The sequence below is a fragment of the Trachypithecus francoisi genome, unplaced genomic scaffold (genome assembly GCF_009764315.1).
Source record: "Trachypithecus francoisi isolate TF-2019V2 unplaced genomic scaffold, Tfra_2.0 Lachesis_group12, whole genome shotgun sequence".
NCBI lineage: Eukaryota > Metazoa > Chordata > Mammalia > Primates > Cercopithecidae > Trachypithecus > Trachypithecus francoisi.
The window spans coordinates 65,030,776-65,163,880 of NW_022681457.1; the positions used below are offsets into that span (position 1 = coordinate 65,030,776).

The window sequence follows — 133,105 nt, forward strand, 5'->3', positions numbered from 1 at the left end:
CCACATGCCCAGCTAATTTTTTGTATTTTTAGTAGAGACGGGGTTTCACCATGTTGGCCAGGCTGGTCTCGAACTCCTGGCCTCAAAGGATCCACCTGCCTCATCCTCCCAAAGTGCTGGGATTACAGGCATGAGCCAATGCACCCGGCCAAACTTCAGTTTTTGTATCTGTCAAATGAGCATAATAACAGTAAATATCTGATAGAGTTTACTGTGAAGAGTCAATCAGATGATGTAGGTAAAGCACTCAAAACTGGTCTGGGGCCTGGCACAGTGGCTCATGCCTGCAATCTCAGAAATTTGGGAGTCCAAGGTAGGAGGATCACTTGAGCCCAGGAGTTTAAGTCCAGCCTGGGCAACATAGTGAGACCATCTCTACAAAATAATAATTAATTAATTAATTAGTGAGGCATGGTATTGTGCACCTGTAGTCCCAGTGAATTGGGAGGCTAATGTGGGAAGATCCTTTTACCCCAGGAGGTCAAGACTGCAGTGAGCCATGATCCTGCCACTGTGCTCTAGCCTGGGCAAGAGAGCAAGACCCTATCTCAAAATAAAAAAGCAAAGATATTATAAGACTGATTTTTAAAATACCTTTCTCTAGGTCGGGTGCAGTAGCTCATGCCTGTAATCCCAGCACTATGTGAGGCCGAGGCAGGAAGATCACTTGAAGTCAGGAGTTCGAGACCAGCCTGGCTAACATGGTGAAACCCCGTCTCTACTAAAAATACAAAAATTAACCGGGTGTGGTGGCAGGTGACTGTAATCCCAGCTGCTTGGGAGGCTGAGGCAGGAGGATGGCTTGAACCTGGGAGGCGGAAGTTGCAGAGAGCCGAGATTGTGCAACTGCACTCCAGCCTGGGCGACAGAGCAAGACTCTGTCTAAAAAATAAATAAATAAATACATACATACATATATACATACATACATAAAATACCTTTTTCTACATGTCAGTCCATTTTCCCAAAACCAGGGCCAATGTGACCAGACCCCATCCCCATCTACAAGATCAATCCTACTTAATCATAGTGTAGCTTGAAGGTTGGACTCTCACCACAGCCGGGTTCACAGCAGGGTTCGAGTGCCTGCAATGCCTGTACCTGCTGCGGGACCTGAAATAAACGACTTCACTTCTTTGGCCCTCAGAGGTTAACCAGGCATAGTAATCGCCTCCCTCATGGGGTTATTTAGGTTTCAACGAGTTGATGCACAAGCGTGGCACATGGAAAGGGCTTGATAAACGCGAGGTGCTGTTACTCCCACCACAGCGCCAGTCCTTCTCCCCTTTTTACTTTATTTTTTATTTTTATTTTATTTTTATTTTTTGAGATAGAGTCTTGCTCTTTCGCCCAGGCTGGAGTGTAGTGGTGCCATCTTGGCTCACTGTAACTTCCGCCTCTCGGGTTCAACCAATTCACCTTTCTCAGCCTCCTGAGTAGCTGGGATTACAGGCGTCCCCCACCACGTCCGGCTAATTTTTGTATTTTTAGTAGAGACGGGGTTTCACCATATTGGTCAGGCTGGTCTCGAACTCCTGAGCTCAGGTGATCTGCCCGCCCGGCCTCCCAAAGTGCTGGGATTACAGGCGTGAGCCACCGTTCCCGGCCCCTTCCCCCATTTTAGAGGTTTCGCTTCCTATTCGGGTCAGGGACACCTCAGGCTGTCTCTATCACGACCTACAGCTCTGGCTGTTGTCCCAGGCTCTTCCGCGAGGTGCTCTCCTGCCTCCTGACCACCCCCATTCCTCCCCGCTCCAACTCCTCAGCGAGCGGCTGCGAAGGACGCGCCAACAACACTCCGCGTAGCGGGAAGGGACCGAACTCGGATCACAGCCTGAAATTGCTGCGCTAAACTCCCGCCCCGCTGCCCTCTGGTCAATTTAAAGCGAAGACGAGCCTCAGGGCCAATCAGAGGCGGCAGCGGAGGAGCCATGCCCGCCTCCTTGAGGCGCCCTGGCGTCTCATTGGCTGTGCTTGAGAACGAATCCCAGACTTAGCCACTTAGAAAGGAGCGGAGCCAGCCAATCAGCGGTGCAACCGCCGCGGGGGCCGGGCCAGAAGGCCCACAGACAAGCACCTCGGAAGATCCGCAAGGGGCGAGCTCGGAGCTTGTCAGCCCCGAAGCCCTGCCCAGGGGGGAAAGCCTGCTGGAGGGAGTCTAATCCCCGGGCCGTTAATGTTGGGGCAGCGCAATTGGCCGTTCCCTCTGCGGTGGGGTGGGGGGCGGGAGTGCTGACACGTCCGCGCGCCGTTACTCCTGGCTGAGCATACAGTCGAGGTGGCAGTGGGAATTGGAAGTGCGAGTGTCACACTGCCAATCACGGGGCAAGGTACTGCCCCCTCTTGTGTCTTCCTTGTCCCTGTACACGTCCAGGCGAGGCAGAGTGAGCTGTGCCAGCAATCGTGGTGGAGTGGGACAAGAGGAGAGAAAAGGGAGCTGTCCACAGGCACCGAAGCCTGGCTGGCTATTTTTTTTTTTTTTTTTTTTTTGAGACGGAGTCTCGCTCTGTCTCTCAGGCTGGAGTGCAGTGGCGCGATCTCGGCTCCCTGCAATCTCCGCCTCCCGGGGTTCAAGCGATTCTCTTATCTCAGCCTCCCGAGTAGCTGGAATTACAGGTGCCTGCCACCACGCTCAGCTAATTTTTGTATTTTTAGTAGAGACGGGGTTTCACCACGTTGGTCATGCTGTTCTCGAACTTCTGACCCCAGGTGATCCGCCTGCCTTGGCCTCTCAAGTGCTGGGATTACAGTACCGCGCCCTGCCTGACTGGCTCTCTTATTTTATTTTTATCTATTTATTAGAGACAGGGTCTCACTGTGTCGCCCAGGCTGCAGTGCAGTGATGTGATCATAGCTCACTGCAGCCTCGACCTCCTGGGCTCAAGGGATCCTACTACCACCTGGACCTCTCAAAGCGCTGGGATTACGGGCATGAGACACAGTGCCTGGCCTTGGCTTGCTCTTACAGGCCTCCCAGCCAATCAGGTGTAGCGGCAGCCTATACATTCCCTACACACTTCCCAGATGGTAAAGGGTTGAGAGAAAGGGGACAGGGTTTGCAAATGGGAGCTACTTAGGGTGGCAAAATAGAAGCAAGAAAGGCAGGTCAGGCATGGTGTCTCACGGCTGTAGTCCCAGAATTTTGGGAGGCCCAGGCGGGAGGATTGCTTGAGCCCGGGAGTTCCAGGCTGCAGTGAACTATGATTGCACCATTGCACTCCAGCACGGGCAACGGAGGGAGACCCTGTTCAAAAATAAAAATGAAATAATAATTTTTTTTTTTTTTTAAAAAAAGGACGGTGGTACTCTGGAGCACTTGCTGAGGGAGCCTCCAGGGCTGTTCAGGTGAGGGAGAATCAGGGTCCAGTCTCTTGATGGAGAGAGTGGGAAAGGGCAGACTCCACAGCCGAACAACGCTGGGGCCCGGCTGGAAATCAATGAAATCCCAGCCTAAGAGGCCTGAAGCCTATGGACCAATGAGACTCAAGGCCCTGCCCCTTCACAGCCAATCAGCTGCAGGTCAGAGGCAGACGCGCGGGAGTGGCGCTGTCCTAGGTGCCTCCCATGCTGCCCAGCGTGCTCAGCTGGCCTGAGCGGGAGAGTGCTGCCCGCACTGCAGCCAATCAGCGTCCGCCTCAGGATCCGGGGTGACCACGTGCGGGAGCCTTGCGTTCCTGGCCTCGCTCCACTTCCCACTTTTAACGGTCACTTGGCCTTGAGCCATCCTGAGTGTATGTGAGGCTGAAAGGGAAGGAGGAATAGGGTCTGGGCCGGTGAGTACCACAGTTTTTCTTTACTTTCTTGCGCTTGGGCCTGGCCCAGGCAAAGCTGGGTGTGGGAGCTTGACAGGCCCTGTTGATGACTGGGAAGGGTGGGTTGAGGGCTTTAGCCCTTAGGGCTTTCCTCGGCCTTTGAGAGGCTGGAAATGCAGCCTCCTGGCCACCTTTAGGCCTAGGTTTGGCAGAGGCCAAGCCAGCTTGCCTCTGGGTTGGTCCACGGCCCCCGAGGCCAGCCTGAGTGGGAAGGGTGTTGTGGGGAAGTTGCAGGCCCTTAGCTCTGCACGGGGTCATTGACCATGAGGTATGGCCTCTGGACAATGAGAGGTTACCAGGGGTCTCTGGACTGAGCCTGGATCTGGTGACTGAAAGGAGAGGCCTGTGGATCTCCAAAGGTTATCTAGGGGCTGGGCACGGTGGCTCACGCCTGTGATCCCAGCACTTTGGGAAGCTGAGGCAGGTGGATCATTTGAGGTCAGGAGTTTGAGACCAGCCTGGCCAACATGGAGAAACTCTGTCTCTACGAGGTTTCTAAAAAAAAATTACCTGGGCATGGTGGCACATGTCTGTAATCCCAGCTACTCGGAAAGCTGAGGCAGGAGAATAGCTTGAACCCGGGAGGTGAAGGTTGCAGTGAGCCGAGATTGTGCCATTGCACTCCAGCCTGGGCGACAGAATGAGACCCTGTCTCAAGAAAAAAAAAGAAAAGGAAAAAAAAAGTTATGTAGGAAGTCACTGGCCAAGAGATGAAACTAGAGTTCACTTGAAGGTTTTCTGGGGGCTTTGGAGCCAGCCTGGGCTGGGAGTGAATGTTCTGGACTCCAGGTTGAGATGTTCTTGGAAGATTTCCCAGTATGGGGTCCAAGTTGGATGATGTGGCCAAGAGGTTAGGCCAGTAATCCTCTGGAGATTCTAGGGAGAAGGGTTCTGAATCCCAGCCAAGCTGTTTACCCTGGATGAAGTATTATTGCCCTGTGGTGGCTCTGTACAGAACTGGAATTGGGTGGCTGGGCGTGGTGGCTCACACCTGTAATCCTAGAACTTTGGGAGGCTGAGGTGGGCAGATCACCAGGTCAGGAGTACGAGACCAGCCTGACCAAGATGGTGAAACCCTGTCTCTACTGAAAATACAAAAATTAGCCGGGCGTGTGGCAGGCACCTGTAATCCCAGCTACTCAGAAGTGTGAGGCAGGAGAATCGCTTGAACCCGGGAGGCAGAGGTTGCAGTGAGCCGAGATCATGCCATTGCACTCCTGCCAGGGTAACAGAGCAACACTCTGTCTCAAAAAAAAAAAAAAAAATTAATTAAAAAAAAAAGAACTGGGATTGGGTCATGTCTGGAGTTTTTCAGTCTCCCTGTTCCACTCTTTGCCATGCCTGTTCTGATCATTCCCGGAAGATGAAGATATCAGGCTGTAGGCATGGGGCAGGTGCATGGGGAGGATGAACATCATAGTGGAGCACAGGAAGAGGTGTGTGAGATATTCTACTCTTTAGGAAATCACCCAGGTTGGGGCAGGGCATGGTGGCTCACGCCTGTAATCCTAGCACTTTGGGAGGCCGAGGCAGGTGGATCACCTGAGGTCAGGAGTTGAAGACCAGCTTGGCCAACATGGTGAAACCCCATCTCTACTAAAATTGCAAAAAATTAGCCGGGCATGGTGGATGCCTGTAATCCCAGCTACTTGGGAGCCTGAGGCAGGAGAATCACTTGAACCCAGGAGGCAGAGGTTGCAGTGAGCCGAGATTGCGCCACTGCACTCCAGCCTGGGCAACAAGGGCAAAAGTCTGTCTCAAAAATAAATAAGTAAATAACATAAAATAAAAGGAAACCACCCAAGTTGTCTTTACTGATGATCTTTTTATACTCATGGCGCAGAGTGTTGATACCTAGTTTCATTCAGCTGTTCAGTGGTATTTATGCTTTCGGAGTGCCTTCAGTATACCCAGAGTTCTTTAACCAGGGGTGAGGGTGCAAGGAATGGTTTTGAGTGGACTTCAAGGGACTCTAACCCCCAAGCCAGTTAATATTGAGGCAGCTCAATTGGCCGTTCCCTCTATGGTGTGGTGGGGGTCAGGGTGCTGGCACATGAAGTGTGCAGTTAAACCCAGCTCAGCAGATAGCCGCCAAGCATGGTGGCACATGCCTGTAATCCCAGCTACTGAGAAGGCTGAGATGGGGGGATGACTTGAGCCCAGGATTTCGAGACTGCAGTGAGCCATGATTGCACCACTGCACTCCAGGCTGGGTGACAAAGCAAGAGTGTCTCAAAAAAAAAAAAAAAAGAACAATTAATGGTATGCATGTATATTATGAAGAGGGGAGGGCAAAGAATAAGCAAGAGGATCGTTAACCTGTCCAGCCACGAGGCTCAGAGTAATCTGTCAATCTCTTGTCATGCATTCATATGCCAAGTGGTATGAGTGTCTACCATTTTCTTTTTCTCTTTTTTTTTTTGAGATGGAGTCTTGCTCTGTTACCAGGCTGGAGTGCAGTGGCACGATCTCAGCTCACTGCAACCTCCACCTCCCAGGTTTAAGCGATTCTCCTGCCTCAGCCTCCCGAGTAGCTGGAATTACAGGCACATGCCACCATGCCCAGCTAATTTTTGTAATTTTAGTAGAGACAGCATTTCACCATGTTGGCCAGGATGGTCTCAATCTCTTAACCTTGTGATCTGCCCACCTCAGCTTCCCAAAGTGTTGGGATTACAGGCATAAGTCACCAAGCCCAGCCTGTGTCTCCCATTTTCTAATGTCAGTAGTTGGTCCCAGGCTGGGTGGCTCACGCCTATAATCCCTGCACTCTGGAAGGCCAAGGCGGGTGGATTACTTGAGGTCAGAAGTTTGAGACCAGCCTGGCCAACATGGTGAAACCTCATCTCTACCAAAAATACAAAAATTAGCCAGGCGTGGTGATGCATGCCTGTAATCCCAGCTACTCGGGAGGCTGAGGCAGGAGAATTGCTTGAACCTGGGAGGCAGAGGTTGCACGGAGCCAAGATTGTGCCACTGCACTCCAGCCTGGGCTACAGGAGACTCTGTCTTAAAAAAAGAAGAGTTGGTCCCATGGCTGACATTCTCAACCTGATGGTGACTCCCTAAGAGATTTAGAACCATTGGAATAAAGCAGGCTCCTATATTATTTATGGGGCCTGGGCAAGATGACAGAGACTCTCTCTTTTCTTCCCACGCCTGGTGTTGGCCCATACTTCAAGGTGTCTCACATTCTAGCCTGCACATCCGAGTTCAGTCTACAAATCCCTTACACAAAATCAGGGTCTAGCGTGTGCGTACATCAGTCAGAGTCCACTCTCATGAATACAGGCTGGGGTTGAGTCCTGTGTAGGGAGTCTCAGAGTCATTTGGTCCAGGAAATCCCGGGTGCTGAGTTCTCAGAGCATGGTCCAGAAGTGAGGTGGGAGCTCACAGTTCCCAGTAGGCACTTTCTAGATGCCTTTTGACTCAGCCTATGCGAAGGGATACAGCCAGAGGAGGTCCAAGTGGGACCCTTTGCCCAGGTTTAAGTCAACACTAGTATTCTGTACTGGTCTTGAAACAGCCCCTGTGAGGAAACTGAGGGTCTTGGAAGAGTTAGCTCCATATAAGCGCTGAAGAGAAGGGCCATTCACTGTGAATGGATGTAGTGAAACCTGTTTTCTGACTTCTAGTCTAGTTCTTTTTGCAGTTAATCTACAAAGAGTGTGCTATGAAGGGGTCTCTATGACCTAGATTCAGCTCACCTGGGTATGACTATATCTGCTTCTTGGGACATATAGAGCACAAATTTAAGGGAAAAAGGGAACTAATTCACTCCTTGTGGTGTCTCTTTCTGGAAGTCTTGGATGTCCTTAACTAGAAAGAAAGATTGAACTTTTTTTTTTTTTTTTTAGGCAAAGTTTCGTTCTTGTTGCTCAGACTGGAGTGCAATGGCGCGATCTCGGCTCACTGCAACCTCCGCCTCCCAGGTTGAAGTGATTCTCCTGCCTCAGCCTCCCGAGTAGCTGGGATTACAGGGGCCCACCACCACGCCCAGCTAATTTTTGTATTTTTAGTAGAGACAGGGTTTCTCCATGTTGGTCAGGCTGGTCTTGAACTCCCAACTTCAGGTGACCTGCCTGCCTTGGCCTCCCAGAGTGTTGGGATTATAGGCGTGAGCCACTGTGCGCAGTGAAAGAGTGAACATACTTAAACTTCATGTAAGATTTGGATAATCATTTTTAATCTATATAAAATGCTGTGGGGAATTTAATCACCTTCATTTGTGGAAAGAGATGGGTTCATGGGAAGAGTGGCGAGTTCACATAATTTTTCTAAATTGAATGTTATTCAACTTGGCTTGGGAAGAGGGCTTGATATTTAAAATAAGTGAGACAGCAGGAAAACTTTTTCACAAAACAAATGATCATCTCTCTTATTGGTCTATTCTGATGGTTTGATTTTAATTATAATATTTAAGGAGAATTGGTATTTGTGTTGCTGTGTTCACCTTGTTACATCAAGCTGGGTTGTGCCTGAAGTTCATGACACAAGGATTTCTGGGAAGCTCTGACTTTGCAGCCAGGGTGTGCCCTGAGCCCCTTGCACATTTTCCCCTTAGTGTCCCATTGGTCAAGCCTATCAGTAAGAATAAGAAATATCAGATTTCAGGCCAGGTGTGGTGCCTCACACCTGTAATCCCAGCATTTTGGGACGCCAAGGCGGGCAGATCATGAGATCAGGAGTTCGAGACCAGCCTGGCCAGCATGGTGAAACCCATCTCTACTAAAAATAAAAAAATTAGCTGGGTGTGGTGATGCACGCCTGTGATCCCAGCTACTCAGGAGATTGAGGCTAGAGAATCCCTTGAACCCAGGAGGCAGAGGTTGCAGTGAGCCGACATTGTGCCACTGCACTCCAGCCCGGGCAATAGAGCAAGACTCTGTCTCAAAAAAAAAAAAAAAAAAAGATTTCAAATTTTATTCTGTAATATGAGTATTAGGCCGGGCATGCAGGCTTACGCCTGTAATCCCAGCACTTTGAGAGGCTGAGGTGGGTGGAACACCTGACATCAGGTATTTGAGACCAGCCTGGCCAACATGGTGAAACACCATCTCTAGTAAAAATACAAAAAATTAGTCAGGCATGGTGGTAGGCGCCTGTAATCCCAGCTACTTGGGAGGCTGAGGCAGGAGAATTGCTTGAATCCGGGAGGCGAAGGTTGCAGTAAGCCGAGATTGCACCACTGCACTCCAGCCTGGGCAACAAGAGTGAAACTCTGTCTCAAAACAAAAAAACAAAAAAACAAAAAAAAACAGTAATATAAGTATTAAAAAGGACTGAGAGGCAGATATCATATCTCCTTTTCTTCCATACTCCCTTTCCAATCATGCCCTACCTAATCTCTCTACTTACTCTACCCTCTGGCAGGACACAGGCTTGTGTCTGCATAACCTGTTGTTTCCTTGCTCTTCCCAGAGAGACAACTGCAGATGATTACTACCAAGTCAGCCAGGAAGAGGAAGAGGGGCAAGGCTTCTGAGTCTAGAGAGGGGGAGTCCTTTTAAGAACAGCAACAGACCAGGCACGGTGGCTCACACCTGTAATCCCAGTAGTGGACCACCTGAGGTTAGGAGTTCGAGACCAGCCATGGCCAACATGGTGAAACCCTATCTCCACTAAAAATAAAAAAATTAGCCGGCTGTGATGGTGCTTGCCTGTAACCCCAGCTACTCCGGAGGCTGAGGCACAAGAATTGCTTGAACCCAGAGGCAGAGGTTGCAGCGAGCCGAGATGGCACTACTGCACTCCAGCTTGGGTGACAGAACAAGACTCTGTTTCAAAACAAAAACAAAACAGCACCAGCAGTGTCCCTACTCTTCCAAGTCAAAGTGTCGTCTGCTTCTGCTTCTGCCATCTGTGCTCAGTGGAGGATGGCTTGGGTTGCACTGTCAAGGCTAGAGAAGGGCTCAGGGTGTCATCAGCATAAGGGTTGCAGTGCAGAGGGCCCTGGAGATAACTCTAGGAGGCGGTCTCTAAGGGGATATCCTTAGATGGGGTTCCCCATTCTTGGGGGCTTTTGTTCACTGAAAGGGGAGTTCCCTTGCCCCTCCTCCCTTTTAGGTTCCCCGAAAGCCCACCGATGCTCTCTGTCAACTACATTTGGCTTACACAGAATGCTGCCCTTTGAGCAGTCTCCAGCTCTCTCGATCATCAATGAGCAAACCAGTGGGGGAGCTGAGTCACAGGCACATGATGTGGGGCTGGAAAGCAAAGGGGCCATACTTAGATGGGTGACCACGTAATCGTCCAGCCCCCTGTACCTTTCCTCTATCCCTGGGGCTAGTCCTTCAGGGCTTTCCACACTCCTTCCTTGTCTTGAGGGACTCTGTATTTCTGTGTTGGAGGAAGGGTGTTTCCCTCTGCATACACACATATCAGAGGGATTGATGCTTTATGTGTCTTTTATATGGGTGTCTAATGCGTCCCTGGGTGTGGTGGTGTGAGGAATTAGAAAGCACAGAAATGGAAAATACTTAACGTTCAGAGTAGCAGATGAACACAGCTCTCACATTTGCATTTTCCCTTTCGTTCTGACTCATCTTCCCCTCTCCCCACTCTGTTGCCCCTCCACCAGCCTCACCCATTGACACACCCTGTCTGATCTAGGAAGGGTTAACATGTGCCCGCACCCATGTGGAGGGAAGGTGTGGTGGGTCTGGAGAGAGAGAGTGGGAGGCTAGTCAGAACATTTGGGGGTCCTGGAGCCAAAGAGAGAAATGGGAGCTTAGAGACACAATATTTGGGTCTGGGAGGGGACAAGGACTCTTAGATCCTTCTCCCTTAAGAGAAGCCTATGGGATGCTGGGCGCAATCCCAGCACTTTGGGAGGCTGAGGTGGGTGGATCACCTGACATCAGGAATTTGAGACCAGCCCGGCTAACATGGCGAAACCCTGTCTCTACTAAAAATACAAAAATTAGCTGGGCGTGATGGCGGGCCCCTGTAATCCCAGCTACCCGGGAGACTGAGGCAGGAGAATTGCTTGAACCTGGGAGGCAGAGTTTGCAGTGAGCTGAGATTGCGCCACTGCACTCCTGTCTGGGAGACAGAGCGAGACTCTGTCTCAAAAAAAAAAAAAAAAAGAGAAGCCTATGGGGAAGCAGACCGTACCTTGTCACCAGAGCAGCTTACCAGTACCTGACTACCTGACTTGTTTATCTCCCAATAATTTACTGTGTGTATATGACACACCAGGCACATATCATAAATGCTTTATTAGCTGGACACGGTGGCTCATGCCTATAATCCCAGCACTTTGGGAGGCCAAGGCTGGAGGATGATTTGAGCCAAGAGTTCAAGACCAGCCTGGGTAACATAGTGAGACCCCCATCTCTACCAAAAATTAAAAATTAGCTAGGCTCAAACCTGTAGTCCCAGCTACTTAGGAGGCTGAGGTGGGAGGATCACATGAGCACAGGAAGCTAAGGCTGCAGTGAGCCGTGATCGTACCACTGGGCAACAGAGCAAGACCCCGTCTCAAAATAAATATGTCATGAATACTTATTGGATAAATGAAAATTTTGCTATAGGATCAGGGATAATAGAATAATAAGAAACAGAAAAAGAAACTTGAGCCTCTTAGACTTCATCCCTTCCCCAGATTAAAGAGTTCTAAAGTGTGAAAAGAGGGGAAACCTCCAGGGACCTTGACCCCTTGGGCAGGAAGTGAAAGAAACCCAAGTCCTGATTTCAGAGAAATGTCATTTGTCATCAGCCCAAGAAAAGGAGGTTTTTCTCTTCGAAGACCACCACAGGTCCTTCCTGGGGTTGCCCCTTTCAGAGCTTGATGGGAGGATCTGAGTCACTCATACATCCAGCCCCCAGGTCATTCCCAGCCAGCAAATGAGGTTTCCCAGTACCAAGTCAGGGAGAGGGAGGAAGCTGTCTTCTGGCTCCTCCACTCTATTCTTGGGATCCAAATGTTTCAGTCCTTTTTACTTCTGCAGCTGTGTGCTCTGCCGTCATCTCTAAGAAACGACCATACCACTGAATGCTACGGTGTACTTACAAACCACGCTCATATTCATCACGTCATTTCATCTTCACCCCCACCTCCAAATGAGGTAAGCAGATATTATCCCTATTTCATGAATGAGGTTACTGAGGCCCAGAGAAGTGACTTGCCCAAGATGACTCAACTAGTAAATGGCAGAGATGAAACTCAAAGGCAGGGTTGATTATTCCAAGGTCCTTGCTGCCACAGATACACTTCTTTGACTCTAGGAGTTCACAAACAAAGTGAGGAGACAGGAGGCTAGGGGCAGAATGTGTGTGTTCTGGAGGTAGAGGGGTGGTCTCTCCTGCAGGCAGAAGGCAGAGGCAGGGTTAGAAAACCACACCCTCTCTGGGGGACTGTGGAAGACTGATACTTGGGACATCCAATGGAGGCCTGAGAGGTCAGGGGCGGGGCTAGCTCCAGGGGGGGCCCCAGGAGCCCCAACAGTAGTTCAGAGCATGCGGTGTCCTGGAAGAAGCTACAAGCGGTGAGTGATGGCCTCTCCCCAGCTGAGGCCTTCTTCCCATCACAACTCTTCTGTCCCTTCCCTGCCAACCTGGAGCCCTCTCCCTGAGGTGTCCAAGTGTGGCCCTCCCCACCCCAAAGGCCCTTGCTCACAGGGAGCCTGCACCTAAGACTCTACCTGCTGGGTGCTAAGACACTGAGGTTCTGGTTCTCTTCGTATCTAGGTATCTTCGTATCTAGCTCTCTTTTTAAAAGCCAGTGTGGTGGTTTTGATGTGTGAGAAACTCCTGCCTGGTTGGGTGCTGTCTTTCTATTCTTCACTTTTTGCCTTATGAAAAACAAATTAAACCATCTCCTTACCCGAATCTTGAGAGGAAACAGCCTCCCTGTCTCCAGTCCCCATGTCCCTTCCTCCCATCTCCTCAGGGGTCCATTCTCCAAAACCTCTCTCTATCATTGGGTCAGGAGCCTCCTCTCCTGTGGCTTCTGCACCTGCTCTCCTCGTTCTCTGGATGGGAATGTCTGGTTCCTTCCCTGAGGACGTGTTCTAGAAGCTTCAGCTTCACAGTGATGACGGCCAGATGCCTTAGCACCTGCATTCCTGCAGCCAGGATCCCTATCATGCTGCCCTCTCTGCCTTTCAGGTGCCAGGGGCTTTTGGGGGAGGACCCACTAGCTTTCTAAGCTCTCCCATGAAGCTGTGTCATGCTCCATCCCTTAGTGCCGGGGTTGACTGAGTTTTGTGGTGATCGTCGTCTGTAGTGAAGAAAGCCTGGCTTGCGCAGAGGTGTTTCCCTGCAGAGGGGCTTGGAGAAGCAGAAGTGGCAGTATCTGATATCTTTTACGTCAGAGACTGCTAACTGGCAGGCTTCCCACATGCCTGTCTTAAACCCACTACTAGCTATTTCTGTTAACTGACTGGCCCTTGCTCTTTAAGTCCTGAGTTTGGTCTGATTTCCATTCTCTCTCCACCATCCCTACCTGCTATGATTCTGGATAAGCTCCAATCCTTTCTTGGGTTACTTTATTTGCTCACTCAGGACAGAGGGCTCTGATCTAGGACCAGCAACTCACACTCTCTCCCCTCACATCCACAGGCTTGAAATGAGATGAGATGTTCCTCCCTCCCCTTTCAACCATGGACCTCACATTGTGGCCTTTCTCTTACAGCCTCTGAGATTGGTACCTAAGCAAGGCACAATGTCCCTGCCCCCCATAAGACTGCCCAGCCCCTATGGCTCTGATCGGCTGGTACAGCTAGCAGCCAGGCTCCGGCCAGCACTATGTGATACACTGATCAACGTAGGAAGCCAGCAGTTCCCTGCCCACAGCCTGGTGCTAGCAGGTGTCAGCCAGCAGCTGGGCCGCAGGGGCCGGTGGGCTCTGGGAGAAGGCATCAGCCCTTCTACCTTTTCCCAGCTCCTGCACTTTGTGTATGGGGAGAGTGTAGAGCTGCAGCCTGGGGAGCTAAGGCCCCTTGAGGAGGCGGCCAGGGCCTTGGGAGTGCAGTCCCTGGAAGAGGCATGCTGGAGGGCTCGAGCGGACAGGGCTAAAGAGCCAGATCCAGTCCTGAAGAAACATCAGGAGGAGCCAGAGAAACCCTCGAGGAATCCTGAGAGAGAACTGGGGGACCCTGGAGAGAAGCAGAAACCAGAGCAGGTTTCTAGAACTGGTGGGAGAGAACAGGAGATGTTGCACAAGCACTTGCCACCAAGAGGCAGCCCCGAGATGGCAGGAGCAACGCAGGAGGCTCAGTGGGAACAGACCAGGTCAAAGGAGAAACGCCTCCAAGCACCTGTTGGCCAAAAGGGAGCAGATGGGAAGAATGGAGTGCTCATGTGGTTGAGGGAGAATCCAGGGGGCTCTGAGGAAAGTCTGCGCGAGCTCCCTGGCCCCCTTCCCCCAGCAGGCTCCCTGCAAACCAGTGTCACCCCCAGGCCCTTGTGGGCTGAGGCCCCTTGGTTAGTGGGGGGCCAGCCTGCCCTGTGGAGCATCCTGCTGATGCCGCCCGGATATGGCATTCCTTTCTACCATAGCACTCCCACCACTGGAGCCTGGCAGGAGGTCTGGCGGGACCAGAGGTGAGTGGGGGGGCCTAGTTCCCGGCCTCCAGGCTGGGAGGGTGTGGCCCAGGAGGGGCAGCCCTGCTGGGTGGAAAGGCACCGCATCTCTACTGCACAGTTCCTGAGCTGGGGATGAGACAAGAAGCTGTCGCCACAGGGCATGCCAAAGCCCAGCCCTGGGGGGAGGACTTGGGACACCCCCTCTTCAGGAAGAGGGCAGGCTCTCAGGTTTAGCTAAGGCTGTAACTCTTCCCCACCCTATCCCAGGATCCCACTGTCCCTTAATGCCCCCAAAGGGCTGTGGAGTCAGAACCAGTTGGCCTCCTCCAGCCCCACCCCAGGTAAGCCCCTCGCTGTCCTGCATACACCTGTAACACGGTGTTTTCTCTGGGGTGGGGCTCCACGAGTCCAGCCTGAGCAGGGCCCCTACCTCCCTCTGCTCTCTCCAGGTTCCCTCCCCAAAGGCCCCGCACAGCTCAGCCCTGGGGAGATGGAAGAGTCTGATCAGGGGCACACAGGTGAGTCGGACCGGGGCACTCGTGCCTCTCAGCCCCACTGTAGCCCTTGATTTCCTGCCTGAATGGTACAGTGAGTTGACGCTGGGATTCCTGGCCCTGCCCTCCTTTGCCTTCTCTGTCCCCACAGGTGCACTTGCAACCTGTGCGGGTCATGAGGACAAGGCAGGCTGCTCATCTCGCCCGCACCCTCCCCCGGCCCCTCCTGCTCGGTCTCGGCCCTATGCGTGCTCTGTCTGTGGAAAGAGGTTTTCACTCAAGCATCAAATGGAGACGCACTACCGAGTCCACACAGGTATGGGCGCCCCGCCCTGTGTGAACTGTCGGCTTTCTTCCCAACTCCGCTCCTGACTCCACCTGCGTGTCCGGTTGCCGCGCAATCCCCTCACCCCGTGGCCCGATCCACCCCTAACTTGCCCAGCTTTCGCCCGCTTCCTTCCTTCACCAGCCTCCCCTTCCGACCGCTCTAGGAGAGAAGCCCTTCTCCTGTAGCCTTTGTCCTCAGCGCTCCCGGGACTTCTCGGCCATGACCAAGCATCTGCGGACCCATGGGGCCGCTCCGTACCGCTGCCCCCTGTGCGGGGCCGGCTGTCCCAGCGTGGCCTCCATGCAGGCGCACATGCGCGGTCACTCGCCCAGCCAACTCCCGCCAGGATGGACCATCCGCTCCACTTTCCTCTACTCCTCCTCGAGGCCGTCTCGGCCCTCGACCTCTCCCTGTTGTCCTTCTTCCTCCACCACCTGACGGGGTGTCGGTAGCGTCTTAGCTAAGAGTTCAATTAAAGAACGAAAAGCGGGTAGGCTCAGCTTCTGACCTGGCACCGCTGCTACGGCGGCCTAGCAAATTCCGCCCCAGAAAGGGCACCGAGTGCCCTCTCCTGGACGATCGCGGGTCGCAGAAGCCCAGGCCAGCGAGCCCTACAGGGTGAGGACACTGAAGTGTGCAGGAGCGAAGGTTAACAGTAGGGGGGGACTGTCGATCTCATCACCATAATAAAGAGTTTCCTGTGCTCTCCCTTCAGGACTAGAAAGCCCAAGTTTAGTCTGTGCACACCCCCGCCCACGCCCCTTGTCCTGTAGCGGCCCCTGGTGGTCCTGCGTCCGCCGTCCAAAGGGGTGGACACTTCCTCCACCCCCGAGGCGCCCAGTCCTCCCCAGGAGGCAGCCGGCCGCGAGGGATCGGTGTCCGGGCACACCTCGCGGCATGCCGGTCGTAGGCTGGTGGGGGCTGTGCGACCGCAAGTCACTCGCCCCTTCCACTGCAATCCACGGCGCGCGGAGTCTGATCTGGGAGCGCTCGGCCCGAGCGAGAGAGGAAAGTGTGCTCCGACCCTGCTTTCGGCCACCCGCCTCCTCTCCGGGAGCACACGGACCCCGAGACCGCGGTCTCTCCTGCGTCTTCCCTCCAGGCCGTGCCGAACCGCCGCCGGGTCGCGCCCGGAACGGAGACTAACTATGCCTTCCACCGCTCCTTCTCCAGCCCACGCCTCCTGCAGCCGCGAACTGCATTTCCCAGGGTCTCGGGGTCCCGGGGCCCGAGCCCGCGGCACCCTGGGAGTGGTAGTCCACGCGGGCCGCCGGCCTCGCCAAGAACAATGGGTGGAGCCTGGGGCTAGGACCACACCTCCCGGAGACCCGGCAACCCGCTTTCCGGGTCCTGGCCGGGAACCTAGCAGTCCCAGCCCTCGCCCCTTGGCTGCCGGCGGAAGAAGCGAGGCGTCCAAACTACATTTCCCGGAGGCTCCCGCGGTTCGCCCCTCTGCGGCCGCGACGCGGGGTCTGTGCTCCCCAGGCGCGGTCCGAGGGCGCCGGCCGGCCGCGGACTCCCTCTCCCGTGGTGCCCCGCGCGTGGCCGGCCCGGCCCCCGGCCTCCGGCGGCCCCGCGGCGGCGCTAGTTGTTGTCGTGCGCCGCGACCGCCCCGCCCCGCCCCCGCTCTCTCCCCTCCCCCCGGCCCTGCGCACGGGCCGCCCCTCCCCCCGCCTCCCCGGCCCCTCTCACGGTGCCAAGATGGCGGCGGCGGCGGGCGGCGGCAGTTGCCCCGGGCCTGGCTCCGCGCGGGGCCGCTTCCCGGGCCGGCCGCGGGGCGCCGGCGGGGGCGGGGGCCGCGGCGGACGGGGCAACGGGGCCGAAAGAGTGCGGGTAGCTCTGCGGCGCGGCGGTGGCGCGACGGGGCCGGGCGGAGCCGAGCCCGGGGAGGACACGGCCCTGCTCCGTTTGCTGGGGCTCCGCCGGGGCCTGCGCCGGCTCCGCCGCCTGTGGGCCGGCCCGCGGGTCCAGCGGGGCCGGGGCCGGGGTCGGGGCCGGGGCTGGGGCCTGAGTCGGGGCTGCGTGCCGGAGGAGGAGAGCAGTGACGGGGAATCCGACGAGGAGGTGAGGCGGTCGGAGGCGTCCCCAGCGCCGGGTGGGGCGGAGGCCGGGGCTTCCAGGGGTCTGGGTTGCCCCGGGGGTGGCGTGGGCAGGCCGGGTCCTCGGGGTTCCTTCGGAGAGACGGGGCACGGAGGGAGGGAGGCTGCATGCAGCTTCCGGGGGAAAGGGCCTCTGGAAGTGGGTAGAGAAGCCCAGGCTGCAACCGGGCACTCGCGCCCGATGTCGGTCCCGCTGAAGTGTCCTGGGCCGATCCTTTTCGGCAGCTGGCAGAGCTAGGGCGGTGGAGGTTTGGGCGAGGAGGCAGTGGGGACTGCATGCCCAGCCAGTCGTGGTTGACAGCGGCAGCGTGGCCTTGGCAGACGGGTTGGAGCTGTCTGGGCTCTTACCTGTGGGCCGCCCTACCGGGCCTCGCAACCTTCTGGTTTCTCCAGGGCCCCAGTTCCTCTTGGCATCTCAGGTGGAATGGTGGAGGGCTTCCTCTTGGGGCTCGGGCTGAGCAGGAGTGGGATGAAGGCCGGGACTGGGCACCCTGGCAGGTCAGAGCTCAGCTCAGGATTTCTCCCCCAGCCTTTCAGAACAGGCAGGAAGGTGTGGGTTGCTACCCTGGACGGTTAATAACCACCTGAGGGCTTGCAGTGGAGCCTGTACGAAAGCCATCTGATGCCCTCCCTGCCCCTCCACTTGCCGGCCCCTGTTCCCAACTTAATTCAGAAAGAAATTATGGCCCGAGAGGGTGTCAGTGGAGGTCCCACTTTGGTCTCAGTTGGACTCTGAGGGAATCTGAGTGTGGGGCCTGCTGCCTTCCCTGAGGAGACCCCGTCGTCTTCTCTCCTGAGCCAGTGAACCATGGCTTTGGTTGTGCTGGTGTGGTCCAGCACTGGGGATCCGGGTTCAGAATACCTGGCGCCTCCATCCCTAGGGAAAGACCCTGTCTTGCACTTCCCGTGACCTTTGAGTCTTTTTTGTTCTTTTTAAATAGGCAGGGGTATGTTAAGTGGGAACTGGGAATATTCCTCGATGCCTCAGGTGGAACGAGGGCTTTGGCACTGACTGCTGTTTCTCCCCTCCACCCCTGGTCCCCTAAATCAGGAGTTTCAGGGTTTTCATTCAGATGAAGATGTGGCCCCCAGTTCCCTGCGCTCTGCGCTCCGATCCCAGCGAGGTGAGTGACGGGGGAACTCCACCTCTGTAGCGTCACAGGAATTTATCCTCGCCCTTCGTGTCAGCTCTTCCCTGTTCAACTAGTCTCTGTCAGTTGCCGAGTGTGTTCTGTGTTCAGAGTCCAAGCTAGTCTGGGCAGCGGGGGAAACACACAAGCAAGACTTAGTCCCTGCCCTCCTGGAGCGCTTTCCTCTGTCTGCAGGGCCGGCTTGATCCATCTCCCCACACCTATTCTCCTTTTAGGTCGAGCGCCCCGAGGTCGGGGTCGCAAGCGTAAGACGACCCCCCTTCCTCCTCCTCGCCTAGCAGATGTGGCTCCTACCCCCCCAAAGACCCCTGCCCGGAAACGGGGTGAGGAAGGCACAGAACGGATGGTGCAGGCACTGACTGAACTTCTCCGGCGGGCCCAGGCACCCCCAGCACCCCGGAGCCGGGCATGTGAGCCCTCCACCCCCCGGCGGTCTCGGGGACGGCCCCCAGGACGGCCAGCAGGCCCCTGCAGGAGGAAGCAGCAAGCAGTAGTCGTGGCAGAAGCAGCTGTGACAATCCCCAAACCTGAGCCCCCACCTCCTGTGGTTCCAGTGAAACACCAAACTGGCAGCTGGAAGTGTAAGGAGGGACCCGGCCCAGGACCTGGGACCCCCAAGCGTGGAGGACAGTCAAGCCGCGGAGGCCGTGGAGGCAGGGGCCGAGGCCGAGGTGGTGGGCTCCCTTTTGTGATCAAGTTTGTTTCAAGGGCCAAAAGAGTAAAGATGGGACAGCTGTCCTTGGGACTCGAATCAGGTCAGGGTCAAGGTCAACATGAGGAAACTTGGCAGGATGCCCCCCAAAGAAGAGTTGGATCTGGACAGGGAGGGAGCCCTTGCTGGAAAAAGCAGGAACAGAAGCTGGATGACGAGGGAGAAGAGAAGAAGGAAGAAAAAGAAAAAGATGAGGAGGGAGAAGAGAAGGAAGAAAGAGCTGCAGCTGAGGAGATGATGCCAGCTGCGGAAAAGGAAGAGACAAAGCTGCCACCACCGCCTCTGACTCCTCCAGCCCCTTCACCTCCTCCGCCCCTCCCACCCCCTTCAACATCTCCACCACCCCCAGTGTCCCCACCACCTCTACCATCCCCTCCACCGCCTCCTGCCCAAGAGGAGCAGGAAGAGTCCCCTCCTCCTGTGGTCCCAGCTACGTGCTCCAGGAAGAGGGGCCGGCCTCCCCTGACTCCCAGCCAGCGGGCGGAGCGGGATGCTGCTCGGGCAGGGCCAGAGGGTACCTCTCCTCCCACTCCAACCCCCAGCACCGCCACGGGAGGCCCTCCGGAAGACAGTCCCACCGTGGCCCCCAAAAGTACCACCTTCCTGAAGAATATCCGGCAGTTTATTATGCCTGTGGTGAGTGCCCGCTCCTCCCGTGTCATCAAGACACCCCGGCGATTTATGGATGAAGACCCCCCCAGGCCCCCAAAGGTGGAGGTCTCACCTGTCCTGCGACCTCCCATCACCACCTCCCCACTTGTTCCCCAGGAACCAGCACCAGTCCCCTCTCCACCATGTGCCCCAACTCCTCCATCTACCCCAGTCCCACTCCCTGAGAAGAGACGGTCCATCCTAAGGGAACCCACATTTCGCTGGACCTCACTGACCCGGGAGCTGCCCCCTCCTCCCCCAGCCCCTCCACCTCCCCCAGCCCCCTCCCCACCCCCTGCTCCAGCCACCACCTCCCGGAGGCCCCTACTCCTTCGGGCCCCTCAGTTTACCCCAAGCGAAGCCCACCTGAAGATCTACGAATCGGTGCTTACTCCTCCTCCTCTTGGGGCTCCTGAAGCCCCTGAGCCAGAGCCTCCTCCTGCCGATGACTCTCCAGCTGAGCCTGAGCCTCGGGCAGTGGGCCGCACCAACCACCTCAGCCTGCCTCGATTCGCCCCTGTGGTCGCCACTCCTGTTAAGGCCGAGGTGTCCCCTCACGGGGCTCCAGCTCTGAGCAACGGGCCACAGACACAGGCTCAGCTACTGCAGCCCCTGCAGGCCTTGCAAACCCAGCTCCTGCCCCAGGCGCTACCGCCACCACAGCCACAGCTGCAGCCACCGTCATCACCACAGCAGATGCCTCCCCTGGAAAAAGCCCGGATTGCGGGCCTGGGTTCCTTGCCACTGTCTGGGGTAGAGGAGAAGATGTTCAGCCTCCTCAAGAGAGCCAAAGTGCAGCTATTCAAGATCGACCAGCAGCAGCAGCAGAAGGTGGCAGCTTCCATGCCGGTGAGCATGGTATCTGGGCCCAGCGCACACCCAGCCATCCAGTCTCCATTCTCTGCAGTCCCTTAACCTCCTGCCTCCCTGGACACTTTCCAGCGTTGCGGGGAACCCTCAGAATCTGACTTTCTGTGATCCCCCACCGTCCTTTGTTCCTCCCCAGCCCCGGCCCTTCCCTGTGCTAGTTCCCTGTCCCTGTCTTTCTTTTTTTTGAGATAGAGTCTCTCTCTGTCGCCCAGGCTGGAGTGCAGTGGCATGATCTTGGCTCACTGTAGCCTTCGCTTCTGGGTTCAAGAGATTCTCCTGCCTCAGCCTCCCGAGTAATTGGGACTACAGGTGCCCGCCACCACACCTGGCTAATTTTTGTATGTTGAGTGGAGACAGGGTTTCACCACGTTGGCCAGGCTGGTCTCCAACTCCTGACCTCGTGGTCTGCCCGCCTTGGCCTCCCAAAGTGCTGGGATTACAGGCATCAGCCACCACACCCGGCCCCCTGTCCTTATCTTTTTTCACTATCCAGCCCCTGACCCTGTTTATTCCCTGCCAGCCGAGCCCTGGGGGGCAGATGGAGGAGGTGGCCGGGGCTCTCAAGCAGGTCTCCGACAGAGGCCCTGTCCGGCCCGAAGATGAGTCGGTGGAAGCTAAGAGAGAGCGGCCCTCGGTATGCATCGGGAGGAGGGCCCTGAAGAAGACTGGCGGGAGGAGTGGGACTGTGGGAGCGCAGGCAGCAGCTGCCTGCCCACACTCTGATTTCTCCCCCAGGGTCCTGAGTCACCTGTGCAAGGTCCCCGCATCAAACACGTCTGCCGTCATGCTGCTGTGGCCCTGGGTCAGGCCCGGGCCATGGTGCCTGAAGATGTCCCTCGCCTCAGTGCCCTCCCTCTCCGGGATCGGCAGGACCTTGCCACAGAGGGTAGGTGGGGAGACTGGACAGCCATGTCAGGTTTGAGGATGACCCCACACTTGGGTGACATGCACCCAGAGCCTAGGAGAGAGGGAGCCGAGTCAGGTGCTCGGGGGTTAGGTGGCAAGCGGGCTTGAGTACTAGGTCCTAGAGCAACTTCGTTTGGGGGCACCAGGAACCTGGCGCTGTGAGAATGCCAGAGCCAGATTGTCGGAAATCAGGGAAGTGAGGTATAAGGCCTGGTGGCTTTGTGGCTCCATCCCCTCCTCCCGCCTGCTACAATAGATACATCATCGGCGTCTGAGACTGAGAGTGTCCCATCACGGTCCCGGCGGGGAAAGGTGGAGACGGCAGGCCCTGGGGGAGACTCAGAGCCCGCAGGGTCTGGAGGGACCCTGACCCACACACCCCGACGCTCACTGCCCTCCCATCACGGCAAGAAGATGCGGATGGCTCGATGTGGACACTGTCGGGGCTGCCTACGTGTGCAGGACTGTGGGTCCTGTGTCAACTGCCTAGACAAGCCCAAGTTTGGGGGCCCCAACACCAAGAAGCAGTGCTGTGTGTGAGTAGCTGGGGCGTGGCCTCGCTCCCGTGGTTGTCGGTCCTCTAGGCTTCCTGCCTCGCTCCTCTTTTGCCTGGCCAGAGCAGTGGGGTTGGCATTCTTGTGGAGAGCTTCCTCTCTTCCCCCAGACCACCAGTCCCCTACCCTGGTGACGTGCTGCTCCCCTCCCCAGATACCGGAAGTGTGACAAAATAGAGGCTCGGAAGATGGAACGACTGGCTAAAAAAGGTGACGAGCTTTAAGGAGCATTTCTTCTCAAAACCGTATTAGAGTTTGTGCTGTAGAGGGAGCTGTGTTTCTTTGCTCTCCTCCCTTGCAGCTCACGCTCTCTGTCTTCTCCGTTGTGTGCTTTCATAGCTCCCGCGTTCATTCCCTGCCCCGCTTCTTTTTGGCTTCTCTCCCAGTGTCCCGTGTCCCTGGCTGAGCTCAAATCCTACTAAGTCCCCTGTTCCCGCAGGCCGGACGATAGTGAAGACGCTGTTGCCCTGGGATTCCGATGAATCTCCTGAGGCCTCCCCTGGTCCTCCAGGCCCACGCCGGGGGGCGGGAGCTGGGGGGCCCCGGGAGGAGGTGGTGGCCCCCCCAGGGCCCGAGGAGCAGGACTCCCTCCTGCAGCGCAAGTCAGCCCGGCGCTGCGTCAAACAGCGACCCTCCTATGATATCTTCGAGGATTCGGATGACTCGGAGCCCGGGGGCCCCCCTGCTCCTCGGCGTCGGACCCCCCGAGAAAATGGTGCGAACTGCTTAATGCTTTCTCTTTTGATCCTTTATTTAGTCTTGTGTCTTTTGTGTAGGAGGGACAAGGCACCCAGACCCAGGGCTCTGTCAGTCTGATAGAGAAGGAGGCAGTTTTTAGCTGGATGTACAGAACTGGCCTATGAGCTGCTCAGTGAGCCTAATGAATGAGACTTAAGGGTCGTCCTAGGCCTGGTGCAGTGGCTCACACTTGTAATCCCAGCACTTTTGGGAGGCCGAAGTGGGAGGATCACTTGAGCCCAGGAGTTCAAGACCAGCCAGGGCAACAGAGTGGGACCCCATCTCTATAAAAGCAAAAGTTAGTTGTATGTGGTGGCACGCATCTGTGGTCTCAGCTACTCAGGAGGCTGAGGCAGGAGGATCGTTTGAGCCTGGGAGTTCAAGGCTGCGGTGGGCTATGGGTCACGCCACTGCATTCCAGTCTGGGCAACAGAGCGAGACCCTGCCTCAAAAAACAAGAAAGAGTCGTCCTGGCAGGTCTTGGTTAGTTAAAGAAGGCCCTGGGAATCCAGGTAACATTTGGGGTTATAGAAGAAGAGGGGCGTGGAAGGGGAGGGACCTCACTGCTCATTGTGTCCTGACTAGAGCTGCCACTGCCAGAACCTGAGGAGCAGAGCCGGCCCCGCAAACCCACCCTGCAGCCTGTGTTGCAGCTCAAGGCCCGAAGGCGCCTGGACAAGGTCAGCACGGCCCGCTCCGAGAGCCCCTTTCCTCCAGGAGCTACTTGGCAAGTCAGAGTGACAGACACACCTGAGTGTCGTGGTGTGTCCACACGAGAGGACAGGCCCTGAGGGATGAGGCGGGCCTTGCCTGTCTGGAGAGCAGAGGGGTCTGGATCAGGGTCTGGGTCCAGTAGGCTGGGGGAAGGGTGGTGAGGAGAGGAGTCTGCATCTCGGCCAGGCTGGCAGCTCTGAACTCCCCCACCTTCCCTCCCCAGGATACTTTGGCCCCTGGCCCCTTTGCTTCTTTTCCCAATGGCTGGACTGGAAAGCAGAAGTCTCCTGATGGTGTGCACCGCGTCCGTGTGGATTTTAAGGTATGGCATTGAGTGGGGTGAGTTACAGAGCCTTTGGTTGGAAGAACCTTGATGACTGTGTCATTGAGAAGTCAGGTGGGTCTGCCTTGTATGCCTGGCTGCCCTCTGATCCTGCGTCCTCTCTTCCCCCAGGAGGATTGTGATTTAGAGAACGTGTGGCTGATGGGGGGCCTGAGTGTGCTCACCTCTGTGCCAGGGGGCCCCCCGATGGTGTGCTTGCTGTGTGCCAGCAAAGGACTCCACGAGGTTAGATCTCCGCCTTTCTTCACAGACCCCCAGATCTCTGTCAGTCCTCACAGCCTGATTCCTTGGGCCCTCTGGCCTCATGCTATGCCCATCATTCACTCCCTGACCCTGTCCCCAGCTGGTGTTCTGCCAAGTCTGCTGTGACCCTTTCCACCCATTCTGCCTGGAGGAGGCCGAGCGGCCCCTGCCCCAGCATCACGACACCTGGTGCTGCCGTCGCTGCAAGTTCTGCCACGTCTGTGGACGCAAAGGCCGTGGATCCAAGGTTTGGGCCCAGGGGCCAGCCGGGGTGCGTGGAGGCCTGAAGGTGAGGGCATCCGTGTGCCAGTAGGTTTCGCCATCTCTGTCTCCACATTCAACAGCACCTCCTGGAGTGCGAGCGCTGCCGCCATGCTTACCACCCGGCCTGTCTGGGGCCCAGCTATCCAACCCGGGCCACACGCAAACGGCGCCACTGGGTGAGAGATGATGTTCACCCCTTAGCTTTGTCTCTAATGAATATCACCACCACCCCCAAACTTGCTCTAGGCTGAGGCTCTCAGGAAGAGCAGGGGTTGGGGATCCTCTTAAGAATTTGATTAGTAACATTTTCTCTTCAAAAATTTCACATAGGTCAGATTTATATTCAGAATTTGTGTGGAGTGGTTTTAGGAGCTTATGAATCTCACGTTCCATGGGCTCAGAATCCCCTGCTCTAGCCTGATGTCCACTCCTGCCCTCCTCCTCTTTCTCCTCCGTGTCTGTCCTGTGTGTCTTCTCCTCTTACCTATCCCTCCTTGCCTGCTTCCTGCATATCCCCAACTCCTCCTCTCCCGTCTCCCGCTCATGTAGCTCCAGCCCAGTGTCTGGCTTTCCCCTAACATCGCCCTGCTCCCCCAGATCTGTTCAGCCTGTGTGCGCTGTAAGAGCTGTGGGGCAACTCCAGGCAAGAACTGGGACGTCGAGTGGTCTGGAGATTACAGCCTCTGCCCCAGGTGCACCCAGCTATATGAGAAAGGTGGGGACCGGGCAGGGGAACTGGACACTGGGGGCCACAGGGGAATGGCCAGGCTCCTCTACAGGCTTTAGCACAGATCCTCTTTTCTCATGGCTTTCCACCTTCTAGCTATGGGACTATCGCTTCAACTCAGGGAACTCTTCCACAGGAGTCCATCCAGTATGTAAAACAGGGAGGCATAGCCCCTCTGAGGGTGGTGGGAGTGGAAGGCCTGGGACCCCACTATCTTGGTGTCTGAGGTACTTCCTGGAACCTCACGTCTCCACTGAGCAGTTTGGAAGTCTTATTCAGGCAGTACATCTGCAAGGCCCTGTGTTCTGCAGAGTCTGAAAAGAGGTCTCATCCTAAGGCCGAGCACAGTGACTTGGAAGGCCAAGGCAGGTGGATCACCTGAGGTCAGGAGTTCGAGATCAGCCTGGCCAATGTGGTGAAACCCCATCTGTACTAAAAATACAAAAATTAGCCGGGCATAATGGTGGTTACCTGTAATCTCAGCTACTCGGGAGGCTGAGGCAGGAGAATTGCTTGAACCCAGGAGGCGGAGGTTGCAGTGAGCCGAGATCTCACCATTGCACTCCAGCCTGGGTGACAGAGCAAGGCTCTGTCTCAAAAAAAAACAAAACAAAACTCATCCTCAAGCAGCTTTTAGGGAGTGGTAGGGACTCAAAGCTGGGGCATAACAGAGGCAGCTAAGGTACAGCTATTCTCTGAGCAGAGATGCTCAGGGCTGAGTGGGAACCCCAGCACCTCTTACTCCTTCTCTTCTTTTCCTCCAGGAAACTACTGCCCGATCTGCACACGCTGCTATGAAGACAACGACTATGAGAGCAAGATGATGCAGTGCGCACAGTGTGATCACTGGGTACATGCCAAGTGCGAGGGGCTCTCAGGTGAGTCAGTGGAGCACCTGGGCTGCAGCCTCAACCCTGTGGAGACCCCTATCCCCACCACAGGCCCTGAGAGGACAGGTGGGCTAAGGATCCTTGCTGGCCTAGAGGCTGCTGGGAGCCCTCACATCCTCTGAAACCACTTTTCCCTTTCCTACTCGGCTGTCCTAGATGAAGACTACGAGATCCTTTCAGGACTGCCAGACTCGGTGCTCTACACCTGCGGACCGTGTGCTGGGGCAGCACAGCCCCGCTGGCGAGAGGCCCTGAGCGGGGCCCTGCAGGGGGGCCTGCGCCAGGTGCTCCAGGGCCTGCTGAGCTCCAAGGTGGCGGGCCCACTGCTGCTCTGCACCCAGGTCTGGAGGACCCTGGAGGCAGGATGAGGTGGGGCCAGGCCCACCCCCAGCCCTGCTAACTTCCCCGCTTTGCAGTGTGGGCCGGATGGGAAGCAGCTGCACCCAGGACCCTGCGGCCTGCAAGCTGTGAGTCAGCGCTTTGAGGATGGCCACTACAAGTCTGTGGTGAGTGGGACACCAGAAGGAGCAGATGGGTGCCAGGAGGAGAAGGCTGGGGTTGCGCAGAGGTGACTCAGTCTCTGACAAACCCCATTACAGCACAGCTTTATGGAGGACATGGTGGGCATCCTCATGCGGCACTCAGAGGAGGGAGAGCCTCCAGAGCGCCGGGCTGGAGGCCAGATGAAGGGGCTCCTGCTGAAGGTGAGCTCTTCCGGGGATGCCTGTGGGGCGGGGGAGTGGGCCCTTCAGACCCTGCCCCTGCCAGCTCTCCTGGGGAAGCCGGCTCTTCTCATCCTGTTAACCCACTCCCCAGCTGCTAGAATCTGCGTTCGGCTGGTTCGACGCCCACGACCCCAAGTACTGGCGACGGAGTACCCGGCTGCCAAAGTGAGCAAGGCGGAGTAGCAGGAGGGAAGCCAGGGAGTTAGGGCAAGGCCAGGGCATGCAGTGGCCATGCTGGGCTAAGAAGAGATGAGCAGAGGTAGGGTCTGGAGCGGAGCTGGAGAGGAGGGTGGTGGAACCCGGGTGAGATTCCCTGGTGGTACTAGACTAGCAAAGCTTTGTTTCTGCTTTGTGTGGGCCAATGCTGGGGACAAAGCAGTGAGCGAGTCAAATTGGGCTCTGCTTAAAGAGCTCATTGTGGGGCCGGCCAGGCACTGAAGACCCAGATGGTCAGGGCAGTGATGGAGAATACCAGGGGGCGGTGGGGACCCAGAGGTGGTACCTTCTGGAGCCGAGGTGTCAGGGAAGCCTTCCTGAAAGAGATGACATTGGAGCAGACCTGGGGAGGAAGAGTATTCCAGGCATGAGGAGCAGCATTTCATATGTCCAAGGTGTCACAAGAGGGCCTGGCTTATTTGGTGAACTAAGAGAAGTTCCACGTGGAGAGGGAGCAGTGGGTGTCATGGCAAGTTGAGGCTGGTTTGTGGATGGGCCCCCGTTCAGCTGCTCTTGTTGGGCGCATCAGCTGCTAACCCTGCCTGTCCACAGCGGAGTCCTTCCCAACGCGGTGTTGCCCCCATCCCTGGATCATGTCTATGCGCAGTGGAGACAGCAGGAACCAGAGACGCCAGAATCAGGGCAGCCTCCAGGGGATCCCTCAGCAGGTACTGGGAAGTGGGGGTCCAGAAGCCAGGGCCCTGTGTTGGTGACCTGGCTCCAGGTCCTGATTCTTAGACCTCCCTTCACATTTCCTCTCTAGCATTCCAGGGCAAGGATCCGGCTGCTTTCTCACACCTGGAAGACCCCCGTCAGTGTGCACTCTGCCTCAAATACGGGGATGCAGACTCCAAGGTGAGGGCTGTTCTGTGACACACCAGACTGTGGGGCCTGGTCCCTGGCCCCCCACATCATGCTACTCCTCTTCTGCCCCAGGAGGCAGGGCGGCTCCTGTACATCGGGCAGAATGAGTGGACACACGTCAACTGTGCCATCTGGTCAGCAGAAGTCTTCGAGGAGAACGACGGTTCCCTCAAGAATGTGCATGCTGCTGTGGCCCGAGGGAGGCAGATGGTGAGGGCGTGGGCCCAGAGAGGTGGGCAACCCTCTGGCTCTCGGGAAGGCCTCCTCTGGTGCAGACAGCTCTTACTTCACATTCCCTACCTGGCATCCTTTCACTGCCAGGCTGAGGTCTCTTGGTTGCCCTGGGACGTTGGTGCTGATGGCAGCTTTTTCATATGTGGGCCCTCTGGCCATAATCTGGGCCTGAAGCCTGGGAGTCTAAAAGTGAGAAGAGTGCCCATTGATTGAACCTGGGCTGCATGCTTTCCATGCTGGGTGGCGTTGAGCTCTCACTACATCCCTGTGAGGTTAGAATTCCCCCACTCCTCAGAGTGGTGCCTGGGCAAGGTACAGAGAGACCTCAAGCGCTCTTGGGCAATAGGGTGGTAGAGATTCCCACTGCAGGGGTATCTGTGAGGTTGACAGTAACACAACCTCTACCTGAAAACAGTGTGATAAAGATGGTCAGTGCCATCAGCAAGCATTAGCTGTTGTCATTCTCGCTTCAAAGAACCAGAGAGAGTTTGGCGTGCACCTGGGCCTGGATGCAGCTGGGGAGAGGCTGCGCCTGGGGACAGCCTGTGCCATGCCAGGTGCCAGGCTAGACAGGGACCCATGCAGACTCAGTGGCAGTGGTGCCTGGCGCCCGGCCCCAGCCCTGGCTTCTCCCCTGAGCTGCCCTCCCCTACGCAGCGCTGCGAGCTCTGCCTGAAGCCTGGTGCCACGGTGGGCTGCTGCCTGTCCTCCTGCCTCAGCAACTTCCACTTCATGTGTGCCCGGGCCAGCTACTGCATCTTCCAGGACGACAAGAAAGTCTTCTGTCAGAAACACACTGATCTCCTAGATGGCAAGGTGGGCCAGAACTGTGGGGCACACAGCTCCTTCCCCACCTATCTTCCTGTTCACTTAGGGACCCCTCTGGCCCCCAGGCCTGGCCTTATTGCCTCTCAGTGTCTCCTCATCTGTTTTCCCAGAGGCCTTTAGGCCAAGCCCCTGACTATTCAAACTTCACCTATCAAGTTATCCCTGGCATCCACCTCCCCCACCAATTCAGCCACCTCACTTTGCCACCCCCTCTTCCAGGAAATCGTGAACCCCGATGGTTTTGATGTTCTCCGCCGAGTCTATGTGGACTTCGAGGGCATCAACTTCAAGCGGAAGTTCTTGACGGGGCTTGAACCTGACGCCATCAATGTGCTCATTGGTAAGCTGCCTATTCTCCGCCCTGTCCTCCTGCCCTGGCCTGCCTGCCTTTCCTGACCTCCGCTTTGCACCACAGGCTCCATCCGCATTGACTCCCTGGGTACTCTGTCTGATCTCTCGGACTGCGAGGGACGGCTCTTCCCCATTGGCTACCAGTGAGCGGTTGGGGTGATCCATGGGGCCAGGGGACTTCATAGCTGGATCCCATTTCCCAAGCATCCTAACCGTCTTGTCCCACACGCCAGGTGCTCCCGTCTGTACTGGAGCACGGTGGATGCTCGGAGGCGCTGCTGGTATCGGTGCCGAATTCTGGAGTATCGGCCATGGGGGCCGCGGGAAGAGCCAGCTCACCTGGAGGCTGCAGAGGAGAACCAGACCATTGTGCACAGCCCCGCCCCTTCCTCAGGTGTGGCATTGGCTCTGTCTTCTTCCTGAATGCCGCTCTCCCTAAACAAACCTACAGATCTCTGTTCCCCGCTCCCTTTTGTAAACTCTAGGAGGCTTGCTCTTGCTTCAGTTGCTGTAACGTAACGGCAACTCGCTTACTGCCGTGCCTTGCGTGCCAGGGGCTGTGCCTGGCTTTTCATGGGAAGTGAGGTGGGGAGAGCGGCACGCTGTCTGCTTGAGTGGGGTGCTGGCTTTTGGACGACTGCAGGGAGCAGAGTGCTTACAGCTCCCTAACTTGGGGCTCTGTGCTCATGTAATGCTCCCCAGTGTTGCCATACTACACCTCAAAGGGGACAGTGGCGAAACACAGTAACATGGTGGGGGAGGTGGAATTGGACCTGGATCTGCTCAGCTCCCAAACCGGCCCCCTTCCAGCCATGCTGGTGGTGGGATGTAGCTGAGAGCTGGATGGCACAGGGCAAAGAATGGGCTTGGAAATGGGGAAGAGTTTGTTGTGGGCAGAGCAGGAGACGGAAGAGATTTGGATGATGGAAAGGGCTTACTTCCAGGTTGGAGCATGACAAGAAGTGGACAGAGGAGGAGGGTACACCCATCCTGTCTGGAAACGAGGGAGTGTTGGGTGGAGGAGGGAGATCAGTTTGCAGAGGTTGGGTGGCGCCAGGTAATGGAGAACCTTCGGGCTGGGGCGGGCGGGGGCATCTGATGTGGCAGGGATGCACCAGGCAAGTGACAAAGTGGTAGGACTGGCCATGCTGGAGAGAGGGCGTATCTCCATGGCATGCAAAGCCTGCAGCAGAGAGGAGATGGCAAGGAACGAGTGGGGAGTGGCCCTGAAGGGTCCCTGGCCCAGGTGTGTGCGGGTTTTGCCGACTCCACGTTGGGCTTGGCCTGGGTGATCACTGGAAACTGGGGCCTGTTGTGACTGGGTCAGGGTCGGGGACCTGGGAGGCACAGTGGCTCAGGAGGAGGGCAGGAGGGCACGTGGGCAGGCTTTGGCGCAGAGCCCCTACCACCCCAATGCCATTTCTCGCCTCTTCAGAGCCCCCAGGTGGTGAGGACCCCCCACTGGACACAGATGTCCTTGTCCTTGGAGCTCCTGAGCACCACTCGCCCATTCAGAACCTGGACCCCCCACTGCGGCCAGATTCAGGCAGCGCCCCTCCTCCAGCCCCCCGTTCCTTCTCGGGGGCTCGAATCAAAGTGCCCAACTACTCACCGTCCCGGAGGCCCTTGGGGGGTGTCTCCTTTGGCCCCCTGCCCTCCCCTGGTGAGCACTGGGCATGTGGGGGTTGGGGTTGGAGCTGGGGAGATGGGAGCTGCTGGTGACACCAACCCTCCCCCAACAGGAAGTCCATCTTCGCTGACCCACCACATCCCCACAGTGGGAGACCCGGACTTCCCAGCTCCCCCTAGACGCTCCCGTCGTCCCAGCCCTTTGGCCCCCAGGCCGCCTCCGTCACGGCGGGCCTCCCCTCCTCTCAAAACCTCCCCTCAGCTCAGGGTGCCCCCTCCTACCTCAGTTGTCACAGCCCTCACACCTACCTCAGGGGAGCTGGCTCCCCCTGGCCCGGCCCCATCTCCACCACCCCCTGAAGACCTGGGCCCAGACTTCGAGGACATGGAGGTGGTGTCAGGACTGAGTGCTGCTGACCTGGACTTCGCGGCCAGCCTGCTGGGGACTGAGCCCTTCCAGGAAGAGATTGTAGCCGCTGGGGCCATGGGGAGCAGCCATGGGGGCCCAGGGGACAGCTCCGAGGAGGAGGCCAGCCCCAGCTCCCGCTACATCCACTTCCCTGTGACTGTGGTGTCCGCCCCTGGCCTGGCCCCCAGCGCCCCCCCTGGAGCCCCCCGCATTGAACAGCTGGACGGCGTGGACGACGGCACTGACAGTGAGGCCGAGGCGGTGCAGCAGCCTCGGGGCCAGGGCACTCCTCCTTCAGGGCCAGGAGTAGGCCGGGCAGGGGTCCTCGGGGCTGCAGGGGACAGGGCCCGGCCTCCTGAGGACCTGCCATCAGAAATTGTGGATTTTGTGTTGAAGAACCTAGGGGGGCCTGGGGAGGGAGGTGCTGGCCCTAGAGAGGAGTCGCTCCCCCCGGCGCCTCCCCTGGCTAATGGCAGCCAGCCCCCCCAGGGTCTGCCTGCCAGTCCAGCTGACCCCACCCGCACATTTGCCTGGCTCCCAGGGGCCCCGGGGGTCCGGGTGTTAAGCCTTGGCCCTGCCCCTGAGCCCCCCAAACCTGCCACATCCAAAATCATCCTTGTCAACAAGCTGGGGCAAGTATTTGTGAAGATGGCTGGGGAGGGTGAACCTGTCCCACCCCCAGTGAAGCAGCCACCGTTGCCCCCCACCATTTCCCCAACAGCTCCCACCTCCTGGACTCTGCCCCCAGGCCCCCTCCTCGGCGTGCTGCCCGTGGTCGGGGTGGTCCGCCCTGCCCCGCCCCCACCGCCCCCTCCCCTGACGCTGGTGCTGAGCAGTGGGCCAGCCAGCCCGCCCCGCCAGGCCATCCGCGTCAAGAGGGTGTCCACTTTCTCTGGCCGGTCCCCGCCAGCACCTCCCCCATACAAAGCCCCCCGGCTGGATGAAGATGGAGAGGCCTCAGAGGACATCCCCCAGGTTCTGGGGCTTGGCAGTGGCGGGTGAGTGTGGATGCTGAGACGGGCAGAGCAGGCAAAGGGACGGCTGGGTGGGAGAGGCGGCTCATCCTTCTCGGGCTCGCCCTCCCAGGTGTAGCCGTGTGAGGATGAAAACCCCCACAGTGCGCGGGGTCCTTGACCTGGATCGGCCTGGGGAGCCCGCTGGGGAAGAAAGTCCTGGGTGAGTGACCAGGCCTCTCTCCCTGGAGGGTCTGGGACCTCTGTCCTTCCCCTTCCTGACAGGTCTCTTCTCGCAGGCTCCTCCAGGAACGGTCCCCTTTGCTGCCACTTCCGGAAGGTGGTCCTCCCCAAGTCCCCGATGGTCCCCCAGACCTGCTGCTTGAGTCCCAGTGGCACCACTATTCAGGTAGGGACCGGTCTTGCCCTCTCTCTCCCTCCTTGCCTGTGCTTGGCTGAGCTGGGTGACTCACAGATGCAGAATCAGTCTGCTTTGAAAACCAGTATCTACTCCCGGGGGCCAAGCCTGAGCCTCAGTGCTAGAGTTAGAGATGACCTTGGGGAGTCTCTGGCCTTGTGGGAGAAACAGATGTGGAAATGATATTTCGGCTCTATGTGGGATCCTCTTAAGGGTCTTTGTCCAGCATGCCCAAGAGCCCAGGGGAGGGCCTCAGAGCCTAGCCTGCCAAGGGCTGAGAGTTAGCTTCGTAGAGTAGCCAAAGGTGAAGTTCTAGGATCATCCAGAGAGAATGCAACCCACCTAGCACCCAGATGATGGTCAGGGACAGTGGGAAGATTAGAAGAGTGGCGTCCCAGAGGCTCCGGGAAGGGAGTCATCACATCTCAGCTGCCACAGAGACTACCAGGCCTATGGAGTCTAGGGTTGGTGTCCAGTGAGAGCAGGTGGCACAGGGTGGGATGTTGTGTCAGAGTCCAGAATTGAGACCATGGTTGAGGAAGGCAAAACAGCCCAGGCATCTGGCCAGAGTTCAGCTAAGGATGGTGAGGGGGAGGTGGGCCAGTAGCGCGGAGGTGCTTGGTGTGAGGGCCGAGACAGCGGAGGCGTGGATGGCGGGGAAGGGCAGGCTGGGATGGAAAAGGCAGTGGGAGGAGGCCTGGTGGCCAGTTTTGAACTGGTGACCTCTGAGGTAAAGGAGAGGAGGGGAAGCAGGTGTTTATGCAGAAACTGTAATAGGTAGGGGTGGAGACCCCTGGAGGAGGCGTGGCTGGTAGACTGCTTGAAGCTGGGGGGAGTTTTCTGTTGGTCCTTTAGGGCAGTGGTGGGGGGAATGGCTGCGGCCAGGTAAGCTCGTGGTCAAGCAGCCTGAGGCTGGGATTTTGTGGTGGCCCAATCCTGTCCAGATGTTTGGATTTTCTCATGACACAGAGCTCAGTTGCTGAGCGGGGAAGCAGAGTGACGTGGATTGAGACTGCCTAACTCAGCGGCTGCTTATGTCTCAGAGATGACATGAGAATATGGCAGTGGCCTTGGGAGGTCCCTGTCCTCAGGGACCAGACCACATTTTGGTGCAGGACACAGACACGTTAGCAAGGGCAGGTTAGAGTGGGCACTGAGAAATCGAGCAGTGAGAGCACCTGCCAGGGTCCTGTGGTCAGTCCTGCCGTGTTCGGGAAACAGTGGAGGTGAGGGTTGGGGGACACGGGGAAGAAGTTGTCAGAGGTGGACTCTGGGGCACTGAGGCCTGGAGAGGACGGGAGTCACACGGCAGGAGTATTGCTTTAGAGTCTCCCTTGGGGTGGGGGAGGTGGGGCAGGGTGGCCTGGAGAGGTGACATCGGGAGAGTGTGGCCATGTGGGTTTTGCCTCTCCTAAAGCCTGTTCCACTCAAGCTTTCGTGCCTCCAACTCCCAGTGGTCAGTCCCCAGCCCACACCTGCTTGAGCAGCAGCAGCGTTTGGTGCAGCGGATCCCTCCCGCCTTGAAGCATTGTCTTCCCTGGCTTCCAAGGCTGCTCCTGCTCTCACCTCTGGTCCTGCCTCCTTGCCCACAGCTGTCAGTCAAGATGTGTGCCGGGGCCTTGGCCTTGACTTCTCTGTATGCTCACTCCCAGGGGCTCCCTTCCAGCTTGGTTGTACTCCTGTCTGTGTTCTGATTGTCTCCACATTGCTCTCTCCAGCCTAGACCCTGTCCCTGAACTGTGGCCTCCTCCATCCCGTCCTGCTGCCTGCCCACCATCTCCACCAGCAGGTTGCAGGGGGAGGTTTCTAAGAGGCCTCTCAAAGTCAGCCTGTCCCAAACTAAGCCCTCCGCCTGCACGCCAAACCCATTCTTCTTTCACCTTCGCTATCTCAGTCCATGGCAGTTTTATCCTTCCAGGTGTTCGGCCCAGTGTTGTCCTGACCCCCAAGCCACTTCTTCACATCCACATCTACTACGTCAGCATGTCCCGTCTGCCCTGTTTAATCTGTTAACCCTTGAGAAATCCACTAAATAGCTCATAACTTACAGTGTACTTGGCTCTGTGCATGTGAGCCTATATAATAATATATTTGTAGCTGGGCGCAGTGGCTCACGCCTGTAGTCCCAGCACTTTGGGAGGCCAAGGCAGGTGGATCACCTGAGGTCAGCCTGGCCAACATGGTGAAACCCTGTCTATACTAAAAATACAAAAATTAGCCGGGTGTGGTGGTGGGCACCTGTAATCTTAGCTACTCAGGAGGCTGAGGCATGAGAATTGCTTGAATCTGAGAGGCAGAGGTTGCAGTGAGCCAAGATTGCGCCATTGCATTCCAGCCTGGGTGACAGAACGAGACTCTGTCTCAAAAAATGATATTATATATTTGCAATAGTTACAGAAATCTGCTGCATCTAAAAAAAAGACGTGCAAAATATAATTCTCCGGTATTTTAAATTTTGTGTGGGAAACAGAATAATGACAGGTAGATGGGATGTATGGGACACTGGGTTTGAGTGAGCCCTAGGCGTGTCCTGCCAAAAGGCCCCAAGCCTCCGTAGAATGCTCTTGTACCTTAGAAGTCCTGCAGAAGAGGAGCCACAGGCTCCTTAGGGGAAGAAATGTTCATTCTGCAGCGCCCACTGGGAAACTGGAGCAGAAGGAGGGCCATTAGACCCTAGTATCTGTGTCTGCGCCTAGGGGTGGAGAGAGTGGTGTCTGCTGGGAGCACAGCGGGGCTCAGGGGCTTTTGAGTCCAGGAAGGGTGATCTTCACTCCAGCCTGCTTCTTGGGACCAGGTGAGGCTTCGAGCTCTGAGGAAGAGCCTCCATCCCCAGATGATAAAGAGAACCAGGCCCCGAAACGGACTGGCCCACATCTGCGCTTCGAGATCAGCAGTGAGGATGGGTTCAGTGTGGAGGCAGAGAGCTTGGAGGGTGAGTTTGCGGGGTGTAGTGGCAGGAGGGAGAGTGTCCATAAAACACCATCCTGACTCAGCCCTGGCTCTGCTGTCTCCCCAGGGGCGTGGAGAACTCTGATCGAGAAAGTGCAAGAGGCCCGAGGGCATGCCCGACTCAGACATCTCTCCTTTAGTGGTAAGGAGTGGGCCCCGCAGGAGGCTGGGGGCTGGATGTCTCCCTGAGGGCACCATGGGCCCTCCACATGACAGGTGTGTCCTCAACATCTCCCCTCAGGAATGAGTGGGGCGAGACTCCTGGGCATCCACCACGATGCTGTCATCTTCCTGGCTGAGCAGCTTCCCGGAGCCCAGCGTTGCCAGCACTATAAGTTCCGTTACCACCAGCAGGGAGAGGGCCAGGAGGAGCCGCCCCTGAATCCCCATGGGGCTGCTCGGGCAGAGGTCTATCTCCGGTGAGAGGTCTAGGGTGTGATGCCCGGGTCAGGATGCCCCTATGAGAGCTCTTGAGGGTGGGAGTTAACTGTGTAGTTACATATTTATATACTGTATATATACTATATGTTTATATATATATGTGGAGGTGGGAAACTGAGGCCTGGGGAGGAGACATTAGGTCACTTCAAGAGTTATTTCTAGAGCTGGCCACACTCAGTGGCTCACACCTGTAATCCCACCACTTTGGGAGGCTGAGGCGGGAGGATCGCATGAGCCCAGGGTTCGAGACCAGCGTGGGCAACATGGCAAAACCGCATCTGTAAAATAAAAATGTAAAGAAGAGTTATTTCTAGAGCTGACATAAGAATGAACCCCACCCATTTCCCTGTTAGCCCTGTCTTCAATAGTATATTCCCCCTTCCCCTGCTCCCACCTGCAGGAAGTGCACCTTTGACATGTTCAACTTCCTGGCCTCCCAGCACCGGGTGCTCCCTGAGGGGGCCACCTGTGACGAGGAAGAGGATGAGGTGCAGCTCAGGTCAACCAGGTATGGAGTGTGAGCTGGGGGGCAGATGGTGGTCTGGAAGGGTCTTAGAGAGTGAGCACGGGTGAGAGAGGTCTTTCTGAGCACCAGCCTGGGTGACCCTGCTGTCCCTCACCAGACGTGCCACCAGCCTGGAGTTGCCCATGGCCATGCGCTTTCGTCACCTTAAGAAGACGTCCAAAGAAGCTGTGGGTGTCTACAGGTGAGTGGGGTTGGGGGGGAGGATGCCCCTTGGGTGGATGGACAGGTGCACTGGGTAGGGGGTACCGCCTGGTTTCTGTCCCCCTCCCCCCTGAGTTCCCTGTTTGTCCTGCCCTGCAGATCAGCCATCCACGGGCGAGGCCTGTTCTGTAAGCGCAACATCGATGCAGGGGAGATGGTCATCGAGTACTCCGGCATCGTCATCCGCTCCGTGCTGACTGACAAGCGGGAGAAGTTCTACGATGGGAAGGTGGGCTCCCAGTGGCCGTGGGAAGACAGTGGGTGAAGCGAGCCTGTCCACAGGGACAGAGCACCTGATCTCCCCACCTCATCCCTGCAGGGCATCGGGTGCTATATGTTCCGCATGGATGACTTTGATGTAGTGGATGCCACGATGCATGGCAATGCCGCCCGCTTCATCAACCACTCTTGTGAGCCCAACTGCTTCTCTCGGGTCATCCACGTGGAGGGCCAGAAACACATTGTCATCTTCGCCCTGCGCCGCATCCTGCGTGGTGAGGAGCTCACCTACGACTACAAGTTCCCTATCGAGGATGCCAGCAACAAGCTGCCCTGCAACTGTGGCGCCAAGCGCTGCCGTCGGTTCCTTAACTGAGGCCGTGGTTGCCCACCACGACCCCTCACACCTCCTGCTGCCGTCGCTGCCATCTTGCCCCTAGCCTGGGGGCCCCCCAGCCCCTCCCAGAGCATCTCACCCCCATCCTCATGTTCAGGGTGGATGTGGGCATGCAGGCGACAAGGGCCCTGCCTCCACCCCTCCAGCCCACCCAGCAATCGCCCCCTTTCTGCCCTGGGGGCCCAGGATGTAGATATTGTACAAAGGTTTCTAAATCCCTTCTTTTCTATGCACTTTTTTATTTAAGAGGTGGGGTCCCAGGTGGGAACCCCCCCACAATAAAGTCTGTCAATGTTTGGAGAGGTGGTCTTCCCATTTGTAGGGTATGGGGGCAGGTAGGAACCCCACTTCTACACACCCACCCATCATAAGCCAAGGAAGTTCATCAGCCTCAACAGATAGGTGAGGCCATCATTGAGAATTAGAAGTCAGTCGTGGGGTCTGTTACGGCTTCAGAACAACACAGAACACAGCACGTGTCTGTAGCAGGGCTGTTGCCCAGAGGGGATTCTGGTGGCCCAGAGGCACCTGGGGTCAACCCTCCCACATGTGGCCCTGTGTGTATGTTGGAATAGGCCCTTCTAGGGCAAAGAGCAGTGAGGATAGCTGTTGGGTCTTTGCCTAATTAGGATTGTACTTCAAGTACTTCAAAGCTAATTGTATACTGGGCTTAGTAGTCAACAAAGTTCTTTATTGAGTGTTAAGCCCAGCAAACCCCAGATCAGCTAAGCTTGGACAGCACCCGCAATGCATCTGCCCGCCCTAGCTGGGCGAGGTGTGTGCCAAGCTGGCCCAGAGAGGCAGAGGGCTCCCTTGCCACCACCATCTCAATCAGAGCCCGCAGCGGCGAGCGACTCGGCCGCAGCGAATAGGCAAAGGTGGACCAGGCAGCAGGCAGCCCGTATCTCGCAGCCAGGTGTCGAGTAGTGCCATGGGCCATGCCCCCACCTGGCCCAGGCTCAGGGTCCAGCAGTACAATCAGCTCTTCCAGCACCTCCAGCTCATCCAGGAGGCGAGACAGGGGCTGTGACCCCAGACCGGGCAGTTCTGGAAGAAAGGGGAAGGGTAAAGGGGAGGAAGGGTGGGCGTCCAGTCCACCTTCCCCGCCCCGGGGCTCCTCCAAGACTAACCCCTGCTCAGGAGTGGAAGTAGAGAGGCCTTCCATGTGTCCCCTGTCTCCAGGGCGCCTGGGGAGGACAGATGCGAGGAGGAAGGGGCGTGGGTGTTGGGGACTCCGCAGACCAAGCCAGGATAGGGATAGGGGTCGGCTTTCTCCTTGGGCCGGCAGCAGTGCCAGAGCAGAATGAACAGGAGGATCGCTGTCACCGCCAAGGTCAGGAGCAGGACCAGCACCAACAGCGGGAGGAAAGTCGGCAAGGCCTGCTGAGGGATGGGCTCAGGGGTCCTCCAGGCAATGGAACTTGCTGGTGAGCTGCGCTCCTGGGAGCTAGGGGCGCCTGGGTTTCCAGGTGTGAGGGGGCAGGGCCCCTTGGCAGGGACCGGCCTCTGGGGATAAGGGGTTGGAGTAAAGCTGGAGGCCACCCTCCACTCCTGTCCGCTCCCAAACCTTTCATCTTTATACCCTTTAATGGGGCCACATCCCATGTGATATGGTACCTGATAAGGTAGTTGGGCCCCGCAAGGCCCAACTTATGTGGGGCTACGCCCGCTCCCTACATCTAGGCCCCCCACCTCCCGCACGCCCTTGCCCGGCCGGGAGTCCCATCCGCACCTCTCTGCAGCGCCACAGGGCTCTGCCCCCGCCCGCGGCGGGAGTGGGGGTCACGGCTCCGCCGCCGCAGGGGCTACATAGCTCCGCACCGTCGGGGTTGCACTGCCCAGAAGAACACTCTCGGAATGGGAGCGTAACGAAATCGCCGTGGTCATTGAGCCCGCAGTTTTCCCGGAACTCATAGTCTAGCGGGAAAGCTGCTCTCCAGCGCGGCCGTCTAGCCCGTCCCTGCTCAGGCTACGCCCTCTCCCTTCGCCCTATCCCAGCGTGCCCCGCCCCTCCAGGACGCTCCCAGCCTATCAGCGTGCGCTCCGCTCCTGTCATTTTTCTCCGGGCTCGCCTTTTCATTCCCCGCCTGCTCTGCTCCGAGCTCCGCCCACTCCCGGTTTATCTACATAAAGCCCACCCTTTCCACGGGGCCCCTATCCTGCCTCTCCAGCCACATCCCTTCGCTGTTGCCCTACGGTAGCCCGCACTATCTGCACAGGCTCTGCCTGCCATCCCTGTGTGATCTACATAAGGCCCACCGCTTAGACCCGTAAGCAAGACTCTCTGGCCCGTAGCCCACAGACCTCACCCCTTCCCCGCTCCCTATCACCTGCAAGCTCCGCCCAAGCAAGGCTGGGTCTCGGATTCTCACCCGGGCAGGGGGGCGGCCCGAAGCGCTGCAGGCAGCTGCTGCAGCACTTGTTGTCTGGGTTCCAGTATTCAAGGCGGCCGCAGTACTGGGAGGCTTCCGGCAGTGACGCCAGAGCCAGAAGCAGCAAGGCCCTCAGGAGGCATCGTCCAGGCCCCATCTGGGGGGCCGTGATAGCGGGATCTCCAAACACAGCGCCTCTGCCACACTTTCCGGGGAAACCGGGCAGAAGAAAGGATGCGGTGATGTGGGGGAACAGAATTCCCAGGCCTCTTCGGAAGCCGGGAATCTACCCTCGAGTCCCCATCCCCCAACTGAGCCGGTTATCAGAGAAGCCCACAAAGCCAAAAGGGAACTAAGAGAGAGCACTGCGGATCTAGATTGCAAGAATGCATATCCCACCTCTGCCATTTCCTCACCCACCCACCTTCCCTTTTCCATCCCTAAAATGAGACAATAATAGCACCTGTCTCATAGAGTTATTGTGGAGAATTAGAACCGTTATTAGAAGTAAAGCAGGGGCTGGGTGCGGTGGCTCATGCCTGTAATCCCAATACTTCGGGAGGCCAAGACAGGAGGACCACTTGAGCCCAGGAGTTCGAGAGATCAGCCTGGACAACAAAATGAAACCCCGTCTCTACAAAAAAAAAAAAAAAAAAAAAAAAAGCAAAGCACTTTGCCAAGTGCAGTGGCTCACATCTGTAGTCCCTGCTACTAGGGAGGCCAAGATGGGAGGATTGCTTGAGCCACAAATTATAGACCAGCCTGGGCAACACAGTAAGACCTCATCTCTAAAAACAAAACCAAAAAAACTGGCTGCTGGGCGCAGTGGCTCACGCCTGTAATCCCAACACTTTGGGAGGCCAAGGTGGGTGGATCACCTGAGGTCAGTAGTTCAAAACCAGCGTGGCCTACATGGTGAAACGCTGTTTCTATTAAAAATACAAAATTAGCTGGGCGTGGTAGCGCATGCCTATAAATCCCAGCTACTTGGGAGGCTGAGGCAGGAGAATTGCTTGAACCTAGGAGGTGGAGGCTGCAGTGAGCTGAAATTGTGCCATTGCACTCCAGCCTGGGCAACAAGAGTGAAACTTTTTTTTTTTTTTTTTTTTTGAGATGGTCTCGCTCTGTCACCCAGGCTGGAGTGCAGTGGCCAGATCTCAGCTCACTGCAAGCTCCGCCTCCCGGTTCATGCCATTCTCCTGCCTCAGCCTCCTGAGTAGCTGGAACTGCAGGCACCCACCCGCCCCCTCGCCTGGCTAGTTTTATGTATTTTTTAGTAGAGACGGGGTTTCACCATGTTAGCCAGGATGGTCTCGATCTCCTGGCTCCTCGATCTCGTGATCCACCCGTCTCGGCCTCCCAAAGTGCTGGGATTACAGGCTTGAGCCACCGAGCCCGGCCAAGAGTGAAACTCTTTAAAAAAAACAAAAACAAAAACAAGCTAAAGTGCTGAGAATAGCACCTCACATATAGTAAACTCAATGTTTAAGTGTAAGCATTACTAACTCCCATCTCAATTTGGCAGGGACGGAGGAGACAGCCCTGTACTGACTGAGACCACCTCCCAGCACCTCACCTCACCTCACCTTCCAATCCTCATCTCCTTGGGGCTAGGACTCCTCCCACCTGCCACAACCAGAACTCTCCCCCAGGTCTCTCCCCCTTAAATAAGCCTCAGATGGAGGTGCTAAGGTTTTCAGCACAAGGTGTCCCCACCCTACCAGTACCGTTAGGGTCCTGGGTCCCAAGCTGGCTGTGCCAAGTTCCTCAGCTGAAGTTGTGGCCAGGACTCAGTCTTGTTTCCCCTTTTCGTCACATGTGTGGGTGGAGGGAAATGCCAAACCACAGCAAAAGCAAGTTGATACCGAAGCAAAACGCGGAGCTTTATTAAGAGAAGGGCGGTAGAAGAAAGTCTCCATGCTGAAGAGATTACATTATGGAGCCCGGGAGCCTGGGAAAGATGGGCCAGGAGAGTGAAGGGGGCTTTGAGGATAGGTCCTGCCAGAAATATTTGTCCCTGTCCGGGGTGAAGGATAAGAGGGTAAGGGGGCCAGGGCCTCAGAAGCGGCCATGCCGGTGATCAGGGGAACGCCGATGGTTCCCCTCTCGGGGACAGTGGCTAGTATGGAACCTCGGGGGTGACTTGGGAATAGGAGTGTTGAGAGTTAGGTTAGAACGCTGAGGAGTGGTGCAGAGATCCTGCAGGCCTGCCTCTCTGCTCTGGGATGAGGCAGGAGGGTGCTGAAATAACTAGAGTTCTAAGACATGGCCTCAGTGGCCAGCATCGGGGTACTCAGTGGCCAGTATCAGGCCAGGCTAGTCGTGGATTAGGGGTTCAGGCTGGTTTGGGGATTGGGACTTAGGTACTGGTCTCCAGATGGGGCTCAGAACTACTCTTAGGGTGTAACAGTCTTGGGAATGACCAGGCGCAGTGGCTCACACCTGTAATCCCAGCTAAATTAGCCAAGCGTGGTGGTGGGCACCTGTAATCCCAGCTACTTGGAAGGCTGAGAAAGGAGAACTGCTTGAACCTGGGAGGCAGAGGCTGCAGTGAGCCGAGACTGTGCCTTTGCACTCCAGCCTAGGGAAGAAGAGCAAAACTCCGTCTCAAAAAAAAAAAAAAAAAAAAGAGCCAGGAGTGGTGGCTCACACCTGTAATCCCAGCACTTTGGGAGAGCGAGACAGGTGGATCACGAGGTTAGGAGTTCAGACCAGCCTGGCCAAGATGGTGAAACCCCGTCTCTACTAAAAATACAAAAATTAGACGGGCATGGTGGCGGGCACCTGTAATCCCAGCTACTTGGGAGGCTGAGGCAGAGAATTGCTTGAATCTGGGAGGCAGAGGTTGCAGTGAGCCGAGATCGTGCCACTGCACTCCAGGCCGGGTGACAGAGCGAGTCTCCACCTCAAAAAAAAAAAAAAAAAAAAGAGTCTTGGGAACGTTGTTACTAGCACTTAGGGTCAGGCTCATCTGAGGATATAGGGTCCTTAGGACATGAGGAGACATAGCAGGCTGGTCCTGAGGTACCTGCGCCTGGGTCCCCGCCCATAGAGCTGCCTCTGGAGGTTCTGGGAAATGGGCCGCAGATGCATGAAGTTGCAGAAGCCACCTCGGGTACATTCCTTGCATAGAGAGATGGAGGAGGCCATTGTCACTGACAGCTCCTACCACACATTCAAAGTCTGGGATTCCAAGTGCCCATCCCACCCTTGAACTACCATACCCCATCTCATACTGGCGACAGCATGACTCCCGAAAGTCAGTGACAGGAGACAGTTCAGCGTGCACAGCCTGCCCATTGAACCAGTGGTTACTGAGTTCAGCCACAGCCCGCTCTGCATCCTCTTCCCGCCGGAACTGCAGGAAACGTCAGTCAGGGTCAGCAGGAGAACTCAGAGATCTTCAGGGTACTCACTAGCAGCTCTGGGGCTGGACTGGATTTAGTGATGAACTTCAAGCTGAGAGCCTTCAGTGGCCACCATGAGGCATTGAAATGCCTCCACCTAAGCAGGGGACAGCAAGCACCTTGACATAGATGTTGCCTATGAGGTGGTCCCCAAGGTTGTCGCACACATTCATCTCTTCAATCTCCCCATACTTCTCCTGCAATTCTGTGAACACCTCCTGTGGAAGACGGAGAGGAACTCAGCTGAGCTCCCACAAGAAACCCAACCTACCCCTATCAACCCTCACCTCGAAGAAGCTATCATAGTTCTCCTGCACCTCCACGTCGCTCACATGACCTGGGGGAGGGGGGTAGGGTGGAATCAGGGAGTAGCCTACTGGGAGCTATTCACCTTGCCCCCAGACCTGGTCCCTTACAGTGTGATCCGTCTGCAGTTTGGGCTGTATTGTGTGGATTCCGGTACAGGTTGAGCAGCATGCTATGGTCTGCACAGAATTTAAAGGGGGCGGGGCCTGAGCTCAGAGGGCAGGGCTGCATGCAAAGAGAGTGAGGCATGAAGGTTGGGGGTGGAACCTTGCACCCCAGCCTAAGCATGGTAAGTGCATCGGCGATCCTTTTCCCCTAAGAAACCAGAAACGGGATGGAGGGGACTGGCAAGGATGAACAGCCGCGGTGTGTAGGGTGTACGCATGGGGGCGCGACCAAGTTCCCAGGAGAAGGGCAGGAAGACTGGTGGGAGGAGCCTGCAGAAAAGTCCAATCAGAAAAAGAACCGGGCGGTAGGGAGGGCCTCAGGAACCCGGAATAGGCGGGACATAGTGACTACGGCCCCAAAAGAGGAAGGGCCAAGGAGGCGTTAACCCCAGAGGCTCCGTGCCGGGTCTCACCTGGCTGAATGTCGGCTTGTTGTGAAGCCGGGAGCATCGGTCTACGTGCCGGCAGACCCCGATCTTAAAGTAAAAAGAGCGGTTAACCCTGGAAGAGGTAAAAAGACAGAGGTGAACCGAGGGCCGGGGAGGCGGTGCACCCCAGAAACACCGCCCCACCACCCAGGACTCCAGTACCCCGGCCTCTACTCCACGAGAGTCCACTCCCAGCGCCCGTTCTCACTAGTCCTTCTCAGTTCCGAATATCGAAGCTAAATATTCAGCCATTTTTACCCAAGCCCTCCAGTTCTGACTGCTCTTACATCACTTCCGTTGCTTAGGAGCGCTGGGAAGTGTAGTTCGTTGCCCCCTCCAGGGGCTTACCAAGCTCCCGGAAACGCCCCAGGGCGCTTGCGCGTGGGAGGCGTGCGACTCCCCGGCAGGAATTCTCTCAACAACGCATGCGTGCAGTGTTGCCTCGCCCAAAGAAGACTACAATCTCCAGGGAAACCTGGGGCATTTCGCGCATACGTCCGTAACTGAAAGTGGCTAAGGCATCCCAGCCGGAGGAAGTGAGCTCTCGTGGTAAGTTGGGGGTCGTTTCGCCCACCCTAGTAAATATAAAGAGCTCTTTAATCCAGCCATCTTGCTAGTGGGGGCGGGGATGCTCTGCTTTCAGCAAACCCACCTTTACATTTATCTCTGATTTGTTGTAATAGAGGCGTGGTTGTTCGTGATCTTTGCATCTGTTACTTAGGGTCAAGGCTTGGGTCTTGCCCCGCAGACCCTTGGGACGACCCGGCCCCAGCGCAGCTATGAACCTGGAGCGAGTGTCCAATGAGGAGAAGTTGAACCTGTGCCGGAAGTACTACCTGGGTAAGGGCAGATCACTAGGGTCCCAGGAGAAGAGAGGGGACTGGACTAGAGCACCCGAGGGACGAGGGCCTGGGGGCCTGGATTCGTGAGTCTAAGAGATGAAGCACCTGTGAACGCCGACTCCTGGAGTTGAGCGGGGAGGGCCTGGGTCCTGAGGAATGAGGAAGCTGGGGCCTCAGTTTCTGGATCCCAAGAGAGGAGGGGGATTGAGGGCCTGGACTCTTGGGTCCAGCGAAAGAGATGGTTGAGGAATCAGATTCCTGGATCCCAAAGAGGAGCCAGATTCCTGAGTCCCTGACAGCAGAAATCTCCATTTGAACTTGGGTGTGGGAGAGTTTCTTCCAAATAGATCTTCTGGGTGGGAGTTGGAGAAGATCTTCATTGCCTGATGAGGTTTTAGGGTTTGTGTGGTTTTTTTTCTTTCTCCCTAGGTGGGTTTGCTTTCCTGCCTTTTCTCTGGTTGGTCAACATCTTCTGGTTCTTCCGAGAGGCCTTCCTTGTCCCAGCCTACACAGAACAGAGCCAAATCAAAGGCTGTGAGTCCAGAGTATAAAGGAGGGAGGCCAGTGGCTGGGGAGAGGGGGAAGCAGGGGAGTCTTGGTGGGAAGGGACAATGGAGGATCCAGAATTTGGGGGCTCTGGGTGAGAAGGGAAGGCTGGTCTAGGAAAGTCTGGAGAGCAGCAGGAGGCCAACCCTTCCCACTTCTGTTTCCCATGACAGATGTCTGGCGCTCAGCTGTGGGCTTCCTCTTCTGGGTGATAGTGCTCACCTCCTGGATCACCATCTTCCAGATCTACCGGCCCCGCTGGGGTGCCCTTGGGGACTACCTCTCCTTCACCATACCTCTGGGCACCCCCTGACAACTTCTGCACAGACTGGGACCCTGCTCATTCTCCCAGGACAGGCTCCTTAGAGCAGAGGAGCCTGTCCTGGGAGCCCCTTCTCAAACTCCTAAGACTTGTTTTCATCTCCCCTGTTCTCTGCTGACATCCCCAATAAAGGACCCTAACTTTCGATACTGACTTCCTGGGATCTTTTAGAGGTTGAGGCATAAATGATTATTAATATTTAAAAACATCTGTTGAGTGCTTCGTGCCAGGCTTAGTATTTAGACATGATGTACATTTTTTACAGTAAATACTACTCATAATCTTCTGAACTAGGAACTTTCCTGCTCAGGAACTAAGCAGGAATAGTGCTTTCTTAGATGAGGAACTAAGAAAGAAATAGTACTTCCATTTCTTTCTTTCTTTTCTTTCTTTTTTTTTTTTTGAGACAGTCTTGCTCTGTTGCCCAGGCTGGAATGCAGTGGTGCAATTGGTCTAGTGCTTCCATTTCTGGGGGCTGTTACCCTATACTGGTAGTTGTGAATTCAAAAACATAACTTTCCTACTGTGGGTTTCAGTATTCTCATCAGAAGTGTAGATCACAATGCTACCTCCTAGGATTTATTTGGACCAAGATGTGTGATAAATGCAAGTTTCCCGTTTTCTGAAGGAAATGTCTGCAAAAATAAAAATAGTCAAGAGCTTTCTCAGAGAACCCTTCCTTGACCATCCAACTTATTTAAAATTCAATCACCACCTTGATATTCCTATGTCCGTTTAAGGCTACACTTTTTGTGTGGCTTTTTTTTTGGTGGGAGGGAGATTTGTTGTTGTCTGTTTGTTTTTCTAGATAGAGTCTTGCTCTGTCGCTCAGGCTGGAGTGCAGAGGTGCGCTCTCAGCTCACTGCAACCTCCGCCTCCCGGATTCAAGCGATTCTCCTGCCTCAGCCTCTCGAGTAGCTGGAATTACAGACGCATGCCACCAGTCCCGGCTAATTTTTGTATTTTTAGTAGAGACAGGGTTTCACCATGTTCGCCAGGCTGGTCTCGAACTCCTGGTCGCAGGTGATCTGCCCGCCTCGGCCTCCCAAAGGGCTGATATTTACAGGTGTGGGCCACCGTGCCCCGCCCAGACTATATTATTTCTTCTATTACATTTCACTTAAAATGTTTTACTTGTTTACTGTTTATCGTCCATCCTTTAAAAGATAAGCCCTATTAGGGCAGGGATTTTTGTCTGTTCTGTTCCTCGAGGTGTCCCCAATGCCTAGAAGAGTGCCCGGCATACTAACAAATATTTGCAAAATGAATGAAGTTGTACCTGCAAAGAGATTAACTGGTACCTGTCACCTAGAGAGTGCTCAGTGAGAGGGAACCCAACATTATTTTACATTAGTCTTCCTCTTAGGGATGAAGGGACTCCAACGGTTGGTTAAATTCGGTAAAGAGCTAAATTGGTGTTGCTCAACCCTTCTAACACTACAAGTCCCAGGAAGCCGCGCGATGCCCTAATCCTTTGTTTCCCACCGTGCCCCGCGCGGCGCAGGCGCCGTTACTCCGGGTGGGTCTGGGGAACCTGGAACTACACCTCCCAGGAAGCTTGGTGGTCGATGGTTTGTTTCCGGAAGCAAAGCCCCAGGAGGGTGGGACCTAAAGCTGGGAGACTACGGAGGCAGCTCTCAATTGGTCAGGATTTAAGATTGACGACTGCATTAACTAATAGGAGCAAGCTGCTGCCGAAGAGGCCAGCCCACAGAAGGGTGGTGGCCACGGTCCAGGCTGGACACAACCAAAGGCGGAGGACCCGTGGCCCACGAAGCTCATCTTTGAACTGTCCCCGCCCGCCTCCCGCCTTGATTTGTGACCCTAGGCCCTTTGGGGCGCCCCTGACCCAGCTAGCCAGATCCTGGACCCAAACCATGTTCCCCGTGAAGGTGAAAGTGGAGAAATCAGGTGAGGACCCTGACGTCGGGGGCCTGTCGGGACCATCGCGTTGACAGGGTGTGGAGTCCCGGTAGAAGGGAGTATCGCGGAAAGGGGACTGCACTTTTCCCTGCAGCCCACCTGACAATCGCTGTATCAGGCAGCGAGCGTTGGCTGCCACCTTCACACCCTCCCGGTCTGCGCTTGAAGTCGCTTTAGATTGAATGGTGGTGGCTCAGGCAGTGCGGTGCGTGGTAAAACATGGGGAATCCTGAGCCGGTAACTCTGAGAAGGGTCCTTTTCTTCTTTTCTTTTCTCTCTTTTTTTTTTAATTTAAATTTTAAAAATATTTAAGCAGAGACGGAGTATCGCTATATTGCCCAGGCTGGTCTTGAACTCCTGACCTCAAGCTATCCTTCCGCCTTAGCTTCCTAAAGTGCTGAGATTACAGGCGTGAGCCCCCGCGCCCGACCGAGAAGTTCTCTTTTCTTGGCTTCCCCTCAGTTTCCCCATTTCCAGCAGGGATCAGTCACACATCTTGCTGTGAGCCTGAAGTACAGGCACTCTTAATCCTCACAGTCACTATATTCCAGTAATCCTAGGAAATAGGAATTGTGGTCACTGGGGAAACTGAAACTTAGATATTTTGGGTTGGGGCAGAGCTGACCGGATCCCAGGCCTGGCATGGTAAGGGCAGTGGGAGGGGTGCAGAATTTAGACAGAAAGATAATAGTAAAATGATGTAGGATGTCCCATGGCAAAAGTGTTATCAAAACAAAGTGGGAGGCCAGGTGCGGTGGCTCACGCCTGTAATCCCAACACTTTGGGAGGCCGAGGCCGGCAGATCACTTGAGGTCAGGAGTTTGAGACCAGCCTGGGCAACGTGGCAAAACCCTGTCTCTATAAAAAATACAAAAAAAAAGAAAGAGAGAGAGAGAGAGAGAGAGAGAGAGGAGAGAAAGAGAGAAAGAGAGAAAGAAAGAAAATTAGCCAGGTGTGGTGGCACGAGCCTCTAGTCCCAGCTACTCAGGAGGCTGAGGCAGGAGGATTGCTGGAGCCGAGGAGGTAGAAGTTGCAGTGAGCTGAGATCACACCACTGCACTCCAGCCTGGGTGATAGATTGAGACCCTGGAAAAGACCAAAACAAACAAAAAACGAAGAAAGAAAGAGAGGGAGAGAGAGAGAGAGAGAGAGAGAAAGAAAGAAAAGGGAGGGAGGGAAGGAAGGAAAAAGGAAAGGAAAGGAAAAGCAAAGGAGAAAGAAAGAAAAGGAAGGAAGGAAGGAAAGAAAGAAAAGAAAAAAGAAAGAAAGAAGAAAAGAAAAGAAAGAAAAGGAAAAAAAAAGAAAGAAAGAAAAGTGAAGTGGGTCTGACCACAAATGATGGTGAGGGATGGTGTACACCTGTTAGTACCAGGCTAAGGAGTGCAGACTCCACCCCTGGGTGCTGTGCTGTGGAGTCATGGAAGGTTCCAATGGAAGTTTCCAAGCAGGGGAAGATCAGGGTCAGATTTGTTATTTTTCTGGAAGATTCCCCTGGCTGCCTTGTGGAGGGTGGATCAGAAGGGGACACTGAAGCGGGAGCCCAGGGGGAGCAAAGGTCTGGACCAGCATGGGTACAGTGGAGAGGAGGTGGGTGGGAGAGACACTCAGGAGGCCTAGTGGACAGGTCATGGGATTGGTGAGCTGGGGTAGGGGAGAGAGAGGGGTATCCCTGGTGAGGTACAGGGAGGAACTTGGGGACTGTGAGGCGACCCTTGAGAGGGAGGCTTCAGGCCCAAGTCGGGGGTTCAGGAGAGAAGCTGGGCCTGGGGAGAGATCCATACCCTCTGCATCTGCCCAAGGCTTTGCTGCAATCTCAGCTACTCCCTTCCCCACCCTCACTCTGTCTTTCCTCTGAGCTATGTTTGAATCCCTGTGTCTCCTGAGCTTCTTAGGAAGTCCCTGGACTGGTCAGGCAAGTTCCCAGGTGTCCCCTCCAGGCTCTGAGCACTAGAGCCAGAGCTCCCACCAGTCAGAAAGGCAGAGCAAACACCTCTCAAAGGTAGGACAGCATAACATCATCACTTCCTCAAGTTCTGTGATGATGGGAGGCAGCCACAGGCTCACTGGGCAGGAGGGTGGGCCTAGATCTCATTTCCTGAGGGGAAAAAAAAAGCCCAAACAGGATGTTTTAGGTGAAATCTCCCAATTTTGGCTGGGCATGGTGGCTCATGCCTGTAATCCCAGCCCTTTGGGAGGCTGAGGTGGGTGGATCATGAGGTCAGAAGTTTGAGACCAGCCTGGTTAATATGGTGAAACCCTGTCTGTACTAAAAATACAAATATTAGTTGGACATGGTGGTACACGCCTGTAGTCCCAGCTGCTTGGGAGGCTGAGGCAGGAGAATCATTTGTACTCGGGAGGCAGAGGTTGCAGTGAGCCGAGATCTCGCCACTGCACTCCAACCTGGGCAACAGAGCAAGACTCTGTCTCAAAAAAAAGAAAAGAAAAGAAATCTCCCAATTTTTAAATGTCAGCTCATTCAGATTGAATTCAGATTTAAAATTATACCACTGTTGGCTGGGCGTGGTGGCTCACGCCTGTAATCCCAGCACTTTGGGAGGCAGAGGCCAGCGGATCATTGAGGTCAGGAGTTTGAGACCAGCCTGGTCAACCGTGGTAAGACCCCATCTCTACTAAAAATACAAAAATTAGCCAGGCGTGGTGGCGGACTCCTGTAATCCCAGCTACTTGGGAGGCTGAGGCAGGAAAATCGCTTGAACCTGGGAGGTGGAGGTTGCAGTGAGCCAAGATTATGCCACTGCATTCCAGCCTGGGTGACAGAGCAAGACTCCGTCTCACAAAACATAAATACATTAATTAATTAAAATAAAATTATACCACTGCCTCAACCAGATTCTGCACTCAGGTTGAGCCTCTGTCTCATAACTTCAGCTTTGGAACCAGACAGCCTGAGTTCAAATCATCAGTTCTGCAATTTCTTTGCTGTGTGCCTTTGAGCATGTGGCCTAACATCTCTGTGCCTCAGTTTCATTCTCTTTAAAACAGGAATAAAAATAATATCTATCTGAGCCAGGCTCTATAGCACGTGCCTATAGCCCCAGCTACTTGGGAGGCTGAGACAGCAGGATCACTTGAGCCCAGGAGTTCAAAACCAGTCTGGACAACATCATGAGATCCTTTCTCGAGAAAAAAAAAAATTCACATCTACCCCTAAGAGTTACTGTGATAATTCAGTGAGTTATTATGTATAATACATAGGTATTTAAACCTTGCCACTGGGACAGGCACAGTGGCCCACACCGGTAATCCCAGCACTTTGGGAAGCCGAGATGGCTCACTTGAATCCAGGAGTTCAAGACCAGCCTGGTCAATATCGTGAGACTCCATCTCTATATAATTTTTTCTAATATATTTATATCATATTAAAACACATTTTTTTAAAACCCAAAAGGCTCATAAGGTAAGGTGATTGGCCTTGCCTCCTGTCACAGTGCGATCATGCGGACAGCTTTGGAACTCAGAGCTCTTGGCATCACTCCAGCCATCTCTGCCTGCTGCACCCTTTCAGGCTGCCTGGGCCTGGCTCTGAGATTGGCCAGGGCAGATGACATGCATGCCCCTCCCTGACCCAGTCAGCTGTCCGCTTAGCTAGGGCCTGGGAGCTGACTCCTGCTGGGTTCCCTCTTGCCCCAGAGCTGGAGATGGCCAAAGCCCGAAACCAACTGGATGCCGTCTTGCAGTGTCTCCTGGAGAAGAGTCACATGGACAGGTAGGCCAGCGTGGGGTCACAGGGCCAGGCACCCTGGCAGGTTGGGCCGTCTGATCCTGGGTGGATTGGGTGGGACCCCAGAGGCTGACTTGGGGAGGAAGGTGCTTAATGGAGAGGCTGCTCGGTGCCTTCCTTCTCTGGGGCCCTGGAACCCTGAGCTGAGAGATCGCTTCTGCCTCTAGGGAGCGTCTGGATGAGGAAGCTGGGAAAACACCCTCAGACACCCACAATAAGTGAGTTTTTCTGATTGGATTTGGAGCTGAGAGTTTGTGGTTGGTGACTTCTTCCCTTATCCAAGCCCTGACCCCTCAGCCCAGCACTACCTCCATCGAAGTCCTGACCACTCCACCTGTACAAAGACCCTGTGGCAGGAGAAGCTTAGGTCCCCTCGCGGTTGCCACCTAGATCCCCACGGGTATGGGTGGGACAAAAGGCCCAAGAGGCAAGTGGGGTCCATGTGAGCATCTCAGGTTTGATACCAGTATCCCCAGGGTGCCCTCTGCAGGGTTTTGCACAGGCATTTGTCTGAGGGTCAACTGTCTTTCCCCACAGGGACTGCTCCATCGCAGCCACTGGCAAAAGGTAAGGTGGCAGGGTCCCAGCCAGCTGACTAGAGGCTCTCAGCGCCTACCCCAGTCCTGACACTCTCTCTCCCTACGCAGGCCATCTGCCCGCTTCCCCCACCAGCGGAGGAAGAAGAGGAGGGAGATGGATGACGGGCTGGCTGAGGGAGGGCCACAGCGATCCAGTGAGTAGACAGTGGCCCTAGAGGGTCGGCAAGGAGCCGAGGGCCTATGCCAGGATGCTCACACACCTCCCATCCCCACCCTCCCAGACACATATGTGATCAAGCTGTTCGACCGGAGCGTGGACTTGGCCCAGTTCAGTGAGAACACGCCACTGTACCCGATCTGCCGCGCTTGGATGCGAAACAGCCCCTCTGTGCGCGAGCGCGAATGCTCTCCCAGCTCACCCCTGCCCCCGCTGCCTGAGGATGAGGAGGTGAGATGGGTAGTGGACCCCAGCCCAGCAGCCTGGTGCCAGGGCAGTGGGGTGGATAGGCTTAAAGGATCCTGCCCCTAAGCTAGCGGGGTAGACAGACACAGGTCCCTCACATGAATCCTGGATCAGGCCAGGCACACAGATGTGCACCCTTAGGCTGGGGTGTGGATCGAGGTCCCTAGGGAAGACATACATAGCCACCTGGCCTGGGGGACAGGGAACAGGGTTACCCTGGGCAGTTAGATGTCGATCTCCAAGATCAGGGGTTCCCAAGAGCCGAGGGGCTAGACAAGGGTCCTTAGTACAGACAGAAGTGGCCTCCAGGCCTTGAGGAGCAGATGGGCGGAGCAGGAACGGATGGGGGTCTATAAGCCATCTGGCCCAGGAGGGTAGACAAGGGTCCCCAGGACAGACATATAGGACCCTTCACGCTGTCAAAAAGGGACAGAGCTTCCTAAGTGGATGTGACCCCGTAGACAGGACTCCCTGAGGCAGGCAGACGTGACTCCCTGGGCTGACAGGTGTAGATGGAGTCTCTGGGCTGGATAGGAGAAGACGGGTCCCTGGGGCAGGCGGACTTGACCCTGGCTGGTTGAGGTGTCTGCCCTTCAGACATGCTTCCTGTCCGAGTCCCTTAGTGAGCCCCTCGTGCCATTTGTTGCTGGGAAAGGCAGGAGGGATGAATGTGGATTCCCAGCCCCTCTGCTTTGACTCTTTTGGGCCTGGCTTGGGGCCCTTGTGTCCCCAGGGCTCAGAGGTGAACAACAGCAAGAGTCGTGATGTGTACAAGCTGCCACCACCCACACCCCCAGGGCCACCTGGAGATGCCTGCAGATCCCGCATCCCATCCCCACTGCAGCCTGAGATGCAGGGCACCGCTGACGATGAGGTGAGTATGCCAGGCTGGCCCAGGGTTATGGGACACATGTGGTGGGGCTCAGGAATGTCCACTCAACCTGGCCTCTCTGTCCATGCAGCCCTCTGAGCCCGAGCCCTCACCCTCCACACTCATCTATCGCAACATGCAGCGCTGGAAACGCATCCGCCAGAGGTGAGCGTCCCCCAACCTGCTTGCCCCTCCTAGGGCCTTTTGCAACTGCTGAGTCTTCCCTCTGCCTCCCCAGGTGGAAGGAGGCCTCTCATCGGAACCAGCTTCGTTACTCAGAAAGCATGAAGATCCTACGAGAGATGTACGAACGACAGTGATGTTCCCAGGTCCCCCCACCCCAGTAAACATCCCCCAACTCCACACTGGTGTCTGCTCCGGTCCATCCTTCCTGGCCAAGACACAAAGCAGCTGGCAGAGCTCTAGCACATTTATTGGGAGAGTGAGCCTGGGAAAGAGTAAGGGAGTCGTGGCAGGGAGAAAGGCTGTAGGGAATCAGAGCCGGTGCTCAGCTGGGTCTTGAAGGAGAAGAGGAGGAGGGTGAGAGGTGGGTTGCCGAGGATTATCTGGTTGAAGACTTGGGGGTCAAGACAAAGAGACTTAGGGGGATGGGGTCTGGTTAGAGTTAGGGAGGGGGCCTAGGACATTTGTGCAGTGTCTGGGGAGGTTTGGGTGGGAGAGTCTGTACAGTTTGGGGTTGGGTGTTCTGGTTGGCCTGGGATGGGTGTCCAAGAATTGGGGTGGTCAGAAAAGGGTTCCAGAGTCTGGTGTGGCTGGCTGGGGTTTCACAGCAGAAAATGGGCTGGAGCGGGGCAGTTGTGGACTGTCTGGTTGTAGGGGAAGGATCAGGTCTTGGGAACCAGGCCTGGATGGTCTGGAGTGGGAAGTCTGTGCAGTCCAGGACATTTAGGAGGTGGGGGGATTGTGCCTGACAGGCCTGGGGTTGGGGGAGGGCTGTCTACACCATAATTAGGTGTCAAAATAGGCAAGGGATGGAAATGTAGTACCCGGATATCTTCATAGAGGACTCAGAAGGAAGTAGAGAAGGGGTCTTAAGTGGGGCTATATGCCAAGAAAGTGGGTCGGTGGGGCTGAGACTGTTGGCTGAGGGTTAGGGTAGTGCTGGTAGGGTCTGGAAGCCGGGGAGGTGTCGGTGTGGGGTCCGAAAGCTGGAGGGGGTGTGAGAGCAAGGGTGTCAGTGTAAGGGTCTAGGTTATCAAGGCAGTGTCCAGGGTGGAGGTCAGGGCAGAATCCAGGAGTGGGTGAGAGGACAGTTCTTGGCGCGCTCGGGACATCTGGCTGGGCGGAGTCAGATCGGCTTCAATAGAGGGAGCCTGAGGACGCTCCCGGAGTGCAGGCGCGGCCCAGCCCCCTACTTGGCTGCGGCTGGCGTTGGGGCCTGGGTCGACGCTGGTGCGGCCTGGATGGACAGGACGCCCTCGGGGGACAGCGCGGACGTCACGGCAGCCGGATCCACGCCAGGCGGCAGGCGGTAGCGGCGGTGGAACTCGCGCGCGACGAATCCGTGCTCATCCTGGAGGGGAGGGAGGCTTGAGCGGCCCCGCCCCTCCGGCCCTGCTGCGCGCGTACTCGCTCCAACCCCGCCCCCGCCGCGGCTCACCGGGCGTTCCTCGTGGCGCGCGTGCACCTCCACGTGTTCGCCCACCACCTTGACAGCAATTTCCTCCGGCGAGAAGTGCTTCACGTCCAGCAGCACCGAGAAGTGGCCGGGGTCCGTCGGCACCTGCGCGCAGCGGGCGCGGGCGGGAGTGTTATCAGGCCGGGCCAGGCTCGCGGGACCCACCCAGGGAGACCCCACCCCCGTCGGTTCCGTGCCGCGGCTCACTCTGGCCTCCGGAGCTGAGCAGTCCGCTTTGCTACTGGGAGTCACCCAGTACCTCTTCACCCTGAATAACGAGGATTCGCCATCCCCCTGTAATATCTGGGATTGCCCTCTTCCCTGCAGTGATAAGGCTCCCTTCCCCTGCAAGGTCAGGAACCTGTGCCCTCCCCTGGTGTCAGCGAATCCGAAGTCATCGTGCCCCTCAGGGCACTGATTCCCCAGCTCCCTCTTCAGAGCCCCGGGTCCCTTCTCCCCCAGTCCCACCAAAGTCGCCGAGGTGACCCTTCCCCCGTCTCCAGGATCCTCTGCTTACTCTCCCAGCCGAGTCACGGGACCACAGCACCTACTGGTAGCCTTCCCCCACTTCATAGTGGCCAGGAACCTTTCCTCAAGTCGCAGGGCCCTCCCCTCCTCTTCTGGAGATATCGGGCCACTGCACACAGTCTCTCAACTCTTCCCTGAGACTAAGAACATTCCTTCCCCTTGGGAGTCACTGCCGGCCTCCTTTTCCCCAGATTTCCCGTGTCACCAGCCTCCTTCAGGGTAAGCAAGACTCCCCATAGAGTGACCCAGGCCTTCTATTCTCTGGAGCTGAGACCCCCGCCACACACACACACCCCTAAGAGCGACGGGGACCTCCCACCCGCTGCAGTGAGCCGGCCTCTGAGATTCCCCAGGAACTCCGGAAGCCCTTCGGAGCTGCGGACTCCACTCCGCCCAAGGCCAACGAACATTCTCTCACACGTTCCCACCCCAGACTGCCCCAGACCCCTAGCATTGGAAGTGGTCGAGTCGCCCCCTCCCCAGGCCTGGCACCTGGGCGACGGGCAGCGCAACGCTGGGTGCGCGCAGGTAGTAGGGGGCGAGGGTGGTGGGGCAGAGCGCAGCCAGCTCGGCCTCCAGCAGCCCCTCGCCGAAGCGCTGGTCAAAGAGGCGTCCGGGCGCCGAAAGTCCGGGCAACGGCGCCGAGGCACGGCGCAGCCAAGACGGCTGCACAGGCACCGGGATCTCCATCCTGCTCCTCCGCGTTGCAGTGCCCCTGCGTGCGCAGCCGCCGATTTATAATGCACCCTGTGCCGGCCCCTCGGAGGGCTGCCCAGGGACACTGGGACCGTGGCCAGACCCGGCCATTAGGAGAGCCTTATTTAGAAACCCAAACAATGACTTGGCCATTTATTAAGCGCTTGCTGGATGCTTGGCAAATGCTGTCAAGAAGATGTCATGAAGATTCCCCAATTTCCAGAAGGGGAAACTAAGGCTGAGGCAGCGGAGCCTTGCGGGTGTGGGGAGCACAGCGCGGTGATTGGGGCCCAGAGCCCAAGAAGCCCACAGAAGAGTTTCCAGTCCCTTTAATCCACTGCCTCTCCCCTGGCAGGTCTGAGGATGACGCAGATGGAGGTCTTAGGAGCAGATTCCTGGGGAATGCGGTAGCCCGGCCAGGATGTCAGGAGGACATAGAACAGGCCCTCCCTACCCTCATCCTCAGCCGGGCCTTGGGCCCAGTCCCCCCGCAGGCCGGGCCTAATTCTGTGCCTCTGACTCAGCCTCTGGTGTGCACCGGCCAGGGGACGCGAACATGAACAGTTCAGGCTGGCCCCCCGGGGGCCGCGCGCTGGGGCTCGAAATAGCTCATTTTGATCCGGCTACCTCGGCCAGGAGCCCAGACCTGGCAACTGATGCAACCAGCTGCTCCTGCAGCAAGAAGTAACTGGTTAGATGACCACCGGGACGGACTGATTGGCCCAACTGATGGGGGAATAGCTGTTAGAGAGGGAACACAGCGCCCCCCACCCCCACGCCATTGCCCCTGCAACAGAAAGAACGGTAGTTAGAAAGGAGTCGAGACAGGACTTCTGCAGCAAGAAGGCGCTTAAAAACCTGGACTTTTAAGCGAGGGTACTTTGGATCACCTCCTAACCTCAGGCCCAGCCTCAGATCCTTCCCATTGGTGCACGGTCTTGCCAATTACTGCTACACGCGGCAGGTTCTCCAATCAAACGCGCTCTGTCGGGCAGGCAGTCGTCCCAGCCAATCGTAAAGCACCTCCCTCCGGGTACTTTGTTTCCTCTCTTTCATTGGTCGCCTTGGAGGCCGCTCGCCGCCTGCGCGGGCACAGAGAGGGGCGGGGCTGACAGGGCGTTGCTAAGCGACGGAGATGCGCGCGGGGCCTTTTTGGTGAAGGAGCACAGCGGACGGAAGTGCGGAGGGAGCCGCAGGATGGATCTCAGGTGAGGCCGATCGCTCTTCCAGGGAATACAGGAGGCTGGGGAGGACCAAGGGCGAGAGCAGCACAGCCTGGGGACGGGCGGGATAGGGTCTGGAGTCGCTAGAGCTCCACCGCACTGGAACTACAACTCCCAACATGCTCCACAGCCGTTGGCAGCTCCAGCCGTAGCCTTCAGCATTCCGGGGGTCCCCGAAGAGTCTTATGTTCCTCTCTGAGTGGCCCCCAAGGGATTATTTCCGCTAAAGGTGCCCAAGGAAGGCTTGAGATCTGAATTTCTTAATTTTGAAATGGCCCCCAGACATGCCTGGGCGTTGTCTTTGAACTTTCTCGGGGAGGCGGAGCCCAGTGGATCCTGGGGCTTGTAGTCCATCTACCCTTTGCCTTCGTGTCCCCAAGAATTTATGGGAAATGCTCGGTGATAAAGTCCAGCCGCGGTTCTTTTTTTTTTTTTTTTTTTTTTTTTGAGACAGAGTCTCTCGCTCTGTTGGCCCAGACTGGAGTGCAGTGGCACAATCTTGGCTCACTGCAACCTCTGCCCCCTGGGTTAAAGCCATTCTCATGCCTCAGCCTCCCAAGTAGCTGGAGCTACAGGCACCCGCCACCGCGCCTGGCTAATTTTTTATATTTTTAGTAGAGACGGGATTTCGCCATGTTGGTAAGTCTGGTCTCGAACTCCTGACCTCAAGTGATCCACAGGCCTCGGCCTCCCAAAGTGCTGGGGTTGCAGGCCTGAACCACCACGCCCAGCGAGCCGCGGTTCTTAACCTGAGCTCCACTTCACAATCATCTGGGAGGCTGCGGAAAAGACACGGAGGCCCAGGCCCACTAATAGATGTCCTGATTCTGTTGGCCTGGAATGGGAACCGCGCGTCTGTAACGTTGAAAAGCCCCTCCTAGACTGGATCCAGGGTTGAGAACCACCGGCTGCCAGTTCCTGAGTTGCTCCCTATTAAGACTGCTCCAGGGGCGGGCTCCCGGGACTCACCCTTCCACTGTCGCTATCCTGAGCGTGCAGCGGTGCTTCATGGGAATGACAGCCCCTCTCCTCCAGGAATCTATGGCAATTGTCTGGTTCTGCCCTCCTGTAATGTCCCCCTCCCCAGGGCCGCAGCAAAATCACATGCTGCCTGAACTCCACTTTCCTCTTGCAGCCTGCCAGTTTTCTCCATTCAAGATAGTCCCTTTGGAGATGCGCCCCTGGGTCGAAGCCACTACTGGCCATCCTGGAGCCAGACCTGGTGTCCCAAGGTGAGGACCCCCCTCAAAGAGTGCTGAGTGCTGGTCCAGTAGCAAGAGAATGACCTCTAGCGGGTAGGAAGACATGTGACCTTCTCCCCTCCCCATGACCCTGCCCTTGTCCCCCTTTCTACCACCTAGATTCCCCATCCGAGCCCCCATCACACTAGGTTGTTATCAGTACAGGATGTGTTTCCTTCTCTCTGGACTGAGACTTTGTGTGTGTTTTGGTTCCCCTGCAGGGATGACCCATCAGGCCTCATACTTTTTCTTTTTGTGCTCTTCCCCGATCTTAGACCCTGAGCCCATCCAGGTCTCAGAGATCCAGGCTCCCACCAGCTCCCAAGGCTCTAGCCACAGGTCCCAACTCCCCTGAGCTGTTTGAGGAGTCCTTTTCATCCAGTTCAGGGACCCCTTCCTCGCCCAGCACCACTGAGGGACAGTTGGGGGCCTCCCCAGCACCCACCCTGATTGACAGCGGGGACTCCATAGTGGCCAAGTAAGTACCAGTGGCCCTGGGGGAAAAGGAGGCTTTGGGTTAGAGGGAGGGAGAAGGCATGCAGTAATAATCATCATGGCCAGAGCTGTTTCTGCAGCACTCTTTTAGGACCAGGCACTTTATGTGTGTTAAGAACTCTGGCGCTAGACTGCCTGAGTTCAAATCCCAGCTCTGTCATTTAACTCTGGGTATGATCTTGGCCTCAGTTTATCTCTATTTATTTATTTATTTATTTATTTATTTATTTAGAGACAGAGTCTCGCTCTGTTGCTTAGGCTGGAGGTCAGTGGTGCAATCACAGCTCACTATAACCTTAAACTCCTGGGCTCAAGCCATCCTCCCACCTCAGCCCCCTGAATTGCTGGGATTACGGGTGCATGCCACCACACCTAGCAAACCTCCCACCTTTGGCCTCCAAAAAGTGCTGTGATTACAGGCCAGACTTACCATGCCCAGCCTCAGTTTCTTTATCTCTAAATTGGTTGTTTTTTTTTTGTGGAGTTTCACTCTTGTTGCCCAAGTTCGAGTGCAATGGCGTGATCTTGGCTCACTGCAATCTCTCCCTCCTGGGTTCAAGTGATTCTCCTGCCTCAGCCTCCCAAGTAGCTGGGATTACAGGTGCCCACCACCATGCCTGGTTAGTTTTGTATATTTTTAGGAGAGATGGGGTTTCACCATGTTGGCCAGGCTGGTCTCAAACTCCTGACCTCAGGTGATCCGCCTCAGCCTCCCAAAGTGCTGGGATTACAGATGTGAGCCACTGCCAGGCCTAAATTGGGTATACTAATAGTACACATCCCCTAGGGCTGTTTGAGCTTTCAATGAGTTACTATCTGTAATGATCTCTAGCAATGCTTCTCACATAGTGACCACTTAGATTTGTAGAATACAGGTTCAGCTGCTGTAACAAAGAGTCCCAAATTATTTATGGCTGAAACAAGATAGAATTTATTCCTCCCTCACCTGCAGTCCAGGCAGAAGCCACCAGGGATGACGTGGCAGCCTGTAGTTGAGATGTCAGAGACACAGATTTCTTCTGTCTTGTTGCCATCCCAACTCTAGACCGTTGCCCTTTCCTTCATGGTGCAAAATGGCTTTCAACCACATCAGCTTTCCAAAATCACATCTCGTACCCTGTTTGTCAAGAACTTAGTCACGTGGTCACAAGGCTACAAGGGTACCTGGTAAATATAGTCCATAGGAGAGCGGCTGCATGCCCAGCTAAAAGTTACATTCCTGGCCGGACACAGTGGTTCATGCCTGTAACCCCAGCACTTTGGGAAGCCAAAGCGGGAGGATCCCTTAAGCCTAGGAGTTCCAGACCAGCCTGGGCAACACGGCAAGACCCCGTTTCTACTAAAAATACAAAAATTGGCAGGGCTGCGGTGACTTACGCCTGTAATCCCAGCACTTTGGGAGACCAAAGTGGGTAGATCACTTGAGGTCAGGAGTTTGAGACCAGCTGACCAACATGGTGAAACTCCGTCTCTACTAAATTAGCCGGACGTAGTGGCATACATCTTTAATCCCAGGGACTTGGGAGGCTGAGGCAGAAGAATTACTTGAACCGGGAGGCAGAGGTTGCAATGAGCCAAGATCACGCCATTGCACTCTAGCCTGGGCAACAAGAGCAGAACTCCATCCCAAAACATAAACTAATTAATTACAAATAAATAAATAAAAATACAAAAATTAGCCAAGCGTGGTGGCATGCACCTGTGTCCCAGGTCCTCAGGAGGCTGAGGAGAGAGGATTTCTTGAGCCCAGGAGTTGGGGGCTGTAGTGAGCTATGATGGCACCACTGCCCTCCAGCCTGGGTGACAGAGTGAAACCCTGTCTCAAAAATAGTTATGTGACTGTATAAGAAAGAAAAGCAGATATTGAGGAATAGCTACCAGGCTCTGCCATGGTGCTTGGTAAACGTTGGTTGCTATGATGATTATTCTTATTACTTGGCTCTCCTCTCTCCACTCACTTGCTATCCCCTGATGTTCACAGGTATATAAATAGGTTCCGCCAGGCTCAGCCCACCAGTCGAGAGGAGCGCCAGCCTGCAGGCCCAACCCCAGCTGACTTTTGGTGGCTGCAGTCTGACTCTCCAGACCCTAGCAGTCAAAGTGCAGCAGGTACCTCCTTCAGTGCCATCCACCACCCCCACCCCTAAACCTTTGCTGATCAATGCCCCCAGCAGCCACTCCTCCTGGCCCTCACACCCTTAACTGGAGCTTCTCAGCAGGAGCCAACAAACCAGAAGGAAGACCCCATACAGCTGTCCCTACTGCGGCCAAGGTGACCAGTGCATCCCACGCTGTGGCTCCGCTTCAGGAAATAAAGCAGGTGACATCCCCATTCACTCCCTCCCTTATGTACCTGAACTGACACCACCAGCCCTGGGATAGAATTAGATCAGGAGCAGCAGCTCACACCTGTAACCCCAGCACTTTGGGAGGCCAAGGTGAGAGGATTGCTTGAGGCCAGGAGTTCAAGACCAGCTTGGGCGACATGGTGAGATTCTGCCTCTACTTAAAAAAAAAAAATTTTTTAAAAAGAGCTAGGTATGGTGGTATGCACCTATAATTCCAGCTACTTGAGAGTCTGAGGCTGGAGGATGGCTGAGCCTAGGTGTTCAAGGCTGCTGTGAGCTATGATCGTGCCACTGCACTCCAGCCTGGACAACAGAGCAAGACCATGTCTCTATTTAAAAAAAAAAAAAAAAAAAAGACCGGGCACGGTGGCTCAAGCCTGTAATCCCAGCACTTTGGGAGGCCAAGGCGGGCGGATCACGAGGTCAGGAAATCGAGACCATCCTGGCTAACACGGTGAAACGCCATCTCTACTAAAAAAATACAAAAAACTAGCCGGGCGAGGTGGTGGGCACCTGTAGTCCCAGCTACTCGGGAGGCTGAGGCAGGAGAATGGCGTGAACCTGGGAGGCGGAGCTTGCAGTGAGCTGAGATCCGGCCACTGCACTCCAGCCTGGGCGACAGAGGGAGACTCAGTCTCAAAAAAAAAAGAAAAGAAAAGGCTGGGCACGGTGGCTCACGCCTGTAATCCCAGCACTTTGGGAGGCTGAAGTAGGCAGATCACGGGGTCAGGAGTTCAGGACCAGCCTGACCAACATGGTGAAACCCCGTCTCTACTAAAAATACAAAAATCAGCCTGGCATGGTGGTGCGCACCTGTAATCCCAGCTACTTAGGAGGCTGGGACAGGAGAATCACTTGAACCGGGAAGCGGAGGTTGCAGTGAGCTGAGATATAGCGCCAGTGCACTCCAGCCTGGTGACAGAGCAAGACTCTGTCTCAAAAAAGAAAAAAAAAAAAGAATTAGAGCTGATCCCTATTTCAAGGAAGCTAAAACAGAAAAGGAGGATTTGCTGGCTAATGTAATTGAGAAATCCAAAAGTAGATGTTTCCAGAAATGCCTGGATCCAGGTGTTTGAATAATGTTGGGAGAGACCTACCTCTCTCTAGGCTCATGCTCTTTTTTTTTTTTTTTTTTAAGAGACAGAGTCTCGCTCTGTCACTCAGGCTGGGGTACAGTGGCACCATCTCGGCTCACTGCAACCTCTGCCTCTTGGGTTCAAGCAATTCTTCTGCCTCAGCCTCCCAAGTAGCTAGGACTATAGGTGTACACCACCACACCCAGCTAATTTTTTTGTATTTTTTTTAGTAGAGATGAGATTTCACCATGTTGCCCAGGCTGGTCTCGAACTCCTGAGCTCAGGCAGTCCGCCCGCCTCAGCCTCCTAAAGTGCTAGGATTATAGGTGTGAACCACCAAGCCCGGCCTTTTTTTTTTTTTTAATTAGATAAAGTCTTACTCTTAGGCTGGAGTGCAGTGGCACAGTCATGGCTCACTGCAGCCTTGAACTCCTTGCAACCTTCGCCTCCTGAGTACCTGGGACTACAGGCATGTGCCACCATGCCCAGTTAATTTTTTGTTCTTTTTTGTGGAGATGGGATCTTACTTTGTTGTCCAGGCTGGTTTCGAACTCCTGGGCTCAAGCAATCCTCCTGCCTTGGCGTCCTAAAGTGCTGAGATTGCAGGTGTGAACCACTGCACCCAACCTTTTTTTTTTTTTTTCTTTTTTTTATTAGACAGGATCTTACTCTGTCACCCAGCCTGGAGTGCAGTGGCACAATCATGGCTCACTGCAGACTTGAACTGCTTGAACTCTTTGCAACCTTCACCTCCTGAGTACCTGGGACTACAGGCCTGCGCCACTGTGCCCAGCTAATTTTCTGTGTTTTTTTTTTTTTTTTTTTTGTAGAGATGGGATCTTACTTTGTTGTCCAGGCTGGTCTCGAATTCCTGGGCTCAAGCAATCCTCCTGCCTCGGCCTCCTAAAGTGCTGGGATTGCAGGCGTGAGCCACCACACCCACCTCTGTGCTCCTCTTTTTTGGGCTCAGTCCCAGGCAGGCTTTCCTCTCGTAGCCAGGATGGCCCTTGGGGTCTCTAGGCTCCCATGGTCCTAGCTCCATGACTCCAGTGGAAAGTGGGGGCTTTTCTAAGTGCTCCATCTGAAGCCCCAGGGCTCACTGTGATTCACTCATCCTTGAGCCAACCACTGTGAACCAGAGGATAGAATGCTCTTATGAGTCAGCTCTGATCTGAGAGGTGGGATCCATCCTACTCCAACCATGATTTGTCCATGAAAGGTGCTGATCCGCCAGGCTTGGTGGCTCACGCCTGTAATCCCAGCACTTTGGGAGGCTGAGGTGGGCGGATCACCTGAGGTCGGGAGTTCGAGACCAGCCTGACCAACATGGAGAAGCCCCGTCTCTACTAAAAATACAAAATTAGTCGAGCGTGATGGCACATGCCTGTAATCCCAGGTACTTGGGAGGCTGAGGCAGGAGAATTGCTTGAACCCAGGAGGTAGAGGTTGCTGTGAGCCGAGATCATGCCATTGCACTTCAGCCTGGGCAACAAGCGAAACTCCATGCCCCCCGCCCCCAAAAAAAGATGCTAATCCAAAGGGCAAAACTGGGTCTCTCCTCCCTGAGGAGGAGAAGCAGATCCTAAGCTGACACATGAGGTTACTGAGGGTGGTACACCCTGCATTCCAGGCCCTGTTTAGAACCCTTTTCCCAGCAGCCTTTGGGTTGGGGCTGGCGTCTGACCCTGTCACCCTGCAGAATCTCAACACATGGAACTCATCCCTGCTGGACCTGGAGACGCTGAGCCTACAGAGCAGAGCTGCCAGGCTGCTCAAACGCAGGTGCCTGTACCCCCGCCCTCATCACCCTTCCCACTGCAGCTCCACATGGCCCAGACCTCCATTGCCTCACTCCTGCCTTCTCCCTGCAGCAAAGTCTCCATCTCCTCCTCCTCCCTCAGCCCCAGTGATGCCAGCACTTCCTCATTCCCCACCAGTTCCGATGGCCTCTCTCCCCTCTCGGAGACCTTCATCCCTGACTCCGGCAAGGGCCCTGGCCCCAGGGCACCTGGTAAGGGCTGAGAGGCAAGGACTGAGGGAAGTCTGGGTGCAAATCCGAGCTCTGCCACTGACCAGTTATGGGACTTTGGGCCTCTCTGGGCCTTGTTTCTCCAGCTGTAAAACAGGGATAAAAAGGCCAGGTGCAGTGGCTCAGGTAAGGAGGCTGAGGCGGGAGGATTGCCTGAGCTCAGGAGTTTGAGACCAGCCTGATCAATGTGGCGAAACCCAGTCTCTACTAAAAATACAAAAATTAGCTGCGCATGGTACATAGTGGTGCGTAGTGGTGCATGCCTGTAGTCTCAGCTACTCAGGGGGCTGAGGCAGGAGAGAATCGCTTGAACCCAGGAGGCTGAGGTTGCAGTGAGCTGAGATTGTGCCATTGCATTCCAGCCTGGGTGACAGAGAGAGACTCTGTCTCAAAAATAAATAAATAAATAAATGGTGCCATCACAGTGTAATTGCTGTGCTCAAGCAATCCTACAACTCAGCCTCCCGAGTAGCTGGGACTACAGGCATGCACCACTATGCCCAGCTAATTGTTTTTATTTTTTTATTTGTTGAGATGAGGGGGTCTCACTGTGTTGCTCAGGCCGATCTCGAACTCCTGGACTCAATGATCCCCCCACCCCCTCGGCTTCCCAAAGCACTAGGATTACAAGAATGAGCCCAGCTGGTTGTTGCAGTTTTGAATAGGGAAGCCAGGGAACGTGACCAAGATCTGATGGATGTGAGAGAATGCACCGTGCGATAATTGAGGGAAGAGCATTCCAGACAGACGGAGCCACAGGTGTAAAAGGCAAAGCCTTCGCCTTTTACCAGGAGAGAAGTGCGGCCAAGGGAGGGTTCCTAAGCACGAAGGGCCTGGTCTGACTCAGGTATTCACAGGCTCCCTCTGGCTGAGAGTAGGGAACAGATTTGGAGGAGAGTAGAGAGGCCAGGGAGGTTGCTTGAGAGTCCAGGTTGGGTAAGTGGGGCTGGAGCAGGGTGAGGGCTATAGGGGGTGGGGGAGTGGGTGGATTCCAGGCAATATGTCTTCTGGTCACTGTTGTAACTCCAATGTCCAGAACAGCTCAATAAATATTTGTTGAATGAGACCAGGTGCTGTGACTCACACCTGTAATCCCAGCACTTTGGGAGGCCCATGTGAGACGATGATGGCTTGAGCCCAGGAGTTTGAGAGCAGCTTGGGCAACAAAGCAAGACCCTGTCTCTACAAAACAATAAAAATTACCCCCGTGTGGTGGCGCATGCCTTTAGTCCCAGCTACTCAGGAGGTTAAGGCAGGAGGATCGCCTGAGCCCAGGAGGTCGAGACTGCAGTGATCTCACCACTGCCCTCCAGCCTGGGTGACAGAACAAGACTCTCTCTCTCTCTCTATATATATATAACAAAGACTTGAATGATGACAGGTGGAGAAGCCCAGGAGTGCTCGCTCCCCTGACTTTGACCCCTTCCCTTCTTCCCACCCTAGAGAGGACCCGGGACAGTATCTAGAGAGCCTATCTGAGTAACCCCCTGCACAGTTGGAGGGCGTGTGTGCAAGCTGTCATGGGGTTGCTGATCTCCCTGGCCCCTGCCTCACACTGTCCTCTCTACCTCCCATCCCCTACAGCATCCCCGGCACCAGCCCAGGCCCAGACCCCTACCCCTGCTCCAGCCCCAGCCTCCTCCCAAGCACCCCTTCGGCCAGAGGATGACATTCTGTACCAGTGGCGGCAGCGGCGGAAACTTGAACAGGCTCAGGGAAGCAAGAGTGACAGAGCTTGGGTGCCACCTCCGACCCCTGCCCTTCGCACTCTGGTGAGTCGAGGGAGGGAGAAGCCTGGTGGGAGCTAGAGGAGAGGCTGGATCTGAGGGGGACTGAGGACCCTCCACCCTCTCTAGAGAGGGTCTCAGATCTCTCTTATCTGTCTACAGACCTCTCCTGCTCCAGTGGAGACCCTCGGTTCTCTGGGGACCCAGCCTAACCATGTCCCACTGCGGAGCAGTGTGGCCGGGCCTGGTCCACCGGAGGCCTTCTATATGGAGAGACCTCCTTTTCCTGCAATGTCCTCTCCACATATCTTTTGGGCCCCCAGCCCCCACGGGTTCTTCTGTGCCCCACAGTCTGGGCCTTGGGTATCCCTTGGGGCTGTTCCTCCCATGCAGTCGGCCTCCACCCTAGCACATCTGGGCTCCACCCTCATGCCCCCAGCTCCCCTGGCCTCCACCCCGGCTCCCCTAGCCTCCACCCTTGCACTCCCGGCCTCCACCCCGGCTCCCCTGGCCTCTACCCCTGCACCTCCAGCCTCCACCCTCGCATCCCCAGCTGTTCCCCAGAGTCTGCCCATCCCTGAGCCAAGCAGCTGTGCCCAGCCTAAGAGCCTGGGGCCCATGTCTCAGAGGAGCAGAGCCCCTCGCCGAGAGGCTGCCGAGGGAGTCACTGCAGCTGGCCAGGGACCTGGCCCTCAGCTCAGGGGTGTCCTGGGCCAGGTAGTGGCAGCTCGGCTGTTCCCTGACAGCCTGGAGGACAGGCCTCCTCACTTCGAGGGCCAGCCTCCACCTGAGGCTGGATCTCTGAAAGTCAAGGCCACACAACCCCAAACCAAGGCCACTCCCCCTCCATCTGAATCCCGGTGTCGGGCCAAGGCCGAGTCTCGGAAAGCCAAGGCCTTGCCACCAGCAGCGGGGTCAGTGATCTGGAAGAGCGAAGCCACTCCTTCCTCTGGATCCTGCCGGCAGCCCGAGGTCCCACCCTCTCCAGCTGAGCAGGCATCCACAGTCAAGGCCTCGCCGCCTGCCTTCCAGGTGGGGTCTCCGGAGGCCCTGGCCCCGCCCCCTCCCGCTGCTGACCACGCCCCCTCGGAGGCCCTGCTCTCCCAGGCCGCCCAGCTGCTGCAGGCTGCAGAAGGTGATGTCCGCTCCCTCCCGGATGTCTGTGGCGGGCCAGCCCCCTAAGAGACCGGCCCCTTGGAGCTCATTCTTTCCTCCCTCCACCAGACTCCGACGGCAGCGAATTCCAGGACGATCCCGTGCTGCAGGTGCTAAGAGCCCAGAGGGCAGAGCTGAGACGGCAGAAAAGGTGACCGATCCTTTATCCCCAGAGTCTATGACACTGGGCCCCCGAGTCCTCTGAGACCCGGTTAGGCACCCAGCCCTCCTCATCCCCTGTTCCAGCACTCCGTCGACAGCCCCAGATCCTAAGCCTGAGCACATACCCCAGCCTCTGCTCTCCCGGCCTTTCTCCAGGGAAGCGGATGCCCGATTATCCTTCCTGTTGGACCAGGCCAAAGACCCGGGATCTTGCTCCCCTCCAGCCAGGTCGCCCCCCAGGTCCCCAAGGAGGCTGCTACGAAGGGAAGGAGCTTCCCTGGAGGCCAGACGACTTTGAATTGTACATAGAGATTCTATTTTACGCAGCGAGGCTTTTTTTTTTTTTTTACACGGTTAGTGGTTATCTGTGAGAAAGGGGTTGTTTGGAAAGGCCAAGGGGTCGTGCCAATTTAAGGAAATGCCCCCCATCCTCCTCCGCCCCGTGGCTCTGCCCTGCACCCCCCTTTCCTGACCATGGAAACAAGATCTCCTTTCTGGTTATATCTTCCTTGGGGCAGAGCGAGTTTCAGACAAGACTTCTGGCAAGACTGGGACCCACCTTATCTGATTTCAGTCAGGAACCCTGGCTCAAATGGGACCAAAGGACTGTCCTCTGGGGAAGAAGCTACTAGGGTCATTGGAATGTTGGATGATGGTCAGTCCGTAGCCCACACCTGCTTGAGCAGCAGCAGCGTCTGATGCAGCTGACCCCTCCCTCCTTGAAGCACTTTCCCTCCCCGCTTCCAGCACTTCTCTCTGCACCTCTCTGGTCAGGCCTCATCACTAGCCCAGCATGTCAACTTTGGCATGACCCAGGGCCATAGCGTTGACATCTCTATCTACACCCACCCACAGGTGCTCTTGTCTAGGTTAATGACACTAAACCCCATCTGTATTCTGATAATCCTCAAATATCTGTCTCTAATCTAGACCTGGCCATGAAACCTTGGGCTCCTACCTCATCACCATTTCTACCCAAGCGTTTAAAAGACATCTCAAATTCCATAGGTCCTAAATGTTTCCAATCTTTCCCCCTAAGCATGCTGCTCCCCAACTTTCTTCAGCTCTGTCCTTTGCTGCTCAGACCAAAAACCTTAGAGCTGTCTTTGACTTCTGTCTTTCCCTTCCACCCACAGTTAACCAGCAAATCCTGCCATCTCCACCTTTGTTTTATTTTATTTTATTTTATTTTTTGAGATGGAGTTTCACTCTTGTTGCCCAGGCTATAGTGCAATGACGTGATCTCGGCTCACTGCAACCTCCACCTCCTGGGTTCAAGCGATTCTGCTGCCTCAGCCTTCTGAGTAGCTCGGATTACAGGCGTCTGCCACCACACCTGGCTAATTTTTTTGTTTTGTTTTGGTTTGGTTTGGTTTTTTGAGACAGAGTCTCGCTCTGTCCCCCAGGCTGGAGGGCAGTGGCATGATCTTGGCTTACTGCAACCTCTGCCTTCTGGGTTCAAGAGATTCTTCTGCCTCAGCCTCCCTAGTAGCTGGGACTACAGGCACCTGTTACCACACCTGGCTAATTTTTGTATTTTTTAGTAGAGACGGGGTTTCACCATATTGGCCAGGCTGGTCTTGAACTCCTGACCTTGTGATCCTCCTGCCTCAGCCTGCCAAAGGCTGGGATTACAGGCATGAGCCATCATGCCTGGCAATTTTTTGTATTTGTAGTAGAGACGGGGTTTCACCATGTTGGCCAGGCTGGTCTCGAACTCGTGACCTCAGGTGTCCCACCCACCTCGGCCTCCCAAAGTGCTAGGATTACAAGTATGAGCCACCGCACCCGGCCTCCACCTTTAAAATCTATCCAGAATTCAACTGCTCCTCCCCTTCTACTGCTCACACCTCAGTCTAGGTTGTTATCACCACCTATCTGGACTGTTGGAAAACTTATGGTTTTTATAAACCTGATATTCTTTGATACACTTGCCATCAAGAGATAGAGTCTATGTCCTGTCTATGCCCAGTCCCTTCAAACTGGGCCCCTCAAGAAATAAAATGCAGAGGAAGTGATGCAGCTTAACTACTTCTTTTTTTTTTTTTTCTTTTTGAGATGGAGTCTCGCTCTGTCGCCCAGGCTGGAGTGCAGTGGCCGGATCTTGGCTCACTGCAAGCTCCGCCTCCCGGGTTTATGCCATACTCCTGCCTCAGCCTCCCAAGTAGCTGGGACTACAGGTGCCCGCCACCTCGCCTGGCTAGTTTTTTTTTTTTTTTAAGTAGAGACGGGGTTTCACCATGTTAGCCAGGATGGTCTCGATCTCATGACCTCGTGATCCGCCCGTCTCAGCCTCCCAAAGTGCTGGGATTACAGGCTTGAGCCACTGCGCCCAGCCAATGCAGCTTAACTTCTAAAGTTCAGTTAGAAAAGGTGATTTCTCAGCTGGGCATGGTGGCTCGTGCCTGTAATCCCAGCACTTTGGGAGACTCAGATGGGCAGATTACTTGAGGTCAGGAGTGCAAGACCAGCCTGGCCAACGTGGTGAAATGTCTTTACTAAAAATACAAAAATTAGCCAGGCATTGGTGGTGGGTACCTATAATCCCAGCTACTCGGGAGGCTGAGGGAGGAAAATTGTTTGAACTCAGGAGGCAGAGGTTGCAGTGAGCTGAGATCATGCCATTACACTCCAGCCTGGGTGACAGAGTGAGACTCCATCTCAAAAAAAAAAAAAAAAAGATAATTTCTCTTTCTGTCTCTCTCTGACACTTGCTTTAGAGGGCCACATTAAAAAAAAACTAGTTGCCATGCTGGGAAGATGTTTGGGTTACACAGGTGTATGCACTTATCAAACTTAGTGAACTGTGTGAATTTCATTGTATGTAAAGTTTACCTCAAAAGAAAATATTGAATGCCAGTTAAAGATACGCCTGTAATCCCACTTCTTTGGGAGGCCAAGGCAGGAGGATCAATTGAGTCCAGGAGTTTGAGACCACCCTGGACAACACAGCAAGACCCCTCTCTACAAAAATAAATAAGCAAATAAATAGCCAGGTGTGGTGGCACACGATTTGTAGTCCCACTACTGGGGACGGAGAGGGGCGCTGAGGTGGGAGGTTTACTTTGAGCCCAGGAGTTCAAGGCTGTATTATAGTGAACTAAGATCATGCCACTGCCCTCCAGCCTGGGCTACAGAACTAGACCCTGTCTTTAAAAAAAAAAAGAAAAGAGAAAGTATGTACACTGAGATATTTAGGGAACCATTTACCAATGTTGGCAATTTATTTTGAAATGCATCCAGAGATGAGTTGGGTTGATGGATAAGTAGGGTAATAGATAGATGTGGGATAAAGCAAATATAGCAAAATGTTCATGGTAGGATCTAAGTGGTGGATCTACGTCGTGTCCACTGCAAAATTTTTCAACTTTGCTGTATATTAGAAACTTTTCATAATAAAATGATGGAGAATATATGATTGGGGTTGTTTTGATATCTGCATTTATAAAATAGAGGGATAAGATGGATATCTAGCAACTTCTGTGTGTCACAGACATGGTAAATTCTTGTTTCCAAACTTTTTTTTTTTTTTTTTTTTTAAGATGGAGTGTTGTTCTGTCACCCAGACTGGAGTGCAGTGGTACAAACTCAGCTCACTGCAACCTCTGCCTCCCGGGTTTAAGCGATTCTCCTGCCTCAGCTTCCCAAGTAGCTGAGATTACAAGTGCATGCCAGCATGCATGGCTAATTTTTTTTTTTTTTTTTGTATTTTTAGTAGAGACAGGGTTTCACCATATTGGTCTGGCTGGTCTCAAACTCCTGACCTCATGATCCACCTGCCTCAGCCTCCCAAAGTGCTGGGATTATAGTTGTGAGCCACCACACCCAGCCGGTTTCTAATCTTTCTTTTTTTTTTTTTTTTTTTTTTTTTTTTTTTGAGGCGGAGTCTCGCTCTGTCGCCTGGACTGGAGTGCAGTGGCCGGATCTCAGCTCACTGCAAGCTCCATCTCCCAGGTTTACGCCATTCTCCTGCCTCAGCCTCCCGAGTAGCTGGGACTACAGGCGCCGCCACCTCGCCCGGCTAGTTTTTGTATTTTTAGTAGAGGCGGGGTTTCACCGTGTTAGCCAGGATGGTCTCGATCTCCTGACCTCGTGATCCGCCCGTCTCGGCCTCCCAAAGTGCTGGGATTACAGGCTTGAGCCACCGCGCCCGGCCGGTTTCTAATCTTTCTAAGCAAACCATACATTTAAATGAAATCAGAGTGGGCACAGTGGCACATGCCTGTAATCCGACCACTTTGGGAGGCTGAGGCGAGCAGATCACTTGAGGTCAGGAGTTAGAGACCAGGCTGGGCCATATAGTAAAACTCTGTCTGTACTAAAAATTAGCCAGGCGTGGTGGCGGGTGCCTGTAGTCCCAGGTACTTGGGAGGCTGAGGCAGGAGAATTACTTGAACCCAGGAGGCAGAGGCTGCAGTGAGCTGAGATGGTGCCACTGCACTCCAGCCTGGGCAACAAAGTGAGACTCCATCTCAAAAACAAATAAACAAACAAACAGTGTAATCGACAAGAAAAATAGCTGTTGAGATATAAGGAGAAATGAAAGATGTTACAGTAGCAGAACCTGATCTAGCTGGGTCACTGATGGAGTCTAGAAGCATTCCTGAGCAACTTACATTTAAGCTGATAGAAATTATCTAGTTAACAAAGGGCTGTCCTAATTACTCTTATTGGATAACCGCTCCCAAAACTTAGTGGCATAAAACAATTATTTTATTATGCTCATGGATTCTGGGAGTCAGAGGTTTGGACAGGGCTCAGTTGGGATCAGTTTTTGTCTGCTCCATGATGTCTGGGGATTCACCTGGAAAGACTCAAAGGTGACTTGATAGACTTGATGGCTGTGGAGTGGAATCCTCGGGAACTTCTTGCATGGTCTTCTCCCAGTCTGACTGGGACTGTTGACTGTAATGCCTATACATAGCTCCATTGGTTTGGACTTCCTCAAAGCATGGCTGCTTCAGCATAGTCACACTTCACATATAATGCACCGTGGTTCTATAGCTCATTCCAGTGGACAAGAACATTGGTCAAGAAGCTGCATTGCCTTTCATCACATAGCCTTAGAAATCACTGTGTCACTTCCACTGTTTTCTATTGGTTGAAGCTATCCCAGTCCCACCCAGATTCATGGAAAGCAGTCATAGACTCTGCATCTTGATAAGAAGAGTGTCAGAGAATTTGCAGCTGTTTTAAAATCACTGCAGGACCCCATTCTCCATGATGTGATTATTACACATTACATGCCGGTATCAAAACATCTCATGTACCCTCTCAATATATATACCTAAATATACCTATTTTGTACCCAGAAAATTAAAAAATTTAAAAAAAATCACTGCAGGGGTTGATAGGGAAACACTCCAGACAGAGGTAATATCGTGTGGGAAATCCCTGTGATGGGAGTGAGGTCAGCAAATTTAGTACATAAGTAACTGCACATTCACCCCTCCCTCAGCACTCCCTTTCACCAGCCCTTGCTTAATTATTCTCCATAAAATGAATCACCTTCTAATATTCTTTTTTTTTTTTTCCAGACAGGGTCTTGCTCTGTCTCCCAGGCTGGAGTGCAGTGGCAAAATCTCGGCTCACTGCAACCTCTGCCACCTGGGTTCAAACAATTCTCCTGTCTCAGCCTCCCCAATAACTGGGATTACAGGCACACGCCACCACGCCTGGCTAATTTTAATTTTTGTATTTTTAGTAGAGATGGGGTTTCTCCATGCTGGCCAGGCTGGTGTTAAACTCCTAACCTCAAGTGATCTGCCCGCCTCGGCCTCCCAAAGTGCTGGGATTACAGATGTGAGCCACCATGCCTGGCCTAATATTCTATGTATTTTTTAATGTTAATTTTGTTCATTGTCTTCTTCCAGTAGCTTTTGAGCTCCAATGTGGGCAGCGTGTTTTCTTCTGGTTTGGTTATTGGTGTATCTACAAATTGATCAGAGTTTGAGTGAATGAATGAATGAATGAATGAACAGACCAAGACCCTCTGAGGTGAGAATCTTGTCGAGGGCATGACCAAGGAGAGACCCTCTTGTGAAGGGCGTTATTACAGTGTTATCTGGGCTTGCTCAGTAGTAGCAGGTCTATTGGGATTGCTTTATGGGGGGCATAAGTATGCTCTGACATTTCCCCCTAAACGTTTTCCTAGGAAAAAAAAAAACTCAAGGCTGGAGATTGGCCCATAATAAGCAGTAGAAGGGGAAACAAGAAAATGTTCAGTGTGCAGGGGGAGGCCAAGTCGCAGAAAGCCTTGGGTTATGTCCCAGGCAAGGTGTATGAGGCAATGAGAAACGTCCATGGGCGGAGCATCCTCGGCATTATGTGAGCAGGGTCGGGATCAGGACTGAAAAGGTGAGACTTGGGACTGGGACTTTGAAAAGCTGCTTGAGGAACGGGGCACTGCTCTGAGGCGGTGGGGGAATCCAATTAAGAATATTAGGCTCACGCCTGTAATCCCAGCACTTTGGGAGGCCGAGACGGGCAGATCACGAGGTCGGGAGATAGAGACCATCCTGGCTAACACGGTGAAACCCTGTCTCTACTAAAAATACACACACACACACACATACACAAAAGCCGGGCATGGTGGCAGGCGCCAGTAGTCCCAGCTACTCGGGAGGCTGAGGCAGGAGAACGGCGTGAACCCGGGAGGCGGAGCTTGCAGTAAGCTGAGGTTTCGCAACTGCATTCCAGCCTGGGCGACAGAGCAAGACTCCGTCTCAAAAAAAAAAAAAAAAAAGGAATATCAGGGGCTGGCGTCGTGGCTCACGCCTGTCATTCCAGCGCTTTGAATGGAGGCTGAGGCGGGAGGATCTGTTGAGCCCCAGAGATCAAGACCATCCTGGGTAACATAGTGAGACCCCCATGTCTAAAAAAATTAGCCAGGCGTGGTGGCGCGCGCCTGTATTCCCAGCTATTTGGGAGGTATCGCTTGAGCCCAGGAGGTTGAGGCTGCAGTAAGCCACGATTGCAGGACTGCGCTCCAGCCTGGGCGACAGAGCGAGACCCTGTCTCTTAAAAAAAAATAAAAAGTCAGAAGAATGGCCACTGGGAGTGGACGAAGGGGAGGGTCTGTTGCTTGGTGTTGGAAGTGTCGGAAGCAAAGCATAAAGAACCTGGGGGCATGTCTCAGGAGGGCGATGACAGCCAATGAAAAGCAGTCATGGGCGTGGCGCTGTCAAACTTCGGGGGGGTGGGACCGAATAAATACAGAGCCGGGGCGGAGCCCAAGGTGAAGCCAATGAGAAGCCGCCGGGTGGGCGGGGCATCGACCTAGGGCCAAGGGCGGAGCCAATGAGAAGCAGCGCCGCGTTCCCGCTGCCCCCCGCCCCCGTGGGGCGCGCGCCGGAGCCACGGGCAGCCGTTAGGGGCGGGGTCTGCAGCCGCCCGCGCGCGGCTCGCGCCCTCCCCTTTGTGTCGCCATGGCGGCGGCAGGGGCGACGAGAACGGCGAGCGAGGGGTCGAGCGCGGCCGGGGCCTGAGGAGGCTACGCGACCATGGTGGTGAGGGTCCCACGCGGCCGTCAGCCCGTCCGTCCGCGTGTCAGTCTGTCCGTGCGCAGCCCCGCCCCGCGCGCCCCGCCCCCGGCCCCGCCCGAGCCCGCGGCCTGTGCTTCAGCCGTGGTCCCTCCAGTCCTGCGGCCCCATCCCGGGTCCCAGCCCGTACCTCGACCCCGCCCCCTCAGCGCACATCCCGTTCTTCCACGCCCTAGATGGGGTAACAGGGACCTAGGGCCCGGGCTGGGAGGAGGCGGGGCTGGTCCACGAAGGGACCCGCGCTACCCAAGTGGCCCCCTAAGAGGCCTCCTGAGGCTCCTGGGTCTTTCCCCAGCCCCCATCCCAGCACCTTCCTCGGCATCCTTCTGCCAGCCCTCAGCCCTCCCCGGCAGAGCCCCCTCCTCCTCTCCACAGCCCCTTTCTCTTTCCTGAGCCCCACCCCCACCCGCTCCATCCCCAGCCTGACCCTTTTCTTCTCCTTCTCCCTCATTTTCACCCCATCCTGGTTCCTCTCAATTCCCCCTGCCCAGCATCAGTCTGAGCCTTTGCCTCGTCTCTCCAGCCACTCCCTCCTTACTCCACCCCAACAGGCCAGCACTCTACCTCCCTTGATCCTCCGGTCCGCTCCATCTCCTTGTCCTCATCCCCCTCCCCCACCATCTCCCTCTCTCACCATGCTGCTCCCGCTCATTCATCCATTCATTCCCTCACTTAGCAGACATTCACTGAGACCGCCTCTGTGCAGGCTCCATGCTCCAGGCACAGAGAGAGTCAGCTCCCATCCTGCCTTGGGGAACCTCATGGGCTGGAGGGGGACAGACTCTGAGGGTGAGACCCTGAGGGTGACTTGGGGTTGCAGGGACATGGAGGAGGGAGATGCTACAGCCCAGTCTGGTGAATCTGTCTGGCAGCTGGTTAATTTATTCATCAGATTTTACCCAGCCCCTGCTGCGCGACTGGGCTGGCACTGGGGACCCAGAAAATAATCAGGAACAATCCTGTCTGAACATCAACTCCATGCCCGGCTGTATGCTGGGGAGCTCAGTCTGGGGCCCTCCTTCTGGGAGGCCAGTCATACATAGTCCAATGAGAGAGATGAACTTGTCACCACCAGTGCCATCTCAGAGTGATCAGAGCTGTGAAGGGAGAAGCTCAGGTTGAGGCATGGAACCTGGGATGGGGGAACTTCAGAGGATGGAGGGAGTCCAGAAGAGATGCCAGGCACAGCCTGAAGGGTCAGGGAGAACTTCCTGGAGGAGGGCACATGTGAGTTGGGACCTAAGGGGTGGGAGTGAGGATGAATGTACCCCAGGGAAAGGTGGGGCAAGTGTTCCAGGTTGAGGGAACAGCCTTTGCAAAGGCCTAGAAGGAAATGAGAAGAGGGTGCTTGTTTTGGACTCTTAGAAGTTCAAGAGCTCTGTGAGCAGGGGCAATGGAAAGAGATGGGACTGGAGAGGTAAACAGAAATCAGCTCAGGGAAGTCTCGATTATCAGACCAGAGAATTCAGACTTCATCTTGAAGACAACAGGGAGTCATTGAAGGCCCAGGATCTATAGAGAAACAGCTAGATTTGTGTTTTCTGAAAACGATCCAGGCTGTTGCGGAAAAGCTGGCAGGAGGGAGAGGCTGGAAGCAGGAAGGCTGATGAGATGGGAGCCGTGATTGTCCAGACAGTGGTAGGAGGTCACTGTACTCTGCAGGGGTTATGGAAGGGTTTTCAGCAGGGAGAGATAGGACCAGCATGCTCTCCGTCCTGTTGCCCTGCCTCACGTCTGGCCCCTGCTTCTCCAGTCCACCACCCCAGACCACACACGAAGAAGCAGTCCTGTCCTCAGCCCAGCCCTAACCTCCCCCGACCTGCCCTCCTGCTTCATGCTCAGGGCGGTGTGTGGAGTGCCCGGGGCTCTGGGCCCTGTGCTGCCAGATAACAATGCTCTCCTTGTCTCTTTGCTCCCATCTCTGGGGGCCTCTGATTCTTCTCTCTGCTCTACAGGCACGCAGCACTGACAGCCTGGATGGCCCAGGGGAGGGCTCGGTGCAGCCCCTACCCACCGCCGGGGGGCCCAGTGTGAAGGGGAAGCCTGGGAAGAGGTGAGGGTGAGGGAGGAAAGGGCTCAGCTAGGAGCTGGGGAGGCTCAAGGAGCCGCTGGTGACGCATCCCCTGTCTCCCAGGCTCTCAGCTCCTCGAGGCCCCTTTCCGCGGCTGGCTGACTGCGCCCATTTCCACTACGAGAACGTCGACTTTGGCCACATTCAGGTATGGGGGCTTTGCATTTGCACCCAGGAGGGAAGACAATATCCTACGCAACCTTGCAATGATATCAGCTGCTGTGCTTCTGAAACCTGTCCCTGTGACTGGCTGCTGTATGCATCTGAGCAGTCAGTAGCAAAAGTTGCAGGAGCCACAGCAGATGGGGAGAGCTGCTCATTCATTCATCCATTTGTTCTTTTATTCATTCAACGACAACTTTTGTTAGGTATCTGCTCTGTGCCAGGGACCAGCACATCACTAGGCCCTGTCCTCGGGGAGGCCCAGAAAGGGGACACAAACCCATCCCTAGAGAGTGCCATCCCGGGGAGGTCAGGAAATGGGACAAAAGTCCACCTGGGCCTTGCTCTCCCTCTGCAGCTCCTGCTGTCTCCAGACCGTGAAGGGCCCAGCCTCTCTGGAGAGAATGAGCTGGTGTTCGGGGTGCAGGTGACCTGTCAGGTGAGGCCACCCCGCCTCTCATCTAGCCTGGGAGACTGGCCGCGGTAGTCCTCAGCTCGGTGTCATGGGGCCCCTGCTCCCTTCTGTCCCTCTGCTCCCACAGGGCCGTTCCTGGCCAGTTCTCCGGAGTTACGATGACTTTCGCTCCCTGGATGCCCACCTCCACCGGTGCATATTTGACCGGAGGTTCTCCTGCCTTCCGGAGCTTCCCCCGCCCCCTGAGGGTGCCAGGGCTGCCCAGGTAACCTGCTTGTTATGTCAGCCCCTGCCTCGTGAGTGTGTCCTCATCCACAGTGTGTGAAATCATCAAGGCAGCAGGATAGAAAAATATTTAAATACTGGTATGGCCCAAGTCCCAACCAATCTGAATGAATGGAGAAACCTTAGAAATGTAGTAGGCTTCTGCTACATTTAGCTTCACTAAGTTTTAGGATCATGGGGAGTTCCAGGAGGTCCCATGGGAGGGTCACCATGGTCATACCAACCAGGGCACTCGAGAGCTTGGCCCAGCCTACTTATTCATTCATATGCCCATATCTCAGTACCTAACAGCTGAGCAGCACCCATGCGTTCAGGATGAACTTCAGCCCAGAGGCAAGCTAGGGCAGTGTGGGAGGGCAGTGGGCTCTCTCACATCCACTCACAGACGCCCACCCTGACAACCTGTCCCCAGATGCTGGTGCCACTGCTACTGCAGTACTTGGAGACCCTGTCAGGACTGGTGGACAGTAACCTCAACTGCGGGCCTGTGCTCACCTGGATGGAGGTGGGCCTGGGCAGGGGGCTTGGAGTTCAGAGTGGGTGAGGGAGTGTCTGAGGGGCGAGAACCAGCCTGGGAGTATGTGTGGGCATAGAAAAGAAAGGAGCCAGAGTGGAGGAGGCATTGATATTTTAGTGTCTGTGTGGGCGTATGCCTGTGAGAGAATGTGTATGAGTGTGTGTGTGCACGTGTGTGTTAGCAGGTGTTCGGCTGTGAGGATACAAGGATTTAAATGTATATCAGTTAGAAATGGGTTGGGCTGTAATTCACAGAACACCTGGCTATAAGTGGCTTAAACCAGAAGGTTTTTCTTTTTCTTTTGTTTTTGAGACAGAGTTTCACTTTTGTTGCCCAGGCTGGAGTGCAGTGGCACGATCTCGCTCACCGCAACCTCTGCCTCCCAGGTTCAAGTGATTCACCTGCCTCAGCCTCCTGAGTAGCTGGGATTACAGGCATGTGCCAACACGCCTGGCTAATTTTGTATTTTTAGTAGAGATGGGGTTTCTCCATGTTGGTCAGACTGGTCTCGAACTCCCGACCTCAGGCGATCTGCCCACCTCAGCCTCCTAAAGTGTTGGGATTATAGGCATGAGCCACTGTGCCTGGACTCTGGCTAATTTTTTTTAGAAAAATGTTTTGTGGAGACAGAGTGTTGCTTTGTTGACCAGACTGGTCTTAAACTCCTGGGCTCAAGCGATTCTCTAGCCTCGCCCCCCGAAAGTGCTGGGATTACAGGCATGTGCCACCACGCCCAGCACAGAGGGTTTTTAGATGGCAACCATGCGGTATCTGCTGTGGAGGATGAAGGTGCAGGGGTGGATGGGGAAGCCTTCAGGTGGGGAAGTCTTTGGGTGGGAGAATCCTAGGACATGTGAGGGGAAATAAAGGGGTTTGTCTTAGAGGTTTCCCCACCCCCAGAGGGTGCCAGGGCTGCATCCCTACAAACAGGAATTTAGGTGTTTGACCAATAGCTCTGTGTGACAGGGGCTCTTGGCGGGGGACAGGGGACAGGCAGAGGCCTCGCCGGGCTCGGAGGAGCTTGGTATGCCTGTACTAACACCGTCTCCTGACCTGTCCTTGCCACATTCCACCTCCATTTCAGCTGGACAATCACGGCCGGCGACTGCTCCTCAGTGAGGAGGCGTCACTCAATATCCCTGCAGTGGCGGCCGCCCACGTGATCAAACGGTACACGGCCCAGGCACCAGATGAGCTGTCCTTTGAGGTGAGGCTGTGGAGAAGCAGACTACAGCTGGGCTCCCCACACCCCCTGCTCCTTCTGACCCTTCTCCTCCCGCCTGCCCCCTCCCAGGTGGGAGACATTGTCTCAGTAATCGACATGCCACCCACGGAGGATCGGAGCTGGTGGCGGGGCAAGCGAGGCTTCCAGGTGAGTCCAGCTGGGTGCGGACAGGTGGGGCTAGGGCACCTGCCAACTGGGGTGGCCCAGCCACTGACCCTGACCTTCCTCAGGTTGGGTTCTTCCCCAGTGAGTGTGTGGAACTCTTCACGGAGCGACCAGGTCCGGGCCTGAAGGCGGGTAAGTGCCGTGGACAGACAGGAGGGGTGAGGAGGAGGGGAAGGGTGGGGCCTGCTGCGTCTTTTGCCTCCCACTCATCCCTTCCACCCCATTGTTTGCCCAGCAGATGCCGATGGCCCCCCATGTGGCATCCCGGCTCCCCAGGGTATCTCATCTCTGACCTCAGGTAATAGAAACAGGCTGCCAGATCCCTGCCCCTGCCCCGCCAGGCCCCTGGCCGTGCTGACCCCACAAGGCCTGCCTTTGCCCTTTGCCCCGACAGCTGTGCCGCGGCCTCGTGGGAAGCTGGCCGGCCTGCTCCGCACCTTCATGCGCTCCCGCCCTTCTCGGCAGCGGCTGCGGCAGCGGGGAATCCTGCGACAGAGGGTGTTTGGCTGCGATCTTGGCGAACACCTCAGCAACTCAGGCCAGGATGGTGAGGCCTGGGCCCACCCACCCCGCCCGTCACACCAGAGCTGCGGCCCACCCAGCCCTGACCTTGCTTTCTCCCAGTGCCCCAGGTGCTGCGCTGCTGCTCCGAGTTCATTGAGGCCCACGGGGTGGTGGATGGGATCTACCGGCTTTCAGGCGTGTCTTCCAACATCCAGAGGCTTCGGTGAGGGCCCTTAGCCAACCTTGTCCTTCCACAGGCACCAGCACCTCCACTCCAGCCCCGTGCCGCATGCTGGGGACACAGTTACCAGGAGTCAGGAGTTGCAGGATCAAGGCTGGGGTCAGGGACAGCTCTCTTGAGAGTAGAGTTCACAATCTAAGCGAGGACTCTGTCTTCACCCAGCACCTGCCACGTGCCAGACACTGTTCTAGGCACTGGGGACACAGCAGTGAGTGAGACAGCCAGAAATGCCTGCCCTCACAGGGCCCACAGGCTAGAGGAAGAGACAAACAGGGGAGGGATAGAGTTCACCAGAAGATGACAGGTACTGTGGAGGAAAACAGATTGGGGTAGGAGGATGGCGATGAGGAGCCAGGCGGGAGGCCTGCAGTTTTAGATGGCAAGGGCAGAGCCACCTCATTCGAGGGCCTGGAGGAGGGGAGGGGCAGGCCATGCAGAGGAAGCAGCGGGGCAAAGGGAACAGCGACAGGAGGCCATGGCCAAGGAGTCCCCATGCCAGTGTAGGCAAAGCCTTCATGTTAGGGTTTTGATTTGTACTATAAGTGAAGGGGGAACTGCAGGAGGGCTCTGAGCCAGGGCGGGGTCTAGAAGTGGGGAGGAGCCAGGTGAGATCTTGGCCTGCAGGAGGCTGAGAGGGGAGTACTTGAAGCCTGCGGGGGAGCCAAGAGGGAGGCAGGAGGTGGCAGTGGGTGGGAGACTTTACCACAGGCAGTGGGGCCCCACCAGAGAATTGGGAACAGCGGGGTGCTGGGATTTTGTCCACATTTTCCAGTGCCCTCTTACAGCCAGGAGAATGGCAGCTGCTTGGTAGGAGCTGCTCACGCTCTGGAGTCAGTCAGTCTTGGGTAGCTGCAGGCAGAGGCACCTCTGCCTGAGCCTCAGCATCCTCCTCTGTAAATGCTGCACCCTTCTCTTTTGCCACACAGGCTTGCTGGGGAGTTCAGTAAGAACTTTGAAGAGCCCAGTGTAGGACCTGGGGAAGAGGGTTCCATCCACCTGCGGGCACTTGGGGGTAGGGGCAGGGGGAGCACAGCCAGGCGAGCGAGCCCCTCTGACCTGGATCTTCCTCCTCCTTGACACGGTGGTCTCAGGCATGAGTTTGACAGCGAGAGAATTCCAGAGCTGTCTGGCCCCGCCTTCCTGCAGGACATCCACAGCGTGTCCTCCCTCTGCAAGCTCTACTTCCGAGAACTTCCAAACCCTCTGCTCACCTACCAGCTCTATGGGAAATTCAGTGTGAGTAAGGGAGCTGGTGGGACGGAGGGGGCCGGGACGCCTCTGACCCAATCCTCATCACACCCACCCACCATCTCAGGAGGCCATGTCAGTGCCTGGTGAGGAGGAGCGTCTGGTGCGGGTACACGATGTCATCCAGCAGCTGCCCCCGCCACATTACAGGTAAACCAGGAGGGGCGGGGTGGGACTTGGTGGGATTCCAAGGGGGTTGAGGCTCAGGTGTCCCCCTCTGCTCCCACCCCTAGGACCCTGGAGTACCTGCTGAGGCACCTGGCCCGCATGGCGAGACACAGTGCTAACACCAGCATGCATGCCCGCAACCTGGCCATTGTCTGGGCACCCAACCTGCTACGGTGAGCTGCTTGCTCGCCTGCCCACCCCTCAGGTCCTTCCCCAAAACCACCCCAGGAACCCACCCAGCTTTTCTTTTGTTTATTCATTGAATACATGTCTATCAAATACCTTCCATGGACCTGGCCCCATCCCCAGCACTGGGGCACAGCACTGAGCACGGCCCTGTCCTCCTGGGACTCATGCTCTCATAGGAGATGGACCATGAACATCAACAGGAAAATACAGAGTAAAGTCTGATGGTGATGAGTGCTGAGGAGGAGAGAGGAGGAGGGAAGGGCAGTGTGCAGGGTCAGGGCAGTGTGAGGTTTTTAGTGAGGGTGGCAAGGGAGGCTTTGGCAGGTCTTCTGTGGCCAGCAGCAGAATAAGCCTGGAGGACTTGATGGTGAATGAGACAGGCATGATCTCTGCCCTGCAGGAGTTCACATTCTCCTGGGGGCACAGATACATAATCAAGTAAAACAGGTGATATGTCAGAGGGCGGGCATATGATGTATGGAAAAAAATAAATGAGAAAGGCCAGGGGTACAGAGAAGAGCGTGTACAGTTTTGGATAAAGTGGGTGAGGAAGACTGCACTAAGAAGGCAACATCTGAGTCAAGACCTGCAAAGGATGAGGGAGGGCCCCGGGGGCACATCTGGGGAGCGCCAGGTTGAGGGAACGGGAGGTACAGACATCTGGGCCTGGGCCAGTGCCTGGTGCGTTGAAGGAGTCGCAGGGAGGCCGGTGTGGCTGGAGCTGAGTGAGTGAGGGGTTGAAGGAGAGGAGATGATGAGGTGAGAGAGGTGACAGGGACCAGACAGAGGGGTGACTCACAGGTCATGGGTCACAGTAAGGACTTTGATCTTGCCTGGAGCAAGGTGCAGCCAGGGCAGGGCTCTGAGCCAGGTAGGCCCCGATGGGACTCAGGTGGTCCCAGGATCCCTCTGGCTGCAGGTGGGCACCGTAGCAGGAGGCCAGGAAGGAGGCTCTGGGATGTCCAGGCTGGGGAAGACAGAGGCTGGGCCAGACGGGGCAGTGAAGGGGGTGACAGACTGAGCCACAGGAAGAACCACACTGACTGAGGTGGGGAAGGCAGGAGGGGCGGGTCTGGGGGAAGGTTGAGAGCCTAACGAGGTGTGATCAGTTTGAGAAGATCAGAGGTATTGAATAGACAGTCACTGCCTCCACTGGCTCCCCACATTGCCCTGCCAGAACCTGCTGACTGGGCTTAAGGTACCTGGTCTCCCTCCCGCTCTTCCCATCCAGGTCCATGGAGCTGGAGTCGGTGGGAATGGGTGGCGCCGCGGCGTTCCGGGAAGTTCGGGTGCAGTCGGTGGTGGTGGAGTTTCTGCTCACCCACGTGGACGTCCTGTTCAGCGACACCTTCACCTCCGCTGGCCTCGACCCTGCAGGTATGCCCTCCCACCCCCTGAGGTCCTGGCTACTGCCCACCACGGTCAGGGCTGCAGAGGGAGGGCAGGTGGGCTCCCAGTCCCATCCCCACCCCACTGAAGCTGGGCCTCCCTCCCGGCTCCTTGAGGACCCCGCCCCGGCCTCTCCCTCCCCGCGCCCCACCTCCTTCTCATTTCAGCTCCTCCGCTCAGGATTCCCACCTCTTGGCCCGGACGCCGCTCTTCCTTCACCCCTTGTAGCTCCTGGGGGCGCTTGGGGCCATGGGTCCACCTGGGAGGAGGTGGGAGGTCCCCAGATTTGACCCCGCCCCGGCCCCGCCCAGACTCCCCGCCCTGCCCCGGACCCCAGCCCAGTCAGGACTCTGCTCGTCGGAGGGCCCTCTGGCCGGAGGTAACTGAAGCCAGAGCCGCTGCCCTCGCTGGCTGCTGGGAGCTGCCTCCTCATCAGCTGGTCCTGCCCCGCCCTCCTCCCACCTGCCTGCTGCCCGCCCGCTCCCGCCTGATCCGCCCCGGCCCCCTGCCTTGCCAGCCCGGGTGGGCATGCTGCGGGGCCGGGGCTTGGGCTGTGGCGCTTGGCTTTGCCCGTGGCCTTGGGCGGTCCCAGAGCTGACAGGTGCCCCCTTTCCACCCTCCCCAGGCCGCTGTCTGCTCCCCAGGCCCAAGTCCCTCGCGGGCAGCTGCCCCTCCACCCGCCTGCTGACGCTGGAGGAAGCCCAGGCGCGCACGCAGGGCCGGCTGGGGATGCCCACAGAGCCCACAACTCCCAAGACTCCCGCCTCACCTGTGGAAAGGTGAGTGGGATGCTGGGGGTGGTGAGGGGCAGGTGGAGGCCTGGTTCCTCAGACGACCTGCCATTTCTCCCCCAAACCGCAGGAGGAAAGGGGAGAGAGGGGAGAAGCAGCGGAAGCCAGGGGGCAGCAGCTGGAAGACGTTCTTTGCACTGGGCCGGGGCCCCAGTGTCCCTCGAAAGAAGCCCCTGCCCTGGCTGGGGGGCACCCGCGCCCCACCGCAGCCTTCAGGTGAGAGGCTGGGCCATGGGCTGGTGGGCAGCAGTGGTCGCTGGAGTGCCCTCCTACCTCTTCGTCTCCTGCAGGCGGCAGACCCGACACCGTCACACTAAGATCTGCCAAGAGCGAGGAGTCTCTGTCATCACAGGCCAGCGGGGCTGGTGAGCAAGGGGGGAGGTGGGGGGGCACTACCTGCGCCCAAGTGGAGCCAGGAGGAATTGGGGCCCTGGTTTGGCCTCCAAATTTTGTACTTCACATTTGGGGGTCCTGGGGCTTTTGAAAAATTTAACCTGGCCTTTATGTACAATGAGTTGGATACAGTATCACCTTTGGTTCATCACACATCGAACTTAACTTATTGGTCCACGACAGGCCCTTTAAAAAGTCTTTATTATTCCTGTTGAACATTCTTAAATAATATTATAGACACCCATGAACCCACCAGCCTAGAACTAAAGCAGCTCCATCCCTTCTCCCCTTCGAGTTCCTCCCTACTGGAGGCATCCTCTCAATTTGCAGACTACCCTGCCCTTGCTTTCCGGGTTTGATCATGCACAGGTGTGTGTGGAAGGATCCTACTGCTCAGTTCTAGTCATTTTGGAAACTTTATTTAAAGGGCGTCATGAGAAAGGGGCACCGCGCTTGGCTTTTTCCCCATCGCTACTTCACAGCCTGCCGCGCTGCTGGGTGCCGCTCTCCAGCCTCTGCCAGGGGCTGCTTATCCATCCCACCCAGCCATGCCTCTGGGGGCTCTTCTGAACCACCGCGCTGTCCTCACACTCCTGGGGTACTGCCCTCCCATGTACCCAGGAGCAGAGGCACTGTCCTGCCGGCTCAGCAGCTGTGTGTGAATCTGTTGGTCTCGTGCCCACAGCCTGTGGGGAGGCCACAGGACCTTCGTGCTTTGGGCCGGAAGTGTCCTCTTCATGGTCTCCACCGTGAATCGGAACAGCTCTTCCTGGCTTCACAGCTACTGTGGCACTCTCTGGGGAGGTGCCTCTTCATGTCCTTTCCCCAGCTTTCTGTGGGGCTGTGCGCCCTGTTCTCAGGGATGGTCTCACTGACTCCACCCCTCCAGGCCTCCAGAGGCTGCACAGGCTGCGGCGACCGCACTCCAGCAGCGACGCTTTCCCCGTGGGCCCAGCACCTGCTGGCTCCTGCGAGAGCCTGTCCTCGTCCTCCTCCTCTGAGTCCTCCTCCTCGGAGTCCTCCTCTTCATCCTCTGAGTCCTCAGCAGCTGGGCTGGGGGCACTCTCTGGGTCCCCCTCACACCGTACCTCAGCCTGGCTAGATGATGGTGATGAGCTGGACTTCAGCCCACCCCGCTGCCTGGAGGGACTCCGGGGGCTGGACTTTGATCCCTTAACCTTCCGCTGCAGCAGCCCCACCCCAGGGGATCCCGCACCTCCCGCCAGCCCAGCACCCCCCGCCCCTGCCTCTGCCTTCCCACCCAGGGTGACCCCCCAGGCCATCTCGCCCCGAGGGCCCACTAGCCCTGCCTCGCCCGCTGCCCTGGACATCTCAGAGCCCCTGGCTGTATCAGTGCCACCCGCTGTCCTAGAACTGCTGGGGGCTGGGGGAGCACCTGCCTCAGCCACCCCAACACCAGCTCTCAGCCCTGGCCGGAGCCTGCGCCCCCATCTCATACCCCTGCTGCTGCGTGGAGCGGAGGCCCCGCTGACTGATGCCTGCCAGCAGGAGATGTGCAGCAAGCTCCGGGGAGCCCAGGGCCCACTCGGTGAGTCCTGCTCGGCCTACCCCACCCCTGTCCCCGCCTGCTCTCACTGACCCTGAGGGCCCGGCCCCAGCTGAACCCCTCTCCATTCATTTATATAGGTCCTGATATGGAGTCACCATTGCCACCCCCTCCCCTGTCTCTCCTGCGCCCTGGGGGTGCCCCACCCCCGCCCCCCAAGAACCCAGCGCGCCTCATGGCCCTGGCCCTGGCTGAGCGGGCTCAGCAGGTGGCCGAGCAACAGAGCCAGCAGGAGTGTGGGGGCACCCCACCTGCTCCCCAATCCCCCTTCCGCCGGTCGCTGTCTCTGGAGGTGGGTGGGGAGCCCCCGGGGACCTCAGGGAGTGGGCCACCTCCCAACTCCCTAGCCCACCCGAGTGTCTGGGTCCCGGGACCCCCACCCTACTTACCAAGGCAACAAAGTGATGGGAGCCTGCTGAGGAGCCAGCGGCCCATGGGGACCTCAAGGAGGGGACTCCGAGGCCCTGCCCAGGTCAGTGCCCAGCTCAGGGCAGGTGGAGGGGGCAGGGATGCGCCAGAGGCAGCAGCCCAGTCCCCATGTTCTGTCCCCTCACAGGTTCCTACCCCCGGCTTCTTCTCCCCAGCCCCCAGGGAGTGCCTGCCACCCTTCCTCGGGGTCCCCAAGCCAGGCTTGTACCCCCTGGGCCCCCCATCCTTCCAGCCCAGTTCCCCAGCCCCGGTCTGGAGGAGCTCCCTGGGCCCCCCTGCACCACTCGACAGGGGAGAGAACCTGTACTATGAGATCGGGGCAGGTGAGGGGTCCCCCTATTCTGGCCCCACCCGCTCCTGGAGTCCCTTTCGCTCCATGCCCCCCGACAGGCTCAATGCCTCCTACGGCATGCTTGGCCAATCGCCCCCACTCCACAGGTCTCCTGACTTCCTGCTCAGCTACCCGCCAGCCCCCTCCTGCTTTCCCCCTGACCACCTTGGCTACTCAGCCCCCCAGCACCCTGCTCGGCGCCCCACACCGCCTGAGCCCCTCTACGTCAACCTAGCCCTAGGGCCCAGAGGTCCCTCACCTGCCTCTTCCTCCTCCTCTTCCCCTCCTGCCCACCCCCGAAGCCGTTCAGATCCCGGTCCCCCAGTCCCCCGCCTTCCCCAGAAACAACGGGTACCCTGGGGCCCCCGTACCCCTCATAGGGTGCCGGGTCCCTGGGGCCCCCCTGAGCCTCTCCTGCTCTACAGGGCAGCCCCGCCAGCCTACGGAAAGGGGGGCGAGCTCCACCGAGGGTCCTTGTACAGAAATGGAGGGCAAAGAGGGGAGGGGGCTGGTCCCCCACCCCCTTATCCCACTCCCAGCTGGTCCCTCCACTCTGAGGGCCAGACCCGAAGCTACTGCTGAGCACCAGCTGGGAGGGGCCGTCCTTCCTTCCCTTCACCCTTACTGAATCTTGGCTCAACCAAATCCCTTGTTTTGTATTTTCTTGAGCCCTGACCACTACCCCAGGTTTCTAACTTTGTAACTTGCTTCTGATGTGGGTCCCTAACCTGTAATCCCAGCTTCCCTACCCTGGACTGAAGGGTCCGCCCATCCCCCCCTCCATCCTGGGGGCCCTCGCACACATCTGGGGTGGGGGGGGGCTAAGCTGACCCCATCCTCCTCTCCCTCCAGGAGCCCCCAGCATGTCCTGACCTGTGCACGGGGATGGGGGGACAACTCCTACCTTTCCTTCCCCATATGCCCCACTAAACCATCTGACAACATTAATGAATAAAATGGTGAAAATGTGGCTGCTGAAGTCGTGCTGGGGCCAAACTCAGTGAGTGAAGACAGACAGAGGGGGCGCTCTATCATTCTGTTTCCTTCTGGGGAGGCCCCAAGGCAGGAGTTACTCCTGGGAGCCTCAGAGAGGTGGTATCTGCAGAGAGGGAACCATGGGCACCCTGGGAGTCTAGGTCAGGAGTGGGGCTCCGGCTGGGCTTTTCTCCAAGCTGACATCCTTTTTGCAGCTCTGCTATGATCTCCTCCAGCAGGTCCATCCTGGGAAGCAGTGGGGCACAGGTAGACCTAGGGTTACCTCAGGGATAAAGACCTAGGGTTACCCAGGGTCCTCCCATCCAAGGCCTCAGGTCTCACTTCTGCAGGCTGGAGAAGAGACCTTCTCCAGTCAGCTCAGTAGCAGGTACCTGCAGGAGAGAAGGCTGGAGCTGCCACCTAGTAGCCATGGCGCTCCAGCGGGCCTGGGAGGGCGGATGGGGCAAGACTGGGCTCGGGGTCCTCTGCTTAGCCTGCCCTCGTGGCCTTCCAGCAGCCTCCCAGTGTGTGGGAAGCCTCCCTGTGGGTCAGCAGGCTGGGGATGGGTTCATAGGGCTGGCGCTCCAGCAGAGTAACCCTGTGTGTGTGCCCCAGCAGCCCCTGCAGGGCTGGAATCTTGGCTGAGAGCTTCCTCAAACTGCTCCATAGAGCTCTGGGTCCCCAGCAGGGAGGCTGAGTCCTGGAGGCTGGAGGTGGAGTGCAGGGAAGGGCCCTGGGGGAGGCAGGGTTGGTTAAGGGTCACAGGTGAGTGAGGGGACAGTTGGGTAACCCTAAAGTTCCCTGGTCAAAGGAGAGGCAGACAGAGAACTTGGGGTTGGTGACTACTGGAGGACGGGCAGAGGTAGTCACGGGTTAGCAATGGGACAGTCGTGCAAGGCTCTGGGGGTATCTGTACTGTTGGGCTGGGCTCCAGGCAGCAGTGCAGGCTGACCCTGGCTGTGGAGCTGTGGCCAGACCCAGGGCTGGGGCCTGAGCTGGGCCCAGAGCTGCTGCCTAGAGTCAAGCTGCTGCCCAAGCTCCAGGCTGCACCCTGCTGTGGCCTGTGACCTCAGGAGTCTCTGGGGCCTGCAGAGAGGGATGGCAGAGAGCTGGCATGGGTTGCCCAGGTGTCCCACAGCTCCCTTGGTCCCCCACAGCCCTGTCCTGGCTCCTACCTGGAATGGAATGGGGCCTGGGGACATCACAGGGGGCACTCCATCGGGGAGCTCACCTCAGGAGCCACATCCTGTGGACCGGAGGCTGGGTATGGGGACACGGGCCTGCCTGGGGTCCCATGGCCACCACCCACCCCCTGCTGACCTGCCCTGTACTTGGGCCATGGCCTCCCACATTAGGTATCAGGTACTCTGCAGGCTGCCCCAGCAGTCAGCAGGTGCTAGGCCTAGCCCAGCTCGAACCTGGCACAGTGCTGGCACCCGGGGGTCCAGGGCCAGGCTCTCCCCTGCCTCCAGCTTGGCCTTCACCTCAGGTCCCCCTCTCCCAGCCCAGGGCAGCCCTCCTGCCAGGAAGCACAGTTAGGGACCCAAGCGGGAGGGTGCCTCCATGGGGCGGGGCGTGGCCACTCACTGACCAGTGAAGACCTGGACCAGGATGCAGAAGCTGTAGAGGTCTGAGGTGGTGGTGGGCATGTCACCATAGATCAGCTCAAGTGGCAGCCATGGGTACAGTTCAGGGGGCTGTACTGTACAGGGCTGCTGGACAGGGACCTGCACCTGCCACCAGACAGAGGAAAACAGACCCCAGGTCACACAGCCCAGCAGTGGTAGGGCCAGCACCCAGCTCCTATGCCACTCACAGTGCCCCTCCCCACCCCCCACCTCCTCTCAGGCTTACAGGGCACTGTGCACAGAACTGGTACTCACCCACTCTTCAGTGGGGGGGATCGCCCCAGCAGGAGGGCTCCATGCTGGGTGCTGGCCCAGACGTGAAGACTCTGGCCATGGTTACTGTCACACACCCTTGTCTTCCGTGGGAGGGCCAACAGGAGGCTGGGCTAGGGGCTGGCACTGGTACCTGCAGTGGTGAAGGTCAGCCAGCAGCACATCTGTCTGGGTTCTAGGGGCTTTCAGCTGCTGCACGGTCACAGTGTGGCCCATCCACAGGAGGCTGGAGAGTGGGGGTGGGGCAGTACAGGCCTGAGACGGGGGGCTTTCCCCGGGAGGGGAGCAGGAGAGCTGGCAAGGGCACAGCAGGGCTCTCACTTGGCCATGAGGGTGTGGGAGCTGCTCTTATAGGTGTGGTCGGGCTCTCCCTGGGCTGCCAGCAGCTCCTTGGAGTTCGCGAGGGGGATGCCTGTTACCAGCACCGGTGGCCACAGGCTACTCAGCTGGGGACAGGCGGGACCATGAGGCACGAAGAAGATAGGGGTGGTTCCCACTCCCACAGCCACTCCCGCTTACCTGACCAAAGCCCAAGGCCGGGACTTGGGAGGCTCTCCTGATCTGCGCTAGCCTCAGCGTCCTGGGTTGGGGGCAGGCTGAAGGTAAGTCTGGGGTGGCTGGGAATGGCGGATGGGTGGGCTTCAGGATGTGGACGATTACCTGTCGACCTGCATCAGCCTCAGGGAGGACAGGGAGCCAGGCGGGCTGTTCCCAAATCTGGCCTGCAACCGGTCCAGAGATGCCATGGGTGGCAACTCACCGTCATGCACTAACGCTGATATGTGGGACCGGCAGAGCTGCAACAGCTCCAGCAACTGGAGAAGTGCACGTGGGGTGAGGCCTGATGGGCACTGGCACTGATCCCTCACTCCCACCAGGGCCACTGCTCACCTCCCAGTTCTGCTTGGCCCCACCCTGCTCAGCCCAGTCTCATGGTGCGCGATCCCGCTGGTCATGCAGTTGCAAGTCACCCCCTGCCTGCCGCAGGGGTACCATCACCGGAGGAGGCGCCTGCGTGCACGGGGGTGTTGCCATTCAGGCAGCGGCTAGAGCAGAACAACGTGGGTGGGAATCAATTAGGGAAGGGACTGAACAGGGACAAAAAGGGGCAGGATGGGGCCCCTGGGGTTGGGAGGAGTCACCGTGTCATGGGAGGTGAATATGAGGATGGGAGGGGTCACGTGAAGACATGATGGGGTCTTTAGGGAATGAGGATCACTGGGAGCAGGGAGGCACTGGGAGAATGGGAACAGTCACTGGGGAATGAGAAGAGGTTAACTGAGAGAACAAGGAGGGTCCCTGGGGGGACAGGAGGGTCACCAGGAAATGGAAGAGGCATCATGACGGAGAGATGCCTTAGGGGAAGAGAGCCCTGGCTCTCAGGTTCTCTGGGGCTCAAGCTTGGGTCCCTGGGATGGGGGGCATCACTGGCTGGCCAGTCACTGGTTGGGGTTGGCACCAAAGGCCAACAGGAGCTTCATGGCAGAGCTGTGGCCCAGTAGCGCCGAGAGGAAGAGTGCCATCTGCCCCGCAGAGTTCTCCCTGTCCACCTGGTCACCTAAGGGGCGGGCAGGCTTAGGATGCCCCTGGCCTACACTCCTGGGTTGGAGACCTGAGGGCCACTAGACAAACACCCTTGCCAATTCCCATCCTCCACAGCACCTCCATGACTGGATGACCATGGACCCCAGGTTCCATCACTGTGTCCTGGAACCTCTGCCCTCCAACTGCTGAGGACCATGCCTCGAAATCCACCTCAACACAGTGCTCCCAAAATCATTAAGTCCACAGAGTTGAAACAAGGGGTGACATCTGCCTGCCATGCAAACATCTATTCCGCAACCCAGGGGGATCAAAACCACACAAAAGTCCCCAGGGACCAGGAGGAAGTGGATTTCAGGGGACTTTGACTTCCAGGAGCCTTGCGCACTGGCCAGGACAGGTGGACTCCACCCAGCTGTGACTCAGTGTAGTACACACAGGTCCCATGAGGCCAGCACTCAACTCTTCAAGTAAAGCAAACTCTGGATTTTATCAGGAGATCTCTCAAATTTTATTTATTTTAATTTTTAATTTTTTGTAGAGATGGGGTCTCACTATATTGCCCAGGCTGGTCTTGGACTCCTGGGCTCAAGCAGTTCTCCCGCCTTGGCTTCCCAAAGTACTGAGATTACACACCTCAGTTTCCCAAAGTACTGAGATTACAGGCATGAGCCACAATGCCCGGTCTCAATTTTATTTTTGAAGCCTGCATCTAAGGGCTCAATCCAGGTGGCAACCTCCTCCATGCCCTTACCTCCAGGCCTCTGCCAATCCCCTCCTGAACTATCTTCCTGCTCAGCTCCCCATCCCAACCACTCACTCCTGCCCCAAGCCCTGGATCTCTCCACCCGTCATTCCCCAGTTACCCTTCCTCCAGCCTCTACCCCAGGTAGGACAAATGCACGGCATCCTTGTCCTTGTATTCCTGTGTCCTTGGCAGACGTGTCTAATTTTTCACGCACTGGGTTCAACCCAGTGTGGTCTCTGCCACAAAACCCCTCCAAATGACCTTTAGGAACCTCTGAATACCAGATTTGTGGCATTGCATTTGACTCAGTAGCCCACCATCTTTTACAACAGCATCTTAACTGCCTTTCTGCACTCATCCTGCCTCACAGAGGCCTTTTTTGTTTTTTGTTTTTGTTTTTGTTTTTTGAGACAGAGTCTCAATCTGTTGCCCAGGCTGGAGTGCAGTAGCATAATCTCAGCTCACTGCAACCTCTGCCTTCTAGGTTCAAATGATTCTCCTGCCTCAGCCTCCCAAGTAGCTGGGATTACAGGCACGTGCCACCATGCCTGGCTGATTTTTGTATTTTCACCATCATGGCCAGGCTGGTCTCAAACTCCTGACCTCAAGTGATCCGCCTGCCTCGGCCTTCCAAAGTGCTGGGATTACAGGCATGAGCCACTGCACCCCACCATCTCTCCCCACTTCTTTTCCCCTTTTTTGCATGGCTGACTCTTATGCTGTGAGACTCAAGCATCCTCCACTTGAAAGGCCATACTGTCTATTGTCTCATCCTCATCCCACTGCATTTCATTCCCAGTGGTCCAAGGATCATGTTCACCCTTAAATCCCCATCAGGGACTGCAGAGCTCGGGACACAATCAGTGCTCGGTACCACTCTGACTGGCCAACTGAAGCCACACCTTCTATACAGCTCCTTGATCCTGCCCCAACAGACGTACTGGCAACCAGGCCCTCACCTCTCAGCAGGAGCCTGGCCGGGCCCCATCCTGGGCTCCCCCGCCACAGCCACGTGGTGCAGACGGCCCACCTGGGTGTCTAGATCCCTCTCGGAACCCAGCTCCACTGGGAAGCGAAAGGGCAGTGAGGGCGTCTGTGGGCTCCGGTTCCGGGGCAGGGATCCGCTAGGGGGTCTCATGAGGGAAGGGGGATGTGAAGGACCGGAACTTTGGGGACAAGAAAACAATAAAGACAGTTGGCTGGGGGTTTTGGGGGCGCAGCCTAGAAGGGAAGGGGATTCAGGAGTGGGATGGGAAGGGAGGCGGCTGAATGAGAAAAGGGGGTGGCTCTGGGAGGGCGACACACCAGAAGGTCTGGGGTCGCAGGGAGACTGAAAGCTGAGGGGGATCTAAGGCAATCCGGAGGCTGGGAGGGGGCTTAGGGCTGGGGTCGGGCGTGCCAGAGTGGCAGAAGGGCTGCGAGGATAGAATCTGAGCCTGGGAAGGGAGTCGGAGGGCTCGGGAGGAGGCTCTGAAGGCTGCAGTGGGAGGAAGAGGCGCCTGTGGCTTAGGATTTGAGAGGTGGTGAGAGGGGTCGTGGGGAGGCTCTGGGGACAGCATCTGTGGGGTCTGCGGGGTGGATGGGGTCTGAGGGCAGCCGGCGGGCTCTGAAGGAGGAGAGGGCACTGATGGCAGGATCTGCCGACGGTGCGAGGGTCCGAGGGTGGGACGCCTGGACTAAGGACTAGGGAAGTGTCTGTGTCTTGGGGGTGGGGTCTGCAGGCTGGGAAAGGGGGCTCTGATGATAGTGTCTGGGGCTGGAGAAGGGGTCAGCGGAATGGGGACAGGGTTTGCTAAACAGTTGGGGGCGGGGTCTGAGGGCCGTGGAAGAGAATGACAGGGTGGGAGGGGCCTGAGGGCTGGGGGAAGGGTCTGAGGGTGATCTGAGGGCCCAGAAAGCTCTGGGAAAGTTCTGGGCCCAGATCCCAGTCCAGGTGGCTTTGCACTCACTGTTGGGCTAGACAGTGGTCGCCACGTGACTGCCAGGTGATTCGGCCAGCCCTATGAACGGGAATCCGAGGTGCTTGAGCCCCAGTGGCCTCCCGCAGCGCCTGCGCAGTAGCACCCCCTTCCCCAACACAACCCAGCTACTAGACCTGGGACCCACCGCCCTGACCAGTCGGGGCTGTCACTGTCTGAGGATGGGGCTGTCTACCCACACCGGACTAAGCTCTGTAAGGCAGGACCTGGGGTCGTTCTTGTCACTGTTGTGTTCACAGCATTGTTCACCCCAGAACCTAGCTCAAAGGAGGCCTCATTCAGTGCTTTTATTCTCACTCTGTCGCCCAGGCTGGGGTGCAGTGGCGCGATCTCGGCTCACCGCAACCTTCATCTCCCAGGTTCAAGCGATTCTCCTACCTCAGCCTCCCGAGTAGCTGGGATTACAGGCTCACACCACCACGCCCAGCTAATTTTCGTATTTTTAGTAGACACAGAGTTTCACCATGTTGGCCAGGTTGGCCTCCAACTCCTGACTTCTGCCCCCCTTGGCCTCCCAAAGTGCTGGGATTACAGGCATGAACCACTGTACCTGGCGTTTTTCTCAGACAGGATCTCACTGTGTTGCCCAGGCTGGTGTGCAGTGGTGAGATCATAGCTCACTCCAGCCTCCACCTCTAGGGCTCAAGCCAACCTCCTGCCTCAGCCTCCCAAGTAGCTGGGACCACAGGCACAGGCCACCCACCACACCTAGCTAATTTTTTTTTTTAAGATGGAGTCTCACTCTGTCGTCAGGCTGGAGTGCAGTGGCACTATCTTGGCTCACTGAAACCTCCACCTCCCAGGTTGAAGCGATTCTCCTGCCTCAGCCTCCCAAGTAGCTGGGACTACTGGTGAGTGCCACCTCGCCAGGCTAATTTTTGTATTTTTAGTAGAGATGGGGTTCCACCACGTTGGCCAGGATGGTTTCAATCTCTTGACCTCGTGATCCATCTGCCTCAGCCTCCCAAAGTGCTGGGATTACAGGTGTGAGCCACCGCACCTGGCTAGCTAATTTCTTTCTTTCTTTCTTTCTTTTTTGAGAGATATGGGGTTTCACTATGTTGCCCAGACTGGTCTCAAACTCCTGACCTCAAGCAATCCACCTGCCTTGGTCTCCCAAAGTGCTGGGATTACAGGCATGAGCCACTGTGCTTAGTTTCATTCAATGCTTATTAACTGACAGAATGACTTGGCTCTTTCTTCTGTCCCTCTCTGGCCACTTGGCCTGGGCCAAGCCCCTTGACTTCAGTGCCTTGGTGTCTGCTCTCCATGTGTGCCCTTCCTTTAGGCATCCCCTGGGATGAAGAAAGTTCTGCATCAGTCACTGGTCAGACCCAACCCAGGATGGACTGCCTCAGAGGTGGGGGAGGCTTCCTTAGTCCTCCATCAGTGCCCTTACTATTCTCAATGGGTGTCTAACGATCTTTTTCTTTTCTTTTCTTTTCCTTTGAGACAGAGTCTCACTCTGTTGTCCAGGCTGGAGTGCAGTGGCATGATCTCAGCTCACTGCAAGCTCTGCCTCCTGGATTCATGCCATTCTCCTGCCTCAGCCTCCCAAGAAGCTGGGACTACAGGTGCCCACCACCACGCCCGGCTGATTTTTTTTTTTTTTTTTTTGTATTTTTAGTAGAGACGGGATTTCACTGTGTTAGCCAGGATGGTCTCGATCTCCTGACCTCATGATCCACACGCCTCAGCCTCCCAAAGTGCTGGGATTATAGGTGTGAGTCACCACGCTCAACCTCTTTATTTTTTGAAACACAGTCTCTTTCTGTCACCCAGACTGGAGAACAGTCTGGATACAATCATAGGTCACTGCAGCCTCAAACCCCTGGGCTCAAGTGATCCTCCCGCCTCAGCCTCCTGAGCTGGGACCACAGGCACGTACCACCATGCCCTACTGATTTAATTTTTTGTAGAGAAAGAATCTTGCTATGTTGCCCAGGCTGGTCTCGAACTCCTAGACTGAAGGAAGCCTCCCACCTTGGCCTCCCAAAGCACTGGGATTATAGGCAAGGGCCACCACTCCCAGCCTAATGATCTCTCTTGAACTGCAAAACCCCTAGCTTGGGCTGGCTGAGGTCAAGATGAGCCCTTCCACAAGGAGGCGGTGTCAGTGCAGGACAGCAGCTTAGGCAGTGCCTAAGGACCTTTATTGACCACATGACCCCCTCAGGGGTGCTAGTGGGGTATCCTTCGGCATCCTGGCAGCAGCCGCCGCCACAGTTCTTGGCTGAGCAGCTCCTGTTCCCTGCGGACACCCTGAAGCACGCTCCGGTTTTCCTGAGCCCTCCGGATCAGGTAGGGGATTACCTCCTCCAAGGAGCCATAGGGGATGGATTTATATACTACATAGCCGGCCTGCCCTGCAGGGAGAGTGGGTTTTGTTTTTTCATTTTTGGTGTTTTTCTGAGACAGAGTCTCGCTCTGTTGCCCAGGATGGAGTGCAGTGGCACAATCTCCGCTCACTGCAACCTCCGCCTCCCAGGTTCGAGTGATTCTCCTCCTGCTTCAGCCTCCTGAGTGGCTGGGATTACAGGAGTATGCCACTATGCCTGGCTAATTTTTGTATTTTTAGTAGAGACAGGGGTCTTACCATGTTTGCCAGGGTGGTCTCGAACTCCTGACCTCAGGTGATCCGCCTGCCTTGGCTTCCCAGAGTGCTGGGATTACAGGCGTGAACCACCGCACCTGGTCTATTTATTTTGTTTTTGAGACAGAATCTGGCTCTGTCGCCCAGGCTGGAGTGCAGTGGCATGATCTCAGCTCACTACAACCTCCGCCTCCTGGGTTCAAGTGATTATCCTGCCTCAGCCTCCCCAGTAGCTGGGATTACAGGCATGCACCACCATGCCCAGCCAATTTTTGTAGTTTTAGTAGAGACAGGGTTTCACCATGTTGGCCAGGCTGGTCTCGAACTCCTGACCTCAAGTGATCCACCCACGTTGGCCTCCCAAAATACTGGGGTTGCAGGTGTGAGCCACTACACCCTGCCCCAGCTAATTGTTCTTATTATTTGTAGAGGTGGAATCTCACTATATTGTTCTGGCTGGCCTCAAACTCCTGGGCTCAAGTGATCCTCATACCTTGGCCTCCCAAAATGCTGGGATTACAGGCATGATCCACTGCATCCAGCTTGCATTTTAAAAAATCTTAGCTATTAAAATGCTGCCAAGAGAGTAAGGAATTTACTAATCCAAGAATCAAGAGAAAGTGAGGCCAGGTATGGTGGCTCATGCCTGTAACCCCAGCACTTTGGGAGACTGAGGTGGGCAGATCACCTGAGTTCAAGAGTTCGAGACCAGCCTGGCCAACACGGTGAAACCATCTGTACTAAAAACACAAAAATTAGCCAGGCATGGTGGCAGGTGCCTGTAGTCCCAACTACTTGGGAGGCTAAGGCAGGAGAATTGCTTGAACCCAGGAGGCAAAGGTTGCGGTGAGTCAAGATGGCACCACTGGACTCCAGCCTGAGTAATGGAGCAAGACTCTGTCTCTAAATAAATAAATAAGAAAATGAGAACTCAGAGAGAGAAGGGACACACAGCAAGCCACTTCTGCCCTGAAAGCAAAACCAAGCTGCTATTTGATGACTTCACAGAGTTTTGGGAGGACATTGAGTCAGACTTCAAGCCTGACTGAGGTAAGAGTTATAAGGGAGAACTTCCTCAAGTTAAGCCAGAACCCAAAAAGCTACACCCTCAGAGTAAGAGTTAATAAAAAGTCAACATTGCAACCTTCCCCCAGTCCCAGGAAATGGTCTTGGTTGTAAACAGATCAAGGAACAAAACAGAAAAATCCACCTCTGCAAAGTTGGGGCTATGGGTTAACCCCCTTATGTATTTGTAGTTCAAATTTGCACCAGTGGGGTGTCTCAAGAAACCTCAAGCTGTGAATTTAGGATAAAGTGATTTTGTTCTGCTTAGCACCTGGCAGAAGAAAACGTTAATTATCTGGTGTCAGGCCCTGAGGAGCAAAAGGAGTAAAGATAACAAAACACACAAGAAATAATACACCGTGACCAAGAACCAGCAGAGATGACAGACGACAGACACAGAGACACAGCCTTGGAAGGCCCACAGACACTGGAATGACAGATCTCTCTGGAAGGATCTGGAGGCTGGGCCTTGGTTGGGAATAGGAGAAGGGCTCTGGCTGGGAGGGAGTGAGGCCTGGGGCTTGGTGGGGGTGGGGGAGACATTCACATACCCAGTGCCAGAGAGACATGGTCACACATGCCCAGAAGTTGTCCGAAACAGACAGTCCCATCCAGAGGAATGCCCAGCTCCCACATGCTGCAGAAAAGACCACATCATCACTCCAGACCGTGGCTGCATCTAGAGCTTAGAGTCAGCCACTATGCACCCATATGGCAGCTCCAGTAATTCAAATATTGAAGTATTTCCAAACTCAATGATACATAATGATAAGTCCTTTGCATTCCTTGAAGGTCCCCCAGGGACTCCCAGCCACTTCCCTGGAGCCCTCAGACCTTCTTATGCCCCAGCAAATAAGAGGCGACATCTTGTCCATCTGGAACCTATAAGGATCTACAGGTATAGCAGGGGTTAATGTGTTTGTTTGTTTGTTTGTTTGTTTGAAGAGGTAGGGTCTTGCTTTGTTATCCAGGCCGGAGTGCAGTGGCTCAAGCACTGCTCACTGCAGCCTCAACCTCCTGGGCTCAAGTGATCCTTCCACCTCAGCCTCCCAAATAGCTGGGACTACGGGTGTGTGCCACCACACCCAGCTTTTTTTTTTTTTTTTTTTTTAATTTGATGTAGAAATGGGATCTTTCTGTGTTTCCCAGGCTGGTCTCAAATAGTCCTCCGCCTCAGCCTCCCAAAGTGCTGGGATTATAGGCATGTGCCAACCATGCCCGGCTATAAATTTTTGTTGTTGTTGTTGTTTTTTGTTTGTTTTTGAGACAGAGTCTTGCTCTGTCACCCAGGCTGGAGTGCAGGTGCGCAATCTCGGCTCACTGCAAGCTCCGCCTCCCAGGTTCATGCCGTTCTCCTGCCTCAGCCTCCCAAGTAGCTGGGACTACAGGCGCCCGCCACCACACCTGGCTCACTTTTTTGTATATTTTAGTAGAGACGGGGTTTCACCATGTTAGCCAGGATGGTCTTGATCTCCTGACCTCGTGATCCGCCCACCTCGGCCTCCCAAAGTGCTGGGATTACAGGCGTGAGCCACCGCGCCCGGCTTTAAATATTTTCAAAATTCTCCCCAGAACACCTCTGTCCATCTCTGGCATTCGAGCAAGGGAGAGGAAGCGAGGGCCCTTTTGTGGGCACCTATTTCCCGCCTATCCCTCCACCTCATACCGCTTGGTTGCCTGGCGAACAGATTCCTCATTGTGGGAAGCCACCATGAGGTGGCACATGGGGCCATGGCGGGCCACGCGCGTCAGCATCAGTTCCAGGCAGCGGCTGTAACTGAAGGGAGATGCTCTGTTCAGCTCACCTGGTAAGCGAGGCTCAGGCCCCAGGGACTGGGGTGGGTGGGGTGCTCCTAAGCGAGGGGTCTCTGGAACCAGTACCCTGTTCCATCTGCACCAGTTGTAAGGGACATCCCTTCTCTGAGCCACTTTCATCTTTTAGGTTTTTTGGGGGGCGTTTTGTTTGTTTGTTTTTGAGATGGAGTCTCACTCTCTTACCCAGGCTGGAATGCAGTGGTAATCTTGGCTCACCGCAACCTCCACCTCCCAGGTTCAAGTGATTCCCCTGCCTCAGCCTCCTGAGCAGCTGGGATTACAGGTATGCACCATCACACCCAGCTAATTTTTGTATTTTTAGTAGAGACGGGGTTTCACCATGTTGGTCAGGCTGGTCTCAAACTCCTGACCTCAGGTGATCTGCCCACCTCAGCCTCCCAAAGTGCTGGGATTACAGGCGTGAGCCACCGCGCCCAGCCCCATGTTAGTCTCTTGTCACTGTGAGTTTCCGAGCAGCACTGTTGTGAGGATGGTGTGAGATAAGAGGGGTATGAAGTCTTTGTGGGACAGTGGCAACGGTCTCACAGGAGAGGGTCGCATCATGTGCACGAGATGACATTTCCCCACGGTTATCACTGCTGCGTTGTCAACAGAACATCACTAGCAACAGCCCAGATGTCCATAAATGGGGAACTGGCTAAGGAAACTGTGAAAAGGAAGGAGGACACTGTCTGGGTACTGATATGGAAGAGGAAAAACACTGGCAAATGCCTTGCAAACATGCTGCAGGCCACGGGCCACCCTATGTACTTCACATCCTCTGTGGGTCTTCCCCATCGCCCCCCAGACCTGTTTTCCACCCTTCTCTGCCCCTCAGGAAGCTGACACTTTTGCCCCACATCCCCCATGGAGTCATGTGCAGGAAGGAGTGTGGGTGTCTCACCTCAGCCCCTCCCTGCTCACCCTGACTGTGCTCGCTGTGTGACCACAGCTCCCTAAGGTGGCCCCTCTCCTTCAACTACAGCATAGGGGTCGAAATAGCTTCCTAGGCCGGGCGCAGTGGCTCACGCCTGTAATCCCAGCACTTTGTTAGGCCAAGACGGGAGGATCACGAGGTCAGGAGATCGAGACCATCCTGGCTAACATGGTGAAACCCCATCTCTACTAAAAATACAAAAAATTAGCCGGGCGCGGTGGCGGGCGCCCGTAGTCCCAGCTACATGGGAGGCTGAGGCAGGAGAATAGTGTGAACCCGGGAGGCGGAGCTTGCAGTGAGTCGAGATTGCGCCACTGCACTCCAGCCTGGGCGACAGAGCGAGACTCCATCTCAAAAAAAAAGAAAAAAAGAAATAGCTTCCTAATAACTTCCCTGACTTTGCCCACACTTCCTTTTTGTTTTTGTTTTTGTTTTTGTTTTAGAGACTGGGTCTCACTCTGTTGCCAAGGTTGGAGTGCAGTGGCACGATCTCAGCTCACTGAATCCTCCAACTCCTGGGCTCAAGCGATCCTCCCATCTTGGCCTCCCAAACTGCTGGGATTACAGGTGTGAGGCCCTGTGCCTGGTCCCTGACGCTTCTATAAACAGCCCCTTCACCAAATTTCCTTTAGTTAAAACCCTTTGTGCGGAATTCTGTTTCCTTGGGAAAAAGCTAATCACTCATTTTTTTTTTTTTTTTTTTTTTTGAGACGGAGTTTCGCTCTGTCGCCCAGGCTGGAGTGCAGTGGCCAGATCTCAGCTCACTGCAAGCTCCGCCTCCCATGTTTACGCCATTCTCCTGCCTCAGCCTCCCGAGTAGCTGGGACTACAGGCGCCCGCCACCTCTCCCGGCTAGTTTTTTGTATTTTTTAGTAGAGACGGGGTTTCACCGTGTTAGCCAGGATGGTCTCGATCTCCTGACCTCGTGATCCACCCGTCTCGGCCTCCCAAAGTGCTGGGATTACAGGCTTGAGCCACCGCACCCGGCCTACTCATTTAATTCTCAAATCAGCTCCGGGAGGCAGATGTTCCTATTCCCTTTTTACAGAGTGCGGAGACTGAAACTGAGAAGTGTTCCACCTCTCGTCCCCAGGTCACACAGCTAGAGGTGACCAGGCTGGGATTTGAACTCAGGCTGTCTGATGCTCCAGAGCCCAGGTTCCTTATCAGTAGGCTATTCTGCCTTTAAAATGCACAGTCGAGGCTGGACATGCTGCTCATGCCTATAATCCCAGCACTTGGGGAGGCCAAGGCAGGAGGGCTGCTTGAACCTAGGAGTTCGAGACTAGCCTGGGCAACATAGGGAGAACCCGTGTCTACAAAAAAAAAAAAATTTTTGGACATGGTGGTGTGCGCTGTTGGTCTCAGCTACTTGGGAGACTGAGGTGGGAGGATGGCTTGGGCCTGGGGAGTCAAGGCTGCAGCAAGCCAAGATTGCAGCACTGCACTCCAGCCTGGGAGACAGAGTGCGACCCTGTCTCAAAAATAAGTTAAAAAACAAATGAAAAAAGCCAAATATACAAGGTCACATATTGTGTGATTCCATTTATATGAAATGTCTAGAATAGGCAAATCCACAGAGACAAAAAGTAGGTTAGTGGTTTCCAGGGGCTGAGGGGAGGAGGGAACAGAAAGTGACTGACTTCTTACTGGTATGAGGTTACTTTTTGGGGTGATGAAAATATTCTGGAATCAAAGAGTGGTGACGGTTGCGCAATTTTGGGAATATACTAAACTCTGCTGAATTGTATGTTTTAAAATTGTGAATTCTATGATATGTGAATTATATTTCAATTTTTAAAATAATAGTGCAAATTATTATTATTATTATTATTTTGAGACAGAGTCTCAGTCTGTCACCCAGGCTGGAGTTCAGTGGCACAATCTTGGCTCACTGCAACCTTTGCCTCCTGGGTTCAAGTGATTTTCCTGCCTCAGCCTCCCAAGTAGCTGGGATTACCAGTGCAAGCCACCACACCTAGCTAATTTTTGTATTTTTAGTAGAGACAGGGTTTTACCATGTTGGCTAGGCTGGTCTCAAAACTCCTGACCTCAAGTGATCTGCCTGCCTCAGCCTCCCAAAGTGCTGGGATTACAAGCATGAGCCACCATGCCTGGCCATAATTTTTTATTTTTAATGTTTTTACAGATGGGATCTTGCTATGTTGCTCATATTGGGCTCAAGCAATCTTCCTACCTTAGCCTCCCAAGTAGGTGGGATAACAGGCACACACCACTGTGCCTGGCTTGGTGCCAGTTAAGCCAATGGTACACAAACGTGCCTTGGAGCCCCTGCAGATCTCGGACATGAGCCTAGATTCCAAGCATGGCTCGGCCACCTGCTCTGTAACCTGGGTGAGTCCCTGTGGCCCCCAGAGAAGGTACCAAGAAGTAAAGATATAAGGAGGTGAGGGATGGGGCCATGCTGCTGTCTGCAGTGGGAATGTCCCAGGCAGTGGGAACAGGAAATGCCAAGCCCCTGGGTATCATGGAGGAGGCCAGTGTGGCTGCAGTGGAGTGAGGGAGAGGAAGAGAAAGTTAGGGAAGTGACAGGGACCAGAGCATGTGGGGCTCAGAGGCCACTGTAGGCGTTTCTTTTTGGTTTTTTGTTTGTTTGTTTGTGTGTGTGTTTGTTTTGAGACAGAGTCTCACTCTGTTGCCCAGGCTGAAGTGTGGTGGTGCAGTCATGGCTCGCTGCAGCCTTGAACTCCTGGCCTCAAGTGATCCTCCCACCTCAGCCTCCTAAGTAGCTGAACTACAGGCACGTGCTATCACACCCGGCTATTGTTAAAATTTTTTAGAGATGAGGTCTCCCTGTGTTGCCCAGGCTGGTCTTCAACTCCTGTTCTCAAGTAAATCTCTAGCTTCAGCCTCTCAAAGCACTGGGATTACAGGTATGAGTCACTGCACCCGACCATTAGGTGTTATTTCCTGCAGAGGCCGGCTGGCCCAGGCCTACCTCTCACTGGTGGCCTCATAGTCAGGCTGAGTGGGGTCCTTCATCCCATGAAGCTGGGCCACCGCTCTCTCCTTGTCCAGATAGGCACCTCGTACCAGCTTCACTCCGAAGGCCAGGCCGGCTCTGTGTGCGGCCTCTGCGTCCCTCCCCAGCCGCTCGAATGTGTCCTGTACGCAGCACGCGGGCAGGTTCTGGTAGGTCAGGGTGTGGGTTCCCCAGCCTGCACCTCCCGGAACACACTGCACACCTTTAGATAGGCCTGGTAGGTGTTCCACACCCAGGGCCCGCCTTCTCCTGGGCTGTTCCAGCGCACGGCCAGGGCAGCCACCAGCAGCGAGAGCGCAGGGTTCAGTGAGGTGTACTCTGCATCCACCAGGAGCCGCACATGCTGGGCCCGGGCATACTGAGGGTAACAGAGACGGTGGTCAGGGTCCTGCGTGTCCAGCAGGGGCAGTGGAGCCAGACCCCAGCAGGAGGGGTTACCTGGGCCACCCGATGCAAGCGGCTGAGGGAGGCCTGGAGGTGCTGGTTCTGCTCCTCGTTGAGGCAGGAGACCTGGAGGTTCTAGGGGGCAGCAGGGGAAGTGGGAAAAAGCTTAGAAGTTGCTAGAAATCTAAAAATGAACAATATCAGTTAGGTACTTTTAACTGAGGGAGTTATGAGCCTAGAATCAGGGTTTGAATCCAGGCTCCACCACCTATTGTGTGACTTGGGTAAGTTATATAACCTTTCTGGGCCTCAGTTTTTGTTTGTTTGTTTTTTGAGATGGATTATTGCTCTGCTGCTCAGGTTGGAGTGCAGTGGCATGATCTCAGCTCACTACAACCTCCGCCTCCTGGATTCAAGTGATTCTCCTGCTTCAGCCTCCCAAGTAGCTGGGATTACAGGTGCTCACCACCGTGCCCAGCTAATATTTGTACTTTTAGTAGAGACGGGGTTTCACCATGTTGCCCAGGCTGGTCTCAAACTCCTGACCTCAAGTGATCCACCCACCTTGACCTCCCAAAGTGCTGGGATTACAGGCGTGAGCCACTGTGCTCAGCTCTCCCTGCTACTCTTTGAACACGACGGGGAACTTCCCACCTCCAGGCCTTTACCTGCTGCTATGTTTCCTTCAAGTATTTGCTCTAATGCCACTTTCTCAACATGGTTTCCCAGCTATACATTGGCAACTTCTTTTCCTGTTCCTCAGCCTTATTTTCCCCTACTTGTTACGTACTGATTTTTGTTTTGTTTTGTTGAGACAGAGTCTTGCTGTGTTGCCCAGGCTGGAATTGCAGTGGTGCGATCATGGCTCACTGCAGCCTCTACCTCCCCAGCTCAAGCAATCCTCCTACTTCAGCCTCCCAAGTACCTAGGACCTCAGGCACCCACCACCACGCCTGGCTAACTTTTTACTATTTGTAGAGTCAAGGTCTTCCTATGTTGCCCAGGCTGGTCTCAGACTCCTGGGCTCAAGTGATCCTCCCACTTCAGCTTCCCAAAGTGCTGGGATTCTGACTTTGGTTTTAATTATTGTCTCTTGCCCCTGACTTGCAAGGAAGTGCCTCGAGGTCAGAGATTACACCTTCATGCCCCCTCAGCCCCTAGCACCGTGTCTGGAACAAGATAGATGTTCAGCAAACACTTCGGGAGTGGATACGCTTGTAACATGGAAGTAACAATTATTCTAACTCACAGTCTTATGCAGATTCATCTGGCTGAATGTGAGCTGCTGGTGACTCCAGGGAGTCTGGCTGGGTTCAAAGAAGTTGGGAAATGGAAGAAAGAGGAATAGGTGGGGCTGAAAGCTTTATTATATCCAATAAGGTCGATATGGATGACAGGCCTAGGCTTGCTCATGGAATCTGGAGGCAGGTTGGGCTGGAAGCTACAACCCTCCCATGGTGGGGAGAATGCTGCCTCCTGGAGGAGGGAAAAGCTGGGGGCAGCAGCCTGGTTTCCTCTTCCCCCAACAGAGGATTGTCTCCCCCTTGACTTGGGGCATAGTCTCAGGCCCTCAGGGAGCTATTTCAGACACCCACCAAAGATTTAACTCATTTAATCTTTTTTTTTTTTTTTTTTGAGACGGAGTCTCGCTCTGTCGCCCAGGCTAGAGTGCAGTGGCCGGATCTCAGCTCATGGCAAGCTCTGCCTCCCGGGTTTATGCCATTCTCCTGCCTCAGCCTCTCGAGTAGTTGGGACTATAGGTGCCTGCCATGGCGCCCGGCTAGTTTTTTGTATTTTTTAGTGGAGACGGGGTTTCACCATGTTAGCCAGGATGGTCTCGATCTCCTGACCTCGTGATCCGCCCATCTCGACTTCCCAAAGTGCCGGGATTACAGGCTTGAGCCCCCGCGCCCGGCCAACTCATTTAATCTTTACCACCCTCTGATGTAGCAACTGTTATTGTCCCCCTTTTTCTAGATGGGGAAACTGAGGCGCAGAGCAGGGAAGTCACTTGTCAAAAGTCACACAGCTAACTCAGGGCAGACCTGAGGTCTGAACCTCAGCCTTTCCAGAGCCTGGGTCTTTCTCTCTTTTCCTTCCCTCCCTCCCTTCCTTCCTTTCCTTCTTTTTTTTCTTTTCTTTTCTTTTTTTTTTTGAGACAGGGTCTCACTCTGTCTCCCAGGCAAGAGTGCAGTAGTGTGAGTTCAAGTGATTCTCCTGCCTCAGCCTCCTGAGTAACTGGGACTACAGGCAAGTGCCACCACTTCTGGATAATCTTTTGTATTTTTAGTAGAGATGGGGTTTTACCACGTTGTCCAGGCTGGTCTCAAACTCCTGACCTCAAGTGATCCACCCCCACTTAGCCTCTCAAAGTGCTGGGATTACAGGCATGAGCTACGGCACCTGGCCCTCTTTCTTTCTTTTTCTTTTTTTTTTTTTTTTAGAGACAGGGTCTCTCATTCTGTCGCCCAGGCTGGAGTGAAGTGGCACAATTTTTAGCTCACTGCAGCCTCAAACTTGCCAGCTTAAGCAATCCTCCCACCTTAACCTGCAGAGAAGCAAGGATTACAGGTGCCTGCCACCACATCCAGCTAATTTTAAGAAAGTTTTTGTAAAGATGAGGGCTTACTGTATTACTCAGGCTAGTATTGACCTCCTGAGCTCAAGTGATCCTCTTGCCTTAGCCTCCACACCAGGTGTGCACCAGCACACAGGCTAAGTTTTTCATTTTTTGTAGAAATGGGGTCTCACTATGTTGCCTGGGCAGGTCTTAAACTCCTGAGCTCAAGTAAGCCTCCAATTTCAGCCTCCCAAAATGCAGATTACAGGCATGAGGCACCGCACCCAGCCTGCTTAAAACCAAGAAGTTACTGTCACTCTCCCCACAGGAATAAACTAAAGCTCATGAAGAGATGAACTCCTTACTTTCCCAAGCTGAGTTTCTGAACCATGAAATCTTTTTTCTATGTGTTCTCTGATACACTTTATAAATTACAAATAAGGCCAGGTACAGTGGCTTACGCCTGTAATCCCAACACTTTTGGAGGTCAAGGCAGGCGGATCACGAGGTCAGGAGTTCAAGACCAGCCTGGCCAATATAGTGAAACCCCATTTCTACTAAAAATACAAAACTTAGCTGGGCATGGTGGCACACACCTATAGTTCCAGCTACTCGGGACGCTGGAGCAGGAGAATCGGGTGAACCTGGGAGGCAGAGGTTGCAGTGAACCGAGATCGCAACACTGCACTCCAGCCTGGGCAACAGAGCCAGAGGCCATCCCCCGCCCCTGACAAAAAAAAAAAAAAAAAAAGGCCGAGTGCGGTGGCTCAAGCCTGTAATCCCAGCACTTTGGGAGGCCGAGACGGGCGGATCACGAGATCAGGAGATCCAGACCATCCTGGCTAACCAGGTGAAATCCCCTCTCTACTAAAAAATACAAAAAAATAGCCGGGTGAGGTGGTGGGCGCCTGTAGTCCCAGCTACTCGGGAGGCTGAGGCAGGAGAATAGCGTGAATCCGGGAGGCGGAGCTTGCAGTGAGCTGAGATCCGGCCACTGCACTCCAGCCTGGGCGACAGAGGGAGACTCCATCTGAAAAAAAAAAAAAGAGCTGAGCGCAGTGGCTCACGTCTATAATCCCAGCACTTTGGGAGGCTGAGGCGGGCATTTCACCTGAGGCCAGGAGTTTGAGAGCAGCCTGGCCAACATGGTGAAGTCTCATCTCTACTAAAAATACAAAAATTAGCTGGGCGTGATGGTGGGCGCTCTTGTAATCCCAGCTACTCAGGAGGCTGAAGCAGGAGAACCTGGGAGACGGAGGTCGCAGTGAACCAAGATCACACCACTGCACTCCAGCCTGGGCGACAGAGCAAGACTCTGTCTTAAAATAATAATAATAAATAGATAAGTAAAAATTACAAATAAAAAAATTAGAAAAAGAAACATCAGCATGTGCACTGTAGCATTGTTTGGGAGGGTGGAGACACAGAGGCCACCCAGGGGTTCACCCCAGGAGAGGTAAACCGTGCAGCAGCCAGTGGCACAAGGATTCTTCAGGCACCAGCCTGTGCAATACAGTGTGACCCTTTATCTACAAAAAATTTTAAAAATTAGCTGGACGTGGTGGCTCATTCCTATAATCCCAACTACTTGGGAGGCTTAGGTGGGAGGATTGCTAGAGCTCAGGAGTTCGAGGCTACAGTGCGCTGTGATCATGCCACTGCACTCCAGCCTGGGTGACAGAGACAGACCCTGTATAAAAACAAAAACAAAACCAAAACAAAACTTTGTGTGGATCTTAATATCAGTGGAAAAAATAAGAAGTAGAGTGAGATAGCTGATACAATGCTTTTGTGTAAATTTAAAACATTCTCTCGATTGATGGAGATGGGCAGGAGGGAACTTTGCAGTGATGGAAATGTTCTAAATCTTTTTGTTTTTCTTTTTCTTTTTTTGAGACAGAATTTTGATCTTTTTGCCCAGGCTAGAGTGCAATGGCATGATCTTGGCTCATTGCAAACTCCGCCTCCCGGGTTCAAGTGATTCTTTTGCCTCAGCCTCCCCAGTAGCTGGGATTACAGGCGCATGCCACCACGCTTGGCTAATTTTGTATGTCTAGTAGAGACAGGGTTTCACGATGTTGGCCAGGCTATTCTTAAACTCCTGACCTCCAGTAATCCATCTGCCTCAGCCTCAAAGTATTGAGAGTACAGGCATGAGACACCGCTCCCGGCCATGTTCTAAATCTTGATAGGGATTTGGATTGCTCAAGTGTGTGTTTTGGTCAAGGTTCATCAAGGGGCACATTTACAATGTGTGTAGTTCATTGTTTTACCTTGAAAGAAAAAAGTACTGGGAATAATTATTGGGCTCTATAATGAGCCCATTATTCACATCCTGAAGCATTCAGGGGGAAAACATACTGAAGTCTGCAATTCACTTTGAAATGCACCAAAAAATAAGATGGATTGATGGATGGATAGAGGAATAGAGGATAGATATGATTTAAAGCGAGTATAGTTAAAGGTGGCAGGTACATGGATGTTCATGTACAATTCTTTTTACTTTTCTGTATATTTGAAAATTTTTATAATAGAATATTGGGGAAAATATGACCCCACGAATGGTACACACCTGGCAAAACAAAATCATAGAAACAAAAAGATATGCATTATACAAGACAGGAGGCTGGGTGTGATGGTTCACACCTATAATCCCAGAACTTCAGGAGGCTGAGGCTGGGGGACTGCTTGAGGCTATGAGTTAGAGACCAGCCTGTGCAACACAGTAAGACAGAGAGAGAGAGAGAGAGAGAGAGAGAGGAGGGAGGAGAGAGAGAAGGAAGGAGGGAGGGAAGGAAGAAAGGAAGGAGGGAGGGAGGGAGGGAGGGAGGGGAGAGAGAAGGAAAAAGAAAAGAAGGAAGGAAAGAAAGAGAGAGAGAGAAAGGAAGGAAGGAGAGAGAGAGAAAGAAAAAGGAAGGAGTGAGAGAGAAAGAAAGAAAAAAAGATGGAGTAAGGTTGAAATAGAATATAGAGATAAAAAGGAAATAATGATTGAATGAACAAACTAAGATTCCATTGGCCTAATCAGAACTTACACCCAGCCAGCTCACACCCGTGTGGCTGTGTTGACTGAGGACACATTGAAGTACCTCTTTCTAGCTGATAAACAGCTTCTATCCCAGTCCCTTCTCTGAGAGCCTCCAGCCTCCAGGCTCCTCCCTGAGAACCCAGATGACCCTGATTCCATCCATTTCTACCATGCCTGGGAGCTACAGCTGCATTTCTGCTGGCTGCTCCAAGGCTGGAGGTGGCCGTGAGCATTTTGAACATCTGGCGCGCCATGTGGCCGCATCTGAGTCCAAGGCACTCTGTCCCCGACAGTCCCGCTTGAGATCCTTACCTGCCCAGAGTCCATGGCTTCAGCCAGCCTCTCGGGGCTCAGCTCCAAAGAGGCTCCTGGCCTTCTGACCCATGAGGCTAGCTCCTTCTGAAATGGGGTGGTAGGTGGGGTGGTTTGCGGAGCCCGGTGGGCAGCCGTGCCCTCCTGGCACCCCCATCTTTGCACTCCTTACACAGAGCCGAGCGCTGGTCAGCGCCGTCACCTTCAGCTGCATGAGGCTGGCCTCAGCCAGGCTGGGGGGCTCCAGGAGGTCCCGCGACAGGTCCACACACCGCAGCATAGCGCCGAGGTTCCCCTCATACCAGACCTCACTGCCCAGCCAGCAGGCGTCAGGTCCTGACCTGCGGAGCCCCTTCCTGCATCCTCCCAGCCTCCCTGGGCCCTGGCTCCCTACTCACCTGTTCTTGGCAGCACAGTCCGGGTCCTCCTCAGTGGGCACTGCCAGCAGTGGCCGGAGGCTGAGGGTCCGCAGCTGCCGCACGCAGCCCCTCACCTCCTCTGCCGTCTCACCAGCCACAAACTGCCCATAAACGGATGCTCGGAGAAACGCGCCTGAGAGCCGGGAGCCCAGGAGGAGTCCCTGAGACCAGGCCTGGAGCTGGGTGACAGAGAGCGAGGGCTCAGCGCCAGGCTATGGGGAGCCTCCAGGCTGGTCCTCGGGATCATTGTTCACCATCAGCCCGTGAGTGACCAGTGGGGGCCAGGCACACAGCCGGAGAACCAGCAAGGCCCGTGTCAGCTCTCCTGTGCCCTTGAGTTGGAAGGCACCACCATCAAAGCTCAGGGGCTGCCAGCCCCTCGTCAGGGGACCTGCTTGGGAACAGAGCAGGTAACAGGTCCGGAGCATCCTGGGTCCCTGGCTGCCTCCACACCAGAGAAGGTGCCCTGGAGGCCACAGGTTCACCAACTGCCCCTTGCTCAGACTGGGGGCAGTGACTGATTAACTGGGCAAAACCTCAGGATCACAGGCTCCTTGAGGGCAATTAATTATTAACAAATGGGGACAGAGTTCAGAGTAACGGTAACGGGAGGCGAACCCCCAATAACAGCCCCCAACAATCCTCAGCACAACAGCCTGCACTTACTAGGTAATCACCACGTGCTGGGGAAAACAGGGGCTCCGGAGCAAGGATCCCTGGGTTCAGGACATTGGGCTTTGTGATCCAGGACGAGCTACTTAACTGCTTTTGTGGCAATTGCTTCCTCCACCTCCCAAGTAGCTGGGATTACAGGTGCATGTGATCACACCGAGGGTAATTTTTAATTGTTTTTTTGGTAGAGACAGAGTCTCACTGTGTTACCCAGGCTGGTCTTGAACCCCTGGACTCAAGCAGTCCTCCCACCTCGGCCTCCCAAAGTACTGGGATTTCAGGCATGAGCCACAGCACCTGGTTCTCACATTGTAAGTCTTTTTTTAAAAGCTATAACCTATGTTTATACATTCCTGAATGTACATTTCACCAAAAAAGTTAAAAAAATTAATCATAATATCAGTTTCCCAGAGCTGTTGTGTGGATCCAATTAATGGACACATACAACCTGGTACACAATCTGTGTTCAGTAAGCACTGGCTGTGGTCATTAAGTGCTGTGGTGTATACAATCTCATTCATACTTGTCTTCATGATGAAGCATGTACCATTAATCACCCCTGGTTTGGGGATCCCCAAGACCACATGAGGTTCAATCATTCTCTAGAAAGACTCACAAAACTCAGAAAAGCCATGAGACTCACGGTTATGGTTTGTTACAGTGAAAGGATACAGATTAAACTTAGCAAAGGGAAGAGGCACAAGGAGACTCCAGGAGCAAGCTTCTAGTCATGCTCTCCCAGTGGAGTCAAGAGATCAGTGCTCAATTTTCCCAGCATGCATTGAGAATTGCAGTCAGGGAAGCTGACCAGAGCCTTGATGACCAGGGTTTTTATTGGGGTCACACGGGCATGGCTGACTGCCTGCATGACCGACCTTGTCTCTAGCTCCTCCAGAGGTCAAGCTGATACTGCATGGCCCAAGGTCCCCAGATAAACAGAGATACTCTTTTAAAAACATTTTTGAGACAGAGTCTCACTCTGTAACCCAGGCTGGAGTGCAGTGGCACGATTTTTGGCTCACTGCAACCTCTGCCTACCAGGTTCCAGCAATTCTCCTACCTCAACCTCCCAAACAAAAATACTTTTATCAAGGAGGATAGTACAAAGGCTTAGAGGTTACCTCCCAGGAGCTGAGCGAGGTTAATCCTCGCTCAATTCACAGATGTTAAAAGTGGAGGCTCAGCCGGGCACGGTGGCTCACGCCTGTAATCCCAGCACCTTGGGAGGCTGAGGCAGGTGGATCACCTAAGGTCAGGAGTTCAAGACCAGCCCAGCCAACCTGCTGAAACCCCGTCTCTACTAAAAATACAAAACTTAGCTGGGTGTGGTGGCATGCGCCTATAATCCCAGCTACTCAGGAGGCTGAGGCAGGAGAATCACTTGAACCCGGGAGGTGGAGATTGCAGTTAGCCGAGATCACGCCACTGTACTCCAGCCTGGGCAACAAGAGCAAAACTCTGTCTCAAACAAACAACAACAACAGAAAGTGGAGGCTCAGAGAGATGGAGACACCTGCCTAAAGTCACACAGCCAGTTGGTGGCCAAGTGCAGATTTAAGACCTCTTTCCCTGAGATGCCAGACTGTAAATTTTTTTTTTTCCTTTTTCTTTTTCTTTTTTTTTTTTGAGACGGAGTCTTGCTCTGTTGTCCAGGCTGGAGTACAATGGCACGATCTAGGCTCACTGCAACCTCCGCTTCCTGGGTTCAAGTGATTCTCCTGCCTCAACCTCTTGAGTGCCTGGGGTTACAGGCGCATGCCACCACGCCCAGCTAATTTTTGTATTTTTAGTAGAGACAGGGTTTCACCATGTTGGCCAGGCCAGTCTCGAACTCCTGACCTCAAGTGATCCACCCACCTCGGCCTCCCAAAGCGCTGGGATTACAGGTGTGAGCCACCATGCTGCCTGTAAGATTTTTACTATCTTTTTCTGCTGTCTTTTCTTTAGTACATGATCCACAGAGCCGAGTGACAACAGCCAGGTTAGAATCCAGCAAAGCCTGAGCTTAAAAAGTCTTTTCAATTTTTTTTTTTTTTTTTCCGTAGAGACAGGGTCTTGCTGTATTGCCCAGGCTAGTCTCAAACTCCTGGCCTCAAGGAATCCTCTCACTTTTGCCTCCCAAAGTGCTGGGATTACAGATGTGAGCCACCATGTGAGCCCTAAAAATGAAGCCTTTGAACTTTTTTTTTTTTTTGACGGAGTCTTGCTCTGTCTCCCAGGCTGGAGTGCAGTGGCCAGATCTCAGCTCACTGCAAGCTCCGCCTCCCGGGTTCACGCTATTCTCCTGCCTCAGCCTCCGGAGTAGCTGGGACTACAGGCGCCCGCCACCTCGCCCTGCTAGTTTTTTTTTTGTATTTTTTAGTAGAGATGGGGTTTCACCGTGTTAGCCAGGATGGTCTCGATCTCCTGACCTCGTGATCCACCCGTCTCGGCCTCCCAAAGTGCTGGGATTACAGGCTTGAGCCACCGCACCCGGCCGCCTTTGAACTTTTTTTAAAAAAAAATCACATGCATGGTTCATATTTGTAAAAACTAAAACAATACAAAAGGAAACAGAGTGAAAAGTTAGTCTTCCTCTCACTCCTGAATTTCTGTGCACCAGTTTCTTCACTCTAAGGCAACAGGGTATCCTTGCAGAGATAGTTCACGCATAGAAAGTTGCATGAACTTTCTTTTTTTTTTTTTTTTTTTTTTGAGACGGAGTCTCGCTCTGCCACCGAGGCTGGAGTGCTGTGGCCAGATCTCAGCTCACTGCAAGCTCCGCCTCCCGCGTTCACTCCATTCTCCTGCCTCAGCCTCCCGAGTAGCTGGGACTACAGGCGCCCGCCACCTCGCCCGGCTAATTTTTTTGTATTTTTTAGTAGAGACGGGGTTTCACCGTGTTAGCCAGGATGGTCTCGATCTCCTGACCTTGTGATCCGCCCGTCTCGGCCTCCCAAAGTGCTGGGATTACAGGCTTGAGCCACCGCGCCCGGCCTGAAAGTTGCATGAACTTTCTAAAGTTTCTATAGCACCTGTATATCTCCAGTACCTATATATCATCTTTATTCATTACATACGTGAGAAAATACTACTTGTGTTTTTGCACACTGCTTTTGAAATTTTTATTTATTTTATTTTATTTTATTTTATTTTATTTTTTTTATTTTGAGACGGAGTCTCACTCTGTCGCCCAGGCTGGAATGCAGTGGCCGGATCTCAGCTCACTGCAAGCTCCGCCTCCTGGGTTTACACCATTCTCCTGCCTCAGCCTCCCGAGTTGCTGGGACTACAGGCGCCCGCCACCTCGCCCTGCTAGTTTTTTTTTTGTATTTTTTAGTAGAGATGGGGTTTCACCGTGTTAGCCAGGATGGTCTCGATCTCCTGACCTCGTGATCCGCCCGTCTCGGCCTCCCAAATTGCTGGGATTACAGGCTTGAGCCACCGCGCCCGGTCTATTTTATTTTTTATTTATTCATTTTTGAGATAGGGTCTCACTCTGTTGCCCAGGCTGGAGTGCAGTGGCACAGTTTCGGCTCACTGCAGCCTCAACCTCCCAGGCTCAGGTGATCCTCCCACCTCTGCCTCCTGAGTAGCTGGGACTATAGGCACATGCCACTATGCCCAGCTAAATTAAAAAAAAAAAAAATTTTTTTTTCCTTTTTTTTGAGATGGGAGGTCTCACTCTGTCACCCAGGCTGGAGTGCTCCAGCATGATCATGGCTCATTACAGCCTCAAACTCCTAGGTTCAAACAATCCTCCTACCTTGGCCTCCCAAACGCTGAGCTTATAGGCATGAGCCTCTGTACTCGGCCTGCCCTTTTTTTTTTGCTCCGTCTTGCTCTGTCGCCCAGGCTGCAGATCTTGGATCACTGCATCCTCCGCCTCCCAGGTTCAAGAGATTCTCCTGCCTCAACCTCCCAAGTAGCTGGGATTACAGGCGCGTGCCATAAAGCCCGGCTAATTTTTGTATTTTTAGTAGAGGCAGGGTGTCACCATATTAACCAGGCTGGTCTTGAATTCCTGACCTCAGGTGATCTGCTCACCAAGGCCTCCCAACGTGCTGGGATTACAGGCATTAGCCACCGCGCCCAGCCTTTTTTTTTTTTTTAACAATTACTTTGAAGGATCATTGACATCTCAGCATATATAGCTCTGATGTAAATTTGAAAGGTTTTATGTTATTTCTTCCTTTTGTCTTTGATAATTTACCAGTGAAGCCATCTGGACCTGGAATTTTCTTTGTGGGAAGGTTTTTAAATAATGAGTTTGATTTCTTTAATAAATACAGAGCTCTTTGAATTTTCTGTTTCATCCGTGTTAACATTCGTATGTTGTGTTTTTCAAGGAAATGTCATTTGTCAAATCTGTTGATGTTAAGTTGTTCATAATATCCTCTATATTCTTTTAATGATTCCAGAATTTGTAGTGATAACCTCTCATTCTTAATATTGGTAATCCCTGTTCTCTCTCTTTTTTACTCTAACATGGAATTTTATCAATCTTATTGATCTTTTAAAAAAAACCAATATTGCTTGTTTGGTTTTTGTTTCGTTTTTCTTTTTTTTGAGACAGAGTCTTCCTCTGTCACCCAGGCTGGAGTGCAATCTCCGCTCACTGCAACTTCTGCCTCCCAAGTTCAAGCGTTTCTCCTGCTTCAGCTTCCTGAGTAGCTAGGATTATAGGCGCCCGCCACCACGTCCAGCTAATTTTTGTATTTTTAGTAGAGGTGGGGTTTCACCATGTTGGCCAGGCTGATCTCGAACTCCTGACCTCAGGTGATCCGCCTGCCTCGGCCTCCCAAAGTGCTGGGATTACAGGTGTGAGCCATAGCCCCTTCCTCAATACTGGTTTCTTTAAAGAGCCCAGGCCAGTTGTCTTGTAGAATGCCTCCTATATTAGATTTGTCTGATTATATACTTATGATGTTATTTAATGTATTCCTTTATCTTGTATTTCCTGTAAACCAGAGTTTTGATCTAGAGCACAATGTATTAGACTACCTACTGGTGACCACTGTGTTGTCTCCAGAGTGCCCAGTCCCTAACCACCATGGTACTAGGCCTGCCAGGCTCATGAATGGCTTCGACAGGATAGCAGCAGACAGGGTGAGAAGCTGAGTTCTAAGCCGCCACACACTCACCATTGGGAGACCACAAGCAGCTAGAGTTGAGGGAGATATGTATTGGGAGAGGAGAGAGGCCTGAGGCAAAACAGTCTTTTTGGGATTAGCTTGTGAGGGACCTTGATTATTCTTTAGGAAAGGCTGCTGTTGGCCCGGCCTGGTGCCTCACGCCTGGTTCCCAGGAAGGCTCCTATCCCAGCGGCACTCTCCAGTGCTCAAGAATAAAGAAAAAAACTCCTTATATGCTCTGCCACCCCCAATATCAGTGTCTCACCTGGGCTGCCCACTGAGATCACCTGGGGAGCCTCTTTCTTGTTACTTTTTAAATGATCATGCAATAAAAATAATTTTTTCCCTTTGGTGTAGGGTTCAATGAATTTTAGCACTTGTATAGATTCCTTCAAACACCGCCCTCCTTTGTAATCAGGATAAGAACAGTTCCATCATTCCCACAACTTTTTTACAGTCCTACCCTCACCCCATCCCTAACCCCTGACAACCACTTATCTCTTTCCATTGCCATAGTTTAGTCTTTTTGAGAATGTCAAACATATGGAATCACACAGTGTGGAGTCTAAAGCAACTCAATTTTTTTCTTTAAGAGGCAGTGTTTTGCTCTGTCACCCAGGCTGGAGTGCAGTGGCATGATCTTTGCTCACTGTAACCTTGACCTCCTGGGCTCGAGTGAGTCTCCTGCCTCAGCCTCCTGAGTAGTTGAGACTACAGACACACACCACCATGCCTGGCTAGTTTTTAAATTTTTGTAGAGACGGGGTCTCCCTATGTTGCCCAGGCTGGTCTTTTACTCCTGGCCCCAAGAGGCAATCCTCCTGCCTCAGCCTCCCAAAGTGTTGGGGTTACAGGCGTGAGCCACCATGCCCCACCAGCAGCCCCATTTTGGATGCTAATCCATCTTACTGGCTTCTGATTACCCCCAGTTCTGGGATGGCCTCCGAGATTTCCAGTTCATCTGTTGACCCCTGTGTAAAAGCAGGTACTTACTGGAATCCTGCCCTCAGGTCAAAGCAATCTTGATGTTATTTTGCTTTTCAATTGTCCGCCACATCCCCTCTGAAGCAGATATGCCCTTTCCCTCTTGTCTACAAGCCCTGTGCCTCAGGGGTAATGATAGGGACCCACCATCCGATCTTGTTAGCATAAGAGAGCGTTCTTGGATCTCCTGCAAGAAAGAATTCAGGGCGAGTCCACGGTGCAAAGCAAAAGCAAGTTTGTTAAGAAAGTTTATTAAGAAAGGCGGTGGCTCATGCCTGTAATTCCAGCCCTTTGGGAGGCAGAGGCAGGCGGATCCTCTGGTGGTTCAAATGTTCACCCAGGTGAAGAGCCGTGGCCCCTACCATCGGGCACCTTAGCCGCTCTAACTGGGGTTCTCCCTCCCTCTTTGGCTTTTCACTGTCCCTGGAACACACCCAGATTCCTGCTGTTGCATTTCCACTGTTCCTTTTCACTGAAAACTCCACCCTTCCTTCTTTCCCTAATTAACTCCCACCTGCCCTCAGGTGTCAGTGTTTAAGATACCCCCTCAAGGAGATCTGCCCTGAGCAGCCCCTCCCAGATGAGGGGGAGTTTTACCCTTTTACATTTTAACACCAGCCTTGTAGCTCTTGTCATGTTTATTCATCTGTGAGTGAAGACTCACTTTCTCTCCCCCACACCCGTGCTAGACTGTGAGTACCATGAGGTTGGGGGGTCACATTTGGTTTTGTCATTAATTTATCCCTACTGCTTAGCACAGGACTTATTTTTGTTGAATGGACTTATTTTTGTTGAATGGGTAACTAATTTAATGGATTTCTTTGGCATTTGCTGGACAAGGGACTTGTACATTGCATCACATCAATTCAAGTAGATTCTGGATAAGACCCATCTTTTTTTTTTTTTTTTTTGAGACAGGGTCTCACTCTTTCGTCCAGGCCCAGGCTGGAGTGCACGATGTCGGCTCACTGCAACCTCGGCCTCCCACATTCAAGCATTCTCCTGCCTCAGGCTCCTGAGTAGCTGTGATTACAGTCGCAGGTGGTGCACACCACCACGCCCGGCTAATTTATATACACACAAATATATGTATATTATTATATATTTTAGTAGAGACGGGGGTTTCACATTGTTGGCCAGGCTGGTCTCAAACTCCTGACCTTGTGATGTGCCTGCCTCGGCCTCCCAAAGTGCTGGGATTACAGGCTTGAGCCACCACGCCCAGCCTGGAGGTTTTTGTTTTTAAAGCAGCTCTTAGAGCCAGGCCGGCAATCTTTAATATGCAAATGCCGGCCTTTAGAAACTGGGTCCACCCAAACATGGCGATTCCCCAGACCTTCTTGCCCTTGCCCCACATATTCCTGGCAACATGGCCGCCCACACATATCCCCATGTGTGTAGAACATCATGGTGCCCTGTATTTACATATTAAAAAACTAGGGTGGGAGGGCCAGCTTTTTTCGTGGGCTACATGAATAACATGCCTGGTCAAACCAATCCCCTGAGCCCTGTGCAAATCAGACACTGCCTCCCCCAGCCTCTGTATGTACCTGGCTGGTTTCCACTCCACTTGGGGTCTCCTCTTTGGGCTTATGGAGCCCCTCATCCCTCTGTCTCTGTATGGGGGAGCTTCTTCCTTCTGCCCTCTCCCTTCTTTCAGGCCTATTAAACTCTCGGCTCCTTAAAACCACTCCACATGTGTCCGTGTCATTTTATCTAATTGGACTCCAGAGGAAGAACCTGGTGTTTCTCCATTCATTGGAGCTGTATCAAAATGATCCAGCACAGAGAGACAAAGAGTTGGACATATGAAAGGGGGGCATAAATCAGGTATTTATGAAAGTCTCAAATGTACAAATTAGGCTGGGCGTGGTGGCTCACGCATGTAATCCTAGCACTTTGGGAGACTGAGGCTGGTGGATAACCTGAGGTCATCAGTTTGAGATTAGCCTGGCCAACATGGTGAAACCCCGTCTCTACTAAAAATACAAAAATTGGCTGGGCATGATGGTGCATGCCTGTAATTCCAACTACTCAGGAGGTTGAGGCAGGAGAATCACTTGAACCGGGGAGATGGAGGTTGCAGTGAGCCGAGATGGCACTACTGCGCTCGCTCTCCAGCCTGGGCGACAGAGACTCTGTCTCAAAAAAAAAAAAAAAAAAAAAAAAAGGTAGAAATTAGAGAGAGTAGAAGAGAGGCAATCTTGGAAAAAATAATGGCTGATAATTTTCCAGAACTGATGAAAAATACAAATTCACAAAGAAGCAAAGATATCCTAAGCTAAATAAAACAAAAGAGGCCGGGCGTGGTGGCTCACACCTGTAATCCCAACACTTTGGGAAGCGGATCAGGAGGTCAGGAGTTCAAGACCAGTCTGGTCAATATGGTGAAAATCTGCCTCTACTAAAAATACAAAAATTAGCCAGGCGTGGTGGCACGTGCCTGTAATCCTAGCTACTCGGGAGGCTGAGGCAGAAGAATCGTTTGAACCCCGGAGGCAGAGGTTGCAGTGCTCTGAGATTGCCCATTGCACTCCAGCCTGGGTGACAGAGCGAGACTCCATCTCAAAACAAACAAACACTAAAGAAATCCATGCCTAAACACATCATACTGAAATGGCAGAACATTGAAGATACCGAAGTCTATTATTTATCTTTACATCCTCCAGCATGTAGCCTGGACTAGATGCTCCAGCAATTCTATCGAATCAAGAGGGTGGGTATCCCAAGTTGAGACCACAGACAAATTAAAGGCAAAGAGGTAGAAACAAATATGGCAAATATGGCTAGAGGAAGGAAAAGCATTTTTCTCACCTATCTGAAGCACACAACCTGGATTGGGGGAAAGTGAAGTTGAAAATGAGAGTGTGGGAGAGGGAGAGACTAGGTGAGGAGAATTTTATTTTTATTTTTAGAGACAGGGTCCTGTTCTGTCACCCAGGCTGGAGTACAGTGGTGTGATTGATTATAGCTCACTGCAGCCTTGAACTACTGGGCTCAAGGGATCCTTCTGCCTCAGTCTCCTGAGTAGCTGGGACTATAGGAGTGTGCCACCACAGCTGGGTAATTTTTGTATTTTTTGTAGAGATGGGATCTCTCTCTGTTGCCAGGGTTGATCTGGAACTCCTGGTCTCAAGTGGTCCTCCTGTCTCAGCCTCCCAAAGTGCTTGGATTACAGACGTGAACCACCCACACCTGGTCACTGGGGAATCCTGAGTGCCCAGCAAAACAGGTAGAACACAAAGAGCCGCTCAACAGTAGCCATGGAAGGTTCTGGAATAAAGTTCCCAGCCGGTCCTTCTGTGGGCGATCATCCATTTCGTGGTAAGAGGCAAAGGGGCTCTAATACCGGCACAGAGGTGGGAGAGTCCACCTCTTATTCGCTCTGATTGGGTCACCAGGTGACCCCATACCAATCACTGAGGTTTAAGAATAAGGTATTCCGGCCAGCTCCGATGCTGTGCGTGTTTCTGGAGCCTTGAGAGCGCTCAGCCAATGCACAAAACCTACCTGGGGCGGGGTGGCTCACGCCTGCAGTCCCAGCACTTTGGGAGGCCGAGGAGGGTGGATCACCTGAGGTCAGGAGTTTGAGACCAGCCTGGCCAACATGGCGAAACCCCTTCTCTACCAAAAATACAAAAATCAGCTGGGCGTGGTGGTGGGCACCTGTAATCCCAGCTACTTGGGAGGCTGAGGCATGAGAATCGCTTGAACCCGGGAGGCGGAGGTTGCAGTGAGCCGAGGTCGCATAACTGCACTCCAGCAGCAACACAGGTGCACTCTGTCTCTAAATAATTAATTAATTAGGCCGGGCGCGGTGGCTCAAGCCTGTAATCTCAGTACTTTGGGAGGCCGAGACGGGCGGATCATGAGGTCAGGAGATCGAGAGCATCCTGGCTAAGACAGTGAAACCCCGTCTCTACTAAAAAATACAAAAAACTAGCCGGGCGTGGTGGCGGGTGCCTGTAGTCCCAGCTACTTGGGAGGCTGAGGCAGGAGAATGGCTTGAACCCGGAAGGCAGAGCTTGCAGTGAGCTGAGATCTGGCCAGTGCACTCCAGCCTGGGCGACAGAGCAAGACTCCGTCTCAAAAAAAAAAAAAAATAATAATAATAATAATAATAATAATAATTAATTAATTAAAAACAAAACGAAACAAAAAACTGGACTGATGGTTCCAGGAGGTTATACATATACAGAACATAGAATGTGGGCTGGCAGGCCGGGCGCGGTGGCTCAAGCCTGTAATCCCAGCACTTTGGGAGGCCGAGACGGGCGGATCACGAGGTCAGGAGTTTGAGACCATCCTGGCTAACACGGTGAAACCCCGTCTCTACTGAAAAATACAAAAAGCTAGCCGGGCGAGGTGGCTGGCGCCTGTAGTCCCAGCTACTCGGGAGGCTGAGGCAGAAGAATGGCGTAAACCCGGGAGGCGGAGCTTGCAGTGAGCTGAGATCCGGCCACTGCACTCCAGCCCGGGCGACAGAGCAAGACTCCGTCTCAAAAAAAAAAAAAAAAAAAAAAAAAAAAGAATGTGGGCTGGCATGTGTGAGCAGCTCATAAATGCTGTCTGTCACTGCTGCTGCAGCAGTTCAATAGCTTCCTGCCACCCACAGGATAAAGCACAAACCCATAAGATGACCTTTGTGGTTTATCTTTGACCATCCCACTAGCCTTAATTCCTACCACTCCCTGACTTCGGGGTTATTCTCCAGCAACAACTTTAGGGAAATCCCTTCCCACACTGTGTTCCTGGAGTCTTCTTTGCCTCAAACCCCTGCACAGCTTCTTATCCCTTAATACTGAAGTTTGGTGACAGCTTAGGTGCAGAGGACACCCCAGCCAGTTTTAATCTTCAGCACAGACCTCTCCCCTGAGCTCTGGAACGCAATGTACACACACACACACACACACACACACCACACACGCTCATTCAGAATCCCCTCATGGATTGGTTCCTCTCCAATGGGACACTACCGCACCCTGGTGGGAGCTTGGGAAATTTGCATAATTGTTTTTGGCTACAGCATTGATTGGGGGGTGTTACAGGCGTCTAGAGGTAGGGACCAGGAACGCTGGACGCTGAAATCTGTGTCCAGAACAGTTTGTAAATGTCTTTACAGGCACTTCTGTGGGTAAAAAACGTTTATAGGCCGGGCGCGGTGGCTCAAGCCTGTAATCCCAGCACTTTGGGAGGCCGAGACGGGCGGATCACGAGGTCAGGAGATCGAGACCATCCTGGCTAATACGGTGAAACCCTGTCTCTACTTAAAAAAATACAAAAAAAAAAAACTAGCCGGGCGACGAGGCGGGCGCCTGTAGTCCCAGCTACTGGGGAGGCTGAGGCAGGAGAATGGCGTAAACCCGGGAGGCGGAGCTTGCAGTGAGCTGAGATCCGGCCACTGCACTCCAGCCTGGGTGGCAGAGCAAGACTCCGTCTCAAAAAAAAAAAAAAAAAAAAAAAAAAAACGTTATAGTTATCTGAATTTATTAATTAATATAACACATCTACACATACATACAAAATTTTGGTATGGTTTAAAATATATTGACATTTTCTGAAATGAAACGATGATGTACATTCATTTTTAGTTATTTATTTTGGAGACAGAATCTCGCTGTGTTGCTCAGGCTGGAGTACAGTGGTGCCATCTCAACTCACTAGAACCTCTGCCTCCTGGGTTCAAGTGATTCTCCTGCCTCAGCCTCCCGCCTGTGCCACCACGCCCAGCTAATTTTTTGTATTTTTAATACAGATAGGGTTTCACCATGTTGGCCAGGCTGGTCTCGAATTCCTGACCTCAAATGATCCTCCTGCCTTGGCCTCCCAAAGTCCTGGGATTACAGGAATGAGCCACTGTGCCTAGCTTCTAATGTAAAGAAAGTGAAGATTGTGTACTTTTTTGTTCAGAATGGTACCAATGTTTGTACATCATATCAGAAAAATTATAATTCCAACCACAATGCCACCTATGAGATGTAATGTAAAATTCTGAATGAAGTATAGCACACATAAAGAAATGTGCCCTGGCCGGGAGCGGTGGCTCACACCTGTAATCCCAGCACTTTGGGAGGCTGAGGCAGGCGGATCACAAGGTCAGGAGATCGAGACCATTCTGGCTAACACGGTGAAACCCCGTTTCTACTAAAAATACAAAAAATTAGCTGGGTATGGTGGTGGGCGCCTGTAGTCCCAGCTACTCGGGAGGCTGAGGCAGGAGAATGGCGTGAACCCAGGAGGCAGAGCTTGCAGTGAGCCGAGATCGTGCCACTGCACTCCAGCCTGGGTGACAGAGCGAGACTCCGTCTCAAAAAAAAAAAAAAAGAAAAAGAAAAAGAAAAATGCCCATATCATGTGTTCAGTATGAATTTTCAGAGAGTGACCAGAAAGTAAATTTGACGCAAGTGACACTTGATAACTAACACCCAAGTCAAGACAACAACTTCGTAATCCCAGCACTTTGGGAGGCCAAGTCAGGAGGATTACTTGGGCCCAGGCGTTCAAGACCAGCCTGGACAACATAGTGAAACTCTGTCTCTACAAAGAAAAAAATTAGCCATGTGTGCTGGTGCACACTTGTAGTCCCAGCTACACAGGAGGCTGAGGTGGGAGAATCACTTGAGCCCAAGAGTTGGAGGCTGCAGTGAGCCATCATCGCACCACTGCACTCCAGCCTGGGAGACAGAGCAAGACACCATATCAAAAAAAAAAAAGAAAAAGAAAAGAAAACAACATTATGAACATTCTCACCCCAAGCCTTCCTGGTGTCAGTTTCAATAACCATTCCCCTCTCTCCCAAAGGTAACCAGACTCTTTGTTTGTTGAGAAAGGGTCTGGCTCTGTTGCCCAGGCTGGAGTGCAGTGGTGTGATTATGGCTCACTGCAGCCTTGAATTCCTGGGCTCAAACAATCCTCCTGCCTCAGCCTCCTGAGCAGTTGAGACTACAGTCACAAACCACCATGTGAAACTGATTTTTGTATTATTTTGTAGAAATGGGGTTTCACCATTTTGCCCAGTCTGCTCTCAAACTCCTGGTCTCAAGCAATCTACATATCTTGGCCTCCCAAAGTGCTGGGATTATAGGCATAAGCCTCCACATCCGGCTCAGGTTATGCACTTTTATAGTCAGTAGTATTAGTAACATGTGGTTGTATCCTTCTCCATAATTTTTTTTTTTTTTTTTTTTGAGACAGAGTCTTACTCTGTCACCCAGGCTGGAGTGCAGTGGCATGGGTTCGGCTCACTGCAGCCTCTGCCTCCTGGGTTCAAGCGATTCTCCCACTTCAACCTCCCGAGTAGCTGGGATTATAGGCACATGCCACCACGCCCAGCTAATTTTTATATTTTTAGTAGAGACGCGGTTTCGCCATGTTGATCAGGCTGGTCTTGAACTTCTGTCCTCAGGTCATCTGCCCACCTCGGCCTCCCAAAGTGCTGGGATTACAGGCATGAGCCATCATGCCCAGCCTTTTCTTTTTTTTTTTTTTTTGAGACAGAATTTATCTCTGTCACCTAGGCTGGAGTCCAGTGGCACCATCTTGGCTCACTGCAACCCCCGCCTCCTCGGTTCAAGCAATTTTTGAACCTCAGCCTCCCAAGTAGATGGAACTACAGGTGTGTGCCACCACACTCAGATAATTTTTGTATTTGTATTTTATTTTATTTTATTTTTGAGACAGAGTCCACAGCCCAGGTTGGAGTGCAGTGGCGTTACTTCAGCTCACTGCATCCTCTACATCCTGGTTCAAGAGATTCTCTTGCCTCAGCCTCCCGAGTAGCTGGGATTACAAGTGTGCACCACCACGCCCAACTAATTTTTGTATTTTTAGTAGAGATGGGGTTTCACCATGTTGGCCAGGCTGGTCTTGAACTCCTGACCACTTTGGGAGGATGAGGCAGGTGGATTACAAGCTCAGGAGTTTGAGACCAGCCTGACCAACATGGTGAAACCCTGTCTCTACTAAAAATACAAAAAGTTAGCTAGGCGTGGTGGCGGGCGCCTGTAGTCCCAGCTCCTCGGGCGGCTGAGGCAGGAGAATCACTTGAAACAAGGAGGCAGAAGATGCAGTGAGCTGAGATCGCGCCACTGCACTACCAGCCTGGGCGACAAAGTGAGACTCTGTCTCAAAAAAATAATAATAAAATAAAATAAAAAATGTTGTAGGTTTTTTCTTTGAAAAGGAAAATATACAATTACATGTTGTTGGCTGTGGATTTATTTGAAAAAAAAAGAAAAAATATACAATTAGAAAAATTCTACTGTTAGGAATGAAGTCACCTTTTAATTACAGGGAAATCATTTAGATCTTAATGTATTGTGTATTCCAGTGCTGTGGTGTAAAAACTTATTTTAGTCTGTGCTGATAAAAAATAGCATTATCATTTAACAGTTGGGGTGTATTTGTAAAAAACAAAATCAAAGAAAAATAAATATATTGACAAAAACATGAACTAGAAAGTTTTGATAATATGGTTAATCAAGTAGAAGTGGTGGTCTGAAGAAAGTCTGTTCTTCATGGAAACAGGTAGACTTCTCAGCTATCCTGCTATTCAATAGAAAGATGGAGCCAGGAGTGCTGGCTCATGCCTGTAATCTCAGCACTTTGGAAGGCCGAGGCGGGCGGATCACTTGAGACCAGGAGTTTGAAGCCAGCCTGGCTAACTTGGTTGAAACACCATCTCTACTAAAAATACAAAACACGAGCTGAGCCTGGTGGCAGGTGCCTGCAATCCCAGCTACTCGGGAGGCTGAGGCAAGAGAATTACTTGAACCTGGGAGGTGGAGGTTGCAGTGAGCTGAGATCATGCCATTGCACTCCTGGTTGACAAAGCGAGACAAGAAAGGAAAGGAAGAGAAAGTAAGGGGAGGGGAGAGAAGGGAAGGGATGGGAGGGGAGGGAAGGGGAAAGAGAGAGACATAGAGAGACAGAGAGAGAGTGGGAAGAGAGAGAGAGACAGAAAGAGAGAGAGAGAGACAGAAAGAGAAAGAGAGAGACAGGAAAGAAAAGTAAAGGGAGGGAGGGAGGGAGGGAGGGAAGAATCCTCTACTGGGCTTCTATTATGAAGCCTGTTTTTAAAATCACTTTTATTGAGACAGCATTTGTGTACAATAAAAATGCACCCATCTTAAGTGTACAGTTCAATGAGTTTTGACAAATCTGTGCATCCATGCAACCACCACCACAATCGTGATATAGTATATTTCCATCACCTCAGAAAGTTCTCCCATGCCTTTTTGCAGTCAACCCTCCTCTCATGGCCCCAGGAAACCTCTGCTCTGCTCTCTGCCACCATAGATTAGTTTCACCTATTTTAGAATTTCTATAAATGAAAGCATACAGTATGTATTCTTTTCCTCTAGCTTCTTTTGTCTGTTTATTTTAATGCTTATAGAGCAAACTTATGTTTACATGCGTCATAGTTTATGTCTCCTGTGTTAGATAACTGTGGGAAATAATAAAATAATAGGATACAACATGGGTTCATAAATTCTACTTATTATTAGCTATTTTAGATGTCATGGAATGCAAAATGAACGGAGTTTTTAATATGTCTTTTCCCACTTCTGAAAACTTTACTTCATGAAGCACATAGGGACCCTCAGAATAGCATTTTATTTTTTATTTTTATTTTATTTTTATTTTTTGAGACAGAATCTCACTCTGTCACCCAGGCTGGAGTGCAGTGGTATGATCTTGGCTCACTGCAACCTCCACCTCTTGGGTTCAAGCGATTCTCGTGCCTCAGCCTCCCAAGTAGCTGGGACTACAGGCATGCACCACTATTCCTAGCTAATTTTTTATATTTTTAGTACAAATGGAGTTTCACCATGTTGGCCAGGCTGGTCTCAAACTCCTGATCTCAGGTGATCCACCTGCCTCGGCCTTCCAAAGTGCTGGGACTGTAGGCGTGAGCCACCGCACCTGGCAGCATTTCATTTTTGAGATGCCGTTTACAATCTGCCCTGCCCTTTCGCAGAAGTTTAGTTTCTAAAGCCAACCCCAGGATATACCTTGTTTCTAGTCTGGTATCAGCTGAACCATCTTCTGTCACTCAACCCCCTCCACGTCCTCTCCTGACAAAGCCGAGTCCCTTTGGGTTTTATGGAGCTCACCTAACCAGCTCGGCCCAGGCTGTAATGAAAGGGACCAGTGGAGTGTAAATTCCTGCAGGTGCAGGACAAGGGGGTTGAGAGGGCTCTCACACCAGATGTCCCCTCAGCTCGAAGGGCAGAGAATCAGCTTCCAGAGTGTCCAAGTCTCCTGCCACCTGGTCATAGATTCCTCTTGGATCCTGATATGTGTCTTCAGGCCAGCGGAGGTCCCAGGGGCCCTGACAGGCAAAAAGTGGAGTTAGAACCATGGAGAGATGCCCTGTAGGTCTTCATTGAAGATCTGGGGGATACACGCCCCTGCTTAACTTCCCAGAAAAAACTGTTTTAGCTTTTACTAAACCCCCAAAATATACGAAAAAGGAGTGCGTTATAATGAATGCCTATGATGAACTCCATGTGCTTATCGCCTAACTTCAATAATATCAGGCCAGGCACGGTGGCTCATGCCTGTAATTCCAGCACTTTGGGAGGACAAAGCAGGAGGATTTCTTGAGACCAGGAGTTCAAGACCAGCCTGGGCAACATAGTGAGATCCTGTATCTACAAAAAATAATTTTTTTTTCTTAGGGTCTGGCTCTGTCACCCAGGCTGGAGTGCAATGGTTGCTCCCTGCAACCTCCACCTTCTGGGCTCAATCCATCCTCCTACTTCAGCCTCCCAAGTAGCTGGGACTATAGGCATGCACCACCACACCCAGCTAATTTTTGAATTTTTTTTTTTTTTTTTTCAGAGACGAGGCTTCCATTGTTGCCCAGGCTGGTCTTGAACTCCTAAGTTCAATTGATCCACCCGTCTCAGCCTCCCAAAGTGCTGGGATTATAACTGTGAGCCACTGTACCCAGCCTATAAAAAATATTTTTAAAAAAATTAGCTAGGTGTGGTGGTGAGTGCCTATAGTCCTAGATACTCAGGAGGCTGAGGTAAGAGGATCGCTTGAGCCCAGGATGTCAAGGCTGCAGTGAGCCATGATTATGCCACTGTACTCCAGCCTGGTTGATAGAGTGAGACTATCTCAAAAAAAGAAAAAAGAAAAAACCAGTAGCAACCCTTGGTCAATTGATTTATCTATATTTCTACCTTATTCCCCTCCCACACTAACTGGATTATTTTGAAGCAAGCCCAAGATATCCAATGATTTCATGTTAGAAAAATAATGTAAATGTCAGAAATATAAAACCTTTAGGCTGAGCATGGTGACTCATGCCTGTAATGCTAGCATTTTGGGAGGTCAAGGCAGATGGATCACTTGAGGTCAGGAGTTCAAGACCAGCCTGGGCAATGGGCAAAACCCTGTCTCTACTAAGAATACAAAAATTAGCCGGGCATGATGGTGCATGCCTGTTAATCCCAGCTACTTGGGAGGCTGAGGCAGGAGAATCGCTTGAACTTGGGAGGCGGAGGTTGCAGTGAGCTGAGATTGTACCACTGCACTCCAGCCTGGGTTACAGAGCGAGCCTCCATCTCAAAAATAAATAAATAAATAAAATTTTTAAAAATGAAAACTTTAAAAGTCCATGTTATCAGCTATGGCAACTATGGAATGTAAGTTATGATTCTATTGTCCTATGAATTTCCAAAACAGCTCCCTAATCATAATAGAAGAGAAAAACAAAACAAAACAAAACAAACTAAAAACATGAAAGGTGGCCCTAACTGGGGATGTGTTTTGTTCTAGGGCTGGGAGAAAATGATTATTTTAGTTCAGCAGACTTTAGAGCAGATTGGCCCATGCTCCAAATATGGCCTGCCACCTGCTTTTCTTTTACTGTCCCAGAGCTAAGAATGGTTTTTATTATTTTTCTTTTTTTCTTTTCTTTTCTTTTTTTTTTTTGAGACGGAGTCTCGGTCTGTTGCCCAGGCTGGAGTGCAGTGGCGCAATCTTGGCTCACTGCAACCTCTGCCTCCTGGGTTTAAGCAATTATTCTGCCTCAGCCTCCCGAGTAGCTGGGACTACAGGCGCCCGCCACAATGCCCGGTTAACTTTTTGCATTTTTAGTAGAGATAGGATTTCACCACATTGGTCAGGTTGGTCTGAAACTCCTGGTCTTGTCAAGTGATCCACCCGCCTCGGCCTCCCAAAGTGCTGGGATTACAGGCGTGAGCCACCGTGCCTGGCCTGATATTATTGAAGTTAGGCGATAAGCACATGGAGTTCATCATAGGCATTCATTATAACGCACTCCTTTTTCGTATATTTTGGGGGCGTGAGCCACCGTGCCCGGCCCTGTTTTTCATTTTTTAATTGTTGGAGAAAAATGAAAAAAGATAACATTTGTGACACAGAAAAATTACATGAAGTTCAAATTACAGTGTCCAAAAATAAAGTTTTGTAGGAACATAGCCACACTCATTCATTTATGCATCGTCTATGGCTGCTTTTACTTTACAGTGGCAGAGTTTGTGTAGAGTTTGAGGAAGACCGTATGTCTCACACAGCCCAAAGCGTTTACTATCTGGCCCTTTTCGGAAAAAGCCTGCAGCCTCCATCTGCGCATCTCTAAAGAGAGCGCATATGGTCCAGCACCATGGACAGCGCTTTGCACCATGCTGGTGAGGAGCTAGGATCTGATAACAGTGCCCTGTATCGGAGGTCGTTCAGAGACAGAAGGAAATCCTTGGACAAGAGGTGCCAGAGCATCAGCCAAGGCCACACAAGAAATCAGGGGTTCTGTCCCATCTCCCTAACTGTGCAGCAATGGGTGGAGGTTGGCTGGTGGTCAAAGTGCCTGTCTGTTGTTTTTTCCTGTACAGCCACCTCTCTGTCCCTCTCCCATTCTCAGCCCAGTGAACTGAGTGGGGCTGGCCCCTACTCCCTGATCCCATGGCGAACTGACCCGGGCCTCTCCTGTTAGCATATTCCATCCCCTGACTCAGGGATGTGTTCAGCGATGAGAATGTGACCCAAACTAGACCAGTAAGTGTCAGCATTGGGCATTTGGGGCCACTGGAAAACAGGCATTCTCTTTCTTTGAAGATTTCTAATCTTGTAGGATACAAATCTAGATTTTCTAGGAAGATTTTTTCCCTTTCTTTTTTGAAACATGGTCTCTCATGCTGGAATGCAGTGGCCCAATCAGGGCTCACGGCAGCCAACTTCCCTGGCTCAGGCGTTCCTCCTACCTCAGCCTCCTGAGTAGCTGGGACCACAGGCATGCATCACTATGCCCAGTTAGTTTTTTAAACTTTTTTTTTTTTGACACAGAGTCTTGCTCTGTTGCCCAGGCTGGAGTGCAGTGGCATGATCTCCGCTCACTGCAACCTCCGCCTCCCAGGTTCAAGCGATTCTCCTGCGTCAGCCTCCCAAGTAGCTGGGATTACAAGTGTGTGCCACCACACCCGGATAATTTTTGCATGCTTTGTAGAAAGAGGGTTTCACTATGTAAGCCAGACTGGTCTCGAACTCTTGACCTCAGGTAATCCACCCGCCTCGGCCTCCCAGAGTGCTGGGATTATAGGCATGAGCCACCATGCTCGGCTTAACTTTTTTTTTTTTTTCAAGATGGGGTCTTATTATGTTGCCCAGGCTGGTCTCTAACACCTGGGCTTAAGCAATCCACCTACCTCAGCCTGCTGAGATTAGAGATGTGAGCCGTGACCATGCCTAGCCATAATAGCATTTTTGGGGAGGACAATTCTGGGCCCAGCTGGGCCTGATGACAATTGTATGCCTTGATTTTTCAGTTGAATGGGCCTCCAAATTCTCTCTCTCTCTCCCTTTACTCAGTGGAGTAGATACGGCTAATTATCTAAAAATATTCATGTCTACTTCCTTCCACAGCAGCAGAATTGCAGCAAGGCACATCACTGCCAAGCTAGACCATATTTTACAGCCTCCTTTCCATCAGGTGTGACCGTGTGACTCTATTCTCATCAGGGGAGTGAGAGCAGAGTGGTGTGCACCATTTCTGGGCCTGGGCCACAAGGCAAGGTTGTGCCTTCTCCACATTCTTTCACCTTTTCCCATGGGTTGAACCCCCAGTGAAATGGCTCATTCATGTAGACTTGGATGACTAGAGCAGGGCCGTTTGTGTCTGACTGTGAAAAAGAAATAGACTGCCGTCTTTTTTTTCATAGACAGGGTCTTGCTCTGTTGCCCAGACTGGAGTGCAGTGGTGCCATCATGGCTCACTGCAGCCTCCAACTCCTGAGCTCAAGGGATCCTCCTGGCTCAGCCTCCTGAGTAGCTAGGACTACAGGTGCACACCTCCATGCCTGGCTCCTTTAATTTTTTGTAGAGACAAGTCACTATATTGCCCAGGCTTGTCTCAAACTCATGGGCTCAAGCGATCTTCCTGCCTTGACCTCCCAAAGTGTTGGGATTACAGGCATGAACCATCATGCCCAGCCAACTGTCTTCTTTAAACCACTGGATCATGGTCAGGCCTCTTTGTTACAGCAGCTAGCTGGCCCTAACTAATACAAGCAGTAGGAGGTAGGCTCCGAGCACTAGCCAGGAAGGATGGCTGCTGATGCAAAGCTTCTCACCATCTGCACTTCATCATAGAGGGGTCCCCAGGCTCCAGACGGGGGGTACGTTCTTTCTACCTCATCATACAAGTGCCCAGGGAAGGCCATATCCTCATCTTCACCTGTGAAACCTGGAGTTAAGAGTGGAAGGGAGACATGATCAAGGCACCCAGTCCAGGAGTCAGGGGTACCTCTGAGTGGGGTCCTAACTCACCTTGGGAATAAGACACCTCCTCCTGTGTCGGGGGCAGCTGGGGGCTCAAGTCCCTCAGGGAGCAGTAATACAGCTCTGCCTCTGTTGTGCTGACCTGTTCCCCACACGCAAAACAGACAAAGCCCTTTCCATCCTCTGACCCCACGGTCCCAGGAACGGCAATGATCAACCTGATGCTAACGGCAGGGTTTCAGTCGCCATCGGTGCCCTGACTGTGGGGTCTCCAGGGCCACCCCCACTCACCGTGGAGCTCCGAGTGTCCTGCTCTCCTGTCCACTGGCTCTCCTCATATTTGTTCCTGACTGGGTCCTCCGACCTTCCAGGATGGAGGTGTGGAGGGCAGTGGAGTGCTGCCCCCTGCCACCCATCTCCCCCAAACCTCCTCCCTCAGAGCCTTCTTTACAGAAAAATATCCCCACTTACTCTGCCTCTGTCTTCCCTGAGACGCCCGAAGGAAATAGGAATGAAGGGCTCAGTGACCCCATACAAGCCCCTCCCCTGGCCCCAGGAAGTTCCCCATCACCCTCAGGTCTCCACCCCCGCAGGGAAGGTCTCTCCTCACCCTCAGCAAGACGCCCGAGTCTCCGCTGCCAGAGGAACCCCCGACACAGGAGGCACTGGAGAGGAGCAGAAGTCCCCCAAGACCGAGCAGCACAGGCAGCAGGGGCAGCCCCGAGGGTCCTAGGGTTGGAAGATACCCCTCAGTGAATCCCAGACAACAGGCTGTAGGCCAGGAGTGTGTCTCCCCAAGAAAGCCTACCCCTGACCAAGTCCCTCCCCCAGGGTCAGAGAAACAGATGGGGAGGGGTCTCTGTGCCCAACCCTTCTGCCACCCAAGGGCAGGTGGCTTCTTAAGTCAAGCCATTAACAAAACGTCCTCCCTTTGCTTGAACTCTGCAAACTCAGAACTGAACTCCGGACTCAGGAGGGAGCTTCAGCTCCTTAGCTGGGCACTGAAGACTTTCTGTGGTCCAGCCTCTTCCAACGCCTCCAGCCATGTCCACCGAACT

General features: G+C 54.2%; 12 protein-coding genes across 39 annotated transcripts in view; 6 read left to right on the top strand and 6 right to left on the bottom strand.

Annotated features, from left to right (window-relative positions):
- The first annotated feature begins 3,636 nt into the window (after positions 1–3,636).
- Positions 3,637–15,878, top strand: ZBTB32 (zinc finger and BTB domain containing 32). Of its 10 annotated transcripts, none has more exons than XM_033225803.1 (7): positions 3,637–3,773; positions 11,765–11,881; positions 13,377–14,360; positions 14,610–14,683; positions 14,792–14,860; positions 14,988–15,152; positions 15,328–15,878. In XM_033225803.1, exons 3-7 carry the CDS (start codon positions 13,480–13,482, stop codon positions 15,600–15,602), a joined length of 1,464 nt encoding a protein of 487 aa, XP_033081694.1. In that variant the 5' UTR covers positions 3,637–3,773; positions 11,765–11,881; positions 13,377–13,479; the 3' UTR covers positions 15,603–15,878. The 10 variants fall into 10 exon arrangements, with proteins under 10 accessions (XP_033081694.1, XP_033081701.1, XP_033081698.1 ...); XM_033225810.1 differs by having other exon boundaries at positions 14,316–14,360; XM_033225807.1 differs by having other exon boundaries at positions 3,736–3,773; positions 13,450–14,360.
- Positions 15,879–16,834: 956 nt separating this feature from the next.
- On the top strand, positions 16,835–37,686 carry KMT2B (lysine methyltransferase 2B). 6 transcript variants are annotated; one of them, XM_033225787.1, is made up of 37 exons: positions 16,842–17,228; positions 18,315–18,387; positions 18,696–20,626; positions 21,141–21,281; positions 21,383–21,533; positions 21,810–22,089; positions 22,262–22,317; positions 22,547–22,822; positions 23,431–23,525; positions 23,783–23,881; positions 24,014–24,127; positions 24,246–24,392; positions 24,490–24,585; positions 25,007–25,124; positions 25,901–26,014; positions 26,183–26,367; positions 26,443–26,532; positions 26,626–26,730; positions 26,843–26,916; positions 27,520–27,635; positions 27,731–27,822; positions 27,904–28,041; positions 28,723–28,881; positions 29,113–29,233; positions 29,309–29,387; positions 29,478–29,638; positions 30,680–30,907; positions 30,987–32,280; positions 32,369–32,458; positions 32,535–32,644; positions 35,448–35,585; positions 35,670–35,744; positions 35,844–36,021; positions 36,444–36,551; positions 36,667–36,750; positions 36,870–36,999; positions 37,090–37,686. In XM_033225787.1, the coding sequence occupies exons 1-37, from the start codon at positions 16,866–16,868 to the stop codon at positions 37,363–37,365; spliced, it is 8,085 nt and encodes a 2,694-aa protein (XP_033081678.1). In that variant the 5' UTR covers positions 16,842–16,865; the 3' UTR covers positions 37,366–37,686. The 6 variants fall into 6 exon arrangements, 5 of the variants coding, with proteins under 5 accessions (XP_033081678.1, XP_033081679.1, XP_033081676.1 ...); XM_033225785.1 differs by having other exon boundaries at positions 16,843–17,228; positions 18,630–20,626; XM_033225786.1 differs by having other exon boundaries at positions 16,856–17,228; positions 18,630–20,626; positions 21,168–21,281.
- On the bottom strand, positions 37,609–41,599 carry IGFLR1 (IGF like family receptor 1). Of its 4 annotated transcripts, none has more exons than XM_033225813.1 (5): positions 41,486–41,599; positions 39,759–39,963; positions 39,119–39,303; positions 38,517–38,892; positions 37,609–38,433 (listed from the first exon to the last, which is right to left on the bottom strand). In XM_033225813.1, the coding sequence occupies exons 2-5, from the start codon at positions 39,913–39,915 to the stop codon at positions 38,108–38,110; spliced, it is 1,044 nt and encodes a 347-aa protein (XP_033081704.1). In that variant the 5' UTR covers positions 39,916–39,963; positions 41,486–41,599; the 3' UTR covers positions 37,609–38,107. The 4 variants fall into 4 exon arrangements, with proteins under 4 accessions (XP_033081704.1, XP_033081708.1, XP_033081705.1 ...); XM_033225817.1 differs by having other exon boundaries at positions 41,480–41,557; XM_033225814.1 differs by having other exon boundaries at positions 41,345–41,556.
- Positions 41,600–41,816: 217 nt separating this feature from the next.
- Positions 41,817–44,318, bottom strand: U2AF1L4 (U2 small nuclear RNA auxiliary factor 1 like 4). The gene is given in 7 exon segments (XM_033225823.1): positions 41,817–41,900; position 42,153; positions 42,787–42,881; positions 42,967–43,116; positions 43,285–43,383; positions 44,052–44,139; positions 44,275–44,318. Coding segments are annotated over 7 exon segments (561 nt in total).
- On the top strand, positions 44,136–45,923 carry PSENEN (presenilin enhancer, gamma-secretase subunit). 2 transcript variants are annotated; one of them, XM_033225819.1, is made up of 4 exons: positions 44,136–44,615; positions 44,750–44,906; positions 45,338–45,442; positions 45,628–45,923. In XM_033225819.1, the coding sequence occupies exons 2-4, from the start codon at positions 44,846–44,848 to the stop codon at positions 45,765–45,767; spliced, it is 306 nt and encodes a 101-aa protein (XP_033081710.1). In that variant the 5' UTR covers positions 44,136–44,615; positions 44,750–44,845; the 3' UTR covers positions 45,768–45,923. The 2 variants fall into 2 exon arrangements, with proteins under 2 accessions (XP_033081710.1, XP_033081711.1); XM_033225820.1 differs by having other exon boundaries at positions 44,455–44,615; positions 44,788–44,906.
- A 1,369-nt stretch (positions 45,924–47,292) lies between these two features.
- On the top strand, positions 47,293–53,682 carry LIN37 (lin-37 DREAM MuvB core complex component). Of its 2 annotated transcripts, none has more exons than XM_033225811.1 (9): positions 47,293–47,687; positions 51,354–51,429; positions 51,612–51,662; positions 51,982–52,011; positions 52,092–52,177; positions 52,265–52,431; positions 53,180–53,320; positions 53,409–53,482; positions 53,556–53,682. In XM_033225811.1, the coding sequence occupies exons 1-9, from the start codon at positions 47,345–47,347 to the stop codon at positions 53,635–53,637; spliced, it is 1,050 nt and encodes a 349-aa protein (XP_033081702.1). In that variant the 5' UTR covers positions 47,293–47,344; the 3' UTR covers positions 53,638–53,682. The 2 variants fall into 2 exon arrangements, with proteins under 2 accessions (XP_033081702.1, XP_033081703.1); XM_033225812.1 differs by having other exon boundaries at positions 47,438–47,687; positions 51,112–51,429.
- Positions 53,683–53,729: 47 nt separating this feature from the next.
- HSPB6 (heat shock protein family B (small) member 6) lies at positions 53,730–56,212 on the bottom strand. The gene is made up of 3 exons (XM_033225818.1): positions 55,977–56,212; positions 54,939–55,061; positions 53,730–54,851 (listed from the first exon to the last, which is right to left on the bottom strand). The coding sequence occupies exons 1-3, from the start codon at positions 56,172–56,174 to the stop codon at positions 54,690–54,692; spliced, it is 483 nt and encodes a 160-aa protein (XP_033081709.1). The 5' UTR covers positions 56,175–56,212; the 3' UTR covers positions 53,730–54,689.
- Positions 56,213–57,300: 1,088 nt separating this feature from the next.
- Positions 57,301–68,914, top strand: PROSER3 (proline and serine rich 3). Of its 3 annotated transcripts, none has more exons than XM_033225797.1 (11): positions 57,307–57,388; positions 58,539–58,635; positions 58,920–59,122; positions 61,121–61,248; positions 61,356–61,459; positions 64,263–64,345; positions 64,435–64,574; positions 66,177–66,364; positions 66,482–67,454; positions 67,544–67,625; positions 67,793–68,914. In XM_033225797.1, exons 1-11 carry the CDS (start codon positions 57,378–57,380, stop codon positions 67,932–67,934), a joined length of 2,151 nt encoding a protein of 716 aa, XP_033081688.1. In that variant the 5' UTR covers positions 57,307–57,377; the 3' UTR covers positions 67,935–68,914. The 3 variants fall into 3 exon arrangements, with proteins under 3 accessions (XP_033081690.1, XP_033081688.1, XP_033081689.1); XM_033225798.1 differs by having other exon boundaries at positions 61,359–61,459; XM_033225799.1 differs by lacking the exon at positions 58,920–59,122 and having other exon boundaries at positions 57,301–57,388.
- A 6,055-nt stretch (positions 68,915–74,969) lies between these two features.
- ARHGAP33 (Rho GTPase activating protein 33) lies at positions 74,970–88,237 on the top strand. 6 transcript variants are annotated; one of them, XM_033225794.1, is made up of 23 exons: positions 75,671–76,404; positions 76,734–76,815; positions 77,133–77,230; positions 77,312–77,396; positions 77,769–77,849; positions 77,953–78,090; positions 78,523–78,615; positions 79,712–79,834; positions 79,922–79,999; positions 80,083–80,149; positions 80,253–80,315; positions 80,412–80,564; positions 80,642–80,744; positions 81,854–81,998; positions 82,078–82,160; positions 82,244–82,351; positions 83,599–83,744; positions 84,382–84,535; positions 84,618–84,763; positions 84,838–84,912; positions 85,830–86,489; positions 86,588–86,979; positions 87,064–88,237. In XM_033225794.1, coding segments are annotated over exons 1-23 (3,861 nt in total). In that variant the 5' UTR covers positions 75,671–76,402; the 3' UTR covers positions 87,850–88,237. The 6 variants fall into 6 exon arrangements, with proteins under 6 accessions (XP_033081683.1, XP_033081684.1, XP_033081681.1 ...); XM_033225796.1 differs by having other exon boundaries at positions 75,674–76,404; positions 80,256–80,315; XM_033225790.1 differs by having other exon boundaries at positions 75,669–76,404; positions 86,588–88,237.
- Positions 88,238–88,292: 55 nt separating this feature from the next.
- Positions 88,293–93,571, bottom strand: LOC117093537 (inactive serine/threonine-protein kinase TEX14-like). Its single transcript, XM_033228862.1, has 12 exons — positions 93,393–93,571; positions 91,587–91,742; positions 91,137–91,189; positions 91,035–91,072; positions 90,904–90,958; positions 90,663–90,760; positions 90,465–90,589; positions 90,277–90,369; positions 89,830–89,872; positions 89,474–89,488; positions 88,585–88,634; positions 88,293–88,488 (listed from the first exon to the last, which is right to left on the bottom strand). Exons 1-12 carry the CDS (start codon positions 93,569–93,571, stop codon positions 88,299–88,301), a joined length of 1,095 nt encoding a protein of 364 aa, XP_033084753.1. The 3' UTR covers positions 88,293–88,298.
- A 2,954-nt stretch (positions 93,572–96,525) lies between these two features.
- Positions 96,526–110,988, bottom strand: LOC117092378 (hydroxyproline dehydrogenase). Of its 2 annotated transcripts, XM_033225821.1 has the most exons (10): positions 110,784–110,988; positions 110,509–110,708; positions 110,283–110,421; positions 110,111–110,197; positions 104,265–104,345; positions 104,029–104,184; positions 103,782–103,948; positions 99,737–99,847; positions 98,622–98,707; positions 96,526–96,778 (listed from the first exon to the last, which is right to left on the bottom strand). In XM_033225821.1, exons 1-10 carry the CDS (start codon positions 110,955–110,957, stop codon positions 96,594–96,596), a joined length of 1,386 nt encoding a protein of 461 aa, XP_033081712.1. In that variant the 5' UTR covers positions 110,958–110,988; the 3' UTR covers positions 96,526–96,593. The 2 variants fall into 2 exon arrangements, with proteins under 2 accessions (XP_033081712.1, XP_033081713.1); XM_033225822.1 differs by lacking the exon at positions 104,029–104,184.
- A 16,186-nt stretch (positions 110,989–127,174) lies between these two features.
- LOC117093538 (nephrin-like) overlaps positions 127,175–133,105 on the bottom strand; it is a 20,512-nt gene continuing 14,581 nt past the window's right edge. The window contains exons 12-15 of the mRNA XM_033228863.1: positions 132,658–132,776; positions 132,096–132,189; positions 131,900–132,012; positions 127,175–127,632 (exon numbers count right to left, since the gene is read on the bottom strand). Coding sequence (XP_033084754.1) covers positions 127,501–127,632; positions 131,900–132,012; positions 132,096–132,189; positions 132,658–132,776 — 458 coding nt within the window. The 3' untranslated portion in view covers positions 127,175–127,500. The remainder of the gene's footprint in view (positions 127,633–131,899; positions 132,013–132,095; positions 132,190–132,657; positions 132,777–133,105) is intronic.

Excerpts from the sequence above, each read along its gene's own strand:
- LIN37 (XM_033225811.1), top strand. The coding sequence starts at position 47,345 with ATGGTTTGTTTCCGGAAGCAAAGCCCCAGGAGGGTGGGACCTAAAGCT. Across the intron at positions 47,688-51,353 it reads GGTGAAAGTGGAGAAATCAG|AGCTGGAGATGGCCAAAGCC; the intron begins GTGAGGACCCTG and ends CTCTTGCCCCAG. Across the intron at positions 52,178-52,264 it reads GGGAGGGCCACAGCGATCCA|ACACATATGTGATCAAGCTG; the intron begins GTGAGTAGACAG and ends CCACCCTCCCAG.
- LOC117093537 (XM_033228862.1), bottom strand. The coding sequence starts at position 93,571 with ATGAGACCCCCTAGCGGATCCCTGCCCCGGAACCGGAGCCCACAGACG. Across the intron at positions 90,590-90,662 it reads CGGCCTTGGGCTTTGGTCAG|CTGAGTAGCCTGTGGCCACC; the intron begins GTAAGCGGGAGT and ends GCCTGTCCCCAG. Across the intron at positions 89,873-90,276 it reads GCTGACCTTCACCACTGCAG|ACCTCTACAGCTTCTGCATC; the intron begins GTACCAGTGCCA and ends CCACCACCTCAG.
- PSENEN (XM_033225819.1), top strand. The coding sequence starts at position 44,846 with ATGAACCTGGAGCGAGTGTCCAATGAGGAGAAGTTGAACCTGTGCCGG. Across the intron at positions 44,907-45,337 it reads GTGCCGGAAGTACTACCTGG|GTGGGTTTGCTTTCCTGCCT; the intron begins GTAAGGGCAGAT and ends CTTTCTCCCTAG. Across the intron at positions 45,443-45,627 it reads ACAGAGCCAAATCAAAGGCT|ATGTCTGGCGCTCAGCTGTG; the intron begins GTGAGTCCAGAG and ends TTCCCATGACAG.
- HSPB6 (XM_033225818.1), bottom strand. The coding sequence starts at position 56,174 with ATGGAGATCCCGGTGCCTGTGCAGCCGTCTTGGCTGCGCCGTGCCTCG. Across the intron at positions 55,062-55,976 it reads TTGCGCTGCCCGTCGCCCAG|GTGCCGACGGACCCCGGCCA; the intron begins GTGCCAGGCCTG and ends CGCTGCGCGCAG. Across the intron at positions 54,852-54,938 it reads CGCGCCACGAGGAACGCCCG|GATGAGCACGGATTCGTCGC; the intron begins GTGAGCCGCGGC and ends CCTCCCCTCCAG.
- PROSER3 (XM_033225797.1), top strand. Across the intron at positions 61,249-61,355 it reads TAGCAGTCAAAGTGCAGCAG|CAGGAGCCAACAAACCAGAA; the intron begins GTACCTCCTTCA and ends GGAGCTTCTCAG. Across the intron at positions 61,460-64,262 it reads CGCTTCAGGAAATAAAGCAG|AATCTCAACACATGGAACTC; the intron begins GTGACATCCCCA and ends GTCACCCTGCAG.
- IGFLR1 (XM_033225813.1), bottom strand. The coding sequence starts at position 39,915 with ATGGGGCCTGGACGATGCCTCCTGAGGGCCTTGCTGCTTCTGGCTCTG. Across the intron at positions 39,304-39,758 it reads CGGGCCGCCCCCCTGCCCGG|ACTATGAGTTCCGGGAAAAC; the intron begins GTGAGAATCCGA and ends CTTTCCCGCTAG. Across the intron at positions 38,893-39,118 it reads CCCTGTGGCGCTGCAGAGAG|AGGCCGGTCCCTGCCAAGGG; the intron begins GTGCGGATGGGA and ends CCTTATCCCCAG.
- KMT2B (XM_033225785.1), top strand. The coding sequence starts at position 16,866 with ATGGCGGCGGCGGCGGGCGGCGGCAGTTGCCCCGGGCCTGGCTCCGCG. Across the intron at positions 22,090-22,261 it reads ACCAAGAAGCAGTGCTGTGT|ATACCGGAAGTGTGACAAAA; the intron begins GTGAGTAGCTGG and ends TCCCCTCCCCAG. Across the intron at positions 29,234-29,308 it reads CGCCATCAATGTGCTCATTG|GCTCCATCCGCATTGACTCC; the intron begins GTAAGCTGCCTA and ends TTTGCACCACAG.
- ARHGAP33 (XM_033225790.1), top strand. Across the intron at positions 79,835-79,921 it reads CAGATGAGCTGTCCTTTGAG|GTGGGAGACATTGTCTCAGT; the intron begins GTGAGGCTGTGG and ends GCCCCCTCCCAG. Across the intron at positions 82,352-83,598 it reads TGGGCACCCAACCTGCTACG|GTCCATGGAGCTGGAGTCGG; the intron begins GTGAGCTGCTTG and ends CTTCCCATCCAG.
- ZBTB32 (XM_033225800.1), top strand. The coding sequence starts at position 11,738 with ATGTTTCAGTCCTTTTTACTTCTGCAGCTGTGTGCTCTGCCGTCATCT. Across the intron at positions 14,684-14,791 it reads CTCCTCCAGCCCCACCCCAG|GTTCCCTCCCCAAAGGCCCC; the intron begins GTAAGCCCCTCG and ends TGCTCTCTCCAG. Across the intron at positions 14,861-14,987 it reads GTCTGATCAGGGGCACACAG|GTGCACTTGCAACCTGTGCG; the intron begins GTGAGTCGGACC and ends CTGTCCCCACAG.
- LOC117092378 (XM_033225821.1), bottom strand. The coding sequence starts at position 110,957 with ATGCTCCGGACCTGTTACCTGCTCTGTTCCCAAGCAGGTCCCCTGACG. Across the intron at positions 110,422-110,508 it reads GACTGTGCTGCCAAGAACAG|TGAGGTCTGGTATGAGGGGA; the intron begins GTGAGTAGGGAG and ends CTGGCTGGGCAG. Across the intron at positions 99,848-103,781 it reads TATGAGGCCACCAGTGAGAG|TTACAGCCGCTGCCTGGAAC; the intron begins GTAGGCCTGGGC and ends ATCTCCCTTCAG.